Raw genomic sequence first — 141546 nt, forward strand, 5'->3', positions numbered from 1 at the left:
GGATGGGGAAGGTGGCAGGAAGGAGGGCGGGCTGTTCCTTGTGGGGTGTCCACAGATTGTACTTCACCCCTCACTGAGGAGCACTTAGGCCGTTTCCAAACACATGTCACTGTTAGGATGAAACAATCATCGCCCAGCTCCTACTCAATCAATTTCGTAGAATATGTTTCTAGCACTGGAGTACAATCATCTGCTTTATTCATTCCATGCTCCGTTCATCCACCCAGCCAGCCAGCCATCTGTTCATCCATCCACCACTCACTAATCAATCCATCCATCCACTCTTAATTCATCCATCCATCCAACCATCCACTCATTAACTCAGCCGACCATCTCAGACCCATTGAGAAGACAGACGCCTCCTCCACTCCTGCTCCCAGGAGGACCCCCAGCGTGATTGACAGGAGCCTCGTGGGGACGACAGGGGAGACACAGAAGGGAGATGCCTGCAGGCCCTCCTCCCTCTGAACGGTGAAGCACCCACCTGGTCCTAACGCCTCCTTGCTGGGGTGTTCAGGCCGGCCCTTTTCCTTCTTGCAAAACAAGCGGCTGATGGAGGACTTGATGCCCTTCTTTGGGGCTTTGTGCAGCGAGCCCTGGCTGCTGGTGCTGCTGCTGGGGTTATTCCCGGGGCTGTCCTGAGAGCCTGTGGAGCTTCGGGGAGAGAAAACGACCTTTAACTGGCACCCCTGTGCAAACACACACCCCTCCATAAGAGCTACTGATAGAAACGGGCACCCAGAAACACCCGTGCCTCAACCTCGCAGCTGACAGTTGGAGTCTCCTTCACCAACCAGACTCCACACGAGCAATGCAGGCCCCCGGTGTCAGACAACCGCACCGGGAAGCTGGGATTCTCTGCCTCGAGCTCTCCCGAGAGGAGGGCTTGACTTCAGGACAGCTGGTGCAGAGGGCGCTCTGACCCTCCCTTAGGGTCGCTGCTCAGCAGGTGACGACGCTCCAGGAGAAGACGAGCTCCCCTGCTCTGGGTAGTTCCCCCCGCCTCCCACAGGGTAACCGTCCCCGGCCGTGGCAGGAGAGCGACGATCACCGTGCAGGGCTGCTGGTCAGGTGACCACACGTGCCCCCCATCGAGTGCTGCCTGGCTCAGGACGGGAGCTTAGCAAGTGGTGGTCTGAATGAGGACAGTGTCAGTCACAGGAGGGGACAGGGTCTCCTGAGAGGAGACCCCTGCAGAAAAGGGAGGGACCCTCAAGAGCGAACCCGAGAGGCATGGGGCCGTCACCGTCAGGAACGTGCCCTCTACCCAGAGCAGGAAGAAAGCTCCCACAGGAGTCAATCTGTAGAGATGGACATTTTCTAAAATCACTGAGGTCACTGAGCTCTTCTTCCCCAGCACCTGAAGTTCACCACTAAACACAGGCACCGAACTCAGTGGTATTCCTTTAAAATCATCCTTGCAACTCTTTCAAGACAAGAGGTGCAGGGCTCCTGAAACTGACGATGCACACACAGGTCACTTACTTGTGGGCGTCCCTGAGGTCCTCATGGGTGGCTGTGCGCAGCGCCCCTGTGCGCAGGCGGCCCATCCGAAGCGACCGTGGCCAGGCGAGGGTCGAGGTTTCACATTTGATGGCGGTCTTGTCATCTCCTACCTCTTCCCGTATAGCTGGCAGCTGAGGGAGTGAGGTAAGTGTCAAATTGGCTAACAATAGACTGTTCTGAAAAAGGCAATCACACAGGCTTTACATTATAACCAGAAACTTATTTGAAGATCTATTAGCTATGCTTTCCCCCAAGTACAAAAAAACCCTTGTTATAGCTTAATGCCATCTTAAAGGACTGTCTTGTTCAAAAAAAGCGAGGCTATGGGGCAACGAGAGCATCTGACTGAGTGCAGAGACCCCGGACGGGAGCCTCCCTGCAGCCGGCCTCGGCCCTCCCTGGAATCCAGCGACCAGACGGCCCTGCGGGGCAGGACAGCAGAGCGATGCTGGCACCCTGAATCCTGCACGGCATGAACTGCCCTGATGAAAGGACTGTGCTCATCGCCAGATGCTGCTCGGAAGCACCACAGCTAGAGTTCGAAACCTCTCAGCAAAGCCGTCCAGACCTTTCTGTTTGAAGGAGAAAAAGACACAGCTTGTGCCACCATCCAAGATCATTTGTAGTGATGATGCAGGTTACTGGAACCCATGACAACAAGAGAAACACAGAAAAGGTACCTAACCCCTCCACGCGAACACCATGTGCCTGGATCGTATTTCTCGGTAACATACAGACTGGGGACTACCCACTGAAGTACTTACACGCAGTTCGAGTGTCATTCGCTCACAGTGGTTTCCATAAGGCACCCCCAGGTCTTCACTAAGAGATGATCTTGTATCACCCTAGAGCGGTGGGAAGTTCAAAAGGGAGGAGACATATGGGTACCTATGGCTGATTCATGTTGAGGTTTGACAGAAAAGAAAATTCTGTAAAGCAATTATCTTTCAGTTAAAAAATAAACTAATTTAAAAAAAAAAAAAAAAAAGAAGAAGAAGAAGATGATCTCTCTTGGACTCCCAGCGTTTCCGCTGGTCCTGGGTGTGAGGAAAGGAAAGACAGTGTGGGAACAGATTAACCCTGCAGGGTCCAAACAGGTCTCACTGATACATTTCGGTGTGTGGTTAAATCAGGGGAGGTTTTAGGAAACATGCATGGCATGTATTGTTATAAACAATGAGTGCGTTGTTTTGACCAACTAACCTGTGCTTTTTTGGTGGGATTCTGTAAAGAATACTGATCCCGTGCAGCCCCACAGGAGCTTGGTGACAACAAAGTAACTTAGTGCAAAATACAGCTGAACTCATTTAAGAGCAGCTGGATAAACTGGGCTCCCTCCCCTGAGCTCTAACAAGAACCCTCAGACAACAGAAGGCTACAAAGGCTAGAAATTTTCCACATGGAACTGAACACGGATCAATCTCAAATTCAAGTTAAAATAAGCATTTATAAAAATCAGAAAATAACAACGAACAGAGCAGGGAAGTGACACGCCTGGGTTGACTATGGACTCAGTGGAGACAAACACCTGCCTCAGAGTCAGGGCCCAGGCCAGCCCCTTCCCCCGGGCCTCCTCCTGAGGAAGGCCTCTGGGTCTGCGCCTGTCTGCCCTCCCCCAGGATGGGAGCTGCCCCACTGGTGCCACATGTGGCTAGGAAGGGCAGTGCCGTGTCCTCGCTGAACAGGAGGGCAAAGCAGGCCACAGAGCAGGCGAGCAGCACACCCAGGTCACCAACCCCAGGGGGACAGCGCTGGTCTGCTGTGCTCAGCAGAAGGTCTCCTGTGCACTGAGCTGCCTAAACTGGAGCACGGCCACCCCAGTCCTGCGGGAAGGCCCAGGAGTGCTCGGTCAGCGGGCTGGGAGCAGGAGAGGGACAAGGAAGGCCATCCCTTGGGGCACTGGACTCCAACAACAGGGGCTCATCCAAGTGACCCGAGGGGAGAGGCAGAGAGCTCCCTCCTGATGCTCCCTCCATCAGGGATGCCGTGATGGACACGAGAGCCTCTGGAGGAAAGCGGGCTGGACAGCACCATGGTTAAGTGTCCAGGCTCTGATCAGACCAGTCCACACCACGCTGCTGGGTGTGAGAGCCTGGGCAGTGTGCCCGGCCTCGCTAAGCCTCAGTGTCTATGTCTGCTGAATGGGGATAGCAGCAGCCTGGACCTCACCTGGGGATGAGATGACAGACTTGGAAAGCACGTGCCCGGCACACAGAGTCTCCTGCACACTGCTACCCACCATCATTAAATTGGCTTCCCGCAAATCTAACATCTATGGCTCTGATTCAGTCATTTCTTACATGAAAACACTAAGCGGAAATTCCATGGTGGTCCAAAGGTTAAGACTTGGCACTTTCACTGCCGGGACACTGGTCTGATCCCTGCTTGGGGAACTAAGATCCCATAAGCTGTGCAGCATGGCCAAAAACATAAGTATAGAAACTTTTAAAAATAATAAATAATACTATGTCTATTATAAACAAGCATGAGATGATCAGAAGGCAAACAAGTGGGAGAAAGGCAAACTGTTACAACTGTCCCAACGAATGACCTATTTCCAACAGAACCATCAGCACATTTTAAGTGGTGGGTGAGTTTCATTACTTCCATTAAAACATCAATTATTCACCAAGACATAACCACACAGTGTTCATTCATGTTAAACGATAAGGACTCTTCAATACTTCACAGAGAAACAAAGGCCTGCTAAATTAGTAAACAGTCTACCTTTCGACGCTGCTTCCTTAAATCACTAGGCTGATAGATGCATGCAAAGAAATGAAGAGAAACCAGATTCTTTGCGACTTTGAAGCTAAAATTTCAAGAATCCGTAGAGGCAAATACAGTAAAGCAAAAATGATGGCAAACATGTAAGTGACATGAGGATTTAGAGAACATGTGACTGGAAACAGAACATTTTTTTTGACCACAGAAGTTAAATAAGCTATTCGAGATTTACTAGAGAAACACTATAAATTATTACTCAAGAAGATACCATTCTACTACAACATCATGATTTATTAAAGCATAGCATTCTGTACAACAAAGGGCCTTAACAGGTGTCTATTCTCAGCCAAATTTCTCTGTAAGTTCGTTTATCTTAATCAAAAACATGTTATACTTTAAATTAGTAATTTAACTGATGAGGAAGTTACCATAATATCTATTTTAACACTGAACAAATCTAACCACCTTTTGGACATTAATGTAAAATCCTGACACAGAATTTGATTTAAAACTTCTCACAATAAATTCATTAAAGCAAGTTCCCTGTGAAAATATGTAAGAATGAAAGCTAGCATAATAGCAGGTGCAGTCTTTACATTAACCATAGAAGATACTTTTTTAACGAGTCTAATAGAGACATTAACTGTGCAAAAGCTGATGAGATTTACAGTCTTAAATACAAGCACCAACACAGAAAGGATATTGTGTCAGTTCAGTTCAGTTGCTCAGTCATGTCTGACTCTTTGTGACCCCATGAATCGCAGCATGCCAGGACCCCCTGTCCATCACCAACTCTTGGAGTTCACCCAAACTCATGTCCATTGAGTTGGTGATGCCATCCAGCCATCTCATCCTCTGTCCTCCCCTTCTCCTCCTTCCCCCAATTCCTCCCAGCATGAGTCTTTTCCAATGCGTCAACTCTTCACTTGAGGTGGCCAAAGTGCTGGAGTTTCAGCTTTAGCATAAGTCCTTCCAATGAACACCCAGGACCGATCTCCTTTAGAATGGACTGGTTGGACCTCCTTGCAGTCCAAGGGACTCACTCTCAAGAGTCTTCTCCAACACCACAGCTCAAAAGCATCAATTCTTTGATGCTCAGCTTTCTTCACAGTCCAACTTTCATATCCATACATGACAACTGGAAAAACCATAGCCTTGACTAGATGGACGTTTGTTGGCAAAGTAATGTCTCTGCTTTTGAATACGCTATCTATGTTGGTCGTAACTTTGCTTCCAATGAGTAAGCGCCTTTTAATTTCATGGCTGCAGTCACCATCTGCAGTGATTTTGGAGCCCCCAAAAAATAAAGTCTGACACTGTTTCCCCATCTATTTCCTATGAAGTGATGGGACCAGATACCATGATCTTAGTTTTCTGAATGGTGAGCTTTAAGCCAACTTTTTCACTCTCCTCTTTCACTTTCATCAAGAGGCTTTCTAGTTCCTCTCACTTTCTGCCTTAAGGGTGATGTCATCTGCATATCTAAAAGTCCATTAATTCTACACTTAAGAGGATCATTTCTTCATGTAAGCACAATCTCATTTATGAATTACACATGATATGTAGTTTAGGATCCATCTACATATATTATGCTTATAACTGCGTGCTGCTGCTGCTAAGTCCCTTCAGTCGTGTCCGACTCTGTGCGACCCCATGGACTGCAGCCTACCAGGTTCCTCTGTCCATGGGATTTTCCAGGCAAGAGTACTGGAGTGGGTTGCCACTGCCTTCTCCTGTAACTGCACAGTGATACACCAATTCAACTTACTGCTATGGGGGAAAAACACCATTTAATGACACATGAAGACAAAGCACAAACCCGACTAAGGGGACACACGCTGTGGACCACAGAACGGCTATGACCAGAGCAAGTGAGGGGACGGGGGACGGGAGATGGATGGGTAAACTACAGCCTCGGGGGCTGGGGGGGATCTGGATTCATGATGACTAAGCAGACAACAGGATGAGAGAGGGAATCAAAACCAATGATGAAAGCAGACACACTGTCAGAGAACTCCAACAGCAAGGAAAACATACAGAACTGTTTTTGTCCAAATATTTGGAAAGAAATCAAGCATGAAACCACAGAGAAATCATCAAAGAATTTTAAATATCAACTAATTAGCCAATGATGCCAATTATAAAAACAGTGTCAAAAGACCACAAAATGGACTGGTTACCACTTCACAGGCCGCTAAAATGATTCACGGTTAATTTAATTATAAGCTGACTAACAATGCAGCTAACATGAAATGGGTGGTAACAGAAAAAAGAGACAATACAAGTCCAGTTACAAAGCAGAATGTTGTACACGTGATTTCATGGGGTAAACAGCAATACACTCACAACACCTAAGCTAAACACACAAGAAAGCTGGAACATGTGCTTTAGAGCCGCACACTCTGTCACCAAAAGCCCTAGGTCGTCATCCCAGTTTTAGACTCAGAAAACTGAGGCAGCCCGACGTCTTCCCTGTGGCCCTGGGGCCCTGGGCTTTTAACCTGGTTTCACACGCAGAGCTGGACTGAGCGCATGGCCAGGTCCATCAGCAAGCAGACCAGTGTAGATTCTTGGTTTTGTTCCCACCGCATGCCCTGCACCCTGCAGCCAGGCATCCCCAATGGAGAATGTGCTGTACGGCTTTCCCATGCCATGAGAGCTGCCTATGGCTACTTTCACGAAGCTGTCTGCTCCCTGAGAACAGAAACTTCCCTGCAGCTGCTGTGCCCAGCACAGGCCAGGCCCAACGTTACAGAGGCAGGCTCTGGCTGAGTTCATGATGACGTGCTAAGTAGTGGTCCAAATATCAAGACTAATTTGTTGCTGTGCCATTGTGGAATGATTAAAGACTAGGCGGTTTAAAAACTTTTAGACCTCTGAGCGTAGCAAATGTACCTGATTTTCTTCTGGGTATAAAGAGAAAAAACAAAAACCAAAAAAAAAACAGCGTGCTGGGGGAGGGATGCGGCAGGGAGGAGGCAGACACATACCAGAGTCATGATGCCCAGCTGGTCTCCCTCCTGTGCCAGGCTGTGCCGCCTCGTTCTGGGCTTGGGCAGGGGCGGGCAGGAGCCAGCATGCGAGGAAGTGGGAAGCAGGTTGAGGGAGCTCACTGATTTAAAACGACGGAGGCTGCCTAAGCTCCCCCTGTCCTCCCTGCTCTCAGTCTCCTCGGCCCGCTGCTCCGTGTTCTCCTTCTCTTCTTCGATCAACCTAAAATAGAATAAAATACGTCACCTGCCTTTGTCAGCAGAGGAACCTATCTGGACAATAAATTTGGGCTGGCATTCTGTGTCATGATTAGCAAATTCCAGAAACAGTTGCTCAATGAACATCTCAGCCAAAAGGTTCTACGTTTCCTCTTTTGAATATTCTCAAACTTAGAATAACTTAGCGTTGAGTCTTACAAACTGGCCCTGATCATTCACGCTTGATTTCACTTATTTACTCTAACATTCTGAAGGGGCCCTGGTGGCCACTCTCTTTCCTGTGAAGAGATACCTCAAGTTGACAACCCTTACCTCCCCTGCTCTCAGGGCAGAGATGCACGTCAGTGCCTCAAGTCTTTTCCACTGGGAATCAGGAACTCTGTATAATCAAAACAGCAATTCACAAACAAGCTGCAGTTTCTAAACACAAGTCTCCAGACCAGATGAAGTGCTGAGTTGATCTTTTTTTTTTTTTTTTTTAAGGTTGTATATATACAGACGCATCACTTGATGAGGTTCTCCACCAGCTTTGTGTGAGTTCCTGGATTCATGTCAATGTGCTGCATTAACCTAGAATTCACAGTTTCTGCTCTTCTCCCCTAATGTGTGGTGGATGTTTTTATATAGCAGTTTAAATACACGATTATGCAAATAAAATGACTTTCAAATTAAAATACAAGATTCTTACAGGAAGTAAACTCTCCAGCTTCACTTCTACTCATACATCTGGAAAGTTTTTCACTGTTGATAACAAGTTGATGGACAGAATTGACCATTTACATCAAGTCAACTTGTCGCATAAGGAAAAATCACTTTTACCTGACAACTTGCTGTAAAAATAAAAATATTAATATATAACCGTTCCATACTTCCTGCAGGGACGTGGAAAGACCATCTTTCTGAGCTCATCTGTGCTCAAACACGGCCCACAAAGCTGTCTGTCTTGGCGTCAAATGGGCAGGCGACACCACCTGCATTTGCTGGTTGTCCCATTCACCCCCTGCCTTTCCCCCGGAGCATCCCGCTCGGCCGACAGGAACGGGCACCTCGGCCTGGGCTGACGTGATGAGAACAGTCTGAGCAGCAGCTCTGCCTGGTCCTGTGCAGGGTCACCAGCCTGCGGCCACTCTGAACATGGACTCGGGACACGGGCATAGCTGTGCGGGTGTGGCACCAGGCAGGCCTCGGGGCCCCCAGCCACCTGGCTGCACCCAGACCCAAGGCCCCCCGCTCACCACGAGGCAGGCCTTTGGATTCTATCCTGTTTTGAAAATTGTTATAACTGCCAAGACGGTGTCTAAAGAAAACTTCTTAAATATACTGATGAGATGAGAAAAACTCAAACACACGTCCTTGGACCACTGTCTTACAACAAGCCAATCTTCACACTGCATTAAGTTAAAAAGGAAAATGCAGATCTGAGTGGGAATTTGCCAAGCGCAAAACCCCAGCTTTCACCAGGTGGCTTTTCACCAGAACATGGGGGCCTCTGAGGGACACAGGAGGGTCCACGGGCCACAGGGGACACCGCCTCGGTACCTCACTCACCTTGTGGCTCAGAGCTGAGGGGGGACACCCCACAACGCCCCCTCCCCCGCCCCCACAGAGTGCTGACACCACACCACGGACAGAATGCCCTGGCTGACCGAGCTCTGTAATCAAGGGCCATCTCAAAACTGAAAATTCTTGAAGCAGACCTGAGGTCAGGTTTCTTACTATGGAACACTCAGACGTCCCTAGGAGAAGACAGCTCCTCAGAGAAACCGAGTTTCTGGGGAGCTGAGTTCAGGATCACTCACCGGATCTCTTCGTTGATGGCGTCCAGCTGCTCCTGCATCATCACGGTCAGAGTCTTGGCATCAGCCTGCCTGCCGGGCGACAGCTGAGTGGCCGAGCTGAAGAGGGTGACCCTGTCGCCCTCGTCATCAGACACGCCCTCGTCACTCTCAAATGCCTGGGCCACGTCGGCCAGCATGCTGGCTTTCTGCGTGCGCTCCCAGTCCTGCTCCTTCGGGGTCTGCACCTGGGCATGAGAGGACCACGTCTCATCAGCGACATTCAGGGCAGCTCAAGTCTATCAGGAACTGAACCCAATTTTACATGGAAGCCCTGACTCTGGATAAATGGACCATGCTCATGAGACACTGCCATCTCTTAAGCGAACAGGACTCAAGAAACAGGCACGGGGAGAATCCAGTTCCTAGATGGCCTGGTGACACTCAGGTCTCAGCGTGGACGGCAGGCAATCCTATGAGGTTATTCACAAGGGTGGGCTGATGGAGTCAGAGACAGAAACTGAAAATTACAAAAATACATCCATGCCTCCATCAGCCAGGCTGGAGGAAAATAAGAAAAAAGAACCCTTCAGCTCGGCAGCCGCTGGGTCCCTATCAGCGGTCATCACTGGTACCAGTTCACCAGAGTGTTCCGTCCTCGCAGGCTCCCAGTCCTCCGTTTCCCAGGCTGGTCTGAACACCCACAGAGAGGCGCAAGCAGGGGCAGCCAGGAGACGGGAGGGCCAGCCCCTCCGTGGCTCTCCTCTCGGGACACAGGCCCTCGGGCTGTTCTGGGGGATGGCTCCTCGCACTGCAAGGGTGGCTCTGTCATCAGAGACACATGGGATAGTGCCAGCGGGGCCCCGTGCCGCCCTCCCGCTCTCACACCTCACACCCTTCTCTCGGAAAACGTCCCCCCTGCCACACTGTCACCCAGGTCCTGCCTTCTTTCCCAGACAGGACCTCAAAGGAACTGAGGGGCAGCCTCGAGGTGCTGGCTTGCTGGCTCCCTGCCCCTGTGTCCAGTGCCCTAGCCTCCTGTCTTCATCACGACCCCGCCCCAGGGCTGGGCTACCCCATTTGCTGGCTCCGGGACCGCCTGCCATCATTCCTCCTCTGCTCCAGCGAACCAGCTGCCTATGGGTTCACCCCCATCAGCCCGGTCGGCATGTCCTCTCCCTTCTCTCACCTTCCAATCACACAAGGGGAACCAGCAGATTCCTCCTCCAGGGCTCCCTGCAGCGCCCACTGCGGGTCTCTGAAAGCTCCTTGGGAGTGGCCTCTATGGTCCCCCTCCCCGCCAGGTCTCCACTTCTCTGCCAGCAGGCGGTGAGCCCCGCCCTGCAGGGCAATTCCCCAGGGGCTCGAGGAACCCGAGTTACCAAGCCCCTTCCTTTCCTTGCCCTCCCCCACGCCACCCCCTGCCCCCAGCATGTTTCTCCCTGGGCTCCACGCCTTGCCCTCCCTGCGGTTATTCCTCAGTCCCTTGCACCCCTTCTCAACCTTGGAATGCAGGATGCCCCACAGCCCTACCCTTGCACCCCATCTCTCTCCACCGGCACCCGCCTGGTGACTTTACTGTGCTCGTGCCTTTAAATGCCATCTGTATGCCCACGACCCGAAGTCCACCCTGACCTGAATGAGTTTTCTCCCGGATGCAGGCCGGAACACTCAGCTGTTCTCCTGACACGTCCCCGGGACACCCAATGGGCTCGTCCACCTCAACAGGGCTGAGGCCCGGCTTAGCTCCCCGCCCCAGCTGCCCTCCTCACCTCAGGAAACAGCCTCTGGCCTCGAGCTGCTCAGGCCTGAGCCCAGGCTCCTCCCTGATGTGGCCTACTCTCTCCCTTGTCCCCGCTGGTTGACATGACCCTTTTTCTATCTCCGAGTGGCTACTTCTCTTCCTGCCTCTGGGTCTCTGGTTCAAGGTCACCCTCCTGGTGTCACCTCACTGGCCACCCTGTTTACACACGATCATCCCCTCCTCCTTGGACAACTCAGGCACTCTGGTCTCCTTTCCCTGCTCATTACTGTTCAACAGGCTGCATGGGTTTAAAAAGGGGTCCACAAATTCTTCCATCCTCCTCCCTTCAAGAAGCAGAAGGGGCAACTCCTGCTCAGCCCCTGAGCGAGGCAGGACTTCGCAGCTCACTCTCGCAAACAGAAGTGAAGGTGTGCGGCCTTGAGACCAGGGCGTGAAAGGCACCGGGCTAAACCCCGCACTCTCGCTCTCAGAGGGTGTTCCGAGGAGCGCCAGGCCATGGGAAAGCCACACAGCAGGGACCTCGGCCTGTCCCCAGCAGCCAGGTGAGTCTGAAAGCCTGCCATCCAGCCCTGGGGGGCCTTCCCTTGCCCTCAGGAGGCCCTGAACCAGGCCTGCCTGCTAGAATGCACAGGCACTGGGGACTGTGAGCTGCTCCCTGGGAAGTCACTAAGCTTTGCAATGATTCGTTACGTAGCAGTGGATAAAGGACACACACGGTTTTTAATTCACTGCTGGAGTCCTACTTCTGACCATGTCTGGCCCAAACTAACTGCTCACTGAATGTGGAAGCTCAAAACACAGACATGTATGAACAAATACATGGCATGAATGAGGCGAAAAGATAAAGGCACTTAAACTCCCAATGAGAATTCTTCTCACTATAAGCTGATGGATATGTGTATCCATTTACTCGTAGGACGATTTCAAAACTGTGCTAATTAGTACCATGCTGGGCCTCACAGTAGGCCACAAATAATCAAAATTGGTTAAGGAAAAAAAGCATGCCTTCAAAGTAAACTCTTAGCCAGAAAAAGGAAAATGGGGAGACGTAAAGCAATCTATCAGCGCTTTGTTCCAAACCCACCTCAGGACCACAGTGTGAGGGGGCAGGTGCCTCACAAGGTGCCAACCAGGGATGGGAAGGGGGTGGCGGGGTCCTTGCCTCGGATGGCTCATCGTGCAGCACTGCCAGCCGGCCTTTCTGGGGGCACCGCAGCACCGCCCCATTGCCCAAGGAGTCTGCCGGCCGGTCCGCCACAGGGAACCTGAGGTCCGGGGCGCTGCCCAAGTGGGGTCGGCTGAAACACACGGGGAAGAAGAGTGCTGTTAGAAGAAAAGAGAGCTCACTCTGTCAGACGAGCCAAAGCCTGTCCATTTGGAAGATCGGCAATTTCACAGCAAAAGGGCCCCCGGGAGGGCACTGCCCTCCTGGCTCCAATAGCAACAGGCCGCCCGCTGCTCTGCAGACACTCAGGGCTCATCCCCAGCAGCTGGAAAACTCCCGTATGTGGGGAAGGCAGTGCTGCCGCGAGGGTGTGGAGCTGACTAGGACAGGATCAGCTGTCTGGGGTTGGGGCGTCCAGGGTCCCCCTGGAGCCCGCTCTCAAGTTCCAGGGCAGGGCGTGCACCTGCTTTGCTTTCCCCTTGGCACCCCACCTCCCCTTTGGCCCACGCCTGCTCTGACCTCCCTTTCCCACGGGAAGTCTGTGGATCACAATCACCGGTCTGCCTGGAACACTGTCTGCACCGCTCTCAGTGCTTTTAAAGGCGCCTCAGACAACCCGCAGCAGAAAAGCCTCGGACCCACAGCTCGGAGCTGAGCACCATTGGTGTCTCCCATTAAAGCAGAGGTGAGCGTGTCACCAGAGTCTGGGCTGAACAAGCCCCAGCACAGATGCTCAGGCCCTGAGCACTAAGGCCTGGGCCTGCAGGTGCCAGGAGCTCACTCAGCAGGGGCCTGCTGGGAGGCAGGGCAGCCCCGCCTTGACTGTGAGCCGCCTGTACTGCAGGAACGCCCGGGCTCTGCTCAGTCTTGTCTCTGGGACGAGGGTGGTGCCTTCATGTGCAGAAGTCCCTAAACCCAGGAGACAGGGCCTTCCTCCGAGGACAGGACACCCCATATGTCTGCAGAGTGGCCAGGGCCAACCACCAGCTCAGCCTGCTCGGGGTCACAGGCTGCTCTGCTCGACGGTTTTGCGAACACTGTGCTGCACAGGAGATGGAAATCTGGAATCTCCCGGAGCCACACCTGTCTTCCCTCCCATCTCCCCTCCCTCCTGACAGAACTTTTCCCTTCTCTGCTCCACTTCCACCCAAGTGCCTGGGGCTAGAGCACACTTGAGAACTGAGTGGGGGGTACGACACAGTCCCGCTGTGGACTGGGGACCCTCGAGGGTCCTCTGAGGGCCACAGAGGCCTCCGGGTTGGGTCAATCCCCAACCATCACCTCCCAGTCCCCTCGCGGGGTGCAACCTCCATCTCTCTCCCCCTCCTCACCCGAAGCTCTTTCCTCCGGGAGAATGTCTCAGAGACAAGGTGACCAATTCCTCTGGGAGGTCCCACCAAATACGCCGTGCCTGCCCTGCCTGTGAGCCAGTTTTCAGTCCCCACTCCCTCCCTCCTGAGGCAGCACAGTGCCCCCCACCCAGCCCACACTGCCCACAAGCCCCACTCTGAGGCCCCACCTGTGCTGCTAAGTCACTGCTGTGACCCCTCCAGAGCTGCCTCCTGGAGACACCCCTCCCTCGCACCAGCCGCTGTGGCCCACTGTCTTCAGAGCACAGTGGCTCCTCCTGCCCCGCGGCTGCTTCCTCTTCTCGTCTCTCACTCTCACTGACACACACGGGACTGGTGACCAGGCCCCAGGCTTCTCCATCTGAAGCCCCCAATTGTGTCAGGCCTCGGTTCCTGGCACCAGGTCCCTCCTCGTTACCCAAAAACCCCCAAGAGGAGGAGGCCGTGTCCACCTCCTCTTCCTCCACTGTCTACGCAGTCCTCCTCACACTCACCTCGTCCACCCTGGGAGCAGGGGTTCCCCACCTCTGACAGCCCCAGCCCCTCACCCTGGAGGAGCTCTGCCACCAAGTCCGGCCACGTCCCCTCCTGTTCTGTAGGGCACGTGCTCTCCTTGAACTCCACCCACCATGGTTTCAGACACAGGACCAGTTTCTGGCTCTGCCTTTGTCTCAAATGACATCTCCTTTTCTCTAGAAGAAAGCTGGGTGGGGGCTCTGGACTGCGAGGATCCCCTAAGCACTCAAACACAGAAATATGCGTATGGGCTCCAAACTGTCTCCTAAGTCAGGATTCAAGCAGTAGTCCATTTCCTACAGATGAATGAATGTCACCAGTAAGCACTTAATAACCTTTGCTAAAGTTTCTCTCTCACTTGTGACCATTTTCCGTGAAGAAGCCAAAGAAACATTTAAATACTTAATAAGAATTACCGCCCCTATAACAACGAGGAAGAAAAAATCAGGATGCTCAGTAATCTGCTCTCCTCATTCACAAGCCAGGTGATTCCTCCCACCGCAGTCAAAAGACTACAGGTCATTAACCTTCTGCGACTCTTCAGAAACGTCAGCGTCACAGTCTGTCAGGCCCCTCAGATGAATACGCCCAAATACCAACTGGTCGGCCCCCTACTTCCAAACCTCTGCTGTGGTTTTGAGTGTTGTCAATCCTGTGACGACCACTCCGTGGTACCAAGTTTGACCCTAAGGAACGATGCTTGTCTCTTCCCTCTCGCTGGCCACGAAGCTACAGGCTCCTTGAGGTGCGACCATGAGCAACACCCAGTCATACTGTCCACACACCAGACAGGCCCTTGTCACACTCGACAGCGCTGAGGGGAGCTGCCCGGGGGAGCAGCCTACCTGTGGTGGAAGGGAGCCCCTCGCAGTCTCGTCTGGTCCACTTCGGCTCTCAGGGTTTCCAGGTTTAGAATCAGCTGGTCCTACGAAACAGCAAATGACACAGCCTGCACCGCTTGCTTTCTGGATGTAAAGTGACTTGCACCAAAATGTGCAGAACAGGTTACATCAGTAGGTATCAACTCCCAACATTGTAATTCTGAGAAAATGTTCTCTAAGAGTCCCTAGCAAATAGAAACACTCAGAACAATATTAACCCTTATAAACCATAATGAGGAGGAAGTTCCATCTCAGGTGTAGAAAAGGTTTCTCTGGAGGAAACATGGCAAGCCATTAACAACGATGAAGTCTGTAGAGAGAAGCTAGACTTCAGGCGGGGGTTTCGGGTCAGGGGGACACGACTCACTCTATTGCCCTCCCTCCTCTCACTGCTTTAAACTGTCTCCATGGAGCTCACCTGCATTCCTCACATTCATTCCTCTACAGCCCACTTCACTTGCTCATGGGATAAAACAAGTCAAACGGGCCAAGTTTGTGAGTCACTCAACTCAACCTGGAAGCTCTGTGCTGTCGGCCACGGCAGTCACTTGCCTCGTGCAGCCCCTGAGCACGTGAGACAGGCTGGTGCAAAGCCCGATGTGGAAATCACACAGAGGATTTCAAGACTCATGGTGAAAGAAGGACGTCGAGTAGCCCGTTGGTTTTTAGGAAATTTTAGATTGTGTAGGTGGCTCGTATTATCTTTCTGACGCACAGCACAGTCCACGTGAATGGCTCACGCTTTGTCTGAGCTTTTTGGTGATGCCTGAAAGGACTACTCAGAATTCTGAACCACACACAACAGCCACACACTCTAAATCCATCTATAATGCAAACACATTCAGTGTTCAAAACCAGAAGTGCTATACGTGTTATAGCAGTGGATTAGCCATAAGGAAAATGGAACTCGACTTCTGCTAAGCATCTGCTCAAACTCATGTCCACTGAGTTGGTGATGCCGTCCAACCATCTCATCCTCTGTCATCCACTCTCTTCCTGACTTCAATCTTTCCCAGCATCAGGGTCTTTTCCAATATGAAAATTCATATTAAAAAACTGGAAATAATTACCTCAAGCAATTTTTAAATGCAATAACAAAGTTGCCAAGTCTGTGTTTTGTAAGATGAGCATCAATTTCAAGGTTTAAAAAGCTGTTTTAGGACCTACTGTATTAAAAAAAAAATGGAGAGAAGACAAAAGAATGATCTATTTGAGATTGGCTCTGTATGAGAAATTGCTGAGACTAATTGACGGGACGGGTCATGGGTATTTATTATACTACTCCATCCACTTTTGTGCATGTTTGCAATTCTCCATCGTAATACATTTAAAAAGTTTATTTTCTGTTAAAGCAGAGTCTTCTCCAGCAACACAATTCGAAAGCATCAATTCTTCAGTGCTCAGCCTTCTTTATGGTCCAACTCTCACACCCATACGTTACTACCGGAAAAACCATAGTTTTGAGTATATGGTTTGTCATATATGGTTTGAGTATATGGTTTGTCGGCAAAGTGATGTCTCTACTTTTCAATATGCTGTCTATGTTTGTCATAGCTTTCCAAGGAGCAAGCATTTTTTAATCTCATGGCTGCAGTCACCGTCTGCAGTGATTTTTGAGCCCAAGGAAACAAAACCTGTCACAGCTTCCACAATAAGGCGTCGGCATTCAAAGATTTTTAAAGCAAAACAAAAGTTGACTTTGAATTGGCTTAGTCTAGTCATAAACAGCATCCCGATCTCAACAGCCTCTGAGCAGCAGTTATGAAAGTAAGAAGTGCACACCTGATCGGGAGATATTGAGCTCTCTGCCTAAGCGGGGAGGGCGCCTCACCGCGGGTCTCACGATGGGAGTCAGAACCACTGCCCCCTGGAAGTCCGCCTGTGAGGCTCTGCAGTCCAGGCCCAAGAACACAGGTATGGTGGGGACAGTACTGACACGTGAGGCTGGACCCGGGATCCCCACTCCATTTCCTGGATGGTCTGTATTGCCGTGTGGCCAACCTTTCCAGGAAACCTCTCTCAGGACTGGGTGATGTGAGCCTCCACCATCACCCTTTCCTGACGCGCCTTCTGTTGCAGCGCAACTGCGGTTCTCCTGTCTAGAGGCAGCCATCCTACACATACACCGTTTCTGGACCAGCAGTTTGGCATGTGGGACTCCAGCGCCACATCCGAGGCAAGCAGGCTCCACACCTGGGTGCCATGCCTTCAGTTTCATGGGCCCCAGGCTGGCACCCCTAGGTTTGTCTGAGGGGCAGTTGGGAGGTCCACCTGTATCCCAAGCAGCTCCCCGGACTGGCTGGTCAGAGCAACAAGCAGCCTCTTTGAATGTGGGGAAGCCCTGGCTCCTACCCACTGCCTATGGGCGACCACCTCTGGCCCTGCTCCCAAGGAGGTGGGTGCCCGGATCAGCAGATGGGGCCACACAGGCACACACTCGATGCCAGAGACGGGACTGGTGGAGAAAGGCAGTGCTGGCCCCCGCCCAAGCCATGTCTCCTGCCCAGACGCCGCCTCCCTGTCAGCACAGGCACCCGCTGCAGCTCCTTGTTCTTTGCCTCCAGTTGGGCCTCCATCTGGCGCAGCCTATCCTCGATGCTGCTGTGTCTCTCTCTCCTGCCTGTCGGCCAAGAACAGCGTCAGCTCCGCTCACAACAACCCTGTCCTGACAGCACGCGGGCTGTGATCGCAGGGGCGGCAAGCGGGCCATGCTCTGTGCGAACCACGGGCCCTGGGTTCGCCGGGGGCATGCCCGCATGCCTGCTCACACAGCCTGCGCGGCTTCGTGTGTGACACATGGCTCACGGAGGATGCTGGTGACCAGCTCGTGAGAGGAGACGTGCTCCCCGTGCCCCAGGCCCCACACCCACGGCCGCTGCACTCCCTCCTCTGACTGCCTGTGGCGAGCCCGCGTGGGCAGCAGACAGCGGCAAATGCGAGGCACACGTTCTACCTTCCTAAGCTGGGAAGGAAGTTCGAACCGTTTAGCCTCCTGAGTGGTAGAGCTTCCGGAAGACAAAAGGTCGGACTACAAGGCCGACTGGGGATGGACAGCAGAGATGCCAGGGGAGAGGAGAAACCAAGCCTGGAGAGGAAGATCACAGGCAGAAGGGTGCCCCCTGGCGGCTGTTAGTGACCCTGCTCTGGGAGGGTCTGTGAGCACCGGACACCGGCGGCCTCCCGCGACGTGATGGCCCCTCGGGCACTCACTGAGCTCCTGGCAAGGCTTCCGACAGCCACGTCAGCACCGACCCGGCCAGACTCTGTATGTTCAGCCAGTGCCCACTGGCAGCGCAGGGCAACACCTTTCCCGTCAGAAGGACAGGGTGGCTGGCTGGCTGGCAATGGGGTCGGTGCCCCCAGCAGCGCCACATCCCAAGGACATGGCCTCTCACCCACGGGCTTCTGAGGACGGCGAGTGGGGAGTGGGGCCTCGGGTCTGCACGTGCCCTGCTGGGACTTCTTTAACAAGTGTATGGATAACAACTTAAAACTGTGTTCATTACAGAGCTATTTTGGCCATCTCTTAAACGAGAATGGGATTTTTCTAGGTCTCTATCCTGCTAGGCTTTGAGTGGCTGACTGAACTCTGAGCAGCAGTGACTCGGAGCTGAAGCGTCCTAGGCACACACACAACTTGGGACAAAACTGGAGGGAAATTAACGTAGGGATGATGCAGAAGTGGGGCGTGCCTGACACTCAGGGAGCGCTCCCATCTCAGACGGGCAGCACGACCCCCATGTCTGCGCTCCTGTGTGGACTGAGCAGCACGGGCAGGGGCGCGGTGGGAGAGCAGGGGAACAGGCCCTCCCTGTGCCCGCCCCCCAGGGACCCAGAGCAGCACCTTGGAGAGCGAGGCCACCCTCTGCGCCTGCTCCGCCTCCACCTCGGGCAGCGTCTCTGCCCTCCGCAGTCTCTGCTGCACCTTCTCTACCAGCTCCAGGCGCTCCTGCAACTGGCGGTTCTTATCCTCTGTCTACAAAGGGAGAGCAGAGGATCAACACAGGCCGAGAGGTGTAGCCACTGTCGCTTTAAGTAAGCTGAGACAAAACCTAAATGCACGTGTCTAGTGGATTCATTCTGTTTCGGAAGCTCCCTCAGGGTAAATTTTCTCTCAGTGTTCCTGGGCTTGGTCTCAGTGAGCAGAATGCCTCCTGCCAGAGTATTTGCTTTTCCTAAACATTCCCCAAGGACATCTTAAAAAAAGAAAAAAAAGTTCTTCTATATTAAAGAAGATCTGTAGAATCTTATTCATTCTTATCGACAAGTTACGGGAAGATGGGTTCACTACAGACCCTTCTTAAAATATCACCAGAATCATCATTTAGAGGGAACCCTACCGACCGCAGATGGCTACGGGCGTGTAAGCCAAAATATGGCTTTCATCTCCTCTGAAATACAGACCTGATAAGAGCATGCCTGGTGAAATGCCAGTCAACTAGTATTTGTAAATGCACGATTATTCTTTTAACAGATCTTCTTACACTGAAAAACTTTCAATGTAGAACATTTAGACAGATTCTTTTTTAAAAAACAAAAAAAATTAAACTATCTATAAGCTCAGGTTCCTGAGAGGTTAGCATTTGTTTCTAAGCAGCTTTCTTACTTTTTCTGTGTGTGTATTCCTCTATGTACGTACACAAACAATATGCTATGCTTTAAAACCCGCAGAAAACAATAGCATATGGTACATAGTATTTTCTGATCTGCCTTTTACAGCCATTATTTTGTATATCGTGATGCTTTTAATTAGCATTCCCCATCATACTTTTCAATGGCTTTCTAGTATTTTATTTTTGGGGTGGGGACAATGATACACTTTGGCACACACCAGACTGACTCACTTTGTTTTGGAGAAGCCAGATTTGGTTTTCCTGGTTAAGTCCTGATTATCTGAGACCACTCGGGAACAGGAGCGAGTAAGGCTCACCACACCACAGGAAGTACAAACCCTAATCAGACCGGAGCTCTAACCCTGCCTTTTGTCACAGTGACCCCAGTTCCCAACAGGCAGCCAGCTGCTGTGAAGTTCCCTGCTGCTCTCTACTCTTTCGGTAACAACTCTAACAAGCCAACAGATTCACCTTCAAGTAAAACAAAAGAGTCAGGAATGGAATTCCACAAAATGGTTAAACCAAGTCCCAAATAATTCAAACCTGTAAGTTGCAGTCACCCACAATTTTTTAAAAATGTATTTCCTTCCAGTACAGCTGATTTACCATGATGTACATCCACACTTTTGAACACAGTATTTTAGGGTCATAAGAACTTTACACTGGGACTTGATTTCCAATGTGGGAGTCACATGAAAAGATCTTTACCTTCCTTCCTCAGTAATTCACTACTATAAAAGTCAGACACGGTTCATAAAAGCCATTACCTGTCGATGCCTAGAATCCTTATTTGCAACTTCATTTTCAAGTTTATTACTGATGTCGTCCTAAGTTTCAAATCAAACATAAAGTTAACATCCTCAGAATAAAAGTCCTAGACACGGCAGTTTTCTCGGACGTGAGCAAAAATGCGCCTATCCCAAAGGTCACGTTTGCCACGATTGGCACCCATCTGTCTTAACGTTCTGTCCAGCCACTTGGTTTACCAAGCTTCTTTTCTACATAATAAACCCAAACAGCAAACGAAAAGTATACTAAACTACCCTGTTATTGCAAGAATTCCAGGAGGGAAGGTATCTGGCATGAAGTCAGGACCTCTGTCTGCTACACCATACAGGCGGGCTTGACCCAGAACAGGGAGGGACCTTCAACAGATCCAACGGGGAGCTCTGAGGCTCGTTTCCTCGAGTGAAAGTTGGAAAAGTCTCATGCAATTTCCTCAGAATTAAAGTAGAATATTAACGAGTGGAAACAGAAGTCAAATTGTACACAACTGGGAGCAGCCTTCTCAAGCCTAGTTCTTCAAAAGCAGAGTTACACCACATGGATGAAACGCTCAAACCAGGACCAGAACTTGCTGCTGGTGCAACTCCTGTCCGCCACTTCAAAATCCACTTCAGGTCCCTCCCTGGTCACTAAGTAACCAATGTGAGAGCAAAGTCCTAACTTTAAAAGTGAAAGGTCTTGAAAACGCATTTTCTAGAATTCTATACGTATTAAACTCTGCCACCTAATCTCCTGTTGCCGAAGAGTAGTGTGAATAGCTTATGCAAACCTGTGCAAATATTTCTGTTTTGAGTTCTCACACAGAATTACTCACACCAAGCTACTAAACAAGTACACCTGCTGTACCACATGTTGGAGGGGTTCTCTCTGAGACGGTCTCACGGGGGAGGGGTGGGCCGGGTGGGTGCTGTCTGTCTGTGCACAGAGGAGAGGCGAGGCTCACAGGAAGAGGCCTGAGTCCCCAGCACTCTGTTTTCACAGTGACCGCTAGGGAGTTTCTCATAAATCAGGACACCCGCAGACATGACCGCCAGAGACATCACGATTCCACATGGTTACACAGCTCGGGCCTGAGGATCTGAGGGTGAGCAAACACCACTCGACTTGTCTGACCGCCGGTATCACTGTCACACATCCCTTCAAGGAGCGGAACCTCAGAAAACTCGAGAAGATGGCCAGGCAAGCTGCCTCAGCAGAGCCCACACAGCATGCTCCCATCTCTCCGAGAGAACAGGCTCCACAGGTGTCACCAGACTCGCCTGAGTGAATCAGAAGCAAATTTCAGCATCATCAGGAACACATTCGACAGGCAGTTGCGGGGGGCGGGGGGCGGGGATGAACCGGGAGACTCGGGTTGACATATATACAGCACTGATACTACACATAAAGTCAACGAGTGAGGACCTAGTGTACAGCACAGGGAAGTCCGCTCAGTGCTCTGTGGTGAAGCAAATGGGCAGGAAATCTAAAAGAGAGACAGACACGTAAATAGATAGATAGATAGATAGATGACTGATTCACTTTGCTGTACAGCAGAAATTGACACAGCAGTGTAAAGCAACTATACGCCAATAAATGAATGAATGGATGAATGAATTTTTAAAAAAGGAACACAGTGGGCCCCCTAGAACTTGTGGAAATGAGGAGTCCACACCCAGGGTGCGGCACAGCGTCAGGGCTGCCCTCACATTGGTCCACTGCCAACGGACCGCCTGGACCAGGCCTCTTCTACCCCAGAGACCTCGATGCAGAGGCAGGGAGGCAGCCAGTTGTGGTCTCTCCGGTGCTCTGCTCTTACTCACGCAGCCATCCCAAGGCTGAGATCCCCGGGAGAACAAGAAACCCACATTCCACCTCAGGACAACAGACACAGCTGCAGTCACTCACTTCACGGATGTCCCGCTCAAGTTTTCTGTTCATGTCCTTGGACTTGAGGAGGTCCTTCCTGGCCGTGTCCAGGTCCTCCTCCAGATGTTTCACGTGGGCAGAGAGGGCTGCCAGGCGCTCCTCCATCTGGCTCTGCTCCCGCAACTGCCTCTCTATGATTTCCTGGAGCTCCATCTTCTTAACCATGTCTTCCTTGTGGCTTAGAGAGCCGTCGGAGGGTCTCTAAGGGGGAAAGGAAGCCTTACACAGCCTGGTTTTGGGAGGGAGGGAACACAGTACTTCCGGGCAATCTGTGAGGTCAAAACTGCCTTCTGCGCTCTGGGAGCTCACAGGACCCTCGTGGCCACTCAAACCTACATGGTGCATCGGTGAGAGGTCCCAACAGCCTCGCACAGACTGGATGGTAAGACGAGAACCAGACAGAGAGCGAGAACAAGGACTTGCCTTTCCATTGGCGCTTGGCATGTTTTCTTGCTCATGATGTACATCAAGCACCCTATCCGTTAGTATCTTTTCCTGGTTATTCTCCTCTGAAAGAATCATCTGCTAAAACCAAAAAAATTGAATCAGAGTAAAGAAATAAGTAAAGACAGCAAAACTCCACCTGGAAAACTCAACTCTAAACTGAAAACACAACATAAAAAGAAAATACATGGTGATGCTATCCATCCCGAATACCACCAGGTGATTAGAGTCAGAATTTGTCTTCTACTGGACAAAGGGGTACTTAAGAGATCCTGCAACTCTGAGCCACAAGTCTAGTTTACTAGTCATTAAAATAACCCTGGTGGGCGGGTCCTCAATCAGAAAGATAAATAACATCTGATGCCCACCACTACAGCCTTCATTCTTTTTTAAAATGAAAGGATTCAAATGACAAACCCTTCACGGAAATTACACAAAGACTGATCAAACTTACCTCTTTATGTGTGGCACCTAATTCTTCTTCTAACAAACTACACCTTTCGAGTGCTACTCATAATCACGCTCTCAACTCAAATAAAAGGGACTGAGTCACTGTGTTTTGATGTGTGTATATACGTTAGTACACTTCTTAGTGTATACTCACCCTAATACATGGATACTGTCACAGAATACCTTGAATGTCTCTCATTGATCTTAACATCAAGAGAATCTGCTTGTTAACAGCTTTAAATTCTAAGTTTGAGAGAACAAAATGTTCTCCTAAATTAATTATTACCCAGTTTTTAACTGCAAATTGATATACAGAATATAATAAATCTTGAGACATTCATGCCAACTAATACTTTTTAACTGGGGGCTTCCCAGGTGGCTCAGTGGTAAAGAATCCGCCTGCCAATGCATGAGGGCAGGTTCGATCCCTGGGTCAGGAAGATTCCCTGGAGTAGAAGATGGCCACCCACTCCAGTATTCATGACTGGGAAGCCCCATGAAGAGAGGAGCATGGTGGGCTACAGTCCACAGGGTTGCAAAGATTCGGACACGACTGAGCATGTATGCAGGCAACGCTTTTTAACCATATAAAACTCTGAATTCTTACAGAAAAAAATGTATATACAAGAATTCAAGACGCTCAAAAGTCAACTAGTTACATAAATATGTGCATCATCCGCCTAACAAGGCAGCAAGTGTACAAATCCAGGACGGCCGGATGGCTGGTACCTTCTCGTCCAGGGCCTTGTGGTGTTCAAAGAGCAATTTCAGCGCCCTGAGCACCTCCACCTCACTCCTCATGCCGGCTGGGGACTGCGCCTGCCGCTTGCCTGCTGTCATCCCGACGGGTGGAATATGTCGCGAAACCAGGCACTCCAGGTGCTCCAGCAGCAGCTGCAGGGCAGGGCCAAAGGAACACCTTCAACCTCATGCTTGAATTCCGGGCCGATAACTCCTCTCAGCCTCACGCTATAGCCGGAAACATGCTAAGGCACGTCGGAATCCTGCCAGTTCAGTCGAAAGTTAGAGTGGACTTCCCCAGGGTTCCAGTAGTTAAGACTCCACACTTCTTCAAGGATCATGGGTTTTAACCCCTGGTCGGGGAACTAAGATCCCACACAAAGTGTAGCGTGGACAAAAATGTAAGTTAAGAGAACTCCCCCCTCATATGTACTAAAATTACATTAGCTCTCATCAGAAATTTGAAGCAAGGTATGAGAACCCAGAACTGATCCACCCTGGTCTGTTCAGCGGGAAGATGTGGAAAATGACTTGAAAATCAGACAAAGTTTAAAGACAGCACACGGAGGCCAGCGGTGACCCCCGCGGGGCAAATGTCAACACGTGAGAATCCCCCTACTGACCCTGGTGTTGTTTCTTTCAGCTTTCAGCTGAGCAATTTCCTCTTTGGCTTTACAAAGCTGCTCCCTGTAGGTGTATCCTTCGGGAGTTAGAAATTCCTAGAAAACAGTTAAATGAGAAACTAAATGCAAACATAAATTAAAAAGAGAGTGAGACTGTGAAGACTGACCCTGTCAAGTCTCTCCAGGCTCCACACAAAGGATCTCCATGCCCCTCCAGAGAAGAGGGGTCCACTGACCCCAAGACCACACAGACCACCACAACTCAGACCGGCCTTCAGCCTCCACCTCGACCTGGCAGGCATGCGGCAGGAGAGAACCTGGAATCCAAGCCTGCCTTCTCCAGACCCAGGGACATTTGAGAAACTTTCCAAAACGTAAACCTAACAACAAAGTGGATAAAGAGATTCTTAAACGACACACAGACCTGGAGCCACTGGGGAAAGTGAAGAAAAAAAGGAAGGTCTACAAGGCCACGAGGCTTTGGAGTGTTCCTCTGGGAAAAAGGCGGATGGCACCTCAAAGCCATCTGTTAGCCTGACTCCACAGAAGCCACCCAGTCATTCAATCAACCGGTTAAAATGTTAAATTTATGTTTTATGTACTTTACCACAATTTGCGTGCATGCGGGGCCATCCACGTGGTGAACTTGCTCAAACTGAACCACACGGAGTCTTTCGTTCTTCTATTTTTCTTTGCAGAAATTAAAAAAATCCTGGGCTACGTATCCACTACTACATACTGAGTGTTCAGCACCCAGAACAGTGCCCAGCACTTGTAAGAGGCATGCAGTAGACATGTGTAGCTATGAGGGTGTATGTCATACACGTAAGCAGTAGGTACCTGTCATTAAAATACTGGACACACTGGTGTGTGTTTTGTAACATGGGAGACATTAACGGGCTTAGCCGTTCTGCTTCAAGGACTGACTCTCTAGCTCGATCCTCATGCCCCAGAGATTCCTCCAGCCCGTATATCCTTTCTTTGCAAGAAGGGAGACATTAAGGGCCTTACCCTTTCTGCTTCAAGGACTGACTCTATAGCTCAGTCCATGTGCCCCAGTGACTTCTCCAGCCAGTGTTTCCCTTCTTGTGGGGCCCCCGCCCATCCTCCATGCAGCAACTGCACAACCTCTTACAAGGTAAACCTGCTGGGGTCGATCCTGCCCACTAAGGCCAGAATGCCCTGGCCGGCAGGGCCCACAACCATGCTAACAAAATGAAACACAACCCCAATGCTTCGCCGGGTGAGGGCCAATCTGACGGGCCCAGCCCCCGGCTGCTCTCACCTCAGGCTGCTCTGCTTCCAGGACGTGGGCCGAGGCCAAGTCCTTCCTAGTCTTCGCCTTTGCCTTGGGGTTGCAGCGCTGGAATAACGCCCAAAGGCGGGCCCTTCTGCGACCCATCCTCGCGGATAGGGGCAGCCCCCGACTCGGGGGCAACCGCTGTTTCACGGTAGGATACCTCGGCTACCGAGCTATCACCACCAATCTCACACTACGACCACCACTCTCACACACACTGCTCTCACACACCACTCTCACACACACCGTTCTCACACTATGACCACTGCTCTCACACTATGACCACCAAATGGCATGAAGGCTCCGCCTCCAGCACATCTCCCAGGAGCCCAGAACTGGAACCCACTCGGTCACAAGGGGCTCCGTGGCAACAGGGGGGCTGGGCTCAGGTCCACTGTCAAGGGTGCAGAGAGGGGAGAGGGGCTGCCAAAAAGTCAACAATTGAGTGCGGAGTGCAGGAGAAGGCAGGCTGTGCCCACAGCTCAGGCCCCCTGTCAAATACGACCCTGCAAGGTACTGGGTCACAGTCGAACCAACCAGTATAAACTCCTTCAGAAACCACCACCCCTGGGAATGAGCACGTCTTCTAAGTGGGCTTCTGCCCCCTCTACCCCCCAAACAAGCCTCCAGTGAGGCTACTGAAAGGGCAGCCCTGAACTCAAGGGCGTCCCCAGAACCCACTCAGCTGAGGAGGACTCACCACGCTAGCTGCCCCTCACTCTCACCCTGAGCTCGGTCCTCCCTGTCGGACTCCCTCACTCGAGCTCAGCAAGGGCTTGACCAACCTCACTCCAGGCACTTAAAATGAACCCACAGTGGGTACAGGGGTTCATTCAACCTGCTGTGAACTCGCCCTCTTTACTTCGACCCTCGGCTGCCAGACGACTCTGCCCCGTGGGGACTGCATGGTGGAGGTTCAGGGGTGTCCCTGCCTCGAGCCGCGACAGCCAGCACCTCCCAGACCCCGCCTGAGTCTCCCACCCCTCTCCTGGCTCCACTCCCACCCTCGCGGTTCTCCACTCGCCAGGGCACAGGCCACTTGCTCCTGGCTCAGCCCGGCCCTCTGCTGTCATTTGAGGACCTCGGTCCCCAGGGTGCTTTGGGTCCTATATCCACCCATCTCAGCAATTACACACTCTGGGAGAGACAGGGTACAGTTTGGGGTCCTGCCCGCAGTTCACCCTGAACACGTTCTCTTTTTTTAGCTTTATCTACTGGAGTTCTCTGAGATGTGTTCTTAAAACATCAACTGTTGCTTTCAAAAAGACTGTAAGGTCACTGTGCTCAACTTTACGAATAAAATCTTCATTTTCCACCTTAAAGTGAAACTGGAGGGAAGACTAAAAGCAGTCATTTTTTCAAACTGAAAAAGAAAACCCACGTGTGACCATGTCACAGAATACAGGTCACGTAACCCCTCCCTCCTCAGCCTTGGCCTCCACCACCAGCAGCCCGGCAATGCAAGGCCTGCCCTGGGCCGCCAGGGGCAAGGGCAGAGGGGAGACCGGCTCCTCTGTCTCCAGGCCGCGTGGGCCGCCTGCTCCACCTCCTTCCCAAGTTCACGTGGCACTGAAACAGCCCAGGCAAGCTGGGGACTCTGACCAGAAACACAACCATGGGTACCAAGCAAGGACCCCTGGTTCTTGTTTTCCCTGGTATCAAATAAACTTGATCAAGACAATTATTGTGACTGTTACATGTGGCTTCAGATGACAGAAGACCCCCCCCCCCCAGGGTGTCTCCACTTCCAGTGACAGACGCAAGCATCTTGTAGGTCAGCCTACCAAGAGCTAGAAAAGCTAAATAAGGTTTAAAAGAGGTCCTTAGGCAGCCACAATCCAAGATTTCAAACAAAAGCGAAGCTCAGTGAGGGAGCTGGAGACTGAGAGGGCCGCTTGTTCCCTCGGGGCATCTGAGCAAAGCTGACTCTGTGAAGAAAAGGAAGGGAAAAAGTCAAGCAGAGGGGGCTGGCTAACACAGCTCTGGAGGGTTCCTTGGGCTGTGGAGACAAAAAGTCAAGCGCAGGCCTGACGAGTCAGTCTGGATGTCAGAAAACGTACCCAACACTCTGCCCAAACCGGCTGAGCGCTGACTATCAGTCACCTCCTGGTGCTCAGGAGAGACGGTGGGCTTCAGGACCTGCCGAGAACGCGGGGCCCTGGGAGGCACCCCAGGCTTCCAGACACTGGAGACGCTGGAAAGCTCCTCCCTGGGGTCGGGGGAGAAGGTGGGTGAAGGCTGCTGAGACTGAGCTTAAAAGGACCCCCAAGCCTCAAGTCCCTCAGGCCCTGAGTGAACAGACAGCTCTGTCCCCACTGGAGGTCTGCGTCAGAGGAAACTCTGGAGAAAGCAGCATCACTCAGAACCTCTAGGGTTTTCCAAACATAATGTCCAACATGCAACCAAACAAGCAAAAGAGGGTGTAACAACAAACAGGACCAAGAGAAAAAGAACTGAACCAGATCCAGAGGTATGAGATATATATCAGCATATCAGAGGTATGCTAGAGGTATCAGATGCAAATGTCACCTGTTCAAAAATATACTTGACAAAAGGAAAAATTTCTGAGAATCAAAACCAATCTAGAACTTTACAATAACAGTGACTGAGTTTAAGAACTCAGTCTCTGGGCTTAACATCAGATTGGATGTAGCTGAAGAGACGATCAGTGAACTGAAGGACGGATCGGTTACAATATATATATAAGAGGGAAAAGGGATAGAATGTATTGAAGGAATCTGTTGTTAAACTATGTTGTTAAAAACTATAAATGGGGACCCTCATGGTGGAGAAAAGACAGAAAGGGGAATAAGAAATGCCTCCAGGGGCTGAAACTAAAGAGCCTCTTAGTGAAAGTGAAAGGGGAGAGTGAAAAAGCTGGCATAAAACTCAACATTCAAAAAATGAAGATCATAGCATCCAGCCCCATCACTTCATGGCAAATAAATGGGAAAACAGTGGAAACAGTGACACACTTTATTTTCTTGGGCTCCGAAATTACTGCAGATGGTGAAATTAAAAGATGCTTGCTCCTCGGAAGGAAACCTATGACAAATCTAGACAGCATACTAAAAAGCAGAGACGTTACTCTGCCAACAAAGGTTCATTTAGTCAAAGCTATGGTTTTTCCAGTAGTCATGTATGGATGTGAGAGTTGGCCCATGAAGAAGGCTGAATGCCAAAGAATCAATGCTTCTGAACTGGGGAATTGGAGAAGACTCTTGAGAGCCCCATGGACTACTAGGAGATCCAATCAGTCAGTCAATCCTAATGCAAATCAGTCCTGAATATTCATTGGAAAGACTGATGCTGAAGCTCCAATACTTTGGCCACCTGATGCAAAGAGCTGACTCATTGGAAAAGAACCTGATGATGGGGAAGACTGAAGGCAGGAGGAGAAGGGGACGACAGAGGATGAGCTGGTTGGATGGCATCACCGACTCGATGGACATGAGCTTGAGCAAGCTCCAGGAGTTGGTGATGGACAGGGAAGGCTGGCGTGCTGCAGCCCATGGGGTTGCAACGGGTCAGACATGGAGCGACTGAACTGACTGACAGGGACAGTGGTAAGAGTTGGTTCAAGAATCAGACCATTGAGTCAAAAATGAAAACCACACATTGGTTTCAGCAGCTCTGCGGGTGCCTAAGGCAAGAAGCAAATGTTCAAGCACTCAGAGGAAAAAGGGTGTGGCTTTTAATGGCACAACAACACTGAGAGCTGACTTTCCAAGAACAAGGAAGTGAGAAGATAATGGACTGGCATCTGTAAAATGCTGAAAAACAAATAACCACCAACCTGGAATTCTACATCCAACAAAAACTCTCTTCGAAAGTGAAAGCAAAATAGAGACTTTGAGGGCAAATGGAAATGAGACAACTCATCACCCACACAGATGAACTAAAAAAAAATATTAAGGCAGTGCTTTGGGAAAAAGAAAAGTAGTCTCTGATGGAAATATAAAAAACAAGTAAAGACCAACAATGAGGTAACTGTGAGGGTAAATACTAACTCTACAAAACAATGATGTTAATGCCAAAAATATATCTAACCGTTTAAAGTGTGACAGTGACAAGGAGGAAACAGTCGTGTCAGGGAGGCAGTAAGAGTACTAAGTTAGACTTGAATGTAAAACACACGCTGTGTCTGCAAATGTATACCCAACAACCTGACAGAGGAGCACAGAACTAGAGAAACACTTCATACTTCTAAAAGAAGGCAAGAGCAAAGAACACAGACTAGGTGGGACAAACAGAAATCACACAGCAACATGGTGTCTACACACTGAAATATCAACATTATAAACAGAGCCAATACTCAAACTGATTCCAGTGAAAACTATACACTATTCAGAGGTACATGTTAAGATGGAAGGTCTTTTAGACAGGTGAAAGTAAAAGATACCCAAGCTAACACGGACAGAAAACTGACGTGGCAACATCACTGTCAAATAGTGTCTAAAGAAAGAAGCATTACTAGCAATAAAAAAGAACATCTCATACTAATACAAGTTCAGTCTAGCAAGAAGATGAGGATTCTAAACTTGAATGTACCTAATAACATAACCTCAAAATATCAATACATAAAAACTGACAGAAATAGAAAAGGAGTAACAGCCAAGTTCATAATCCCAGTGGGAGACGTTAAAGACACATCTCTCCTGGAACTGGGCTCCCTGGTACGTAGTCACCTGCAACCATGAAGTACCTGAAATGTGGCTGGCTCTACAATGAGATGCGCTGCAAGCCTGAAACACATGCTGGATTTTAAAGACTTAGCATGAAAAAAAGAACGTGAACTATTGCATTAGGTTTTATCATGTTGATTACACACTGAAATGATAATATTTGGGGTGTGTAAAAATAAAATATATTACAGGTAATTTCACCTACTTCTGCTTTTACTCAACGTGGCTACTGGAAGCTGAATTACATGAGTGACATACCTGATGGAACTGATACACACGGAACACTGCATTCCCACTGATACATATTATTTTCAAGAGCCCAACGAACATATAACAAAAAGAACATGTATTGGGCTATTAGGAAAGCTCGAATTATTTCAAAAGACTGAAATAATGCAGAGTATACTTAGGGACTGCAATGGGCTGACAGTTTATGGGCCCTCAAACTTCACCCCGCATGTGGTGATGATCCTAGGAGGCAGGCACTCTGGGAGGGGTCAGGCCAGGAAGGAATGGGCTCCCGTGCTGCGAGGACAGGGAGAAGCAGCAGGCAGTCTAGGAACCAGGAAACATGACTCACCAGATGTGGCACCTGCTGATGATCTTGGGACTCCCCAGCCTCCAGGACTACAAGAAACAACTTTCTGTTGTTTATCAGCTAGTCTACGGGATTTACAACAGTAGCCGAAAAAGACAGGGCTCTTTGATAGTGAAAAAGACAGGGCTCTTTGATAGTGAAGGACAGGGAAGCCTGGCGTGCTGCAGTTCATGGGTCACAAGGAGTCCGACACGACTTAACGAATGACCACCACCACCACCACCACCACGAGTTGATCTGAGTTAAGACTAAAACGGAACTCATGGCTTAGGCTATTTAGTCTGTTTCACACAGGCCAAAATGACTCGTATATTTTAAAGTATTTATCCAAAAGTGCCCCTTGATAGCATTTTACAGCCTGTACATAATAGGATGAATACTTTAAAAAAAATTTACTAGTCTATACTTCTAAAATATAATATTTCAAAATATTTTCCTATAAGAGACTTTGAATATTTTTTCAGTAACTCTCCCTCTTTCCCTCCATGACAGGCACTGAACAATGTTGAGGAAAAATCAGTTTGGTGCTAGGAAGTAACTGGCAGGATACGCGTGCGCGCGGGGCCTGGGGGCTGAGATGAGGGGTGCGGAGGTATCGGTGCCCTCCCACCCCCGGCCACTCCAGACCCGGCCACGATCGCTGAGCGGGGCCATCCCACCCCCCCAATCCCATTCGCTGCCCAGGCCAGCGCGGCCCCGGAGGTATTGGTCTTCGGGCCCGCCGCCTCCCAACCCCTGCGGCCCAGGGGCCTCTGAACCTCCTGCGGGCCTAGGCGCAGGGAAACTTGAGCACCCAAATTCCCCAGCACCTGTCCGGTGCCCAAACCCACGAGAAGCCAGGGAGACACGGTCGACGGAGCGCCTCAGCCACGCCCCTTCACACTACCGACGCCCCCCTTTGACCCCACGCGAAGCCCTCCACCTTCCTGAGAGAGCAGACAAGCCACAGGCAGGCACACAGACAGACACACAGACACTCGCACGCACCCATGCCAAGGGAGACACCTGGCCTGCGCAAGCTCCTCAGCCAGAGCCAGAGCACCTGGGAGAGGCCGGGGGCAGACGAACCGGGCGGCGGCTGGCTGTCAGAAGATACAGAGGCAGAAATACATGAAGATTCCGAGACAGAATCCAAGACGGCAAGAGGAGATACACACACACACACACACACACACACACACACTTGAGTGTGGTCTTTGGAAATACTTGTGTTCGTAGTTGCTGGGTTGAGCCCAACTTTAATACAACCCATGGACTGCAGCCCATCTGGCTCCTCTGTCCGTGGCATTTCCCAGGCGAGGATACTGGGAGTGGGTTGCCATTTCCTTCTCCGGCGGGATCTTCCCGACCCAGGGATCAAACCCCAGTCTCCTGCGCGCGGATGCCTTGCCATCTGAACCAGGACATTGCTAATTCCCTAGGCAAAATACAAAGAATAGAGCTCGTGTTCTACTAAATGGAAAGATGATTTCAAAAACAGAAGCTGTCCTTTGTTGGTATCTGTGAATCTTTATGTAGTTTTCGTTGATTTTTACTGTTAAGGCTAACTGAACAAGGCAAGAGAGAAACCCCAGAATTGAAAAGCAATGGACGTTTTTGAAAGAAACATGTGCAGGTGAAGCTCTCTTCCTTTTTGAGAGATGGTTAAATGCAAAATCTTGATTCAACACATATGACTTTTGTGCACTTTCTTTCAAATCTCCATGACGAAGCCCTAAGGTGTCCAGGAAGAAAGGAGTAGAGGGGCAGACAAAAAGAGCAACCTTTCCCCTTGGTGCCATCTCAACCAGCTGCTTAGTTCCTTCATCTCAAGGACTATCATCTGGGCTTCTCTGGTTTGTCTGATTCTTGTTTCGGGGACCGTTTCTCATCACAAGGCTGTCAACAGTGGGGGTGGGGTGTGTGTGTGGGGGGGGGAGCCCTTCTTTCCATTCCACATGAGACCCAGTGGACAATCCAGGCCCTGCCCACTGCATTGAGTGTGTAGCAACAATATCAACGGTAATGCCAGTGAACAATGCGTATTCCTGGAATTCACTCCATTGGCTACTGACTGTGTGTGGTGGTGGTCTGGAACCTAGACCTGGAAGCTGTCTGGATGATTGCAAATGACACCAAAGTCTGAGGACGATGGAAGATCTTCACATTTCTGCAAGAGCCACACACCTCCAGAAGGAACCACAAGACTTGCCTGAAATGGTCAAGGTATAAGTCTTGGACTCAACGTTGGAAGGTCTCCACCTTTGCTATGGAAGTCAAACGATCTTTCTTTGAAATGAAAATGGAGCATACTGAACGTTCTCATGCTTCTAGAGCCTTTGAAAAGCCCTAACTTGTAGAAATCTGCTGTACGAGTTCCTTGAAAGCAAGAACCTCTATGTATGGATATGTCTTCATGCCTTAGATTGTGCCTCGAATATAGTGTACACATCAACCCAGGAAAGGAAAGAATTGACTCGCCAAATATACAAAGAGATCAAAAGTGCCGAGCCAAGTGACCCCTTGAGGCTTCCAAGAGCTTTTCTGTCTTTCACACACTAAGTAAATACTGAGCACCTACGATGAGCTAGGAGGCATGTAATAAGTTTCAGGGAATAGAAGGCGGAGAGAAGAAGACACAGAGTTCCTGCTTTCACTGAGACGACTCTAATGATACATCACAGGCAGGTCCTTTGAGAACCTATAGAGGGGCCTCTTCCCTCACCACAAAACCTGGGTGTCAGGGAAGGCTTTCCAGAGGCACCATTTCGTTGAGGTCCATAGGTTGAACCTAGGTAAACCAGGGTTGAGATGCAGGAAGAATTTCAGGCCGGGAAAATAGCATCTTGGAAGGCTATGTGACCAGGGAAACTTAGGACATTCAAGAAACGAAAAATGCCCTATGGGATGGAAGCCAAAGAGTGCAGAGGGCATTCCAGGCAAAAGACATCAGAGAAGAACGTGAGGAGCAAGCCTGAAGGGAAGTGGTCGTATCTTCAATATGCTGGGAAAATACGAGAGCCGTTGGAGCAGGGAGGTGACAGCATTGCATCTGCATTTCCAAAAGGTCATCTTGCTCCACATCACTAATGATTGGAGAGGCTCAACTCCAAACTCCAAGGAGGGACCACTTCACATGAGTCCGATTGGGCCTCACTGCAATGTCTGTCAATAACCAGTGCTGGAGAAGATGTGGAGCAAAGGGAACTCTCCTCCACGGGGAGTAGGAATGGGCGTGGGTAGAGCCGGTATGGAAAAGAATATGGAGGTTCCCGAAGGAACTAAAAGTGGAAGTAGCGTATGGTTCAGCAGTCCGACTCCCAGGCATGGACACACCCACGGTATAAGTGAACAAGATAGATGCCCCGTTTGGGCACATCTATCTGTGCGTGCGTGCGCACATGCGCATGCGCGATGGCCTGCGAGGCAGGGGGTGGGGCGGGGGCTGGGGCTCTGGCTGGAGTCCGTGCAAGCCCCGGGATTGCCTGAGGCAAGCCAAAGGAGCCCCAGATGGAGACGGGACTGCCGGTCGTCGGGTGTCCTGGAAGCCGAATGCGAATGCGGAGGGGCTCGCGGGCCGCGCGGAGGCAACCCAGGTCTGCAGCGGGAGTCGGGGCCCCGGCCAGCCGCTCCCCGCGGCCCGGGAGGGGCTGGGGCTGCGGGGGGGGATCCAAGAATCGGGACGCGCGGCGGGGGCTAAAGGACCTCTTCTGGTAGGCAAAAAGCCTCGAGCACCCGGGATTCCCAGGTGGTCTCCCATCCAAGATCCTAACCGGGCCCGACCCTGCTTAGCTTCCGAGATCAGACGAGATCGGGCGCCTTCAGGCTGATAGGGCCGGAGCCGGAGGCGGTTGGCGCCCTGCGCTCTAAGAGCCCTGCGCTTCGCCTCCCTTTCGCTCTGCCCTGCAGGTCGGGCCAACGGGCCGCACCTCTCGTCGGGGGGCGTGCTGTACTTGAGCCGCAAGACCCGGGACCGGACTCCAGCCTGCTGACGCCAGCCCGCCCCCCGAACACCGCCAACACCAGAGCAGCAAGCGCCTGGCCGGGCCCGGGGGCCCGAGGGGCTTCCAGGACCCCCCATTGACCGGGAGGGCGTGCGTGCATGCGTGCGCGCGGGGCCTGGGGGCTGGGCTGAGGGGTGCGGAGGTCTCGGCGCCCTCCCACCCCCGGCCACTCCAGACCTGGCCGCGCTGGCTGAGCGGGGCCTCCCCCGGATCCCATTCACTGCTCAGGCCCGCGCGGCCCCGGAGGTGTCGGTCTTCGGTGCCCGCCGCCTCCCAACCCCCGCGGCCCAGGGGCCTCTGAACCTCCTGCGGGCCTAGGCGCAGCGAAACTTGAGAGCCCAACTTGCCCGGCACCTGTCCGGTGCCCAAACCCACCAGAAGCCAGGAAGGCGCGGTCGAGCGGAGCGCCTCAGCCCCTCCCCTACGCACTACCGAGGCCCCCCCTTTGCCCCCACGCCAAGCCTTCGACCTTCCTGAGAGAGCAGACGAGCCACAGGCAGGCACACAGACAGACACACAGACACTCGCACGCACCCACGCCAAGGGAGACAGCTGGCCTGCGCAAGCTCCTCAGCCAGAGCCAGAGCGCCTGGGAGAGGCGGGGGCCAGACGAACGGGCCGGCGGCTGGCTGTCAGGAGATACAGAGGCAGAAATACATGAAGATTCCGAGACAGACTCCAAGACGGCAAGAGGAGATACAGACACACACACACACACACACACACACACACACACTTGAGTGTGGTCTTTGGAAATACTTGTGTTCGTAGTTGCTGGGTTGAGCCCAACTTTAATACAACCCATGGACTGCGGCCCATCAGGCTCCTCTGTCCGTGGCATTTCCCAGGCGAGGATACTGGGAGTGGGTTGCCATTTCCTTCTCCGGCGGGATCTTCCCGACCCAGGGATCAAACCCCAGTCTCCTGCGCGCGGATGCCTTGCCATCTGAACCAGGACATTGCTAATTCCCTAGGCAAAATACAAAGAATAGAGCTCGTGTTCTACTAAATGGAAAGATGATTTCAAAAACAGAAGCTGTCCTTTGTTGGTATCTTTGAATCTTTATGTAGTTTTCGTTGATTTTTACTGTTAAGGCTAACTGAACAAGGCAAGAGAGAAACCCCAGAATTGAAAAGCAATTGACGGTTTTGAAAGAAACATGTGCAGGTGAAGCTCTCTTCCTTTTTGAGAGATGGTTAAATGCAAAATCTTGATTCAACACATATGACTTTTGTGCACTTTCTTTCAAATCTCCATGACAAAACCCTAAGGCGTCCAGGAAGAAAGGAGTAGAGGGGCAGACAAAAAGAGCAACCTTTCCCCTTGGTGCCATCGCAACCAGCTGCTTAGTTCCTTCATCTCAAGGACTATCATCTGGGCTTCTCTGGTTTGTCTGATTCTTGTTTCGGGGACCGTTTCTCGTCACAAGGCTGTCAACAGTGGGGGTGGGGGGGTGTGTGTGTGGGGGGGAGCCCTTCTTTCCATTCCACATGAGACCCAGTGGACAATCCAGGCCCTGCCCACTGCATTGAGTGTGCAGCAACAATATCAACGGTAATGCCAGTGAACAACGCGTATTCCTGGAATCCACTCCGTTGGCTACTGACTGTGTGTGGTGGTGGTCTGGAACCTAGACCTGGAAGCTTTCTGGATGATTGCAAATGACACCAAAGTCTGAGGACGATGGAAGATCTTCACATTTCTGCAAGAGCCACACACCTCCAGAAGGAACCACAAGACTTGCCTGAAATGGTCAAGGTATAAGTCTTGGACTCAACGTTGGAAGGTCTCCACCTTTGCTATGGAAGTCAAACGATCTTTCTTTGAAATGAAAATGGAGCATACTGAACGTTCACATGCTTCTAGAGCATTTGAAAAGCCCTAACTTGTAGAAATCTGCTGTACGAGTTCCTTGAAAGCAAGAACCTCTATGTATGGATATGTCTTCATGCCTTAGATTGTGCCTCGAATATAGTGTACACATCAACCCAGGAAAGGAAAGAATTGACTCGCCAAATATACAAAGAGATCAAAAGTGCCGAGCCAAGTGACCCCTTGAGGCTTCCAAGAGCTTTTCTGTCTTTCACACACTAAGTAAATACTGAGCACCTACGATGAGCTAGGAGGCATGTAATAAGTTTCAGGGAATAGAAGGCGGAGAGAAGAAGACACAGAGTTCCTGCTTTCACTGAGACGACTCTAATGATACATCACAGGCAGATCCTTTGAGAACCTACAGAGGGGCCTCTTCCCTCACCACAAAACCTGGGTGTCAGGGAAGGCTTTCCAGAGGCACCATTTCGTTGAGGTCCATAGGTTGAACCTAGGTAAACCAGGGTTGAGTTGCAGGAAGAATTTCAGGCCGGGAAAATAGCATCTTGGAAGGCTATGTGACCAGGGAAACTTAGGACATTCAAGAAACGAAAAATGCCCTATGGGATGGAAGCCAAAGAGTGCAGAGGGCATTCCAGGCAAAAGACTTCAGAGAAGAACGTGAGGAGCAAGCCTGAAGGGAAGTGGTCGTATCTTCAATATGCTGGGAAAATACGAGAGCCGTTGGAGCAGGGAGGTGACAGCATTGCATCTGCATTTCCAAAAGGTCATCTTGCTCCACATCACTAATGATTGGAGAGGCTCAACTCCAAACTCCAAGGAGGGACCATTTCACATGAGTCCGATTGGGCCTCACTGCAATGTCTGTCAATAACCAGTGCTGGAGAAGATGTGGAGCAAAGGGAACTCTCCTCCACGGGGAGTAGGAATGGGCGTGGGTAGAGCCGGTATGGAAAAGAATATGGAGGTTCCCGAAGGAACTAAAAGTGGAAGTAGCGTATGGTTCAGCAGTCCGACTCCCAGGCATGGACACACCCACGGTATAAGTGAACAAGATAGATGCCCCGTTTGGGCACATCTATCTGTGCGTGCGTGCGCACATGCGCATGCGCGATGGCCTGCGAGGCAGGGGGTGGGGCGGGGGCTGGGGCTCTGGCTGGAGTCCGTGCAAGCCCCGGGATTGCCTGAGGCAAGCCAAAGGAGCCCCAGATGGAGACGGGACTGCCGGTCGTCGGGTGTCCTGGAAGCCGAATGCGAATGCGGAGGGGCTCGCGGGCCGCGCGGAGGCAACCCAGGTCTGCAGCGGGAGTCGGGGCCCCGGCCAGCCGCTCCCCGCGGCCCGGGAGGGGCTGGGGCTGCGGGGGGGGATCCAAGAATCGGGACGCGCGGCAGGGGTTAAGGACCTCTTCTGGTAGGCAAAAAGCCTCGAGCACCCGGGATTCCCAGGTGGTCTCCCATCCAAGATCCTAACCAGGCCCGACCCTGCTTAGCTTCCGAGATCAGACGAGATCGGACGCCTTCAGGCTGATAGGGCCGGAGCCGGAGGCCGTTGGCGCCGTGCGCTCTAAGAGCCTTGCGCTTCGCCTCCCTTTCGCTCTGCCCTGCAGGTCGGGCCAACGGGCCGCACCTCTCGTCGGGGGGCGTGCTGTACTTGAGCCGCAAGACCCGCGACCGGACTCCAGCCTGCTGACGCCAGCCCGCCCCCCGAACACCGCCAACACCAGAGCAGCAAGCGCCTGGCCGGGCCCGGGGGCCCGAGGGGCTTCCAGGACCCCCCATTGACCGGGAGGGCGTGCGTGCATGCGTGCGCGCGGGGCCTGGGGGCTGGGCTGAGGGGTGCGGAGGTCTCGGCGCCCTCCCACCCCCGGCCACTCCAGACCTGGCCGCGCTGGCTGAGCGGGGCCTCCCCCGGATCCCATTCACTGCTCAGGCCCGCGCGGCCCCGGAGGTGTCGGTCTTCGGTGCCCGCCGCCTCCCAACCCCCGCGGCCCAGGGGCCTCTGAACCTCCTGCGGGCCTAGGCGCAGCGAAACTTGAGAGCCCAACTTGCCCGGCACCTGTCCGGTGCCCAAACCCACCAGAAGCCAGGAAGGCGCGGTCGAGCGGAGCGCCTCAGCCCCTCCCCTACGCACTACCGAGGCCCCCCCTTTGACCCCACGCCAAGCCTTCGACCTTCCTGAGAGAGCAGACGAGCCACAGGCAGGCACACAGACAGACACACAGACACTCGCACGCACCCACGCCAAGGGAGACAGCTGGCCTGCGCAAGCTCCTCAGCCAGAGCCAGAGCGCCTGGGAGAGGCGGGGGCCAGATGAACGGGCCGGCGGCTGGCTGTCAGGAGATACAGAGGCAGAAATACATGAAGATTCCGAGACAGACTCCAAGAGGGCAAGAGGAGATACAGACACACACACACACACACACACACACACACACACACTTGAGTGTGGTCTTTGGAAATACTTGTGTTCGTAGTTGCTGGGTTGAGCCCAACTTTAATACAACCCATGGACTGCGGCCCATCAGGCTCCTCTGTCCGTGGCATTTCCCAGGCGAGGATACTGGGAGTGGGTTGCCATTTCCTTCTCCGGCGGGATCTTCCCGACCCAGGGATCAAACCCCAGTCTCCTGCGCGCGGATGCCTTGCCATCTGAACCAGGACATTGCTAATTCCCTAGGCAAAATACAAAGAATAGAGCTCGTGTTCTACTAAATGGAAAGATGATTTCAAAAACAGAAGCTGTCCTTTGTTGGTATCTTTGAATCTTTATGTAGTTTTCGTTGATTTTTACTGTTAAGGCTAACTGAACAAGGCAAGAGAGAAACCCCAGAATTGAAAAGCAATGGACGTTTTTGAAAGAAACATGTGCAGGTGAAGCTCTCTTCCTTTTTGAGAGATGGTTAAATGCAAAATCTTGATTCAACACATATGACTTTTGTGCACTTTCTTTCAAATCTCCATGACAAAACCCTAAGGCGTCCAGGAAGAAAGGAGTAGAGGGGCAGACAAAAAGAGCAACCTTTCCCCTTGGTGCCATCGCAACCAGCTGCTTAGTTCCTTCATCTCAAGGACTATCATCTGGGCTTCTCTGGTTTGTCTGATTCTTGTTTCGGGGACCGTTTCTCGTCACAAGGCTGTCAACAGTGGGGGTGGGGGTGTGTGTGTGGGGGGGGGGAGCCCTTCTTTCCATTCCACATGAGACCCAGTGGACAATCCAGGCCCTGCCCACTGCATTGAGTGTGCAGCAACAATATCAACGGTAATGCCAGTGAACAACGCGTATTCCTGGAATCCACTCCGTTGGCTACTGACTGTGTGTGGTGGTGGTCTGGAACCTAGACCTGGAAGCTTTCTGGATGATTGCAAATGACACCAAAGTCTGAGGACGATGGAAGATCTTCACATTTCTGCAAGAGCCACACACGTCCAGAAGGAACCACAAGACTTGCCTGAAATGGTCAAGGTATAAGTCTTGGACTCAACGTTGGAAGGTCTCCACCTTTGCTATGGAAGTCAAACGATCTTTCTTTGAAATGAAAATGGAGCATACTGAACGTTCACATGCTTCTAGAGCATTTGAAAAGCCCTAACTTGTAGAAATCTGCTGTACGAGTTCCTTGAAAGCAAGAACCTCTATGTATGGATATGTCTTCATGCCTTAGATTGTGCCTCGAATATAGTGTACACATCAACCCAGGAAAGGAAAGAATTGACTCGCCAAATATACAAAGAGATCAAAAGTGCCGAGCCAAGTGACCCCTTGAGGCTTCCAAGAGCTTTTCTGTCTTTCACACACTAAGTAAATACTGAGCACCTACGATGAGCTAGGAGGCATGTAATAAGTTTCAGGGAATAGAAGGCGGAGAGAAGAAGACACAGAGTTCCTGCTTTCACTGAGACGACTCTAATGATACATCACAGGCAGATCCTTTGAGAACCTATAGAGGGGCCTCTTCCCTCACCACAAAACCTGGGTGTCAGGGAAGGCTTTCCAGAGGCACCATTTCGTTGAGGTCCATAGGTTGAACCTAGGTAAACCAGGGTTGAGTTGCAGGAAGAATTTCAGGCCGGGAAAATAGCATCTTGGAAGGCTATGTGACCAGGGAAACTTAGGACATTCAAGAAACGAAAAATGCCCTATGGGATGGAAGCCAAAGAGTGCAGAGGGCATTCCAGGCAAAAGACATCAGAGAAGAACGTGAGGAGCAAGCCTGAAGGGAAGTGGTCGTATCTTCAATATGCTGGGAAAATACGAGAGCCGTTGGAGCAGGGAGGTGACAGCATTGCATCTGCATTTCCAAAAGGTCATCTTGCTCCACATCACTAATGATTGGAGAGGCTCAACTCCAAACTCCAAGGAGGGACCACTTCACATGAGTCCGATTGGGCCTCACTGCAATGTCTGTCAATAACCAGTGCTGGAGAAGATGTGGAGCAAAGGGAACTCTCCTCCACGGGGAGTAGGAATGGGCGTGGGTAGAGCCGGTATGGAAAAGAATATGGAGGTTCCCGAAGGAACTAAAAGTGGAAGTAGCGTATGGTTCAGCAGTCCGACTCCCAGGCATGGACACACCCACGGTATAAGTGAACAAGATAGATGCCCCGTTTGGGCACATCTATCTGTGCGTGCGTGCGCACATGCGCATGCGCGATGGCCTGCGAGGCAGGGGGTGGGGCGGGGGCTGGGGCTCTGGCTGGAGTCCGTGCAAGCCCCGGGATTGCCTGAGGCAAGCCAAAGGAGCCCCAGATGGAGACGGGACTGCCGGTCGTCGGGTGTCCTGGAAGCCGAATGCGAATGCGGAGGGGCTCGCGGGCCGCGCGGAGGCAACCCAGGTCTGCAGCGGGAGTCGGGGCCCCGGCCAGCCGCTCCCCGCGGCCCGGGAGGGGCTGGGGCTGCGGGGGGGGATCCAAGAATCGGGACGCGCGGCGGGGGCTAAAGGACCTCTTCTGGTAGGCAAAAAGCCTCGAGCACCCGGGATTCCCAGGTGGTCTCCCATCCAAGATCCTAACCGGGCCCGACCCTGCTTAGCTTCCGAGATCAGACGAGATCGGGCGCCTTCAGGCTGATAGGGCCGGAGCCGGAGGCGGTTGGCGCCCTGCGCTCTAAGAGCCCTGCGCTTCGCCTCCCTTTCGCTCTGCCCTGCAGGTCGGGCCAACGGGCCGCACCTCTCGTCGGGGGGCGTGCTGTACTTGAGCCGCAAGACCCGCGACCGGACTCCAGCCTGCTGACGCCAGCCCGCCCCCCGAACACCGCCAACACCAGAGCAGCAAGCGCCTGGCCGGGCCCGGGGGCCCGAGGGGCTTCCAGGACCCCCCATTGACCGGGAGGGCGTGCGTGCATGCGTGCGCGCGGGGCCTGGGGGCTGGGCTGAGGGGTGCGGAGGTCTCGGCGCCCTCCCACCCCCGGCCACTCCAGACCTGGCCGCGCTGGCTGAGCGGGGCCTCCCCCGGATCCCATTCACTGCTCAGGCCCGCGCGGCCCCGGAGGTGTCGGTCTTCGGTGCCCGCCGCCTCCCAACCCCCGCGGCCCAGGGGCCTCTGAACCTCCTGCGGGCCTAGGCGCAGCGAAACTTGAGAGCCCAACTTGCCCGGCACCTGTCCGGTGCCCAAACCCACCAGAAGCCAGGAAGGCGCGGTCGAGCGGAGCGCCTCAGCCCCTCCCCTACGCACTACCGAGGCCCCCCCTTTGCCCCCACGCCAAGCCTTCGACCTTCCTGAGAGAGCAGACGAGCCACAGGCAGGCACACAGACAGACACACAGACACTCGCACGCACCCACGCCAAGGGAGACAGCTGGCCTGCGCAAGCTCCTCAGCCAGAGCCAGAGCGCCTGGGAGAGGCGGGGGCCAGACGAACGGGCCGGCGGCTGGCTGTCAGGAGATACAGAGGCAGAAATACATGAAGATTCCGAGACAGACTCCAAGAGGGCAAGAGGAGATACAGACACACACACACACACACACACACACACACACACACACACACTTGAGTGTGGTCTTTGGAAATACTTGTGTTCGTAGTTGCTGGGTTGAGCCCAACTTTAATACAACCCATGGACTGCGGCCCATCAGGCTCCTCTGTCCGTGGCATTTCCCAGGCGAGGATACTGGGAGTGGGTTGCCATTTCCTTCTCCGGCGGGATCTTCCCGACCCAGGGATCAAACCCCAGTCTCCTGCGCGCGGATGCCTTGCCATCTGAACCAGGACATTGCTAATTCCCTAGGCAAAATACAAAGAATAGAGCTCGTGTTCTACTAAATGGAAAGATGATTTCAAAAACAGAAGCTGTCCTTTGTTGGTATCTTTGAATCTTTATGTAGTTTTCGTTGATTTTTACTGTTAAGGCTAACTGAACAAGGCAAGAGAGAAACCCCAGAATTGAAAAGCAATTGACGGTTTTGAAAGAAACATGTGCAGGTGAAGCTCTCTTCCTTTTTGAGAGATGGTTAAATGCAAAATCTTGATTCAACACATATGACTTTTGTGCACTTTCTTTCAAATCTCCATGACAAAACCCTAAGGCGTCCAGGAAGAAAGGAGTAGAGGGGCAGACAAAAAGAGCAACCTTTCCCCTTGGTGCCATGGCAACCAGCTGCTTAGTTCCTTCATCTCAAGGACTATCATCTGGGCTTCTCTGGTTTGTCTGATTCTTGTTTCGGGGACCGTTTCTCGTCACAAGGCTGTCAACAGTGGGGGTGGGGGTGTGTGTGTGTGGGGGGGGAGCCCTTCTTTCCATTCCACATGAGACCCAGTGGACAATCCAGGCCCTGCCCACTGCATTGAGTGTGCAGCAACAATATCAACGGTAATGCCGGTGAACAACGCGTATTCCTGGAATCCACTCCGTTGGCTACTGACTGTGTGTGGTGGTGGTCTGGAACCTAGACCTGGAAGCTTTCTGGATGATTGCAAATGACACCAAAGTCTGAGGACGATGGAAGATCTTCACATTTCTGCAAGAGCCACACACGTCCAGAAGGAACCACAAGACTTGCCTGAAATGGTCAAGGTATAAGTCTTGGACTCAACGTTGGAAGGTCTCCACCTTTGCTATGGAAGTCAAACGATCTTTCTTTGAAATGAAAATGGAGCATACTGAACGTTCACATGCTTCTAGAGCATTTGAAAAGCCCTAACTTGTAGAAATCTGCTGTACGAGTTCCTTGAAAGCAAGAACCTCTATGTATGGATATGTCTTCATGCCTTAGATTGTGCCTCGAATATAGTGTACACATCAACCCAGGAAAGGAAAGAATTGACTCGCCAAATATACAAAGATATCAAAAGTGCCGAGCCAAGTGACCCCTTGAGGCTTCCAAGTGCTTTTCTGTCTTTCACACACTAAGTAAATACTGAGCACCTACGATGAGCTAGGAGGCATGTAATAAGTTTCAGGGAATAGAAGGCGGAGAGAAGAAGACACAGAGTTCCTGCTTTCACTGAGACGACTCTAATGATACATCACAGGCAGATCCTTTGAGAACCTACAGAGGGGCCTCTTCCCTCACCACAAAACCTGGGTGTCAGGGAAGGCTTTCCAGAGGCACCATTTCGTTGAGGTCCATAGGTTGAACCTAGGTAAACCAGGGTTGAGTTGCAGGAAGAATTTCAGGCAGGGAAAATAGCATCTTGGAAGGCTATGTGACCAGGGAAACTTAGGACATTCAAGAAACGAAAAATGCCCTATGGGATGGAAGCCAAAGAGTGCAGAGGGCATTCCAGGCAAAAGACTTCAGAGAAGAACGTGAGGAGCAAGCCTGAAGGGAAGTGGTCGTATCTTCAATATGCTGGGAAAATACGAGAGCCGTTGGAGCAGGGAGGTGACAGCATTGCATCTGCATTTCCAAAAGGTCATCTTGCTCCACATCACTAATGATTGGAGAGGCTCAACTCCAAACTCCAAGGAGGGACCACTTCACATGAGTCCGATTGGGCCTCACTGCAATGTCTGTCAATAACCAGTGCTGGAGAAGATGTGGAGCAAAGGGAACTCTCCTCCACGGGGAGTAGGAATGGGCGTGGGTAGAGCCGGTATGGAAAAGAATATGGAGGTTCCCGAAGGAACTAAAAGTGGAAGTAACGTATGGTTCAGCAGTCCGACTCCCAGGCATGGACACACCCACGGTATAAGTGAACAAGATAGATGCCCCGTTTGGGCACATCTATCTGTGCGTGCGTGCGCACATGCGCATGCGCGATGGCCTGCGAGGCAGGGGGTGGGGCGGGGGCTGGGGCTCTGGCTGGAGTCCGTGCAAGCCCCGGGATTGCCTGAGGCAAGCCAAAGGAGCCCCAGATGGAGACGGGACTGCCGGTCGTCGGGTGTCCTGGAAGCCGAATGCGAATGCGGAGGGGCTCGCGGGCCGCGCGGAGGCAACCCAGGTCTGCAGCGGGAGTCGGGGCCCCGGCCAGCCGCTCCCCGCGGCCCGGGAGGGGCTGGGGCTGCGGGGGGGGATCCAAGAATCGGGACGCGCGGCGGGGGCTAAAGGACCTCTTCTGGTAGGCAAAAAGCCTCGAGCACCCGGGATTCCCAGGTGGTCTCCCATCCAAGATCCTAACCAGGCCCGACCCTGCTTAGCTTCCGAGATCAGACGAGATCGGACGCCTTCAGGCTGATAGGGCCGGAGCCGGAGGCCGTTGGCGCCGTGCGCTCTAAGAGCCTTGTGCTTCGCCTCCCTTTCGCTCTGCCCTGCAGGTCGGGCCAACGGGCCGCACCTCTCGTCGGGGGGCGTGCTGTACTTGAGCCGCAAGACCCGCGACCGGACTCCAGCCTGCTGACGCCAGCCCGCCCCCCGAACACCGCCAACACCAGAGCAGCAAGCGCCTGGCCGGGCCCGGGGGCCCGAGGGGCTTCCAGGACCCCCCATTGACCGGGAGGGCGTGCGTGCATGCGTGCGCGCGGGGCCTGGGGGCTGGGCTGAGGGGTGCGGAGGTCTCCGCGCCCTCCCACCCGCGGCAACTCCAGACCCGGCCGCGCTGGCTGAGCCGGGCCTCCCCCGGATCCCATTCGCTGCTCAGGCCCGCGCGGCCCCAGATGTGTCGGTCTTCGGCGCCCGCCGCCTCCCAACCCCAGCGGCCCAGGGGCCTCTGAACCTCCTGCGGGCCTAGGCGCAGCGAAACTTGAGCGCCCAACTTGCCCGGCACCTGTCCGGTGCCCAAACCCAGCAGAAGCCAGGGAGGCGCGGTCGAGCGGAGCGCCTCAGCCCCTCCCCTTCGCACTACCGAGGCCCCCCCTTTGCCCCCACGCCAAGCCTTCGACCTTCCTGAGAGAGCAGACGAGCCACAGGCAGGCACACAGACAGACACACAGACACTCGCACGCACCCACGCCAAGGGAGACAGCTGGCCTGCGCAAGCTCCTCAGCCAGAGCCAGAGCGCCTGGGAGAGGCGGGGGCCAGATGAACGGGCCGGCGGCTGGCTGTCAGGAGATACAGAGGCAGAAATACATGAAGATTCCGAGACAGACTCCAAGACGGCAAGAGGAGATACACACACACACACACACACACACACACACACACACACACACACTTGAGTGTGGTCTTTGGAAATACTTGTGTTCGTAGTTGCTGGGTTGAGCCCAACTTTAATACAACCCATGGACTGCGGCCCATCAGGCTCCTCTGTCCGTGGCATTTCCCAGGCGAGGATACTGGGAGTGGGTTGCCATTTCCTTCTCCGGCGGGATCTTCCCGACCCAGGGATCAAACCCCAGTCTCCTGCGCGCGGATGCCTTGCCATCTGAACCAGGACATTGCTAATTCCCTAGGCAAAATACAAAGAATAGAGCTCGTGTTCTACTAAATGGAAAGATGATTTCAAAAACAGAAGCTGTCCTTTGTTGGTATCTTTGAATCTTTATGTAGTTTTCGTTGATTTTTACTGTTAAGGCTAACTGAACAAGGCAAGAGAGAAACCCCAGAATTGAAAAGCAATTGACGGTTTTGAAAGAAACATGTGCAGGTGAAGCTCTCTTCCTTTTTGAGAGATGGTTAAATGCAAAATCTTGATTCAACACATATGACTTTTGTGCACTTTCTTTCAAATCTCCATGACAAAACCCTAAGGCGTCCAGGAAGAAAGGAGTAGAGGGGCAGACAAAAAGAGCAACCTTTCCCCTTGGTGCCATGGCAACCAGCTGCTTAGTTCCTTCATCTCAAGGACTATCATCTGGGCTTCTCTGGTTTGTCTGATTCTTGTTTCGGGGACCGTTTCTCGTCACAAGGCTGTCAACAGTGGGGGTGGGGGTGTGTGTGTGGGGGGGGGAGCCCTTCTTTCCATTCCACATGAGACCCAGTGGACAATCCAGGCCCTGCCCACTGCATTGAGTGTGCAGCAACAATATCAACGGTAATGCCGGTGAACAACGCGTATTCCTGGAATCCACTCCGTTGGCTACTGACTGTGTGTGGTGGTGGTCTGGAACCTAGACCTGGAAGCTTTCTGGATGATTGCAAATGACACCAAAGTCTGAGGACGATGGAAGATCTTCACATTTCTGCAAGAGCCACACACCTCCAGAAGGAACCACAAGACTTGCCTGAAATGGTCAAGGTATAAGTCTTGGACTCAACGTTGGAAGGTCTCCACCTTTGCTATGGAAGTCAAACGATCTTTCTTTGAAATGAAAATGGAGCATACTGAACGTTCACATGCTTCTAGAGCATTTGAAAAGCCCTAACTTGTAGAAATCTGCTGTACGAGTTCCTTGAAAGCAAGAACCTCTATGTATGGATATGTCTTCATGCCTTAGATTGTGCCTCGAATATAGTGTACACATCAACCCAGGAAAGGAAAGAATTGACTCGCCAAATATACAAAGAGATCAAAAGTGCCGAGCCAAGTGACCCCTTGAGGCTTCCAAGAGCTTTTCTGTCTTTCACACACTAAGTAAATACTGAGCACCTACGATGAGCTAGGAGGCATGTAATAAGTTTCAGGGAATAGAAGGCGGAGAGAAGAAGACACAGAGTTCCTGCTTTCACTGAGACGACTCTAATGATACATCACAGGCAGATCCTTTGAGAACCTATAGAGGGGCCTCTTCCCTCACCACAAAACCTGGGTGTCAGGGAAGGCTTTCCAGAGGCACCATTTCGTTGAGGTCCATAGGTTGAACCTAGGTAAACCAGGGTTGAGTTGCAGGAAGAATTTCAGGCCGGGAAAATAGCATCTTGGAAGGCTATGTGACCAGGGAAACTTAGGACATTCAAGAAACGAAAAATGCCCTATGGGATGGAAGCCAAAGAGTGCAGAGGGCATTCCAGGCAAAAGACTTCAGAGAAGAACGTGAGGAGCAAGCCTGAAGGGAAGTGGTCGTATCTTCAATATGCTGGGAAAATACGAGAGCCGTTGGAGCAGGGAGGTGACAGCATTGCATCTGCATTTCCAAAAGGTCATCTTGCTCCACATCACTAATGATTGGAGAGGCTCAACTCCAAACTCCAAGGAGGGACCACTTCACATGAGTCCGATTGGGCCTCACTGCAATGTCTGTCAATAACCAGTGCTGGAGAAGATGTGGAGCAAAGGGAACTCTCCTCCACGGGGAGTAGGAATGGGCGTGGGTAGAGCCGGTATGGAAAAGAATATGGAGGTTCCCGAAGGAACTAAAAGTGGAAGTAGCGTATGGTTCAGCAGTCCGACTCCCAGGCATGGACACACCCACGGTATAAGTGAACAAGATAGATGCCCCGTTTGGGCACATCTATCTGTGCGTGCGTGCGCACATGCGCATGCGCGATGGCCTGCGAGGCAGGGGGTGGGGCGGGGGCTGGGGCTCTGGCTGGAGTCCGTGCAAGCCCCGGGATTGCCTGAGGCAAGCCAAAGGAGCCCCAGATGGAGACGGGACTGCCGGTCGTCGGGTGTCCTGGAAGCCGAATGCGAATGCGGAGGGGCTCGCGGGCCGCGCGGAGGCAACCCAGGTCTGCAGCGGGAGTCGGGGCCCCGGCCAGCCGCTCCCCGCGGCCCGGGAGGGGCTGGGGCTGCGGGGGGGGATCCAAGAATCGGGACGCGCGGCGGGGGCTAAAGGACCTCTTCTGGTAGGCAAAAAGCCTCGAGCACCCGGGATTCCCAGGTGGTCTCCCATCCAAGATCCTAACCAGGCCCGACCCTGCTTAGCTTCCGAGATCAGACGAGATCGGGCGCCTTCAGGCTGATAGGGCCGGAGCCGGAGGCGGTTGGCGCCGTTCGCTCTAAGAGCCTTGCGCTTCGCCTCCCTTTCGCTCTTCCCTGCAGGTCGGGCCAACGGGCCGCACCTCTCGTCGGGGGGCGTGCTGTACTTGAGCCGCAAGACCCGCGACCGGACTCCAGCCTGCTGACGCCAGCCCGCCCCCCGAACACCGCCAACACCAGAGCAGCAAGCGCCTGGCCGGGCCCGGGGGCCCGAGGGGCTTCCAGGACCCCCCATTGACCGGGAGGGCGTGCGTGCATGCGTGCGCGCGGGGCCTGGGGGCTGCCTGAGGGGTGCGGAGGTCTCGGCGCCCTCCCACCCCCGGCCACTCCAGACCTGGCCGCGCTGGCTGAGCGGGGCCTCCCCCGGATCCCATTCACTGCTCAGGCCCGCGCGGCCCCGGAGGTGTCGGTCTTCGGCGCCCGCCGCCTCCCAACCCCCGCGGCCCAGGGGCCTCTGAACCTCCTGCGGGCCTAGGCGCAGCGAAACTTGAGAGCCCAACTTGCCCAGCACCTGTCCGGTGCCCAAACCCACCAGAAGCCAGGAAGGCGCGGTCGAGCGGAGCGCCTCAGCCCCTCCCCTTCGCACTACCGAGGCCCCCCCTTTGCCCCCACGCCAAGCCTTCGACCTTCCTGAGAGAGCAGACGAGCCACAGGCAGGCACACAGACAGACACACAGACACTCGCACGCACCCACGCCAAGGGAGACAGCTGGCCTGCGCAAGCTCCTCAGCCAGAGCCAGAGCGCCTGGGAGAGGCGGGGGCCAGACGAACGGGCCGGCGGCTGGCTGTCAGGAGATACAGAGGCAGAAATACATGAAGATTCCGAGACAGACTCCAAGACGGCAAGAGGAGATACACACACACACACACACACACACACACACACACACACACACTTGAGTGTGGTCTTTGGAAATACTTGTGTTCGTAGTTGCTGGGTTGAGCCCAACTTTAATACAACCCATGGACTGCGGCCCATCAGGCTCCTCTGTCCGTGGCATTTCCCAGGCGAGGATACTGGGAGTGGGTTGCCATTTCCTTCTCCGGCGGGATCTTCCCGACCCAGGGATCAAACCCCAGTCTCCTGCGCGCGGATGCCTTGCCATCTGAACCAGGACATTGCTAATTCCCTAGGCAAAATACAAAGAATAGAGCTCGTGTTCTACTAAATGGAAAGATGATTTCAAAAACAGAAGCTGTCCTTTGTTGGTATCTTTGAATCTTTATGTAGTTTTCGTTGATTTTTACTGTTAAGGCTAACTGAACAAGGCAAGAGAGAAACCCCAGAATTGAAAAGCAATTGACGGTTTTGAAAGAAACATGTGCAGGTGAAGCTCTCTTCCTTTTTGAGAGATGGTTAAATGCAAAATCTTGATTCAACACATATGACTTTTGTGCACTTTCTTTCAAATCTCCATGACAAAACCCTAAGGCGTCCAGGAAGAAAGGAGTAGAGGGGCAGACAAAAAGAGCAACCTTTCCCCTTGGTGCCATCGCAACCAGCTGCTTAGTTCCTTCATCTCAAGGACTATCATCTGGGCTTCTCTGGTTTGTCTGATTCTTGTTTCGGGGACCGTTTCTCGTCACAAGGCTGTCAACAGTGGGGGTGGGGGTGTGTGTGGGGGGGGAGCCCTTCTTTCCATTCCACATGAGACCCAGTGGACAATCCAGGCCCTGCCCACTGCATTGAGTGTGCAGCAACAATATCAACGGTAATGCCGGTGAACAACGCGTATTCCTGGAATCCACTCCGTTGGCTACTGACTGTGTGTGGTGGTGGTCTGGAACCTAGACCTGGAAGCTTTCTGGATGATTGCAAATGACACCAAAGTCTGAGGACGATGGAAGATCTTCACATTTCTGCAAGAGCCACACACCTCCAGAAGGAACCACAAGACTTGCCTGAAACGGTCAAGGTATAAGTCTTGGACTCAACGTTGGAAGGTCTCCACCTTTGCTATGGAAGTCAAACGATCTTTCTTTGAAATGAAAATGGAGCATACTGAACGTTCACATGCTTCTAGAGCATTTGAAAAGCCCTAACTTGTAGAAATCTGCTGTACGAGTTCCTTGAAAGCAAGAACCTCTATGTATGGATATGTCTTCATGCCTTAGATTGTGCCTCGAATATAGTGTACACATCAACCCAGGAAAGGAAAGAATTGACTCGCCAAATATACAAAGAGATCAAAAGTGCCGAGCCAAGTGACCCCTTGAGGCTTCCAAGAGCTTTTCTGTCTTTCACACACTAAGTAAATACTGAGCACCTACGATGAGCTAGGAGGCATGTAATAAGTTTCAGGGAATAGAAGGTGGAGAGAAGAAGACACAGAGTTCCTGCTTTCACTGAGACGACTCTAATGATACATCACAGGCAGATCCTTTGAGAACCTATAGAGGGGCCTCTTCCCTCACCACAAAACCTGGGTGTCAGGGAAGGCTTTCCAGAGGCACCATTTCGTTGAGGTCCATAGGTTGAACCTAGGTAAACCAGGGTTGAGTTGCAGGAAGAATTTCAGGCAGGGAAAATAGCATCTTGGAAGGCTATGTGACCAGGGAAACTTAGGACATTCAAGAAACGAAAAATGCCCTATGGGATGGAAGCCAAAGAGTGCAGAGGGCATTCCAGGCAAAAGACATCAGAGAAGAACGTGAGGAGCAAGCCTGAAGGGAAGTGGTCGTATCTTCAATATGCTGGGAAAATACGAGAGCCGTTGGAGCAGGGAGGTGACAGCATTGCATCTGCATTTCCAAAAGGTCATCTTGCTCCACATCACTAATGATTGGAGAGGCTCAACTCCAAACTCCAAGGAGGGACCACTTCACATGAGTCCGATTGGGCCTCACTGCAATGTCTGTCAATAACCAGTGCTGGAGAAGATGTGGAGCAAAGGGAACTCTCCTCCACGGGGAGTAGGAATGGGCGTGGGTAGAGCCGGTATGGAAAAGAATATGGAGGTTCCCGAAGGAACTAAAAGTGGAAGTAGCATATGGTTCAGCAGTCCGACTCCCAGGCATGGACACACCCACGGTATAAGTGAACAAGATAGATGCCCCGTTTGGGCACATCTATCTGTGCGTGCGTGCGCACATGCGCATGCGCGATGGCCTGCGAGGCAGGGGGTGGGGCGGGGCTGGGGCTCTGGCGGGAGTCCGTGCAAGCCCCGGGATTGCCTGAGGCAAGCCAAAGGAGCCCCAGATGGAGACGGGACTGCAGGTCGTCGGGTGTCCTGGAAGCCGAATGCGAATGCGGAGGGGCTCGCGGGCCGCGCGGAGGCAACCCAGGTCTGCAGCGGGAGTCGGGGCCCCGGCCAGCCGCTCCCCGCGGCCCGGGAGGGGCTGGGGCTGCGGGGGGGGATCCAAGAATAGGGACGCGCGGCGGGGGCTAAAGGACCTCTTCTGGTAGGCAAAAAGCCTCGAGCACCCGGGATTCCCAGGTGGTCTCCCATCCAAGATCCTAACCGGGCCCGACCCTGCTTAGCTTCCGAGATCAGACGAGATCGGGCGCCTTCAGGCTGATAGGGCCGGAGCCGGAGGCCATTGGCGCCGTGGGCTCTAAGAGCCTTGCGCTTCGCCTCCCTTTCGCTCTGCCCTGCAGGTCGGGCCAACGGGCCGCACCTCTCGTCGCGGGGCGTGCTGTACTTGAGCCGCAAGACCCGCGACCGGACTCCAGCCTGCTGATGCCAGCCCGCCCCCCGAACACCGCCAACACCAGAGCAGCAAGCGCCTGGCCGGGCCCGGGGGCCCGAGGGGCTTCCAGGACCCCCCATTGACCGGGAGGGCGTGCGTGCATGCGTTCGCGCGGGGCCTGGGGGCTGGGCTGAGGGGTGTGGAGGTCTCGGCGCCCTCCCACCCCCGGCCAATCCAGACCTGGCCGCGCTGGCTGAGCGGGGCCTCCCCCGGATCCCATTCGCTGCTCAGGCCCGCGCGGCCCCGGAGGTGTCGGTCTTCGGTGCCCGCCGCCTCCCAACCCCCGCGGCCCAAGGGCCTCTGAACCTCCTGCGGGCCTAGGCGCAGCGAAACTTGAGAGCCCAACTTGCCCGGCACCTGTCCGGTGCCCAAACCCACCAGAAGCCAGGAAGGCGCGGTCGAGCGGAGCACCTCAGCCCCTCCCCTACGCACTACCGAGGCCCCCCCTTTGCCCCCACGCCAAGCCTTCGACCTTCCTGAGAGAGCAGACGAGCCACAGGCAGGCACACAGACAGACACACAGACACTCGCACGCACCCACGCCAAGGGAGACAGCTGGCCTGCGCAAGCTCCTCAGCCAGAGCCAGAGCGCCTGGGAGAGGCGGGGGCCAGACGAACGGGCCGGCGGCTGGCTGTCAGGAGATACAGAGGCAGAAATACATGAAGATTCCGAGACAGACTCCAAGACGGCAAGAGGAGATACACACACACACACACACACACACACACACACAGACACACACTTGAGTGTGGTCTTTGGAAATACTTGTGTTCGTAGTTGCTGGGTTGAGCCCAACTTTAATACAACCCATGGACTGCGGCCCATCAGGCTCCTCTGTCCGTGGCATTTCCCAGGCGAGGATACTGGGAGTGGGTTGCCATTTCCTTCTCCGGCGGGATCTTCCCGACCCAGGGATCAAACCCCAGTCTCCTGCGCGCGGATGCCTTGCCATCTGAACCAGGACATTGCTAATTCCCTAGGCAAAATACAAAGAATAGAGCTCGTGTTCTGCTAAATGGAAAGATGATTTCAAAAACAGAAGCTGTCCTTTGTTGGTATCTTTGAATCTTTATGTAGTTTTCGTTGATTTTTACTGTTAAGGCTAACTGAACAAGGCAAGAGAGAAACCCCAGAATTGAAAAGCAATTGACGGTTTTGAAAGAAACATGTGCAGGTGAAGCTCTCTTCCTTTTTGAGAGATGGTTAAATGCAAAATCTTGATTCAACACATATGACTTTTGTGCACTTTCTTTCAAATCCCCATGACAAAACCCTAAGGCGTCCAGGAAGAAAGGAGTAGAGCAGACAAAAAGAGCAACCTTTCCCCTTGGTGCCATCGCAACCAGCTGCTTAGTTCCTTCATCTCAAGGACTATCATCTGGGCTTCTCTGGTTTGTCTGATTCTTGTTTCGGGGACCGTTTCTCGTCACAAGGCTGTCAACAGTGGGGGTGGGGGTGTGTGTGGGGGGGGAGCCCTTCTTTCCATTCCACATGAGACCCAGTGGACAATCCAGGCCCTGCCCACTGCATTGAGTGTGCAGCAACAATATCAACGGTAATGCCTGTGAACAACGCGTATTCCTGGAATCCACTCCGTTGGCTACTGACTGTGTGTGGTAGTGGTCTGGAACCTAGACCTGGAAGCTTTCTGGATGATTGCAAATGACACCAAAGTCTGAGGACGATGGAAGATCTTCACATTTCTGCAAGAGCCACACACGTCCAGAAGGAACCACAAGACTTGCCTGAAATGGTCAAGGTATAAGTAATGGACTCAACGTTGGAAGGTCTCCACCTTTGCTATGGAAGTCAAACGATCGTTCTTTGAAATGAAAATGGAGCATAATGAACGTTCTCATGCTTCTAGAGCCTTTGAAAAGCCCTAACTTGTAGAAATCTGCTGTACGAGTTCCTTGAAAGCAAGAACCTCTATGTATGGATATGTCTTCATGCCTTAGATTGTGCCTCGAATATAGTGTACACATCAACCCAGGAAAGGAAAGAATTGAATCGCCAAACATACAAAGAGATCAAAAGTGCCGAGCCAAGTGACCCCTTGAGGCTTCCAAGAGCTTTTCTGTCTTTCACACACTAAGTAAATACTGAGCACCTACGATGAGCTAGGAGGCATATAATAAGTTTCAGGGAATAGAAGGCGGAGAGAAGAAGACACAGAGTTCCTGCTTTCACTGAGACGACTCTAATGATACATCACAGGCAGATCCTTTGAGAACCTATAGAGGGGCCTCTTCCCTCACCACAAAACCTGGGTGTCAGGGAAGGCTTTCCAGAGGCACCATTTCGTTGAGGTCCATAGGTTGAACCTAGGTAAACCAGGGTTGAGATGCAGGAAGAATTTCAGGCAGGGAAAATAGCATCTTGGAAGGCTATGTGACCAGGGAAACTTAGGACATTCAAGAAACGAAAAATGCCCTATGGGATGGAAGCCAAAGAGTGCAGAGGGCATTCCAGGCAAAAGACTTCAGAGAAGAACGTGAGGAGCAAGCCTGAAGGGAAGTGGTCGTATCTTCAATATGCTGGGAAAATACGAGAGCCGTTGGAGCAGGGAGGTGACAGCATTGCATCTGCATTTCCAAAAGGTCATCTTGCTCCACATCACTAATGATTGGAGAGGCTCAACTCCAAACTCCAAGGAGGGACCACTTCACATGAGTCCGATTGGGCCTCACTGCAATGTCTGTCAATAACCAGTGCTGGAGAAGATGTGGAGCAAAGGGAACTCTCCTCCACGGGGAGTAGGAATGGGCGTGGGTAGAGCCGGTATGGAAAAGAATATGGAGGTTCCCGAAGGAACTAAAAGTGGAAGTAGCGTATGGTTCAGCAGTCCGACTCCCAGGCATGGACACACCCACGGTATAAGTGAACAAGATAGATGCCCCGTTTGGGCACATCTATCTGTGCGTGCGTGCGCACATGCGCATGCGCGATGGCCTGCGAGGCAGGGGGTGGGGCGGGGCTGGGGCTCTGGCGGGAGTCCGTGCAAGCCCCGGGATTGCCTGAGGCAAGCCAAAGGAGCCCCAGATGGAGACGGGACTGCCGGTCGTCGGGTGTCCTGGAAGCCGAATGCGAATGCGGAGGGGCTCGCGGGCCGCGCGGAGGCAACCCAGGTCTGCAGCGGGAGTCGGGGCCCCGGCCAGCCGCTCCCCGCGGCCCGGGAGGGGCTGGGGCTGCGGGGGGGGATCCAAGAATCGGGATGCGCGGCGGGGGCTAAAGGACCTCTTCTGGTAGGCAAAAAGCCTCGAGCACCCGGGATTCCCAGGTGGTCTCCCATCCAAGATCCTAACCAGGCCCGACCCTGCTTAGCTTCCGAGATCAGACGAGATCGGGCGCCTTCAGGCTGATACGGCCTGAGACAGTGGCGCTTGGCTCGGGGCGCCCTAAGAGCCTTGCGCTTCGCCTCCCTTTCGCTCTGCCCTGCAGGTCGGGCCAACGGGCCGCACCTCTCGTCGCGGGGCGTGCTGTACTTGAGCCGCACGACCCGCGACCGGACTCCAGCCTGCTGACGCCGGCCCGCCCCCCGGAACACCGCCAACACCAGAGCAGCAAGCGCCTGGCCGGGCCCGGGGGCCCGAGGGGCTTCCAGGACCCCCCATTGACCGGGAGGGCGTGCGTGCATGCGTGCGCGCGGGGCCTGGGGGCTGGGCTGAGGGGTGCGGAGGTCTCGGCGCCCTCCCACCCGCGGCAACTCCAGACCCGGCCGCGCTGGCTGAGCGGGGCCTCCCCCGGATCCCATTCGCTGCTCAGGCCCGCGCGGCCCCAGATGTGTCGGTCTTCGGCGCCCGCCGCCTCCCAACCCCAGCGGCCCAGGGGCCTCTGAACCTCCTGCGGGCCTAGGCGCAGCGAAACTTGAGCGCCCAACTTGCCCGGCACCTGTCCGGTGCCCAAACCCAGCAGAAGCCAGGGAGGCGCGGTCGAGCGGAGCGCCTCAGCCCCTCCCCTTCGCACTACCGAGGCCCCCCCTTTGCCCCCACGCCAAGCCTTCGACCTTCCTGAGAGAGCAGACGAGCCACAGGCAGGCACACAGACAGACACACAGACACTCGCACGCACCCACGCCAAGGGAGACAGCTGGCCTGCGCAAGCTCCTCAGCCAGAGCCAGAGCGCCTGGGAGAGGCGGGGGCAAGACGAACGGGCCGGCGGCTGGCTGTCAGGAGATACAGAGGCAGAAATACATGAAGATTCCGAGACAGACTCCAAGACGGCAAGAGGAGATACAGACACACACACACACACACACACACACACACACACACACTTGAGTGTGGTCTTTGGAAATACTTGTGTTCGTAGTTGCTGGGTTGAGCCCAACTTTAATACAACCCATGGACTGCGGCCCATCAGGCTCCTCTGTCCGTGGCATTTCCCAGGCGAGGATACTGGGAGTGGGTTGCCATTTCCTTCTCCGGCGGGATCTTCCCGACCCAGGGATCAAACCCCAGTCTCCTGCGCGCGGATGCCTTGCCATCTGAACCAGGACATTGCTAATTCCCTAGGCAAAATACAAAGAATAGAGCTCGTGTTCTACTAAATGGAAAGATGATTTCAAAAACAGAAGCTGTCCTTTGTTGGTATCTTTGAATCTTTATGTAGTTTTCGTTGATTTTTACTGTTAAGGCTAACTGAACAAGGCAAGAGAGAAACCCCAGAATTGAAAAGCAATGGACGTTTTTGAAAGAAACATGTGCAGGTGAAGCTCTCTTCCTTTTTGAGAGATGGTTAAATGCAAAATCTTGATTCAACACATATGACTTTTGTGCACTTTCTTTCAAATCTCCATGACGAAGCCCTAAGGTGTCCAGGAAGAAAGGAGTAGAGGGGCAGACAAAAAGAGCAACCTTTCCCCTTGGTGCCATCTCAACCAGCTGCTTAGTTCCTTCATCTCAAGGACTATCATCTGGGCTTCTCTGGTTTGTCTGATTCTTGTTTCGGGGACCGTTTCTAGTCACAAGGCTGTCAACAGTGGGGGTGGTGTGTGTGTGTGGGGGGAAGCCCTTCTTTCCATTCCACATGAGACCCAGTGGACAATCCAGGCCCTGCCCACTGCATTGAGTGTGCAGCAACAATATCAACGGTAATGCGGGTGAACAACACGTATTCCTGGAATCCACTCCGTTGGCTACTGACTGTGTGTGGTGGTGGTCTGGAACCTAGACCTGGAAGCTTTCTGGATGATTGCAAATGACACCAAAGTCTGAGGACGATGGAAGATCTTCACATTTCTGCAAGAGCCACACACCTCCAGAAGGAACCACAAGACTTGCCTGAAATGGTCAAGGTATAAGTAATGGACTCAACGTTGGAAGGTCTCCACCTTTGCTATGGAAGTCAAACGATCGTTCTTTGAAATGAAAATGGAGCATAATGAACGTTCTCATGCTTCTAGAGCCTTTGAAAAGCCCTAACTTGTAGAAATCTGCTGTACGAGTTCCTTGAAAGCAAGAACCTCTATGTATGGATATGTCTTCATGCCTTAGATTGTGCCTCGAATATAGTGTACACATCAACCCAGGAAAGGAAAGAATTGAATCGCCAAACATACAAAGAGATCAAAAGTGCCGAGCCAAGTGACCCCTTGAGGCTTCCAAGAGCTTTTCTGTCTTTCACACACTAAGTAAATACTGAGCACCTACGATGAGCTAGGAGGCATATAATAAGTTTCAGGGAATAGAAGGCGGAGAGAAGAAGACACAGAGTTCCTGCTTTCACTGAGACGACTCTAATGATACATCACAGGCAGATCCTTTGAGAACCTACAGAGGGGCCTCTTCCCTCACCACAAAACCTGGGTGTCAGGGAAGGCTTTCCAGAGGCACCATTTCGTTGAGGTCCATAGGTTGAACCTAGGTAAACCAGGGTTGAGATGCAGGAAGAATTTCAGGCCGGGAAAATAGCATCTTGGAAGGCTATGTGACCAGGGAAACTTAGGACATTCAAGAAACGAAAAATGCCCTATGGGATGGAAGCCAAAGAGTGCAGAGGGCATTCCAGGCAAAAGACATCAGAGAAGAACGTGAGGAGCAAGCCTGAAGGGAAGTGGTCGTATCTTCAATATGCTGGGAAAATACGAGAGCCGTTGGAGCAGGGAGGTGACAGCATTGCATCTGCATTTCCAAAAGGTCATCTTGCTCCACATCACTAATGATTGGAGAGGCTCAACTCCAAACTCCAAGGAGGGACCACTTCACATGAGTCCGATTGGGCCTCACTGCAATGTCTGTCAATAACCAGTGCTGGAGAAGATGTGGAGCAAAGGGAACTCTCCTCCACGGGGAGTAGGAATGGGCGTGGGTAGAGCCGGTATGGAAAAGAATATGGAGGTTCCCGAAGGAACTAAAAGTGGAAGTAGCGTATGGTTCAGCAGTCCGACTCCCAGGCATGGACACACCCACGGTATAAGTGAACAAGATAGATGCCCCGTTTGGGCACATCTATCTGTGCGTGCGTGCGCACATGCGCATGCGCGATGGCCTGCGAGGCAGGGGGTGGGGCGGGGGCTGGGGCTCTGGCTGGAGTCCGTGCAAGCCCCGGGATTGCCTGAGGCAAGCCAAAGGAGCCCCAGATGGAGACGGGACTGCCGGTCGTCGGGTGTCCTGGAAGCCGAATGCGAATGCGGAGGGGCTCGCGGGCCGCGCGGAGGCAACCCAGGTCTGCAGCGGGAGTCGGGGCCCCGGCCAGCCGCTCCCCGCGGCCCGGGAGGGGCTGGGGCTGCGGGGGGGGATCCAAGAATCGGGATGCGCGGCGGGGGCTAAAGGACCTCTTCTGGTAGGCAAAAAGCCTCGAGCACCCGGGATTCCCAGGTGGTCTCCCATCCAAGATCCTAACCGGGCCCGACCCTGCTTAGCTTCCGAGATCAGACGAGATCGGGCGCCTTCAGGCTGATACGGCCTGAGACAGTGGCGCTTGGCTCGGGGCGCCCTAAGAGCCTTGCGCTTCGCCTCCCTTTCGCTCTGCCCTGCAGGTCGGGCCAACGGGCCGCACCTCTCGTCGCGGGGCGTGCTGTACTTGAGCCGCACGACCCGCGACCGGACTCCAGCCTGCTGACGCCGGCCCGCCCCCCGGAACACCGCCAACACCAGAGCAGCAAGCGCCTGGCCGGGCCCGGGGGCCCGAGGGGCTTCCAGGACCCCCCATTGACCGGGAGGGCGTGCGTGCATGCGTGCGCGCGGGGCCTGGGGGCTGGGCTGAGGGGTGCGGAGGTCTCGGCGCCCTCCCACCCGCGGCAACTCCAGACCCGGCCGCGCTGGCTGAGCGGGGCCTCCCCCGGATCCCATTCGCTGCTCAGGCCCGCGCGGCCCCAGATGTGTCGGTCTTCGGCGCCCGCCGCCTCCCAACCCCAGCGGCCCAGGGGCCTCTGAACCTCCTGCGGGCCTAGGCGCAGCGAAACTTGAGCGCCCAACTTGCCCGGCACCTGTCCGGTGCCCAAACCCAGCAGAAGCCAGGGAGGCGCGGTCGACCGGAGCGCCTCAGCCCCTCCCCTTCGCACTACCGAGGCCCCCCCTTTGCCCCCACGCCAAGCCTTCGACCTTCCTGAGAGAGCAGACGAGCCACAGGCAGGCACACAGACAGACACACAGACACTCGCACGCACCCACGCCAAGGGAGACAGCTGGCCTGCGCAAGCTCCTCAGCCAGAGCCAGAGCGCCTGGGAGAGGCGGGGGCCAGATGAACCGGCCGGCGGCTGGCTGTCAGGAGATACAGAGGCAGAAATACATGAAGATTCCGAGACAGACTCCAAGACGGCAAGAGGAGATACAGACACACACACACACACACACACACACACACACACTTGAGTGTGGTCTTTGGAAATACTTGTGTTCGTAGTTGCTGGGTTGAGCCCAACTTTAATACAACCCATGGACTGCGGCCCATCAGGCTCCTCTGTCCGTGGCATTTCCCAGGCGAGGATACTGGGAGTGGGTTGCCATTTCCTTCTCCGGCGGGATCTTCCCGACCCAGGGATCAAACCCCAGTCTCCTGCGCGCGGATGCCTTGCCATCTGAACCAGGACATTGCTAATTCCCTAGGCAAAATACAAAGAATAGAGCTCGTGTTCTACTAAATGGAAAGATGATTTCAAAAACAGAAGCTGTCCTTTGTTGGTATCTTTGAATCTTTATGTAGTTTTCGTTGATTTTTACTGTTAAGGCTAACTGAACAAGGCAAGAGAGAAACCCCAGAATTGAAAAGCAATGGACGTTTTTGAAAGAAACATGTGCAGGTGAAGCTCTCTTCCTTTTTGAGAGATGGTTAAATGCAAAATCTTGATTCAACACATATGACTTTTGTGCACTTTCTTTCCAATCTCCATGACGAAGCCCTAAGGTGTCCAGGAAGAAAGGAGTAGAGGGGCAGACAAAAAGAGCAACCTTTCCCCTTGGTGCCATCTCAACCAGCTGCTTAGTTCCTTCATCTCAAGGACTATCATCTGGGCTTCTCTGGTTTGTCTGATTCTTGTTTCGGGGACCGTTTCTAGTCACAAGGCTGTCAACAGTGGGGGTGGTGTGTGTGTGTGGGGGGAAGCCCTTCTTTCCATTCCACATGAGACCCAGTGGACAATCCAGGCCCTGCCCACTGCATTGAGTGTGCAGCAACAATATCAACGGTAATGCGGGTGAACAACACGTATTCCTGGAATCCACTCCGTTGGCTACTGACTGTGTGTGGTGGTGGTCTGGAACCTAGACCTGGAAGCTTTCTGGATGATTGCAAATGACACCAAAGTCTGAGGACGATGGAAGATCTTCACATTTCTGCAAGAGCCACACACGTCCAGAAGGAACCACAAGACTTGCCTGAAATGGTCAAGGTATAAGTAATGGACTCAACGTTGGAAGGTCTCCACCTTTGCTATGGAAGTCAAACGATCGTTCTTTGAAATGAAAATGGAGCATAATGAACGTTCTCATGCTTCTAGAGCCTTTGAAAAGCCCTAACTTGTAGAAATCTGCTGTACGAGTTCCTTGAAAGCAAGAACCTCTATGTATGGATATGTCTTCATGCCTTAGATTGTGCCTCGAATATAGTGTACACATCAACCCAGGAAAGGAAAGAATTGAATCGCCAAACATACAAAGAGATCAAAAGTGCCGAGCCAAGTGACCCCTTGAGGCTTCCAAGAGCTTTTCTGTCTTTCACACACTAAGTAAATACTGAGCACCTACGATGAGCTAGGAGGCATATAATAAGTTTCAGGGAATAGAAGGCGGAGAGAAGAAGACACAGAGTTCCTGCTTTCACTGAGACGACTCTAATGATACATCACAGGCAGATCCTTTGAGAACCTACAGAGGGGCCTCTTCCCTCACCACAAAACCTGGGTGTCAGGGAAGGCTTTCCAGAGGCACCATTTCGTTGAGGTCCATAGGTTGAACCTAGGTAAACCAGGGTTGAGATGCAGGAAGAATTTCAGGCCGGGAAAATAGCATCTTGGAAGGCTATGTGACCAGGGAAACTTAGGACATTCAAGAAACGAAAAATGCCCTATGGGATGGAAGCCAAAGAGTGCAGAGGGCATTCCAGGCAAAAGACATCAGAGAAGAACGTGAGGAGCAAGCCTGAAGGGAAGTGGTCGTATCTTCAATATGCTGGGAAAATACGAGAGCCGTTGGAGCAGGGAGGTGACAGCATTGCATCTGCATTTCCAAAAGGTCATCTTGCTCCACATCACTAATGATTGGAGAGGCTCAACTCCAAACTCCAAGGAGGGACCACTTCACATGAGTCCGATTGGGCCTCACTGCAATGTCTGTCAATAACCAGTGCTGGAGAAGATGTGGAGCAAAGGGAACTCTCCTCCACGGGGAGTAGGAATGGGCGTGGGTAGAGCCGGTATGGAAAAGAATATGGAGGTTCCCGAAGGAACTAAAAGTGGAAGTAGCATATGGTTCAGCAGTCCGACTCCCAGGCATGGACACACCCACGGTATAAGTGAACAAGATAGATGCCCCGTTTGGGCACATCTATCTGTGCGTGCGTGCGCACATGCGCATGCGCGATGGCCTGCGAGGCAGGGGGTGGGGCGGGGCTGGGGCTCTGGCGGGAGTCCGTGCAAGCCCCGGGATTGCCTGAGGCAAGCCAAAGGAGCCCCAGATGGAGACGGGACTGCCGGTCGTCGGGTGTCCTGGAAGCCGAATGCGAATGCGGAGGGGCTCGCGGGCCGCGCGGAGGCAACCCAGGTCTGCAGCGGGAGTCGGGGCCCCGGCCAGCCGCTCCCCGCGGCCCGGGAGGGGCTGGGGCTGCGGGGGGGGATCCAAGAATAGGGACGCGCGGCGGGGGCTAAAGGACCTCTTCTGGTAGGCAAAAAGCCTCGAGCACCCGGGATTCCCAGGTAGTCTCCCATCCAAGATCCTAACCGGGCCCGACCCTGCTTAGCTTCCGAGATCAGACGAGATCGGGCGCCTTCAGGCTGATAGGGCCGGAGCCGGAGGTGGTTGGCGCCGTTCGCTCTAAGAGCCTTGCGCTTCGCCTCCCTTTCGCTCTGCCCTGCAGGTCGGGCCAACGGGCCGCACCTCTCGTCGGGGGGCGTGCTGTACTTGAGCCGCAAGACCCGCGACCGGACTCCAGCCTGCTGACGCCAGCCCGCCCCCCGAACACCGCCAACACCAGAGCAGCAAGCGCCTGGCCGGGCCCGGGGGCCCGAGGGGCTTCCAGGACCCCCCATTGACCGGGAGGGCGTGCGTGCATGCGTGCGCGCGGGGCCTGGGGGCTGGGCTGAGGGGTGCGGAGGTCTCGGCGCCCTCCCACCCCCGGCCACTCCAGACCTGGCCGCGCTGGCTGAGCGGGGCCTCCCCCGGATCCCATTCACTGCTCAGGCCCGCGCGGCCCCGGAGGTGTCGGTCTTCGGCGCCCGCCGCCTCCCAACCCCCGCGGCCCAGGGGCCTCTGAACCTCCTGCGGGCCTAGGCGCAGCGAAACTTGAGAGCCCAACTTGCCCGGCACCTGTCCGGTGCCCAAACCCACCAGAAGCCAGGAAGGCGCGGTCGAGCGGAGCGCCTCAGCCCCTCCCCTTCGCACTACCGAGGCCCCCCCTTTGCCCCCACGCCAAGCCTTCGACCTTCCTGAGAGAGCAGACGAGCCACAGGCAGGCACACAGACAGACACACAGACACTCGCACGCACCCACGCCAAGGGAGACAGCTGGCCTGCGCAAGCTCCTCAGCCAGAGCCAGAGCGCCTGGGAGAGGCGGGGGCCAGACGAACGGGCCGGCGGCTGGCTGTCAGGAGATACAGAGGCAGAAATACATGAAGATTCCGAGACAGATTCCAAGACGGCAAGAGGAGATACAGACACACACACACACACACACACACACACACACACACACACTCTTGAGTGTGGTCTTTGGAAATACTTGTGTTCGTAGTTGCTGGGTTGAGCCCAACTTTAATACAACCCATGGACTGCGGCCCATCAGGCTCCTCTGTCCGTGGCATTTCCCAGGCGAGGATACTGGGAGTGGGTTGCCATTTCCTTCTCCGGCGGGATCTTCCCGACCCAGGGATCAAACCCCAGTCTCCTGCGCGCGGATGCCTTGCCATCTGAACCAGGACATTGCTAATTCCCTAGGCAAAATACAAAGAATAGAGCTCGTGTTCTACTAAATGGAAAGATGATTTCAAAAACAGAAGCTGTCCTTTGTTGGTATCTTTGAATCTTTATGTAGTTTTCGTTGATTTTTACTGTTAAGGCTAACTGAACAAGGCAAGAGAGAAACCCCAGAATTGAAAAGCAATTGACGGTTTTGAAAGAAACATGTGCAGGTGAAGCTCTCTTCCTTTTTGAGAGATGGTTAAATGCAAAATCTTGATTCAACACATATGACTTTTGTGCACTTTCTTTCAAATCTCCATGACAAAACCCTAAGGCGTCCAGGAAGAAAGGAGTAGAGGGGCAGACAAAAAGAGCAACCTTTCCCCTTGGTGCCATCGCAACCAGCTGCTTAGTTCCTTCATCTCAAGGACTATCATCTGGGCTTCTCTGGTTTGTCTGATTCTTGTTTCGGGGACCGTTTCTCGTCACAAGGCTGTCAACAGTGGGGGTGGGGGTGTGTGTGGGGGGGGGAGCCCTTCTTTCCATTCCACATGAGACCCAGTGGACAATCCAGGCCCTGCCCACTGCATTGAGTGTGCAGCAACAATATCAACGGTAATGCCGGTGAACAACGCGTATTCCTGGAATCCACTCCGTTGGCTACTGACTGTGTGTGGTGGTGGTCTGGAACCTAGACCTGGAAGCTTTCTGGATGATTGCAAATGACACCAAAGTCTGAGGACGATGGAAGATCTTCACATTTCTGCAAGAGCCACACACCTCCAGAAGGACCACAAGACTTGCCTGAAACGGTCAAGGTATAAGTCTTGGACTCAACGTTGGAAGGTCTCCACCTTTGCTATGGAAGTCAAACGATCTTTCTTTGAAATGAAAATGGAGCATACTGAACGTTCACATGCTTCTAGAGCATTTGAAAAGCCCTAACTTGTAGAAATCTGCTGTACGAGTTCCTTGAAAGCAAGAACCTCTATGTATGGATATGTCTTCATGCCTTAGATTGTGCCTCGAATATAGTGTACACATCAACCCAGGAAAGGAAAGAATTGACTCGCCAAATATACAAAGAGATCAAAAGTGCCGAGCCAAGTGACCCCTTGAGGCTTCCAAGAGCTTTTCTGTCTTTCACACACTAAGTAAATACTGAGCACCTACGATGAGCTAGGAGGCATGTAATAAGTTTCAGGGAATAGAAGGTGGAGAGAAGAAGACACAGAGTTCCTGCTTTCACTGAGACGACTCTAATGATACATCACAGGCAGATCCTTTGAGAACCTATAGAGGGGCCTCTTCCCTCACCACAAAACCTGGGTGTCAGGGAAGGCTTTCCAGAGGCACCATTTCGTTGAGGTCCATAGGTTGAACCTAGGTAAACCAGGGTTGAGTTGCAGGAAGAATTTCAGGCAGGTAAAATAGCATCTTGGAAGGCTATGTGACCAGGGAAACTTAGGACATTCAAGAAACGAAAAATGCCCTATGGGATGGAAGCCAAAGAGTGCAGAGGGCATTCCAGGCAAAAGACATCAGAGAAGAACGTGAGGAGCAAGCCTGAAGGGAAGTGGTCCTATCTTCAATATGCTGGGAAAATATGAGAGCCGTTGGAGCAGGGAGGTGACAGCATTGCATCTGCATTTCCAAAAGGTCATCTTGCTCCACATCACTAATGATTGGAGAGGCTCAACTCCAAACTCCAAGGAGGGACCACTTCACATGAGTCCGATTGGGCCTCACTGCAATGTCTGTCAATAACCAGTGCTGGAGAAGATGTGGAGCAAAGGGAACTCTCCTCCACGGGGAGTAGGAATGGGCGTGGGTAGAGCCGGTATGGAAAAGAATATGGAGGTTCCCGAAGGAACTAAAAGTGGAAGTAGCGTATGGTTCAGCAGTCCGACTCCCAGGCATGGACACACCCACGGTATAAGTGAACAAGATAGATGCCCCGTTTGGGCACATCTATCTGTGCGTGCGTGCGCACATGCGCATGCGCGATGGCCTGCGAGGCAGGGGGTGGGGCGGGGGCTGGGGCTCTGGCGGGAGTCCGTGCAAGCCCCGGGATTGCCTGAGGCAAGCCAAAGGAGCCCCAGATGGAGACGGGACTGCCGGTCGTCGGGTGTCCTGGAAGCCGAATGCGAATGCGGAGGGGCTCGCGGGCCGCGCGGAGGCAACCCAGGTCTGCAGCGGGAGTCGGGGCCCCGGCCAGCCGCTCCCCGCGGCCCGGGAGGGGCTGGGGCTGCGGGGGGGGATCCAAGAATCGGGATGCGCGGCGGGGGCTAAAGGACCTCTTCTGGTAGGCAAAAAGCCTCGAGCACCCGGGATTCCCAGGTGGTCTCCCATCCAAGATCCTAACCGGGCCCGACCCTGCTTAGCTTCCGAGATCAGACGAGATCGGGCGCCTTCAGGCTGATACGGCCTGAGACAGTGGCGCTTGGCTCGGGGCGCCCTAAGAGCCTTGCGCTTCGCCTCCCTTTCGCTCTGCCCTGCAGGTCGGGCCAACGGGCCGCACCTCTCGTCGCGGGGCGTGCTGTACTTGAGCCGCACGACCCGCGACCGGACTCCAACCTGCTGACGCCGGCCCGCCCCCCGGAACACCGCCAACACCAGAGCAGCAAGCGCCTGGCCGGGCCCGGGGGCCCGAGGGGCTTCCAGGACCCCCCATTGACCGGGAGGGCGTGCGTGCATGCGTGCGCGCGGGGCCTGGGGGCTGGGCTGAGGGGTGCGGAGGTCTCGGCGCCCTCCCACCCGCGGCAACTCCAGACCCGGCCGCGCTGGCTGAGCGGGGCCTCCCCCGGATCCCATTCGCTGCTCAGGCCCGCGCGGCCCCAGATGTGTCGGTCTTCGGCGCCCGCCGCCTCCCAACCCCAGCGGCCCAGGGGCCTCTGAACCTCCTGCGGGCCTAGGCGCAGCGAAACTTGAGCGCCCAACTTGCCCGGCACCTGTCCGGTGCCCAAACCCAGCAGAAGCCAGGGAGGCGCGGTCGACCGGAGCGCCTCAGCCCCTCCCCTTCGCACTACCGAGGCCCCCCCTTTGCCCCCACGCCAAGCCTTCGACCTTCCTGAGAGAGCAGACGAGCCACAGGCAGGCACACAGACAGACACACAGACACTCGCACGCACCCACGCCAAGGGAGACAGCTGGCCTGCGCAAGCTCCTCAGCCAGAGCCAGAGCGCCTGGGAGAGGCGGGGGCCAGATGAACGGGCCGGCGGCTGGCTGTCAGGAGATACAGAGGCAGAAATACATGAAGATTCCGAGACAGACTCCAAGACGGCAAGAGGAGATACAGACACACACACACACACACACACACACACACACACACTTGAGTGTGGTCTTTGGAAATACTTGTGTTCGTAGTTGCTGGGTTGAGCCCAACTTTAATACAACCCATGGACTGCGGCCCATCAGGCTCCTCTGTCCGTGGCATTTCCCAGGCGAGGATACTGGGAGTGGGTTGCCATTTCCTTCTCCGGCGGGATCTTCCCGACCCAGGGATCAAACCCCAGTCTCCTGCGCGCGGATGCCTTGCCATCTGAACCAGGACATTGCTAATTCCCTAGGCAAAATACAAAGAATAGAGCTCGTGTTCTACTAAATGGAAAGATGATTTCAAAAACAGAAGCTGTCCTTTGTTGGTATCTTTGAATCTTTATGTAGTTTTCGTTGATTTTTACTGTTAAGGCTAACTGAACAAGGCAAGAGAGAAACCCCAGAATTGAAAAGCAATGGACGTTTTTGAAAGAAACATGTGCAGGTGAAGCTCTCTTCCTTTTTGAGAGATGGTTAAATGCAAAATCTTGATTCAACACATATGACTTTTGTGCACTTTCTTTCAAATCTCCATGACGAAGCCCTAAGGTGTCCAGGAAGAAAGGAGTAGAGGGGCAGACAAAAAGAGCAACCTTTCCCCTTGGTGCCATCTCAACCAGCTGCTTAGTTCCTTCATCTCAAGGACTATCATCTGGGCTTCTCTGGTTTGTCTGATTCTTGTTTCGGGGACCGTTTCTAGTCACAAGGCTGTCAACAGTGGGGGTGGTGTGTGTGTGGGGGGGGAAGCCCTTCTTTCCATTCCACATGAGACCCAGTGGACAATCCAGGCCCTGCCCACTGCATTGAGTGTGCAGCAACAATATCAACGGTAATGCGGGTGAACAACACGTATTCCTGGAATCCACTCCGTTGGCTACTGACTGTGTGTGGTGGTGGTCTGGAACCTAGACCTGGAAGCTTTCTGGATGATTGCAAATGACACCAAAGTCTGAGGACGATGGAAGATCTTCACATTTCTGCAAGAGCCACACACGTCCAGAAGGAACCACAAGACTTGCCTGAAATGGTCAAGGTATAAGTAATGGACTCAACGTTGGAAGGTCTCCACCTTTGCTATGGAAGTCAAACGATCGTTCTTTGAAATGAAAATGGAGCATAATGAACGTTCTCATGCTTCTAGAGCCTTTGAAAAGCCCTAACTTGTAGAAATCTGCTGTACGAGTTCCTTGAAAGCAAGAACCTCTATGTATGGATATGTCTTCATGCCTTAGATTGTGCCTCGAATATAGTGTACACATCAACCCAGGAAAGGAAAGAATTGAATCGCCAAACATACAAAGAGATCAAAAGTGCCGAGCCAAGTGACCCCTTGAGGCTTCCAAGAGCTTTTCTGTCTTTCACACACTAAGTAAATACTGAGCACCTACGATGAGCTAGGAGGCATATAATAAGTTTCAGGGAATAGAAGGCGGAGAGAAGAAGACACAGAGTTCCTGCTTTCACTGAGACGACTCTAATGATACATCACAGGCAGATCCTTTGAGAACCTATAGAGGGGCCTCTTCCCTCACCACAAAACCTGGGTGTCAGGGAAGGCTTTCCAGAGGCACCATTTCGTTGAGGTCCATAGGTTGAACCTAGGTAAACCAGGGTTGAGATGCAGGAAGAATTTCAGGCCGGGAAAATAGCATCTTGGAAGGCTATGTGACCAGGGAAACTTAGGACATTCAAGAAACGAAAAATGCCCTATGGGATGGAAGCCAAAGAGTGCAGAGGGCATTCCAGGCAAAAGACTTCAGAGAAGAACGTGAGGAGCAAGCCTGAAGGGAAGTGGTCGTATCTTCAATATGCTGGGAAAATACGAGAGCCGTTGGAGCAGGGAGGTGACAGCATTGCATCTGCATTTCCAAAAGGTCATCTTGCTCCACATCACTAATGATTGGAGAGGCTCAACTCCAAACTCCAAGGAGGGACCACTTCACATGAGTCCGATTGGGCCTCACTGCAATGTCTGTCAATAACCAGTGCTGGAGAAGATGTGGAGCAAAGGGAACTCTCCTCCACGGTGAGTAGGAATGGGCGTGGGTAGAGCCGGTATGGAAAAGAATATGGAGGTTCCCGAAGGAACTAAAAGTGGAAGTAGCGTATGGTTCAGCAGTCCGACTCCCAGGCATGGACACACCCACGGTATAAGTGAACAAGATAGATGCCCCGTTTGGGCACATCTATCTGTGCGTGCGTGCGCACATGCGCATGCGCGATGGCCTGCGAGGCAGGGGGTGGGGCGGGGGCTGGGGCTCTGGCGGGAGTCCGTGCAAGCCCCGGGATTGCCTGAGGCAAGCCAAAGGAGCCCCAGATGGAGACGGGACTGCCGGTCGTCCGGTGTCCTGGAAGCCGAATGCGAATGCGGAGGGGCTCGCGGGCCGCGCGGAGGCAACCCAGGTCTGCAGCGGGAGTCGGGGCCCCGGCCAGCCGCTCCCCGCGGCCCGGGAGGGGCTGGGGCTGCGGGGGGGGATCCAAGAATCGGGATGCGCGGCGGGGGCTAAAGGACCTCTTCTGGTAGGCAAAAAGCCTCGAGCACCCGGGATTCCCAGGTGGTCTCCCATCCAAGATCCTAACCGGGCCCGACCCTGCTTAGCTTCCGAGATCAGACGAGATCGGGCGCCTTCAGGCTGATACAGCCTGAGACAGTGGCGCTTGGCTCGGGGCGCCCTAAGAGCCTTGCGCTTCGCCTCCCTTTCGCTCTGCCCTGCAGGTCGGGCCAACGGGCCGCACCTCTCGTCGCGGGGCGTGCTGTACTTGAGCCGCACGACCCGCGACCGGACTCCAGCCTGCTGACGCCGGCCCGCCCCCCGGAACACCGCCAACACCAGAGCAGCAAGCGCCTGGCCGGGCCCGGGGGCCCGAGGGACTTCCAGGACCCCCCATTGACCGGGAGGGCGTGCGTGCATGCGTGCGCGCGGGGCCTGGGGGCTGGGCTGAGGGGTGCGGAGGTCTCCGCGCCCTCCCACCCGCGGCAACTCCAGACCCGGCCGCGCTGGCTGAGCGGGGCCTCCCCCGGATCCCATTCGCTGCTCAGGCCCGCGCGGCCCCAGATGTGTCGGTCTTCGGCGCCCGCCGCCTCCCAACCCCAGCGGCCCAGGGGCCTCTGAACCTCCTGCGGGCCTAGGCGCAGCGAAACTTGAGCGCCCAACTTGCCCGGCACCTGTCCGGTGCCCAAACCCAGCAGAAGCCAGGGAGGCGCGGTCGACCGGAGCGCCTCAGCCCCTCCCCTTCGCACTACCGAGGCCCCCCCTTTGCCCCCACGCCAAGCCTTCGACCTTCCTGAGAGAGCAGACGAGCCACAGGCAGGCACACAGACAGACACACAGACACTCGCACGCACCCACGCCAAGGGAGACAGCTGGCCTGCGCAAGCTCCTCAGCCAGAGCCAGAGCGCCTGGGAGAGGCGGGGGCCAGATGAACGGGCCGGCGGCTGGCTGTCAGGAGATACAGAGGCAGAAATACATGAAGATTCCGAGACAGACTCCAAGACGGCAAGAGGAGATACAGACACACACACACACACACACACACACACAGACACACACTTGAGTGTGGTCTTTGGAAATACTTGTGTTCGTAGTTGCTGGGTTGAGCCCAACTTTAATACAACCCATGGACTGCGGCCCATCAGGCTCCTCTGTCCGTGGCATTTCCCAGGCGAGGATACTGGGAGTGGGTTGCCATTTCCTTCTCCGGCGGGATCTTCCCGACCCAGGGATCAAACCCCAGTCTCCTGCGCGCGGATGCCTTGCCATCTGAACCAGGACATTGCTAATTCCCTAGGCAAAATACAAAGAATAGAGCTCGTGTTCTACTAAATGGAAAGATGATTTCAAAAACAGAAGCTGTCCTTTGTTGGTATCTTTGAATCTTTATGTAGTTTTCGTTGATTTTTACTGTTAAGGCTAACTGAACAAGGCAAGAGAGAAACCCCAGAATTGAAAAGCAATGGACGTTTTTGAAAGAAACATGTGCAGGTGAAGCTCTCTTCCTTTTTGAGAGATGGTTAAATGCAAAATCTTGATTCAACACATATGACTTTTGTGCACTTTCTTTCAAATCTCCATGACAAAACCCTAAGGCGTCCAGGAAGAAAGGAGTAGAGGGGCAGACAAAAAGAGCAACCTTTCCCCTTGGTGCCATGGCAACCAGCTGCTTAGTTCCTTCATCTCAAGGACTATCATCTGGGCTTCTCTGGTTTGTCTGATTCTTGTTTCGGGGACCGTTTCTCGTCACAAGGCTGTCAACAGTGGGGGTGGGGGTGTGTGTGTGGGGGGGGGAGCCCTTCTTTCCATTCCACATGAGACCCAGTGGACAATCCAGGCCCTGCCCACTGCATTGAGTGTGCAGCAACAATATCAACGGTAATGCCGGTGAACAACACGTATTCCTGGAATCCACTCCGTTGGCTACTGACTGTGTGTGGTGGTGGTCTGGAACCTAGACCTGGAAGCTTTCTGGATGATTGCAAATGACACCAAAGTCTGAGGACGATGGAAGATCTTCACATTTCTGCAAGAGCCACACACGTCCAGAAGGAACCACAAGACTTGCCTGAAATGGTCAAGGTATAAGTAATGGACTCAACGTTGGAAGGTCTCCACCTTTGCTATGGAAGTCAAACGATCGTTCTTTGAAATGAAAATGGAGCATAATGAACGTTCTCATGCTTCTAGAGCCTTTGAAAAGCCCTAACTTGTAGAAATCTGCTGTACGAGTTCCTTGAAAGCAAGAACCTCTATGTATGGATATGTCTTCATGCCTTAGATTGTGCCTCGAATATAGTGTACACATCAACCCAGGAAAGGAAAGAATTGAATCGCCAAACATACAAAGAGATCAAAAGTGCCGAGCCAAGTGACCCCTTGAGGCTTCCAAGAGCTTTTCTGTCTTTCACACACTAAGTAAATACTGAGCACCTACGATGAGCTAGGAGGCATATAATAAGTTTCAGGGAATAGAAGGCGGAGAGAAGAAGACACAGAGTTCCTGCTTTCACTGAGACGACTCTAATGATACATCACAGGCAGATCCTTTGAGAACCTACAGAGGGGCCTCTTCCCTCACCACAAAACCTGGGTGTCAGGGAAGGCTTTCCAGAGGCACCATTTCGTTGAGGTCCATAGGTTGAACCTAGGTAAACCAGGGTTGAGATGCAGGAAGAATTTCAGGCCGGGAAAATAGCATCTTGGAAGGCTATGTGACCAGGGAAACTTAGGACATTCAAGAAACGAAAAATGCCCTATGGGATGGAAGCCAAAGAGTGCAGAGGGCATTCCAGGCAAAAGACATCAGAGAAGAACGTGAGGAGCAAGCCTGAAGGGAAGTGGTCGTATCTTCAATATGCTGGGAAAATACGAGAGCCGTTGGAGCAGGGAGGTGACAGCATTGCATCTGCATTTCCAAAAGGTCATCTTGCTCCACATCACTAATGATTGGAGAGGCTCAACTCCAAACTCCAAGGAGGGACCACTTCACATGAGTCCGATTGGGCCTCACTGCAATGTCTGTCAATAACCAGTGCTGGAGAAGATGTGGAGCAAAGGGAACTCTCCTCCACGGGGAGTAGGAATGGGCGTGGGTAGAGCCGGTATGGAAAAGAATATGGAGGTTCCCGAAGGAACTAAAAGTGGAAGTAGCGTATGGTTCAGCAGTCCGACTCCCAGGCATGGACACACCCACGGTATAAGTGAACAAGATAGATGCCCCGTTTGGGCACATCTATCTGTGCGTGCGTGCGCACATGCGCATGCGCGATGGCCTGCGAGGCAGGGGGTGGGGCGGGGGCTGGGGCTCTGGCGGGAGTCCGTGCAAGCCCCGGGATTGCCTGAGGCAAGCCAAAGGAGCCCCAGATGGAGACGGGACTGCCGGTCGTCGGGTGTCCTGGAAGCCGAATGCGAATGCGGAGGGGCTCGCGGGCCGCGCGGAGGCAACCCAGGTCTGCAGCGGGAGTCGGGGCCCCGGCCAGCCGCTCCCCGCGGCCCGGGAGGGGCTGGGGCTGCGGGGGGGGATCCAAGAATCGGGATGCGCGGCGGGGGCTAAAGGACCTCTTCTGGTAGGCAAAAAGCCTCGAGCACCCGGGATTCCCAGGTGGTCTCCCATCCAAGATCCTAACCGGGCCCGACCCTGCTTAGCTTCCGAGATCAGACGAGATCGGGCGCCTTCAGGCTGATACGGCCTGAGACAGTGGCGCTTGGCTCGGGGCGCCCTAAGAGCCTTGCGCTTCGCCTCCCTTTCGCTCTGCCCTGCAGGTCGGGCCAACGGGCCGCACCTCTCGTCGCGGGGCGTGCTGTACTTGAGCCGCACGACCCGCGACCGGACTCCAACCTGCTGACGCCGGCCCGCCCCCCGGAACACCGCCAACACCAGAGCAGCAAGCGCCTGGCCGGGCCCGGGGGCCCGAGGGGCTTCCAGGACCCCCCATTGACCGGGAGGGCGTGCGTGCATGCGTGCGCGCGGGGCCTGGGGGCTGGGCTGAGGGGTGCGGAGGTCTCGGCGCCCTCCCACCCGCGGCAACTCCAGACCCGGCCGCGCTGGCTGAGCGGGGCCTCCCCCGGATCCCATTCGCTGCTCAGGCCCGCGCGGCCCCAGATGTGTCGGTCTTCGGCGCCCGCCGCCTCCCAACCCCAGCGGCCCAGGGGCCTCTGAACCTCCTGCGGGCCTAGGCGCAGCGAAACTTGAGCGCCCAACTTGCCCGGCACCTGTCCGGTGCCCAAACCCAGCAGAAGCCAGGGAGGCGCGGTCGACCGGAGCGCCTCAGCCCCTCCCCTTCGCACTACCGAGGCCCCCCCTTTGCCCCCACGCCAAGCCTTCGACCTTCCTGAGAGAGCAGACGAGCCACAGGCAGGCACACAGACAGACACACAGACACTCGCACGCACCCACGCCAAGGGAGACAGCTGGCCTGCGCAAGCTCCTCAGCCAGAGCCAGAGCGCCTGGGAGAGGCGGGGGCCAGATGAACGGGCCGGCGGCTGGCTGTCAGGAGATACAGAGGCAGAAATACATGAAGATTCCGAGACAGACTCCAAGACGGCAAGAGGAGATACAGACACACACACACACACACACACACACACACACACACTTGAGTGTGGTCTTTGGAAATACTTGTGTTCGTAGTTGCTGGGTTGAGCCCAACTTTAATACAACCCATGGACTGCGGCCCATCAGGCTCCTCTGTCCGTGGCATTTCCCAGGCGAGGATACTGGGAGTGGGTTGCCATTTCCTTCTCCGGCGGGATCTTCCCGACCCAGGGATCAAACCCCAGTCTCCTGCGCGCGGATGCCTTGCCATCTGAACCAGGACATTGCTAATTCCCTAGGCAAAATACAAAGAATAGAGCTCGTGTTCTACTAAATGGAAAGATGATTTCAAAAACAGAAGCTGTCCTTTGTTGGTATCTTTGAATCTTTATGTAGTTTTCGTTGATTTTTACTGTTAAGGCTAACTGAACAAGGCAAGAGAGAAACCCCAGAATTGAAAAGCAATGGACGTTTTTGAAAGAAACATGTGCAGGTGAAGCTCTCTTCCTTTTTGAGAGATGGTTAAATGCAAAATCTTGATTCAACACATATGACTTTTGTGCACTTTCTTTCAAATCTCCATGACGAAGCCCTAAGGTGTCCAGGAAGAAAGGAGTAGAGGGGCAGACAAAAAGAGCAACCTTTCCCCTTGGTGCCATCTCAACCAGCTGCTTAGTTCCTTCATCTCAAGGACTATCATCTGGGCTTCTCTGGTTTGTCTGATTCTTGTTTCGGGGACCGTTTCTAGTCACAAGGCTGTCAACAGTGGGGGTGGTGTGTGTGTGGGGGGGGAAGCCCTTCTTTCCATTCCACATGAGACCCAGTGGACAATCCAGGCCCTGCCCACTGCATTGAGTGTGCAGCAACAATATCAACGGTAATGCGGGTGAACAACACGTATTCCTGGAATCCACTCCGTTGGCTACTGACTGTGTGTGGTGGTGGTCTGGAACCTAGACCTGGAAGCTTTCTGGATGATTGCAAATGACACCAAAGTCTGAGGACGATGGAAGATCTTCACATTTCTGCAAGAGCCACACACGTCCAGAAGGAACCACAAGACTTGCCTGAAATGGTCAAGGTATAAGTAATGGACTCAACGTTGGAAGGTCTCCACCTTTGCTATGGAAGTCAAACGATCGTTCTTTGAAATGAAAATGGAGCATAATGAACGTTCTCATGCTTCTAGAGCCTTTGAAAAGCCCTAACTTGTAGAAATCTGCTGTACGAGTTCCTTGAAAGCAAGAACCTCTATGTATGGATATGTCTTCATGCCTTAGATTGTGCCTCGAATATAGTGTACACATCAACCCAGGAAAGGAAAGAATTGAATCGCCAAACATACAAAGAGATCAAAAGTGCCGAGCCAAGTGACCCCTTGAGGCTTCCAAGAGCTTTTCTGTCTTTCACACACTAAGTAAATACTGAGCACCTACGATGAGCTAGGAGGCATATAATAAGTTTCAGGGAATAGAAGGCGGAGAGAAGAAGACACAGAGTTCCTGCTTTCACTGAGACGACTCTAATGATACATCACAGGCAGATCCTTTGAGAACCTATAGAGGGGCCTCTTCCCTCACCACAAAACCTGGGTGTCAGGGAAGGCTTTCCAGAGGCACCATTTCGTTGAGGTCCATAGGTTGAACCTAGGTAAACCAGGGTTGAGATGCAGGAAGAATTTCAGGCCGGGAAAATAGCATCTTGGAAGGCTATGTGACCAGGGAAACTTAGGACATTCAAGAAACGAAAAATGCCCTATGGGATGGAAGCCAAAGAGTGCAGAGGGCATTCCAGGCAAAAGACTTCAGAGAAGAACGTGAGGAGCAAGCCTGAAGGGAAGTGGTCGTATCTTCAATATGCTGGGAAAATACGAGAGCCGTTGGAGCAGGGAGGTGACAGCATTGCATCTGCATTTCCAAAAGGTCATCTTGCTCCACATCACTAATGATTGGAGAGGCTCAACTCCAAACTCCAAGGAGGGACCACTTCACATGAGTCCGATTGGGCCTCACTGCAATGTCTGTCAATAACCAGTGCTGGAGAAGATGTGGAGCAAAGGGAACTCTCCTCCACGGTGAGTAGGAATGGGCGTGGGTAGAGCCGGTATGGAAAAGAATATGGAGGTTCCCGAAGGAACTAAAAGTGGAAGTAGCGTATGGTTCAGCAGTCCGACTCCCAGGCATGGACACACCCACGGTATAAGTGAACAAGATAGATGCCCCGTTTGGGCACATCTATCTGTGCGTGCGTGCGCACATGCGCATGCGCGATGGCCTGCGAGGCAGGGGGTGGGGCGGGGGCTGGGGCTCTGGCGGGAGTCCGTGCAAGCCCCGGGATTGCCTGAGGCAAGCCAAAGGAGCCCCAGATGGAGACGGGACTGCCGGTCGTCGGGTGTCCTGGAAGCCGAATGCGAATGCGGAGGGGCTCGCGGGCCGCGCGGAGGCAACCCAGGTCTGCAGCGGGAGTCGGGGCCCCGGCCAGCCGCTCCCCGCGGCCCGGGAGGGGCTGGGGCTGCGGGGGGGGATCCAAGAATCGGGATGCGCGGCGGGGGCTAAAGGACCTCTTCTGGTAGGCAAAAAGCCTCGAGCACCCGGGATTCCCAGGTGGTCTCCCATCCAAGATCCTAACCGGGCCCGACCCTGCTTAGCTTCCGAGATCAGACGAGATCGGGCGCCTTCAGGCTGATACAGCCTGAGACAGTGGCGCTTGGCTCGGGGCGCCCTAAGAGCCTTGCGCTTCGCCTCCCTTTCGCTCTGCCCTGCAGGTCGGGCCAACGGGCCGCACCTCTCGTCGCGGGGCGTGCTGTACTTGAGCCGCACGACCCGCGACCGGACTCCAGCCTGCTGACGCCGGCCCGCCCCCCGGAACACCGCCAACACCAGAGCAGCAAGCGCCTGGCCGGGCCCGGGGGCCCGAGGGACTTCCAGGACCCCCCATTGACCGGGAGGGCGTGCGTGCATGCGTGCGCGCGGGGCCTGGGGGCTGGGCTGAGGGGTGCGGAGGTCTCCGCGCCCTCCCACCCGCGGCAACTCCAGACCCGGCCGCGCTGGCTGAGCGGGGCCTCCCCCGGATCCCATTCGCTGCTCAGGCCCGCGCGGCCCCAGATGTGTCGGTCTTCGGCGCCCGCCGCCTCCCAACCCCAGCGGCCCAGGGGCCTCTGAACCTCCTGCGGGCCTAGGCGCAGCGAAACTTGAGCGCCCAACTTGCCCGGCACCTGTCCGGTGCCCAAACCCAGCAGAAGCCAGGGAGGCGCGGTCGACCGGAGCGCCTCAGCCCCTCCCCTTCGCACTACCGAGGCCCCCCCTTTGCCCCCACGCCAAGCCTTCGACCTTCCTGAGAGAGCAGACGAGCCACAGGCAGGCACACAGACAGACACACAGACACTCGCACGCACCCACGCCAAGGGAGACAGCTGGCCTGCGCAAGCTCCTCAGCCAGAGCCAGAGCGCCTGGGAGAGGCGGGGGCCAGATGAACGGGCCGGCGGCTGGCTGTCAGGAGATACAGAGGCAGAAATACATGAAGATTCCGAGACAGACTCCAAGACGGCAAGAGGAGATACAGACACACACACACACACACACACACACACAGACACACACTTGAGTGTGGTCTTTGGAAATACTTGTGTTCGTAGTTGCTGGGTTGAGCCCAACTTTAATACAACCCATGGACTGCGGCCCATCAGGCTCCTCTGTCCGTGGCATTTCCCAGGCGAGGATACTGGGAGTGGGTTGCCATTTCCTTCTCCGGCGGGATCTTCCCGACCCAGGGATCAAACCCCAGTCTCCTGCGCGCGGATGCCTTGCCATCTGAACCAGGACATTGCTAATTCCCTAGGCAAAATACAAAGAATAGAGCTCGTGTTCTACTAAATGGAAAGATGATTTCAAAAACAGAAGCTGTCCTTTGTTGGTATCTTTGAATCTTTATGTAGTTTTCGTTGATTTTTACTGTTAAGGCTAACTGAACAAGGCAAGAGAGAAACCCCAGAATTGAAAAGCAATGGACGTTTTTGAAAGAAACATGTGCAGGTGAAGCTCTCTTCCTTTTTGAGAGATGGTTAAATGCAAAATCTTGATTCAACACATATGACTTTTGTGCACTTTCTTTCAAATCTCCATGACAAAACCCTAAGGCGTCCAGGAAGAAAGGAGTAGAGGGGCAGACAAAAAGAGCAACCTTTCCCCTTGGTGCCATGGCAACCAGCTGCTTAGTTCCTTCATCTCAAGGACTATCATCTGGGCTTCTCTGGTTTGTCTGATTCTTGTTTCGGGGACCGTTTCTCGTCACAAGGCTGTCAACAGTGGGGGTGGGGGTGTGTGTGTGGGGGGGGGAGCCCTTCTTTCCATTCCACATGAGACCCAGTGGACAATCCAGGCCCTGCCCACTGCATTGAGTGTGCAGCAACAATATCAACGGTAATGCCGGTGAACAACACGTATTCCTGGAATCCACTCCGTTGGCTACTGACTGTGTGTGGTGGTGGTCTGGAACCTAGACCTGGAAGCTTTCTGGATGATTGCAAATGACACCAAAGTCTGAGGACGATGGAAGATCTTCACATTTCTGCAAGAGCCACACACGTCCAGAAGGAACCACAAGACTTGCCTGAAATGGTCAAGGTATAAGTAATGGACTCAACGTTGGAAGGTCTCCACCTTTGCTATGGAAGTCAAACGATCGTTCTTTGAAATGAAAATGGAGCATAATGAACGTTCTCATGCTTCTAGAGCCTTTGAAAAGCCCTAACTTGTAGAAATCTGCTGTACGAGTTCCTTGAAAGCAAGAACCTCTATGTATGGATATGTCTTCATGCCTTAGATTGTGCCTCGAATATAGTGTACACATCAACCCAGGAAAGGAAAGAATTGAATCGCCAAACATACAAAGAGATCAAAAGTGCCGAGCCAAGTGACCCCTTGAGGCTTCCAAGAGCTTTTCTGTCTTTCACACACTAAGTAAATACTGAGCACCTACGATGAGCTAGGAGGCATATAATAAGTTTCAGGGAATAGAAGGCGGAGAGAAGAAGACACAGAGTTCCTGCTTTCACTGAGACGACTCTAATGATACATCACAGGCAGATCCTTTGAGAACCTACAGAGGGGCCTCTTCCCTCACCACAAAACCTGGGTGTCAGGGAAGGCTTTCCAGAGGCACCATTTCGTTGAGGTCCATAGGTTGAACCTAGGTAAACCAGGGTTGAGATGCAGGAAGAATTTCAGGCCGGGAAAATAGCATCTTGGAAGGCTATGTGACCAGGGAAACTTAGGACATTCAAGAAACGAAAAATGCCCTATGGGATGGAAGCCAAAGAGTGCAGAGGGCATTCCAGGCAAAAGACATCAGAGAAGAACGTGAGGAGCAAGCCTGAAGGGAAGTGGTCGTATCTTCAATATGCTGGGAAAATACGAGAGCCGTTGGAGCAGGGAGGTGACAGCATTGCATCTGCATTTCCAAAAGGTCATCTTGCTCCACATCACTAATGATTGGAGAGGCTCAACTCCAAACTCCAAGGAGGGACCACTTCACATGAGTCCGATTGGGCCTCACTGCAATGTCTGTCAATAACCAGTGCTGGAGAAGATGTGGAGCAAAGGGAACTCTCCTCCACGGGGAGTAGGAATGGGCGTGGGTAGAGCCGGTATGGAAAAGAATATGGAGGTTCCCGAAGGAACTAAAAGTGGAAGTAGCGTATGGTTCAGCAGTCCGACTCCCAGGCATGGACACACCCACGGTATAAGTGAACAAGATAGATGCCCCGTTTGGGCACATCTATCTGTGCGTGCGTGCGCACATGCGCATGCGCGATGGCCTGCGAGGCAGGGGGTGGGGCGGGGGCTGGGGCTCTGGCGGGAGTCCGTGCAAGCCCCGGGATTGCCTGAGGCAAGCCAAAGGAGCCCCAGATGGAGACGGGACTGCCGGTCGTCGGGTGTCCTGGAAGCCGAATGCGAATGCGGAGGGGCTCGCGGGCCGCGCGGAGGCAACCCAGGTCTGCAGCGGGAGTCGGGGCCCCGGCCAGCCGCTCCCCGCGGCCCGGGAGGGGCTGGGGCTGCGGGGGGGGATCCAAGAATCGGGATGCGCGGCGGGGGCTAAAGGACCTCTTCTGGTAGGCAAAAAGCCTCGAGCACCCGGGATTCCCAGGTGGTCTCCCATCCAAGATCCTAACCGGGCCCGACCCTGCTTAGCTTCCGAGATCAGACGAGATCGGGCGCCTTCAGGCTGATACGGCCTGAGACAGTGGCGCTTGGCTCGGGGCGCCCTAAGAGCCTTGCGCTTCGCCTCCCTTTCGCTCTGCCCTGCAGGTCGGGCCAACGGGCCGCACCTCTCGTCGCGGGGCGTGCTGTACTTGAGCCGCACGACCCGCGACCGGACTCCAGCCTGCTGACGCCGGCCCGCCCCCCGGAACACCGCCAACACCAGAGCAGCAAGCGCCTGGCCGGGCCCGGGGGCCCGAGGGGCTTCCAGGACCCCCCATTGACCGGGAGGGCGTGCGTGCATGCGTGCGCGCGGGGCCTGGGGGCTGGGCTGAGGGGTGCGGAGGTCTCGGCGCCCTCCCACCCGCGGCAACTCCAGACCCGGCCGCGCTGGCTGAGCGGGGCCTCCCCCGGATCCCATTCGCTGCTCAGGCCCGCGCGGCCCCAGATGTGTCGGTCTTCGGCGCCCGCCGCCTCCCAACCCCAGCGGCCCAGGGGCCTCTGAACCTCCTGCGGGCCTAGGCGCAGCGAAACTTGAGCGCCCAACTTGCCCGGCACCTGTCCGGTGCCCAAACCCAGCAGAAGCCAGGGAGGCGCGGTCGACCGGAGCGCCTCAGCCCCTCCCCTTCGCACTACCGAGGCCCCCCCTTTGCCCCCACGCCAAGCCTTCGACCTTCCTGAGAGAGCAGACGAGCCACAGGCAGGCACACAGACAGACACACAGACACTCGCACGCACCCACGCCAAGGGAGACAGCTGGCCTGCGCAAGCTCCTCAGCCAGAGCCAGAGCGCCTGGGAGAGGCGGGGGCCAGATGAACGGGCCGGCGGCTGGCTGTCAGGAGATACAGAGGCAGAAATACATGAAGATTCCGAGACAGACTCCAAGACGGCAAGAGGAGATACAGACACACACACACATACACACACACACACACACACACACACACACTTGAGTGTGGTCTTTGGAAATACTTGTGTTCGTAGTTGCTGGGTTGAGCCCAACTTTAATACAACCCATGGACTGCGGCCCATCAGGCTCCTCTGTCCGTGGCATTTCCCAGGCGAGGAATCTGGGAGTGGGTTGCCATTTCCTTCTCCGGCGGGATCTTCCCGACCCAGGGATCAAACCCCAGTCTCCTGCGCGCGGATGCCTTGCCATCTGAACCAGGACATTGCTAATTCCCTAGGCAAAATACAAAGAATAGAGCTCGTGTTCTACTAAATGGAAAGATGATTTCAAAAACAGAAGCTGTCCTTTGTTGGTATCTTTGAATCTTTATGTAGTTTTCGTTGATTTTTACTGTTAAGGCTAACTGAACAAGGCAAGAGAGAAACCCCAGAATTGAAAAGCAATGGACGTTTTTGAAAGAAACATGTGCAGGTGAAGCTCTCTTCCTTTTTGAGAGATGGTTAAATGCAAAATCTTGATTCAACACATATGACTTTTGTGCACTTTCTTTCAAATCTCCATGACGAAGCCCTAAGGTGTCCAGGAAGAAAGGAGTAGAGGGGCAGACAAAAAGAGCAACCTTTCCCCTTGGTGCCATCTCAACCAGCTGCTTAGTTCCTTCATCTCAAGGACTATCATCTGGGCTTCTCTGGTTTGTCTGATTCTTGTTTCGGGGACCGTTTCTAGTCACAAGGCTGTCAACAGTGGGGGTGGTGTGTGTGTGGGGGGGGAAGCCCTTCTTTCCATTCCACATGAGACCCAGTGGACAATCCAGGCCCTGCCCACTGCATTGAGTGTGCAGCAACAATATCAACGGTAATGCGGGTGAACAACACGTATTCCTGGAATCCACTCCGTTGGCTACTGACTGTGTGTGGTGGTGGTCTGGAACCTAGACCTGGAAGCTTTCTGGATGATTGCAAATGACACCAAAGTCTGAGGACGATGGAAGATCTTCACATTTCTGCAAGAGCCACACACGTCCAGAAGGAACCACAAGACTTGCCTGAAATGGTCAAGGTATAAGTAATGGACTCAACGTTGGAAGGTCTCCACCTTTGCTATGGAAGTCAAACGATCGTTCTTTGAAATGAAAATGGAGCATAATGAACGTTCTCATGCTTCTAGAGCCTTTGAAAAGCCCTAACTTGTAGAAATCTGCTGTACGAGTTCCTTGAAAGCAAGAACCTCTATGTATGGATATGTCTTCATGCCTTAGATTGTGCCTCGAATATAGTGTACACATCAACCCAGGAAAGGAAAGAATTGAATCGCCAAACATACAAAGAGATCAAAAGTGCCGAGCCAAGTGACCCCTTGAGGCTTCCAAGAGCTTTTCTGTCTTTCACACACTAAGTAAATACTGAGCACCTACGATGAGCTAGGAGGCATATAATAAGTTTCAGGGAATAGAAGGCGGAGAGAAGAAGACACAGAGTTCCTGCTTTCACTGAGACGACTCTAATGATACATCACAGGCAGATCCTTTGAGAACCTATAGAGGGGCCTCTTCCCTCACCACAAAACCTGGGTGTCAGGGAAGGCTTTCCAGAGGCACCATTTCGTTGAGGTCCATAGGTTGAACCTAGGTAAACCAGGGTTGAGATGCAGGAAGAATTTCAGGCCGGGAAAATAGCATCTTGGAAGGCTATGTGACCAGGGAAACTTAGGACATTCAAGAAACGAAAAATGCCCTATGGGATGGAAGCCAAAGAGTGCAGAGGGCATTCCAGGCAAAAGACTTCAGAGAAGAACGTGAGGAGCAAGCCTGAAGGGAAGTGGTCGGATCTTCAATATGCTGGGAAAATACGAGAGCCGTTGGAGCAGGGAGGTGACAGCATTGCATCTGCATTTCCAAAAGGTCATCTTGCTCCACATCACTAATGATTGGAGAGGCTCAACTCCAAACTCCAAGGAGGGACCACTTCACATGAGTCCGATTGGGCCTCACTGCAATGTCTGTCAATAACCAGTGCTGGAGAAGATGTGGAGCAAAGGGAACTCTCCTCCACGGTGAGTAGGAATGGGCGTGGGTAGAGCCGGTATGGAAAAGAATATGGAGGTTCCCGAAGGAACTAAAAGTGGAAGTAGCGTATGGTTCAGCAGTCCGACTCCCAGGCATGGACACACCCACGGTATAAGTGAACAAGATAGATGCCCCGTTTGGGCACATCTATCTGTGCGTGCGTGCGCACATGCGCATGCGCGATGGCCTGCGAGGCAGGGGGTGGGGCGGGGGCTGGGGCTCTGGCGGGAGTCCGTGCAAGCCCCGGGATTGCCTGAGGCAAGCCAAAGGAGCCCCAGATGGAGACGGGACTGCCGGTCGTCCGGTGTCCTGGAAGCCGAATGCGAATGCGGAGGGGCTCGCGGGCCGCGCGGAGGCAACCCAGGTCTGCAGCGGGAGTCGGGGCCCCGGCCAGCCGCTCCCCGCGGCCCGGGAGGGGCTGGGGCTGCGGGGGGGGATCCAAGAATCGGGATGCGCGGCGGGGGCTAAAGGACCTCTTCTGGTAGGCAAAAAGCCTCGAGCACCCGGGATTCCCAGGTGGTCTCCCATCCAAGATCCTAACCGGGCCCGACCCTGCTTAGCTTCCGAGATCAGACGAGATCGGGCGCCTTCAGGCTGATAGGGCCGGAGCCGGAGGCCATTGGCGCCGTGGGCTCTAAGAGCCTTGCGCTTCGCCTCCCTTTCGCTCTGCCCTGCAGGTCGGGCCAACGGGCCGCACCTCTCGTCGCGGGGCGTGCTGTACTTGAGCCGCACGACCCGCGACCGGACTCCAGCCTGCTGACGCCGGCCCGCCCCCCGGAACACCGCCAACACCAGAGCAGCAAGCGCCTGGCCGGGCCCGGGGGCCCGAGGGACTTCCAGGACCCCCCATTGACCGGGAGGGCGTGCGTGCATGCGTGCGCGCGGGGCCTGGGGGCTGGGCTGAGGGGTGCGGAGGTCTCCGCGCCCTCCCACCCGCGGCAACTCCAGACCCGGCCGCGCTGGCTGAGCGGGGCCTCCCCCGGATCCCATTCGCTGCTCAGGCCCGCGCGGCCCCAGATGTGTCGGTCTTCGGCGCCCGCCGCCTCCCAACCCCAGCGGCCCAGGGGCCTCTGAACCTCCTGCGGGCCTAGGCGCAGCGAAACTTGAGCGCCCAACTTGCCCGGCACCTGTCCGGTGCCCAAACCCAGCAGAAGCCAGGGAGGCGCGGTCGACCGGAGCGCCTCAGCCCCTCCCCTTCGCACTACCGAGGCCCCCCCTTTGCCCCCACGCCAAGCCTTCGACCTTCCTGAGAGAGCAGACGAGCCACAGGCAGGCACACAGACAGACACACAGACACTCGCACGCACCCACGCCAAGGGAGACAGCTGGCCTGCGCAAGCTCCTCAGCCAGAGCCAGAGCGCCTGGGAGAGGCGGGGGCCAGATGAACGGGCCGGCGGCTGGCTGTCAGGAGATACAGAGGCAGAAATACATGAAGATTCCGAGACAGACTCCAAGACGGCAAGAGGAGATACACACACACACACACACACACACACACACACTTGAGTGTGGTCTTTGGAAATACTTGTGTTCGTAGTTGCTGGGTTGAGCCCAACTTTAATACAACCCATGGACTGCGGCCCATCAGGCTCCTCTGTCCGTGGCATTTCCCAGGCGAGGATACTGGGAGTGGGTTGCCATTTCCTTCTCCGGCGGGATCTTCCCGACCCAGGGATCAAACCCCAGTCTCCTGCGCGCGGATGCCTTGCCATCTGAACCAGGACATTGCTAATTCCCTAGGCAAAATACAAAGAATAGAGCTCGTGTTCTACTAAATGGAAAGATGATTTCAAAAACAGAAGCTGTCCTTTGTTGGTATCTTTGAATCTTTATGTAGTTTTCGTTGATTTTTACTGTTAAGGCTAACTGAACAAGGCAAGAGAGAAACCCCAGAATTGAAAAGCAATGGACGTTTTTGAAAGAAACATGTGCAGGTGAAGCTCTCTTCCTTTTTGAGAGATGGTTAAATGCAAAATCTTGATTCAACACATATGACTTTTGTGCACTTTCTTTCAAATCTCCATGACAAAACCCTAAGGCGTCCAGGAAGAAAGGAGTAGAGGGGCAGACAAAAAGAGCAACCTTTCCCCTTGGTGCCATGGCAACCAGCTGCTTAGTTCCTTCATCTCAAGGACTATCATCTGGGCTTCTCTGGTTTGTCTGATTCTTGTTTCGGGGACCGTTTCTCGTCACAAGGCTGTCAACAGTGGGGGTGGGGGTGTGTGTGTGGGGGGGGGAGCCCTTCTTTCCATTCCACATGAGACCCAGTGGACAATCCAGGCCCTGCCCACTGCATTGAGTGTGCAGCAACAATATCAACGGTAATGCCGGTGAACAACACGTATTCCTGGAATCCACTCCGTTGGCTACTGACTGTGTGTGGTGGTGGTCTGGAACCTAGACCTGGAAGCTTTCTGGATGATTGCAAATGACACCAAAGTCTGAGGACGATGGAAGATCTTCACATTTCTGCAAGAGCCACACACCTCCAGAAGGAACCACAAGACTTGCCTGAAATGGTCAAGGTATAAGTCTTGGACTCAACGTTGGAAGGTCTCCACCTTTGCTATGGAAGTCAAACGATCTTTCTTTGAAATGAAAATGGAGCATACTGAACGTTCACATGCTTCTAGAGCATTTGAAAAGCCCTAACTTGTAGAAATCTGCTGTACGAGTTCCTTGAAAGCAAGAACCTCTATGTATGGATATGTCTTCATGCCTTAGATTGTGCCTCGAATATAGTGTACACATCAACCCAGGAAAGGAAAGAATTGACTCGCCAAATATACAAAGAGATCAAAAGTGCCGAGCCAAGTGACCCCTTGAGGCTTCCAAGAGCTTTTCTGTCTTTCACACACTAAGTAAATACTGAGCACCTACGATGAGCTAGGAGGCATGTAATAAGTTTCAGGGAATAGAAGGCGGAGAGAAGAAGACACAGAGTTCCTGCTTTCACTGAGACGACTCTAATGATACATCACAGGCAGATCCTTTGAGAACCTATAGAGGGGCCTCTTCCCTCACCACAAAACCTGGGTGTCAGGGAAGGCTTTCCAGAGGCACCATTTCGTTGAGGTCCATAGGTTGAACCTAGGTAAACCAGGGTTGAGTTGCAGGAAGAATTTCAGGCCGGGAAAATAGCATCTTGGAAGGCTATGTGACCAGGGAAACTTAGGACATTCAAGAAACGAAAAATGCCCTATGGGATGGAAGCCAAAGAGTGCAGAGGGCATTCCAGGCAAAAGACTTCAGAGAAGAACGTGAGGAGCAAGCCTGAAGGGAAGTGGTCGTATCTTCAATATGCTGGGAAAATACGAGAGCCGTTGGAGCAGGGAGGTGACAGCATTGCATCTGCATTTCCAAAAGGTCATCTTGCTCCACATCACTAATGATTGGAGAGGCTCAACTCCAAACTCCAAGGAGGGACCACTTCACAAGAGTCCGATTGGGCCTCACTGCAATGTCTGTCAATAACCAGTGCTGGAGAAGATGTGGAGCAAAGGGAACTCTCCTCCACGGGGAGTAGGAATGGGCGTGGGTAGAGCCGGTATGGAAAAGAATATGGAGGTTCCCGAAGGAACTAAAAGTGGAAGTAGCGTATGGTTCAGCAGTCCGACTCCCAGGCATGGACACACCCACGGTATAAGTGAACAAGATAGATGCCCCGTTTGGGCACATCTATCTGTGCGTGCGTGCGCACATGCGCATGCGCGATGGCCTGCGAGGCAGGGGGTGGGGCGGGGGCTGGGGCTCTGGCGGGAGTACGTGCAAGCCCCGGGATTGCCTGAGGCAAGCCAAAGGAGCCCCAGATGGAGACGGGACTGCCGGTCGTCGGGTGTCCTGGAAGCCGAATGCGAATGCGGAGGGGCTCGCGGGCCGCGCGGAGGCAACCCAGGTCTGCAGCGGGAGTCGGGGCCCCGGCCAGCCGCTCCCCGCGGCCCGGGAGGGGCTGGGGCTGCGGGGGGGGATCCAAGAATCGGGACGCGCGGCGGGGGCTAAAGGACCTCTTCTGGTAGGCAAAAAGCCTCGAGCACCCGGGATTCCCAGGTGGTCTCCCATCCAAGATCCTAACCAGGCCCGACCCTGCTTAGCTTCCGAGATCAGACCAGATCGGGCGCCTTCAGGCTGATAGGGCCGGAGCCGGAGGCGGTTGGCGCCGTTCGCTCTAAGAGCCTTGCGCTTCGCCTCCCTTTCGCTCTTCCCTGCAGGTCGGGCCAACGGGCCGCACCTCTCGTCGGGGGGCGTGCTGTACTTGAGCCGCAAGACCCGCGACCGGACTCCAGCCTGCTGACGCCAGCCCGCCCCCCGAACACCGCCAACACCAGAGCAGCAAGCGCCTGGCCGGGCCCGGGGGCCCGAGGGGCTTCCAGGACCCCCCATTGACCGGGAGGGCGTGCGTGCATGCGTGCGCGCGGGGCCTGGGGGCTGCCTGAGGGGTGCGGAGGTCTCGGCGCCCTCCCACCCCCGGCCACTCCAGACCTGGCCGCGCTGGCTGAGCGGGGCCTCCCCCGGATCCCATTCACTGCTCAGGCCCGCGCGGCCCCGGAGGTGTCGGTCTTCGGCGCCCGCCGCCTCCCAACCCCCGCGGCCCAGGGGCCTCTGAACCTCCTGCGGGCCTAGGCGCAGCGAAACTTGAGAGCCCAACTTGCCCAGCACCTGTCCGGTGCCCAAACCCACCAGAAGCCAGGAAGGCGCGGTCGAGCGGAGCGCCTCAGCCCCTCCCCTTCGCACTACCGAGGCCCCCCCTTTGCCCCCACGCCAAGCCTTCGACCTTCCTGAGAGAGCAGACGAGCCACAGGCAGGCACACAGACAGACACACAGACACTCGCACGCACCCACGCCAAGGGAGACAGCTGGCCTGCGCAAGCTCCTCAGCCAGAGCCAGAGCGCCTGGGAGAGGCGGGGGCCAGACGAACGGGCCGGCGGCTGGCTGTCAGGAGATACAGAGGCAGAAATACATGAAGATTCCGAGACAGACTCCAAGACGGCAAGAGGAGATACAGACACACACACACACACACACACACACACACACACACTTGAGTGTGGTCTTTGGAAATACTTGTGTTCGTAGTTGCTGGGTTGAGCCCAACTTTAATACAACCCATGGACTGCGGCCCATCAGGCTCCTCTGTCCGTGGCATTTCCCAGGCGAGGATACTGGGAGTGGGTTGCCATTTCATTCTCCGGCGGGATCTTCCCGACCCAGGGATCAAACCCCAGTCTCCTGCGCGCGGATGCCTTCCCATCTGAACCAGGACATTGCTAATTCCCTAGGCAAAATACAAAGAATAGAGCTCGTGTTCTACTAAATGGAAAGATGATTTCAAAAACAGAAGCTGTCCTTTGTTGGTATCTTTGAATCTTTATGTAGTTTTCGTTGATTTTTACTGTTAAGGCTAACTGAACAAGGCAAGAGAGAAACCCCAGAATTGAAAAGCAATTGACGGTTTTGAAAGAAACATGTGCAGGTGAAGCTCTCTTCCTTTTTGAGAGATGGTTAAATGCAAAATCTTGATTCAACACATATGACTTTTGTGCACTTTCTTTCAAATCTCCATGACAAAACCCTAAGGCGTCCAGGAAGAAAGGAGTAGAGGGGCAGACAAAAAGAGCAACCTTTCCCCTTGGTGCCATCGCAACCAGCTGCTTAGTTCCTTCATCTCAAGGACTATCATCTGGGCTTCTCTGGTTTGTCTGATTCTTGTTTCGGGGACCGTTTCTCGTCACAAGGCTGTCAACAGTGGGGGTGGGGGTGTGTGGGGGGGGGGGAGCCCTTCTTTCCATTCCACATGAGACCCAGTGGACAATCCAGGCCCTGCCCACTGCATTGAGTGTGCAGCAACAATATCAACGGTAATGCCGGTGAACAACGCGTATTCCTGGAATCCACTCCGTTGGCTACTGACTGTGTGTGGTGGTGGTCTGGAACCTAGACCTGGAAGCTTTCTGGATGATTGCAAATGACACCAAAGTCTGAGGACGATGGAAGATCTTCACATTTCTGCAAGAGCCACACACCTCCAGAAGGACCACAAGACTTGCCTGAAACGGTCAAGGTATAAGTCTTGGACTCAACGTTGGAAGGTCTCCACCTTTGCTATGGAAGTCAAACGATCTTTCTTTGAAATGAAAATGGAGCATACTGAACGTTCACATGCTTCTAGAGCATTTGAAAAGCCCTAACTTGTAGAAATCTGCTGTACGAGTTCCTTGAAAGCAAGAACCTCTATGTATGGATATGTCTTCATGCCTTAGATTGTGCCTCGAATATAGTGTACACATCAACCCAGGAAAGGAAAGAATTGACTCGCCAAATATACAAAGAGATCAAAAGTGCCGAGCCAAGTGACCCCTTGAGGCTTCCAAGAGCTTTTCTGTCTTTCACACACTAAGTAAATACTGAGCACCTACGATGAGCTAGGAGGCATGTAATAAGTTTCAGGGAATAGAAGGTGGAGAGAAGAAGACACAGAGTTCCTGCTTTCACTGAGACGACTCTAATGATACATCACAGGCAGATCCTTTGAGAACCTATAGAGGGGCCTCTTCCCTCACCACAAAACCTGGGTGTCAGGGAAGGCTTTCCAGAGGCACCATTTCGTTGAGGTCCATAGGTTGAACCTAGGTAAACCAGGGTTGAGTTGCAGGAAGAATTTCAGGCCGGGAAAATAGCATCTTGGAAGGCTATGTGACCAGGGAAACTTAGGACATTCAAGAAACGAAAAATGCCCTATGGGATGGAAGCCAAAGAGTGCAGAGGGCATTCCAGGCAAAAGACATCAGAGAAGAACGTGAGGAGCAAGCCTGAAGGGAAGTGGTCGTATCTTCAATATGCTGGGAAAATACGAGAGCCGTTGGAGCAGGGAGGTGACAGCATTGCATCTGCATTTCCAAAAGGTCATCTTGCTCCACATCACTAATGATTGGAGAGGCTCAACTCCAAACTCCAAGGAGGGACCACTTCACATGAGTCCGATTGGGCCTCACTGCAATGTCTGTCAATAACCAGTGCTGGAGAAGATGTGGAGCAAAGGGAACTCTCCTCCACGGGGAGTAGGAATGGGCGTGGGTAGAGCCGGTATGGAAAAGAATATGGAGGTTCCCGAAGGAACTAAAAGTGGAAGTAGCATATGGTTCAGCAGTCCGACTCCCAGGCATGGACACACCCACGGTATAAGTGAACAAGATAGATGCCCCGTTTGGGCACATCTATCTGTGCGTGCGTGCGCACATGCGCATGCGCGATGGCCTGCGAGGCAGGGGGTGGGGCGGGGCTGGGGCTCTGGCGGGAGTCCGTGCAAGCCCCGGGATTGCCTGAGGCAAGCCAAAGGAGCCCCAGATGGAGACGGGACTGCCGGTCGTCGGGTGTCCTGGAAGCCGAATGCGAATGCGGAGGGGCTCGCGGGCCGCGCGGAGGCAACCCAGGTCTGCAGCGGGAGTCGGGGCCCCGGCCAGCCGCTCCCCGCGGCCCGGGAGGGGCTGGGGCTGCGGGGGGGGATCCAAGAATAGGGACGCGCGGCGGGGGCTAAAGGACCTCTTCTGGTAGGCAAAAAGCCTCGAGCACCCGGGATTCCCAGGTAGTCTCCCATCCAAGATCCTAACCAGGCCCGACCCTGCTTAGCTTCCGAGATCAGACGAGATCGGGCGCCTTCAGGCTGATAGGGCCGGAGCCGGAGGCCATTGGCGCCGTGGGCTCTAAGAGCCTTGCGCTTCGCCTCCCTTTCGCTCTGCCCTGCAGGTCGGGCCAACGGGCCGCACCTCTCGTCGCGGGGCGTGCTGTACTTGAGCCGCAAGACCCGCGACCGGACTCCAGCCTGCTGATGCCAGCCCGCCCCCCGAACACCGCCAACACCAGAGCAGCAAGCGCCTGGCCGGGCCCGGGGGCCCGAGGGGCTTCCAGGACCCCCCATTGACCGGGAGGGCGTGCGTGCATGCGTGCGCGCGGGGCCTGGGAGCTGGGCTGAGGGGTGTGGAGGTCTCGGCGCCCTCCCACCCCCGGCCAATCCAGACCTGGCCGCGCTGGCTGAGCGGGGCCTCCCCCGGATCCCATTCGCTGCTCAGGCCCGCGCGGCCCCGGAGGTGTCGGTCTTCGGTGCCCGCCGCCTCCCAACCCCCGCGGCCCAAGGGCCTCTGAACCTCCTGCGGGCCTAGGCGCAGCGAAACTTGAGAGCCCAACTTGCCCGGCACCTGTCCGGTGCCCAAACCCACCAGAAGCCAGGAAGGCGCGGTCGAGCGGAGCGCCTCAGCCCCTCCCCTTCGCACTACCGAGGCCCCCCCTTTGCCCCCACGCCAAGCCTTCGACCTTCCTGAGAGAGCAGACGAGCCACAGGCAGGCACACAGACAGACACACAGACACTCGCACGCACCCACGCCAAGGGAGACAGCTGGCCTGTGCAAGCTCCTCAGCCAGAGCCAGAGCGCCTGGGAGAGGCGGGGGCCAGACGAACGGGCCGGCGGCTGGCTGTCAGGAGATATAGAGGCAGAAATACATGAAGATTCCGAGACAGACTCCAAGACGGCAAGAGGAGATACACACACACACACACACACACACACACACAGACACACACTTGAGTGTGGTCTTTGGAAATACTTGTGTTCGTAGTTGCTGGGTTGAGCCCAACTTTAATACAACCCATGGACTGCGGCCCATCAGGCTCCTCTGTCCGTGGCATTTCCCAGGCGAGGATACTGGGAGTGGGTTGCCATTTCCTTCTCCGGCGGGATCTTCCCGACCCAGGGATCAAACCCCAGTCTCCTGCGCGCGGATGCCTTGCCATCTGAACCAGGACATTGCTAATTCCCTAGGCAAAATACAAAGAATAGAGCTCGTGTTCTACTAAATGGAAAGATGATTTCAAAAACAGAAGCTGTCCTTTGTTGGTATCTTTGAATCTTTATGTAGTTTTCGTTGATTTTTACTGTTAAGGCTAACTGAACAAGGCAAGAGAGAAACCCCAGAATTGAAAAGCAATTGACGGTTTTGAAAGAAACATGTGCAGGTGAAGCTCTCTTCCTTTTTGAGAGATGGTTAAATGCAAAATCTTGATTCAACACATATGACTTTTGTGCACTTTCTTTCAAATCTCCATGACAAAACCCTAAGGCGTCCAGGAAGAAAGGAGTAGAGCAGACAAAAAGAGCAACCTTTCCCCTTGGTGCCATCGCAACCAGCTGCTTAGTTCCTTCATCTCAAGGACTATCATCTGGGCTTCTCTGGTTTGTCTGATTCTTGTTTCGGGGACCGTTTCTCGTCACAAGGCTGTCAACAGTGGGGGTGGGGGTGTGTGTGGGGGGGGAGCCCTTCTTTCCATTCCACATGAGACCCAGTGGACAATCCAGGCCCTGCCCACTGCATTGAGTGTGCAGCAACAATATCAACGGTAATGCCGGTGAACAACGCGTATTCCTGGAATCCACTCCGTTGGCTACTGACTGTGTGTGGTGGTGGTCTGGAACCTAGACCTGGAAGCTTTCTGGATGATTGCAAATGACACCAAAGTCTGAGGACGATGGAAGATCTTCACATTTCTGCAAGAGCCACACACGTCCAGAAGGAACCACAAGACTTGCCTGAAATGGTCAAGGTATAAGTAATGGACTCAACGTTGGAAGGTCTCCACCTTTGCTATGGAAGTCAAACGATCGTTCTTTGAAATGAAAATGGAGCATAATGAACGTTCTCATGCTTCTAGAGCCTTTGAAAAGCCCTAACTTGTAGAAATCTGCTGTACGAGTTCCTTGAAAGCAAGAACCTCTATGTATGGATATGTCTTCATGCCTTAGATTGTGCCTCGAATATAGTGTACACATCAACCCAGGAAAGGAAAGAATTGAATCGCCAAACATACAAAGAGATCAAAAGTGCCGAGCCAAGTGACCCCTTGAGGCTTCCAAGAGCTTTTCTGTCTTTCACACACTAAGTAAATACTGAGCACCTACGATGAGCTAGGAGGCATATAATAAGTTTCAGGGAATAGAAGGCGGAGAGAAGAAGACACAGAGTTCCTGCTTTCACTGAGACGACTCTAATGATACATCACAGGCAGATCCTTTGAGAACCTATAGAGGGGCCTCTTCCCTCACCACAAAACCTGGGTGTCAGGGAAGGCTTTCCAGAGGCACCATTTCGTTGAGGTCCATAGGTTGAACCTAGGTAAACCAGGGTTGAGATGCAGGAAGAATTTCAGGCCGGGAAAATAGCATCTTGGAAGGCTATGTGACCAGGGAAACTTAGGACATTCAAGAAACGAAAAATGCCCTATGGGATGGAAGCCAAAGAGTGCAGAGGGCATTCCAGGCAAAAGACATCAGAGAAGAACGTGAGGAGCAAGCCTGAAGGGAAGTGGTCGTATCTTCAATATGCTGGGAAAATACGAGAGCCGTTGGAGCAGGGAGGTGACAGCATTGCATCTGCATTTCCAAAAGGTCATCTTGCTCCACATCACTAATGATTGGAGAGGCTCAACTCCAAACTCCAAGGAGGGACCACTTCACATGAGTCCGATTGGGCCTCACTGCAATGTCTGTCAATAACCAGTGCTGGAGAAGATGTGGAGCAAAGGGAACTCTCCTCCACGGGGAGTAGGAATGGGCGTGGGTAGAGCCGGTATGGAAAAGAATATGGAGGTTCCCGAAGGAACTAAAAGTGGAAGTAGCGTATGGTTCAGCAGTCCGACTCCCAGGCATGGACACACCCACGGTATAAGTGAACAAGATAGATGCCCCGTTTGGGCACATCTATCTGTGCGTGCGTGCGCACATGCGCATGCGCGATGGCCTGCGAGGCAGGGGGTGGGGCGGGGCTGGGGCTCTGGCGGGAGTCCGTGCAAGCCCCGGGATTGCCTGAGGCAAGCCAAAGGAGCCCCAGATGGAGACGGGACTGCCGGTCGTCGGGTGTCCTGGAAGCCGAATGCGAATGCGGAGGGGCTCGCGGGCCGCGCGGAGGCAACCCAGGTCTGCAGCGGGAGTCGGGGCCCCGGCCAGCCGCTCCCCGCGGCCCGGGAGGGGCTGGGGCTGCGGGGGGGGATCCAAGAATCGGGATGCGCGGCGGGGGCTAAAGGACCTCTTCTGGTAGGCAAAAAGCCTCGAGCACCCGGGATTCCCAGGTGGTCTCCCATCCAAGATCCTAACCGGGCCCGACCCTGCTTAGCTTCCGAGATCAGACGAGATCGGGCGCCTTCAGGCTGATACGGCCTGAGACAGTGGCGCTTGGCTCGGGGCGCCCTAAGAGCCTTGCGCTTCGCCTCCCTTTCGCTCTGCCCTGCAGGTCGGGCCAACGGGCCGCACCTCTCGTCGCGGGGCGTGCTGTACTTGAGCCGCACGACCCGCGACCGGACTCCAGCCTGCTGACGCCGGCCCGCCCCCCGGAACACCGCCAACACCAGAGCAGCAAGCGCCTGGCCGGGCCCGGGGGCCCGAGGGGCTTCCAGGACCCCCCATTGACCGGGAGGGCGTGCGTGCATGCGTGCGCGCGGGGCCTGGGGGCTGGGCTGAGGGGTGCGGAGGTCTCGGCGCCCTCCCACCCGCGGCAACTCCAGACCCGGCCGCGCTGGCTGAGCGGGGCCTCCCCCGGATCCCATTCGCTGCTCAGGCCCGCGCGGCCCCAGATGTGTCGGTCTTCGGCGCCCGCCGCCTCCCAACCCCAGCGGCCCAGGGGCCTCTGAACCTCCTGCGGGCCTAGGCGCAGCGAAACTTGAGCGCCCAACTTGCCCGGCACCTGTCCGGTGCCCAAACCCAGCAGAAGCCAGGGAGGCGCGGTCGACCGGAGCGCCTCAGCCCCTCCCCTTCGCACTACCGAGGCCCCCCCTTTGCCCCCACGCCAAGCCTTCGACCTTCCTGAGAGAGCAGACGAGCCACAGGCAGGCACACAGACAGACACACAGACACTCGCATGCACCCACGCCAAGGGAGACAGCTGGCCTGCGCAAGCTCCTCAGCCAGAGCCAGAGCGCCTGGGAGAGGCGGGGGCAAGACGAACGGGCCGGCGGCTGGCTGTCAGGAGATACAGAGGCAGAAATACATGAAGATTCCGAGACAGACTCCAAGACGGCAAGAGGAGATACAGACACACACACACACACACACACACACACAGACACACACTTGAGTGTGGTCTTTGGAAATACTTGTGTTCGTAGTTGCTGGGTTGAGCCCAACTTTAATACAACCCATGGACTGCGGCCCATCAGGCTCCTCTGTCCGTGGCATTTCCCAGGCGAGGATACTGGGAGTGGGTTGCCATTTCCTTCTCCGGCGGGATCTTCCCGACCCAGGGATCAAACCCCAGTCTCCTGCGCGCGGATGCCTTGCCATCTGAACCAGGACATTGCTCATTCCCTAGGCAAAATACAAAGAATAGAGCTCGTGTTCTACTAAATGGAAAGATGATTTCAAAAACAGAAGCTGTCCTTTGTTGGTATCTTTGAATCTTTATGTAGTTTTCGTTGATTTTTACTGTTAAGGCTAACTGAACAAGGCAAGAGAGAAACCCCAGAATTGAAAAGCAATTGACGGTTTTGAAAGAAACATGTGCAGGTGAAGCTCTCTTCCTTTTTGAGAGATGGTTAAATGCAAAATCTTGATTCAACACATATGACTTTTGTGCACTTTCTTTCAAATCTCCATGACAAAACCCTAAGGCGTCCAGGAAGAAAGGAGTAGAGGGGCAGACAAAAAGAGCAACCTTTCCCCTTGGTGCCATCGCAACCAGCTGCTTAGTTCCTTCATCTCAAGGACTATCATCTGGGCTTCTCTGGTTTGTCTGATTCTTGTTTCGGGGACCGTTTCTCGTCACAAGGCTGTCAACAGTGGGGGTGGGGGTGTGTGTGGGGGGGGAGCCCTTCTTTCCATTCCACATGAGACCCAGTGGACAATCCAGGCCCTGCCCACTGCATTGAGTGTGCAGCAACAATATCAACGGTAATGCCGGTGAACAACGCGTATTCCTGGAATCCACTCCGTTGGCTACTGACTGTGTGTGGTGGTGGTCTGGAACCTAGACCTGGAAGCTTTCTGGATGATTGCAAATGACACCAAAGTCTGAGGACGATGGAAGATCTTCACATTTCTGCAAGAGCCACACACGTCCAGAAGGAACCACAAGACTTGCCTGAAATGGTCAAGGTATAAGTAATGGACTCAACGTTGGAAGGTCTCCACCTTTGCTATGGAAGTCAAACGATCGTTCTTTGAAATGAAAATGGAGCATAATGAACGTTCTCATGCTTCTAGAGCCTTTGAAAAGCCCTAACTTGTAGAAATCTGCTGTACGAGTTCCTTGAAAGCAAGAACCTCTATGTATGGATATGTCTTCATGCCTTAGATTGTGCCTCGAATATAGTGTACACATCAACCCAGGAAAGGAAAGAATTGAATCGCCAAACATACAAAGAGATCAAAAGTGCCGAGCCAAGTGACCCCTTGAGGCTTCCAAGAGCTTTTCTGTCTTTCACACACTAAGTAAATACTGAGCACCTACGATGAGCTAGGAGGCATATAATAAGTTTCAGGGAATAGAAGGCGGAGAGAAGAAGACACAGAGTTCCTGCTTTCACTGAGACGACTCTAATGATACATCACAGGCAGATCCTTTGAGAACCTATAGAGGGGCCTCTTCCCTCACCACAAAACCTGGGTGTCAGGGAAGGCTTTCCAGAGGCACCATTTCGTTGAGGTCCATAGGTTGAACCTAGGTAAACCAGGGTTGAGATGCAGGAAGAATTTCAGGCCGGGAAAATAGCATCTTGGAAGGCTATGTGACCAGGGAAACTTAGGACATTCAAGAAACGAAAAATGCCCTATGGGATGGAAGCCAAAGAGTGCAGAGGGCATTCCAGGCAAAAGACATCAGAGAAGAACGTGAGGAGCAAGCCTGAAGGGAAGTGGTCGTATCTTCAATATGCTGGGAAAATACGAGAGCCGTTGGAGCAGGGAGGTGACAGCATTGCATCTGCATTTCCAAAAGGTCATCTTGCTCCACATCACTAATGATTGGAGAGGCTCAACTCCAAACTCCAAGGAGGGACCACTTCACATGAGTCCGATTGGGCCTCACTGCAATGTCTGTCAATAACCAGTGCTGGAGAAGATGTGGAGCAAAGGGAACTCTCCTCCACGGGGAGTAGGAATGGGCGTGGGTAGAGCCGGTATGGAAAAGAATATGGAGGTTCCCGAAGGAACTAAAAGTGGAAGTAGCGTATGGTTCAGCAGTCCGACTCCCAGGCATGGACACACCCACGGTATAAGTGAACAAGATAGATGCCCCGTTTGGGCACATCTATCTGTGCGTGCGTGCGCACATGCGCATGCGCGATGGCCTGCGAGGCAGGGGGTGGGGCGGGGCTGGGGCTCTGGCGGGAGTCCGTGCAAGCCCCGGGATTGCCTGAGGCAAGCCAAAGGAGCCCCAGATGGAGACGGGACTGCCGGTCGTCGGGTGTCCTGGAAGCCGAATGCGAATGCGGAGGGGCTCGCGGGCCGCGCGGAGGCAACCCAGGTCTGCAGCGGGAGTCGGGGCCCCGGCCAGCCGCTCCCCGCGGCCCGGGAGGGGCTGGGGCTGCGGGGGGGGATCCAAGAATCGGGATGCGCGGCGGGGGCTAAAGGACCTCTTCTGGTAGGCAAAAAGCCTCGAGCACCCGGGATTCCCAGGTGGTCTCCCATCCAAGATCCTAACCGGGCCCGACCCTGCTTAGCTTCCGAGATCAGACGAGATCGGGCGCCTTCAGGCTGATACGGCCTGAGACAGTGGCGCTTGGCTCGGGGCGCCCTAAGAGCCTTGCGCTTCGCCTCCCTTTCGCTCTGCCCTGCAGGTCGGGCCAACGGGCCGCACCTCTCGTCGCGGGGCGTGCTGTACTTGAGCCGCACGACCCGCGACCGGACTCCAGCCTGCTGACGCCGGCCCGCCCCCCGGAACACCGCCAACACCAGAGCAGCAAGCGCCTGGCCGGGCCCGGGGGCCCGAGGGGCTTCCAGGACCCCCCATTGACCGGGAGGGCGTGCGTGCATGCGTGCGCGCGGGGCCTGGGGGCTGGGCTGAGGGGTGCGGAGGTCTCGGCGCCCTCCCACCCGCGGCAACTCCAGACCCGGCCGCGCTGGCTGAGCGGGGCCTCCCCCGGATCCCATTCGCTGCTCAGGCCCGCGCGGCCCCAGATGTGTCGGTCTTCGGCGCCCGCCGCCTCCCAACCCCAGCGGCCCAGGGGCCTCTGAACCTCCTGCGGGCCTAGGCGCAGCGAAACTTGAGCGCCCAACTTGCCCGGCACCTGTCCGGTGCCCAAACCCAGCAGAAGCCAGGGAGGCGCGGTCGACCGGAGCGCCTCAGCCCCTCCCCTTCGCACTACCGAGGCCCCCCCTTTGCCCCCACGCCAAGCCTTCGACCTTCCTGAGAGAGCAGACGAGCCACAGGCAGGCACACAGACAGACACACAGACACTCGCATGCACCCACGCCAAGGGAGACAGCTGGCCTGCGCAAGCTCCTCAGCCAGAGCCAGAGCGCCTGGGAGAGGCGGGGGCAAGACGAACGGGCCGGCGGCTGGCTGTCAGGAGATACAGAGGCAGAAATACATGAAGATTCCGAGACAGACTCCAAGACGGCAAGAGGAGATACAGACACACACACACACACACACACACACACAGACACACACTTGAGTGTGGTCTTTGGAAATACTTGTGTTCGTAGTTGCTGGGTTGAGCCCAACTTTAATACAACCCATGGACTGCGGCCCATCAGGCTCCTCTGTCCGTGGCATTTCCCAGGCGAGGATACTGGGAGTGGGTTGCCATTTCCTTCTCCGGCGGGATCTTCCCGACCCAGGGATCAAACCCCAGTCTCCTGCGCGCGGATGCCTTGCCATCTGAACCAGGACATTGCTCATTCCCTAGGCAAAATACAAAGAATAGAGCTCGTGTTCTACTAAATGGAAAGATGATTTCAAAAACAGAAGCTGTCCTTTGTTGGTATCTTTGAATCTTTATGTAGTTTTCGTTGATTTTTACTGTTAAGGCTAACTGAACAAGGCAAGAGAGAAACCCCAGAATTGAAAAGCAATTGACGGTTTTGAAAGAAACATGTGCAGGTGAAGCTCTCTTCCTTTTTGAGAGATGGTTAAATGCAAAATCTTGATTCAACACATATGACTTTTGTGCACTTTCTTTCAAATCTCCATGACAAAACCCTAAGGCGTCCAGGAAGAAAGGAGTAGAGGGGCAGACAAAAAGAGCAACCTTTCCCCGTGGTGCCATGGCAACCAGCTGCTTAGTTCCTTCATCTCAAGGACTATCATCTGGGCTTCTCTGGTTTGTCTGATTCTTGTTTCGGGGACCGTTTCTCGTCACAAGGCTGTCAACAGTGGGGGTGGGGGTGTGTGTGTGGGGGGGGGAGCCCTTCTTTCCATTCCACATGAGACCCAGTGGACAATCCAGGCCCTGCCCACTGCATTGAGTGTGCAGCAACAATATCAACGGTAATGCCGGTGAACAACGCGAATTCCTGGAATCCACTCCATTGGATACTGACTGTGTGTGGTGGTGGTCTGGAACCTAGACCTGGAAGCTTTCTGGATGATTGCAAATGACACCAAAGTCTGAGGACGATGGAAGATCTTCACATTTCTGCAAGAGCCACACACCTCCAGAAGGAACCACAAGACTTGCCTGAAATGGTCAAGGTATAAGTCTTGGACTCAACGTTGGAAGGTCTCCACCTTTGCTATGGAAGTCAAACGATCGTTCTTTGAAATGAAAATGGAGCATACTGAACGTTCACATGCTTCTAGAGCATTTGAAAAGCCCTAACTTGTAGAAATCTGCTGTACGAGTTCCTTGAAAGCAAGAACCTCTATGTATGGATATGTCTTCATGCCTTAGATTGTGCCTCGAATATAGTGTACACATCAACCCAGGAAAGGAAAGAATTGACTCGCCAAATATACAAAGAGATCAAAAGTGCCGAGCCAAGTGACCCCTTGAGGCTTCCAAGAGCTTTTCTGTCTTTCACACACTAAGTAAATACTGAGCACCTACGATGAGCTAGGAGGCATGTAATAAGTTTCAGGGAATAGAAGGCGGAGAGAAGAAGACACAGAGTTCCTGCTTTCACTGAGACGACTCTAATGATACATCACAGGCAGATCCTTTGAGAACCTATAGAGGGGCCTCTTCCCTCACCACAAAACCTGGGTGTCAGGGAAGGCTTTCCAGAGGCACCATTTCGTTGAGGTCCATAGGTTGAACCTAGGTAAACCAGGGTTGAGTTGCAGGAAGAATTTCAGGCCGGGAAAATAGCATCTTGGAAGGCTATGTGACCAGGGAAACTTAGGACATTCAAGAAACGAAAAATGCCCTATGGGATGGAAGCCAAAGAGTGCAGAGGGCATTCCAGGCAAAAGACATCAGAGAAGAACGTGAGGAGCAAGCCTGAAGGGAAGTGGTCGTATCTTCAATATGCTGGGAAAATACGAGAGCCGTTGGAGCAGGGAGGTGACAGCATTGCATCTGCATTTCCAAAAGGTCATCTTGCTCCACATCACTAATGATTGGAGAGGCTCAACTCCAAACTCCAAGGAGGGACCACTTCACATGAGTCCGATTGGGCCTCACTGCAATGTCTGTCAATAACCAGTGCTGGAGAAGATGTGGAGCAAAGGGAACTCTCCTCCACGGGGAGTAGGAATGGGCGTGGGTAGAGCCGGTATGGAAAAGAATATGGAGGTTCCCGAAGGAACTAAAAGTGGAAGTAGCGTATGGTTCAGCAGTCCGACTCCCAGGCATGGACACACCCACGGTATAAGTGAACAAGATAGATGCCCCGTTTGGGCACATCTATCTGTGCGTGCGTGCGCACATGCGCATGCGCGATGGCCTGCGAGGCAGGGGGTGGGGCGGGGGCTGGGGCTCTGGCGGGAGTCCGTGCAAGCCCCGGGATTGCCTGAGGTAAGCCAAAGGAGCCCCAGATGGAGACGGGACTGCCGGTCGTCGGGTGTCCTGGAAGCCGAATGCGAATGCGGAGGGGCTCGCGGGCCGCGCGGAGGCAACCCAGGTCTGCAGCGGGAGTCGGGGCCCCGGCCAGCCGCTCCCCGCGGCCCGGGAGGGGCTGGGGCTGCGGGGGGGGATCCAAGAATCGGGACGCGCGGCGGGGGCTAAAGGACCTCTTCTGGTAGGCAAAAAGCCTCGAGCACCCGGGATTCCAGGTGGTCTCCCATCCAAGATCCTAACCAGGCCCGACCCTGCTTAGCTTCCGAGATCAGACGAGATCGGGCGCCTTCAGGCTGATAGGGCCGGAGCCGGAGGTGGTTGGCGCCGTTCGCTCTAAGAGCCTTGCGCTTCGCCTCCCTTTCGCTCTGCCCTGCAGGTCGGGCCAACGGGCCGCACCTCTCGTCGCGGGGCGTGCTGTACTTGAGCCGCAAGACCCGCGACCGGACTCCAGCCTGCTGATGCCAGCCCGCCCCCCGAACACCGCCAACACCAGAGCAGCAAGCGCCTGGCCGGGCCCGGGGGCCCGAGGGGCTTCCAGGACCCCCCATTGACCGGGAGGGCGTGCGTGCATGCGTGCGCGCGGGGCCTGGGGGCTGGGCTGAGGGGTGCGGAGGTCTCGGCGCCCTCCCACCCCCGGCCACTCCAGACCTGGCCGCGCTGGCTGAGCGGGGCCTCCCCCGGATCCCATTCACTGCTCAGGCCCGCGTGGCCCCGGAGATGTCGGTCTTCGGCGCCCGCCGCCTCCCAACCCCCGCGGCCCAGGGGCCTCTGAACCTCCTGCGGGCCTAGGCGCAGCGAAACTTGAGAGCCCAACTTGCCCGGCACCTGTCCGGTGCCCAAACCCACCAGAAGCCAGGAAGGCGCGGTCGAGCGGAGCGCCTCAGCCCCTCCCCTTCGCACTACCGAGGCCCCCCCTTTGCCCCCACGCCAAGCCTTCGACCTTCCTGAGAGAGCAGACGAGCCACAGGCAGGCACACAGACAGACACACAGACACTCGCACGCACCCACGCCAAGGGAGACAGCTGGCCTGCGCAAGCTCCTCAGCCAGAGCCAGAGCGCCTGGGAGAGGCGGGGGCCAGACGAACGGGCCGGCGGCTGGCTGTCAGGAGATACAGAGGCAGAAATACATGAAGATTCCGAGACAGATTCCAAGACGGCAAGAGGAGATACAGACACACACACACACACACACACACACACACACACACACACTCTTGAGTGTGGTCTTTGGAAATACTTGTGTTCGTAGTTGCTGGGTTGAGCCCAACTTTAATACAACCCATGGACTGCGGCCCATCAGGCTCCTCTGTCCGTGGCATTTCCCAGGCGAGGATACTGGGAGTGGGTTGCCATTTCCTTCTCCGGCGGGATCTTCCCGACCCAGGGATCAAACCCCAGTCTCCTGCGCGCGGATGCCTTGCCATCTGAACCAGGACATTGCTAATTCCCTAGGCAAAATACAAAGAATAGAGCTCGTGTTCTACTAAATGGAAAGATGATTTCAAAAACAGAAGCTGTCCTTTGTTGGTATCTTTGAATCTTTATGTAGTTTTCGTTGATTTTTACTGTTAAGGCTAACTGAACAAGGCAAGAGAGAAACCCCAGAATTGAAAAGCAATTGACGGTTTTGAAAGAAACATGTGCAGGTGAAGCTCTCTTCCTTTTTGAGAGATGGTTAAATGCAAAATCTTGATTCAACACATATGACTTTTGTGCACTTTCTTTCAAATCTCCATGACAAAACCCTAAGGCGTCCAGGAAGAAAGGAGTAGAGGGGCAGACAAAAAGAGCAACCTTTCCCCTTGGTGCCATCGCAACCAGCTGCTTAGTTCCTTCATCTCAAGGACTATCATCTGGGCTTCTCTGGTTTGTCTGATTCTTGTTTCGGGGACCGTTTCTCGTCACAAGGCTGTCAACAGTGGGGGTGGGGGTGTGTGTGGGGGGGGGAGCCCTTCTTTCCATTCCACATGAGACCCAGTGGACAATCCAGGCCCTGCCCACTGCATTGAGTGTGCAGCAACAATATCAACGGTAATGCCGGTGAACAACGCGTATTCCTGGAATCCACTCCGTTGGCTACTGACTGTGTGTGGTGGTGGTCTGGAACCTAGACCTGGAAGCTTTCTGGATGATTGCAAATGACACCAAAGTCTGAGGACGATGGAAGATCTTCACATTTCTGCAAGAGCCACACACCTCCAGAAGGACCACAAGACTTGCCTGAAACGGTCAAGGTATAAGTCTTGGACTCAACGTTGGAAGGTCTCCACCTTTGCTATGGAAGTCAAACGATCTTTCTTTGAAATGAAAATGGAGCATACTGAACGTTCACATGCTTCTAGAGCATTTGAAAAGCCCTAACTTGTAGAAATCTGCTGTACGAGTTCCTTGAAAGCAAGAACCTCTATGTATGGATATGTCTTCATGCCTTAGATTGTGCCTCGAATATAGTGTACACATCAACCCAGGAAAGGAAAGAATTGACTCGCCAAATATACAAAGAGATCAAAAGTGCCGAGCCAAGTGACCCCTTGAGGCTTCCAAGAGCTTTTCTGTCTTTCACACACTAAGTAAATACTGAGCACCTACGATGAGCTAGGAGGCATGTAATAAGTTTCAGGGAATAGAAGGTGGAGAGAAGAAGACACAGAGTTCCTGCTTTCACTGAGACGACTCTAATGATACATCACAGGCAGATCCTTTGAGAACCTATAGAGGGGCCTCTTCCCTCACCACAAAACCTGGGTGTCAGGGAAGGCTTTCCAGAGGCACCATTTCGTTGAGGTCCATAGGTTGAACCTAGGTAAACCAGGGTTGAGTTGCAGGAAGAATTTCAGGCAGGGAAAATAGCATCTTGGAAGGCTATGTGACCAGGGAAACTTAGGACATTCAAGAAACGAAAAATGCCCTATGGGATGGAAGCCAAAGAGTGCAGAGGGCATTCCAGGCAAAAGACATCAGAGAAGAACGTGAGGAGCAAGCCTGAAGGGAAGTGGTCGTATCTTCAATATGCTGGGAAAATACGAGAGCCGTTGGAGCAGGGAGGTGACAGCATTGCATCTGCATTTCCAAAAGGTCATCTTGCTCCACATCACTAATGATTGGAGAGGCTCAACTCCAAACTCCAAGGAGGGACCACTTCACATGAGTCCGATTGGGCCTCACTGCAATGTCTGTCAATAACCAGTGCTGGAGAAGATGTGGAGCAAAGGGAACTCTCCTCCACGGGGAGTAGGAATGGGCGTGGGTAGAGCCGGTATGGAAAAGAATATGGAGGTTCCCGAAGGAACTAAAAGTGGAAGTAGCATATGGTTCAGCAGTCCGACTCCCAGGCATGGACACACCCACGGTATAAGTGAACAAGATAGATGCCCCGTTTGGGCACATCTATCTGTGCGTGCGTGCGCACATGCGCATGCGCGATGGCCTGCGAGGCAGGGGGTGGGGCGGGGCTGGGGCTCTGGCGGGAGTCCGTGCAAGCCCCGGGATTGCCTGAGGCAAGCCAAAGGAGCCCCAGATGGAGACGGGACTGCCGGTCGTCGGGTGTCCTGGAAGCCGAATGCGAATGCGGAGGGGCTCGCGGGCCGCGCGGAGGCAACCCAGGTCTGCAGCGGGAGTCGGGGCCCCGGCCAGCCGCTCCCCGCGGCCCGGGAGGGGCTGGGGCTGCGGGGGGGGATCCAAGAATAGGGACGCGCGGCGGGGGCTAAAGGACCTCTTCTGGTAGGCAAAAAGCCTCGAGCACCCGGGATTCCCAGGTGGTCTCCCATCCAAGATCCTAACCGGGCCCGACCCTGCTTAGCTTCCGAGATCAGACGAGATCGGGCGCCTTCAGGCTGATAGGGCCGGAGCCGGAGGCCATTGGCGCCGTGGGCTCTAAGAGCCTTGCGCTTCGCCTCCCTTTCGCTCTGCCCTGCAGGTCGGGCCAACGGGCCGCACCTCTCGTCGCGGGGCGTGCTGTACTTGAGCCGCAAGACCCGCGACCGGACTCCAGCCTGCTGATGCCAGCCCGCCCCCCGAACACCGCCAACACCAGAGCAGCAAGCGCCTGGCCGGGCCCGGGGGCCCGAGGGGCTTCCAGGACCCCCCATTGACCGGGAGGGCGTGCGTGCATGCGTTCGCGCGGGGCCTGGGGGCTGGGCTGAGGGGTGTGGAGGTCTCGGCGCCCTCCCACCCCCGGCCAATCCAGACCTGGCCGCGCTGGCTGAGCGGGGCCTCCCCCGGATCCCATTCGCTGCTCAGGCCCGCGCGGCCCCGGAGGTGTCGGTCTTCGGTGCCCGCCGCCTCCCAACCCCCGCGGCCCAAGGGCCTCTGAACCTCCTGCGGGCCTAGGCGCAGCGAAACTTGAGAGCCCAACTTGCCCGGCACCTGTCCGGTGCCCAAACCCACCAGAAGCCAGGAAGGCGCGGTCGAGCGGAGCACCTCAGCCCCTCCCCTACGCACTACCGAGGCCCCCCCTTTGCCCCCACGCCAAGCCTTCGACCTTCCTGAGAGAGCAGACGAGCCACAGGCAGGCACACAGACAGACACACAGACACTCGCACGCACCCACGCCAAGGGAGACAGCTGGCCTGCGCAAGCTCCTCAGCCAGAGCCAGAGCGCCTGGGAGAGGCGGGGGCCAGACGAACGGGCCGGCGGCTGGCTGTCAGGAGATATAGAGGCAGAAATACATGAAGATTCCGAGACAGACTCCAAGACGGCAAGAGGAGATACACACACACACACACACACACACACACACAGACACACACTTGAGTGTGGTCTTTGGAAATACTTGTGTTCGTAGTTGCTGGGTTGAGCCCAACTTTAATACAACCCATGGACTGCGGCCCATCAGGCTCCTCTGTCCGTGGCATTTCCCAGGCGAGGATACTGGGAGTGGGTTGCCATTTCCTTCTCCGGCGGGATCTTCCCGACCCAGGGATCAAACCCCAGTCTCCTGCGCGCGGATGCCTTGCCATCTGAACCAGGACATTGCTAATTCCCTAGGCAAAATACAAAGAATAGAGCTCGTGTTCTGCTAAATGGAAAGATGATTTCAAAAACAGAAGCTGTCCTTTGTTGGTATCTTTGAATCTTTATGTAGTTTTCGTTGATTTTTACTGTTAAGGCTAACTGAACAAGGCAAGAGAGAAACCCCAGAATTGAAAAGCAATTGACGGTTTTGAAAGAAACATGTGCAGGTGAAGCTCTCTTCCTTTTTGAGAGATGGTTAAATGCAAAATCTTGATTCAACACATATGACTTTTGTGCACTTTCTTTCAAATCCCCATGACAAAACCCTAAGGCGTCCAGGAAGAAAGGAGTAGAGCAGACAAAAAGAGCAACCTTTCCCCTTGGTGCCATCGCAACCAGCTGCTTAGTTCCTTCATCTCAAGGACTATCATCTGGGCTTCTCTGGTTTGTCTGATTCTTGTTTCGGGGACCGTTTCTCGTCACAAGGCTGTCAACAGTGGGGGTGGGGGTGTGTGTGGGGGGGGAGCCCTTCTTTCCATTCCACATGAGACCCAGTGGACAATCCAGGCCCTGCCCACTGCATTGAGTGTGCAGCAACAATATCAACGGTAATGCCTGTGAACAACGCGTATTCCTGGAATCCACTCCGTTGGCTACTGACTGTGTGTGGTAGTGGTCTGGAACCTAGACCTGGAAGCTTTCTGGATGATTGCAAATGACACCAAAGTCTGAGGACGATGGAAGATCTTCACATTTCTGCAAGAGCCACACACGTCCAGAAGGAACCACAAGACTTGCCTGAAATGGTCAAGGTATAAGTAATGGACTCAACGTTGGAAGGTCTCCACCTTTGCTATGGAAGTCAAACGATCGTTCTTTGAAATGAAAATGGAGCATAATGAACGTTCTCATGCTTCTAGAGCCTTTGAAAAGCCCTAACTTGTAGAAATCTGCTGTACGAGTTCCTTGAAAGCAAGAACCTCTATGTATGGATATGTCTTCATGCCTTAGATTGTGCCTCGAATATAGTGTACACATCAACCCAGGAAAGGAAAGAATTGAATCGCCAAACATACAAAGAGATCAAAAGTGCCGAGCCAAGTGACCCCTTGAGGCTTCCAAGAGCTTTTCTGTCTTTCACACACTAAGTAAATACTGAGCACCTACGATGAGCTAGGAGGCATATAATAAGTTTCAGGGAATAGAAGGCGGAGAGAAGAAGACACAGAGTTCCTGCTTTCACTGAGACGACTCTAATGATACATCACAGGCAGATCCTTTGAGAACCTATAGAGGGGCCTCTTCCCTCACCACAAAACCTGGGTGTCAGGGAAGGCTTTCCAGAGGCACCATTTCGTTGAGGTCCATAGGTTGAACCTAGGTAAACCAGGGTTGAGATGCAGGAAGAATTTCAGGCCGGGAAAATAGCATCTTGGAAGGCTATGTGACCAGGGAAACTTAGGACATTCAAGAAACGAAAAATGCCCTATGGGATGGAAGCCAAAGAGTGCAGAGGGCATTCCAGGCAAAAGACTTCAGAGAAGAACGTGAGGAGCAAGCCTGAAGGGAAGTGGTCGTATCTTCAATATGCTGGGAAAATACGAGAGCCGTTGGAGCAGGGAGGTGACAGCATTGCATCTGCATTTCCAAAAGGTCATCTTGCTCCACATCACTAACGATTGGAGAGGCTCAACTCCAAACTCCAAGGAGGGACCACTTCACATGAGTCCGATTGGGCCTCACTGCAATGTCTGTCAATAACCAGTGCTGGAGAAGATGTGGAGCAAAGGGAACTCTCCTCCACGGTGAGTAGGAATGGGCGTGGGTAGAGCCGGTATGGAAAAGAATATGGAGGTTCCCGAAGGAACTAAAAGTGGAAGTAGCGTATGGTTCAGCAGTCCGACTCCCAGGCATGGACACACCCACGGTATAAGTGAACAAGATAGATGCCCCGTTTGGGCACATCTATCTGTGCGTGCGTGCGCACATGCGCATGCGCGATGGCCTGCGAGGCAGGGGGTGGGGCGGGGCTGGGGCTCTGGCGGGAGTCCGTGCAAGCCCCGGGATTGCCTGAGGCAAGCCAAAGGAGCCCCAGATGGAGACGGGACTGCCGGTCGTCGGGTGTCCTGGAAGCCGAATGCGAATGCGGAGGGGCTCGCGGGCCGCGCGGAGGCAACCCAGGTCTGCAGCGGGAGTCGGGGCCCCGGCCAGCCGCTCCCCGCGGCCCGGGAGGGGCTGGGGCTGCGGGGGGGGATCCAAGAATCGGGATGCGCGGCGGGGGCTAAAGGACCTCTTCTGGTAGGCAAAAAGCCTCGAGCACCCGGGATTCCCAGGTGGTCTCCCATCCAAGATCCTAACCAGGCCCGACCCTGCTTAGCTTCCGAGATCAGACGAGATCGGGCGCCTTCAGGCTGATACGGCCTGAGACAGTGGCGCTTGGCTCGGGGCGCCCTAAGAGCCTTGCGCTTCGCCTCCCTTTCGCTCTGCCCTGCAGGTCGGGCCAACGGGCCGCACCTCTCGTCGCGGGGCGTGCTGTACTTGAGCCGCACGACCCGCGACCGGACTCCAGCCTGCTGACGCCGGCCCGCCCCCCGGAACACCGCCAACACCAGAGCAGCAAGCGCCTGGCCGGGCCCGGGGGCCCGAGGGGCTTCCAGGACCCCCCATTGACCGGGAGGGCGTGCGTGCATGCGTGCGCGCGGGGCCTGGGGGCTGGGCTGAGGGGTGCGGAGGTCTCGGCGCCCTCCCACCCGCGGCAACTCCAGACCCGGCCGCGCTGGCTGAGCGGGGCCTCCCCCGGATCCCATTCGCTGCTCAGGCCCGCGCGGCCCCAGATGTGTCGGTCTTCGGCGCCCGCCGCCTCCCAACCCCAGCGGCCCAGGGGCCTCTGAACCTCCTGCGGGCCTAGGCGCAGCGAAACTTGAGCGCCCAACTTGCCCGGCACCTGTCCGGTGCCCAAACCCAGCAGAAGCCAGGGAGGCGCGGTCGACCGGAGCGCCTCAGCCCCTCCCCTTCGCACTACCGAGGCCCCCCCTTTGCCCCCACGCCAAGCCTTCGACCTTCCTGAGAGAGCAGACGAGCCACAGGCAGGCACACAGACAGACACACAGACACTCGCATGCACCCACGCCAAGGGAGACAGCTGGCCTGCGCAAGCTCCTCAGCCAGAGCCAGAGCGCCTGGGAGAGGCGGGGGCAAGACGAACGGGCCGGCGGCTGGCTGTCAGGAGATACAGAGGCAGAAATACATGAAGATTCCGAGACAGACTCCAAGACGGCAAGAGGAGATACAGACACACACACACACACACACACACACACACACACACACACACTTGAGTGTGGTCTTTGGAAATACTTGTGTTCGTAGTTGCTGGGTTGAGCCCAACTTTAATACAACCCATGGACTGCGGCCCATCAGGCTCCTCTGTCCGTGGCATTTCCCAGGCGAGGATACTGGGAGTGGGTTGCCATTTCCTTCTCCGGCGGGATCTTCCCGACCCAGGGATCAAACCCCAGTCTCCTGCGCGCGGATGCCTTGCCATCTGAACCAGGACATTGCTAATTCCCTAGGCAAAATACAAAGAATAGAGCTCGTGTTCTACTAAATGGAAAGATGATTTCAAAAACAGAAGCTGTCCTTTGTTGGTATCTTTGAATCTTTATGTAGTTTTCGTTGATTTTTACTGTTAAGGCTAACTGAACAAGGCAAGAGAGAAACCCCAGAATTGAAAAGCAATGGACGTTTTTGAAAGAAACATGTGCAGGTGAAGCTCTCTTCCTTTTTGAGAGATGGTTAAATGCAAAATCTTGATTCAACACATATGACTTTTGTGCACTTTCTTTCCAATCTCCATGACGAAGCCCTAAGGTGTCCAGGAAGAAAGGAGTAGAGGGGCAGACAAAAAGAGCAACCTTTCCCCTTGGTGCCATCTCAACCAGCTGCTTAGTTCCTTCATCTCAAGGACTATCATCTGGGCTTCTCTGGTTTGTCTGATTCTTGTTTCGGGGACCGTTTCTAGTCACAAGGCTGTCAACAGTGGGGGTGGTGTGTGTGTGTGGGGGGAAGCCCTTCTTTCCATTCCACATGAGACCCAGTGGACAATCCAGGCCCTGCCCACTGCATTGAGTGTGCAGCAACAATATCAACGGTAATGCGGGTGAACAACACGTATTCCTGGAATCCACTCCGTTGGCTACTGACTGTGTGTGGTGGTGGTCTGGAACCTAGACCTGGAAGCTTTCTGGATGATTGCAAATGACACCAAAGTCTGAGGACGATGGAAGATCTTCACATTTCTGCAAGAGCCACACACCTCCAGAAGGAACCACAAGACTTGCCTGAAATGGTCAAGGTATAAGTAATGGACTCAACGTTGGAAGGTCTCCACCTTTGCTATGGAAGTCAAACGATCGTTCTTTGAAATGAAAATGGAGCATAATGAACGTTCTCATGCTTCTAGAGCCTTTGAAAAGCCCTAACTTGTAGAAATCTGCTGTACGAGTTCCTTGAAAGCAAGAACCTCTATGTATGGATATGTCTTCATGCCTTAGATTGTGCCTCGAATATAGTGTACACATCAACCCAGGAAAGGAAAGAATTGAATCGCCAAACATACAAAGAGATCAAAAGTGCCGAGCCAAGTGACCCCTTGAGGCTTCCAAGAGCTTTTCTGTCTTTCACACACTAAGTAAATACTGAGCACCTACGATGAGCTAGGAGGCATATAATAAGTTTCAGGGAATAGAAGGCGGAGAGAAGAAGACACAGAGTTCCTGCTTTCACTGAGACGACTCTAATGATACATCACAGGCAGATCCTTTGAGAACCTACAGAGGGGCCTCTTCCCTCACCACAAAACCTGGGTGTCAGGGAAGGCTTTCCAGAGGCACCATTTCGTTGAGGTCCATAGGTTGAACCTAGGTAAACCAGGGTTGAGATGCAGGAAGAATTTCAGGCCGGGAAAATAGCATCTTGGAAGGCTATGTGACCAGGGAAACTTAGGACATTCAAGAAACGAAAAATGCCCTATGGGATGGAAGCCAAAGAGTGCAGAGGGCATTCCAGGCAAAAGACATCAGAGAAGAACGTGAGGAGCAAGCCTGAAGGGAAGTGGTCGTATCTTCAATATGCTGGGAAAATACGAGAGCCGTTGGAGCAGGGAGGTGACAGCATTGCATCTGCATTTCCAAAAGGTCATCTTGCTCCACATCACTAATGATTGGAGAGGCTCAACTCCAAACTCCAAGGAGGGACCACTTCACATGAGTCCGATTGGGCCTCACTGCAATGTCTGTCAATAACCAGTGCTGGAGAAGATGTGGAGCAAAGGGAACTCTCCTCCACGGGGAGTAGGAATGGGCGTGGGTAGAGCCGGTATGGAAAAGAATATGGAGGTTCCCGAAGGAACTAAAAGTGGAAGTAGCATATGGTTCAGCAGTCCGACTCCCAGGCATGGACACACCCACGGTATAAGTGAACAAGATAGATGCCCCGTTTGGGCACATCTATCTGTGCGTGCGTGCGCACATGCGCATGCGCGATGGCCTGCGAGGCAGGGGGTGGGGCGGGGCTGGGGCTCTGGCGGGAGTCCGTGCAAGCCCCGGGATTGCCTGAGGCAAGCCAAAGGAGCCCCAGATGGAGACGGGACTGCCGGTCGTCGGGTGTCCTGGAAGCCGAATGCGAATGCGGAGGGGCTCGCGGGCCGCGCGGAGGCAACCCAGGTCTGCAGCGGGAGTCGGGGCCCCGGCCAGCCGCTCCCCGCGGCCCGGGAGGGGCTGGGGCTGCGGGGGGGGATCCAAGAATCGGGACGCGCGGCGGGGGCTAAAGGACCTCTTCTGGTAGGCAAAAAGCCTCGAGCACCCGGGATTCCCAGGTAGTCTCCCATCCAAGATCCTAACCAGGCCCGACCCTGCTTAGCTTCCGAGATCAGACGAGATCGGGCGCCTTCAGGCTGATAGGGCCGGAGCCGGAGGCCATTGGCGCCGTGGGCTCTAAGAGCCTTGCGCTTCGCCTCCCTTTCGCTCTGCCCTGCAGGTCGGGCCAACGGGCCGCACCTCTCGTCGCGGGGCGTGCTGTACTTGAGCCGCAAGACCCGCGACCGGACTCCAGCCTGCTGACGCCGGCCCGCCCCCCGGAACACCGCCAACACCAGAGCAGCAAGCGCCTGGCCGGGCCCGGGGGCCCGAGGGGCTTCCAGGACCCCCCATTGACCGGGAGGGCGTGCGTGCATGCGTGCGCGCGGGGCCTGGGGGCTGGGCTGAGGGGTGCGGAGGTCTCGGCGCCCTCCCACCCGCGGCAACTCCAGACCCGGCCGCGCTGGCTGAGCGGGGCCTCCCCCGGATCCCATTCGCTGCTCAGGCCCGCGCGGCCCCAGATGTGTCGGTCTTCGGCGCCCGCCGCCTCCCAACCCCAGCGGCCCAGGGGCCTCTGAACCTCCTGCGGGCCTAGGCGCAGCGAAACTTGAGCGCCCAACTTGCCCGGCACCTGTCCGGTGCCCAAACCCAGCAGAAGCCAGGGAGGCGCGGTCGAGCGGAGCGCCTCAGCCCCTCCCCTTCGCACTACCGAGGCCCCCCCTTTGCCCCCACGCCAAGCCTTCGACCTTCCTGAGAGAGCAGACGAGCCACAGGCAGGCACACAGACAGACACACAGACACTCGCACGCACCCACGCCAAGGGAGACAGCTGGCCTGCGCAAGCTCCTCAGCCAGAGCCAGAGCGCCTGGGAGAGGCGGGGGCAAGACGAACGGGCCGGCGGCTGGCTGTCAGGAGATACAGAGGCAGAAATACATGAAGATTCCGAGACAGACTCCAAGACGGCAAGAGGAGATACAGACACACACACACACACACACACACACACACACACACACACTTGAGTGTGGTCTTTGGAAATACTTGTGTTCGTAGTTGCTGGGTTGAGCCCAACTTTAATACAACCCATGGACTGCGGCCCATCAGGCTCCTCTGTCCGTGGCATTTCCCAGGCGAGGATACTGGGAGTGGGTTGCCATTTCCTTCTCCGGCGGGATCTTCCCGACCCAGGGATCAAACCCCAGTCTCCTGCGCGCGGATGCCTTGCCATCTGAACCAGGACATTGCTAATTCCCTAGGCAAAATACAAAGAATAGAGCTCGTGTTCTACTAAATGGAAAGATGATTTCAAAAACAGAAGCTGTCCTTTGTTGGTATCTTTGAATCTTTATGTAGTTTTCGTTGATTTTTACTGTTAAGGCTAACTGAACAAGGCAAGAGAGAAACCCCAGAATTGAAAAGCAATGGACGTTTTTGAAAGAAACATGTGCAGGTGAAGCTCTCTTCCTTTTTGAGAGATGGTTAAATGCAAAATCTTGATTCAACACATATGACTTTTGTGCACTTTCTTTCAAATCTCCATGACGAAGCCCTAAGGTGTCCAGGAAGAAAGGAGTAGAGGGGCAGACAAAAAGAGCAACCTTTCCCCTTGGTGCCATCTCAACCAGCTGCTTAGTTCCTTCATCTCAAGGACTATCATCTGGGCTTCTCTGGTTTGTCTGATTCTTGTTTCGGGGACCGTTTCTAGTCACAAGGCTGTCAACAGTGGGGGTGGTGTGTGTGTGTGGGGGGAAGCCCTTCTTTCCATTCCACATGAGACCCAGTGGACAATCCAGGCCCTGCCCACTGCATTGAGTGTGCAGCAACAATATCAACGGTAATGCGGGTGAACAACACGTATTCCTGGAATCCACTCCGTTGGCTACTGACTGTGTGTGGTAGTGGTCTGGAACCTAGACCTGGAAGCTTTCTGGATGATTGCAAATGACACCAAAGTCTGAGGACGATGGAAGATCTTCACATTTCTGCAAGAGCCACACACGTCCAGAAGGAACCACAAGACTTGCCTGAAATGGTCAAGGTATAAGTAATGGACTCAACGTTGGAAGGTCTCCACCTTTGCTATGGAAGTCAAACGATCGTTCTTTGAAATGAAAATGGAGCATAATGAACGTTCTCATGCTTCTAGAGCCTTTGAAAAGCCCTAACTTGTAGAAATCTGCTGTACGAGTTCCTTGAAAGCAAGAACCTCTATGTATGGATATGTCTTCATGCCTTAGATTGTGCCTCGAATATAGTGTACACATCAACCCAGGAAAGGAAAGAATTGAATCGCCAAACATACAAAGAGATCAAAAGTGCCGAGCCAAGTGACCCCTTGAGGCTTCCAAGAGCTTTTCTGTCTTTCACACACTAAGTAAATACTGAGCACCTACGATGAGCTAGGAGGCATATAATAAGTTTCAGGGAATAGAAGGCGGAGAGAAGAAGACACAGAGTTCCTGCTTTCACTGAGACGACTCTAATGATACATCACAGGCAGATCCTTTGAGAACCTACAGAGGGGCCTCTTCCCTCACCACAAAACCTGGGTGTCAGGGAAGGCTTTCCAGAGGCACCATTTCGTTGAGGTCCATAGGTTGAACCTAGGTAAACCAGGGTTGAGATGCAGGAAGAATTTCAGGCCGGGAAAATAGCATCTTGGAAGGCTATGTGACCAGGGAAACTTAGGACATTCAAGAAACGAAAAATGCCCTATGGGATGGAAGCCAAAGAGTGCAGAGGGCATTCCAGGCAAAAGACATCAGAGAAGAACGTGAGGAGCAAGCCTGAAGGGAAGTGGTCGTATCTTCAATATGCTGGGAAAATACGAGAGCCGTTGGAGCAGGGAGGTGACAGCATTGCATCTGCATTTCCAAAAGGTCATCTTGCTCCACATCACTAATGATTGGAGAGGCTCAACTCCAAACTCCAAGGAGGGACCACTTCACATGAGTCCGATTGGGCCTCACTGCAATGTCTGTCAATAACCAGTGCTGGAGAAGATGTGGAGCAAAGGGAACTCTCCTCCACGGGGAGTAGGAATGGGCGTGGGTAGAGCCGGTATGGAAAAGAATATGGAGGTTCCCGAAGGAACTAAAAGTGGAAGTAGCATATGGTTCAGCAGTCCGACTCCCAGGCATGGACACACCCACGGTATAAGTGAACAAGATAGATGCCCCGTTTGGGCACATCTATCTGTGCGTGCGTGCGCACATGCGCATGCGCGATGGCCTGCGAGGCAGGGGGTGGGGCGGGGCTGGGGCTCTGGCGGGAGTCCGTGCAAGCCCCGGGATTGCCTGAGGCAAGCCAAAGGAGCCCCAGATGGAGACGGGACTGCCGGTCGTCGGGTGTCCTGGAAGCCGAATGCGAATGCGGAGGGGCTCGCGGGCCGCGCGGAGGCAACCCAGGTCTGCAGCGGGAGTCGGGGCCCCGGCCAGCCGATCCCCGCGGCCCGGGAGGGGCTGGGGCTGCGGGGGGGGATCCAAGAATAGGGACGCGCGGCGGGGGCTAAAGGACCTCTTCTGGTAGGCAAAAAGCCTCGAGCACCCGGGATTCCCAGGTAGTCTCCCATCCAAGATCCTAACCAGGCCCGACCCTGCTTAGCTTCCGAGATCAGACGAGATCGGGCGCCTTCAGGCTGATAGGGCCGGAGCCGGAGGCCATTGGCGCCGTGGGCTCTAAGAGCCTTGCGCTTCGCCTCCCTTTCGCTCTGCCCTGCAGGTCGGGCCAACGGGCCGCACCTCTCGTCGCGGGGCGTGCTGTACTTGAGCCGCAAGACCCGCGACCGGACTCCAGCCTGCTGACGCCGGCCCGCCCCCCGGAACACCGCCAACACCAGAGCAGCAAGCGCCTGGCCGGGCCCGGGGGCCCGAGGGGCTTCCAGGACCCCCCATTGACCGGGAGGGCGTGCGTGCATGCGTGCGCGCGGGGCCTGGGGGCTGGGCTGAGGGGTGCGGAGGTCTCGGCGCCCTCCCACCCGCGGCAACTCCAGACCCGGCCGCGCTGGCTGAGCGGGGCCTCCCCCGGATCCCATTCGCTGCTCAGGCCCGCGCGGCCCCAGATGTGTCGGTCTTCGGCGCCCGCCGCCTCCCAACCCCAGCGGCCCAGGGGCCTCTGAACCTCCTGCGGGCCTAGGCGCAGCGAAACTTGAGCGCCCAACTTGCCCGGCACCTGTCCGGTGCCCAAACCCAGCAGAAGCCAGGGAGGCGCGGTCGACCGGAGCGCCTCAGCCCCTCCCCTTCGCACTACCGAGGCCCCCCCTTTGCCCCCACGCCAAGCCTTCGACCTTCCTGAGAGAGCAGACGAGCCACAGGCAGGCACACAGACAGACACACAGACACTCGCATGCACCCACGCCAAGGGAGACAGCTGGCCTGCGCAAGCTCCTCAGCCAGAGCCAGAGCGCCTGGGAGAGGCGGGGGCAAGACGAACGGGCCGGCGGCTGGCTGTCAGGAGATACAGAGGCAGAAATACATGAAGATTCCGAGACAGACTCCAAGACGGCAAGAGGAGATACAGACACACACACACACACACACACACACACAGACACACACTTGAGTGTGGTCTTTGGAAATACTTGTGTTCGTAGTTGCTGGGTTGAGCCCAACTTTAATACAACCCATGGACTGCGGCCCATCAGGCTCCTCTGTCCGTGGCATTTCCCAGGCGAGGATACTGGGAGTGGGTTGCCATTTCCTTCTCCGGCGGGATCTTCCCGACCCAGGGATCAAACCCCAGTCTCCTGCGCGCGGATGCCTTGCCATCTGAACCAGGACATTGCTAATTCCCTAGGCAAAATACAAAGAATAGAGCTCGTGTTCTACTAAATGGAAAGATGATTTCAAAAACAGAAGCTGTCCTTTGTTGGTATCTTTGAATCTTTATGTAGTTTTCGTTGATTTTTACTGTTAAGGCTAACTGAACAAGGCAAGAGAGAAACCCCAGAATTGAAAAGCAATTGACGGTTTTGAAAGAAACATGTGCAGGTGAAGCTCTCTTCCTTTTTGAGAGATGGTTAAATGCAAAATCTTGATTCAACACATATGACTTTTGTGCACTTTCTTTCAAATCTCCATGACAAAACCCTAAGGCGTCCAGGAAGAAAGGAGTAGAGGGGCAGACAAAAAGAGCAACCTTTCCCCTTGGTGCCATGGCAACCAGCTGCTTAGTTCCTTCATCTCAAGGACTATCATCTGGGCTTCTCTGGTTTGTCTGATTCTTGTTTCGGGGACCGTTTCTCGTCACAAGGCTGTCAACAGTGGGGGTGGGGGTGTGTGTGTGGGGGGGGGAGCCCTTCTTTCCATTCCACATGAGACCCAGTGGACAATCCAGGCCCTGCCCACTGCATTGAGTGTGCAGCAACAATATCAACGGTAATGCCGGTGAACAATGCGTATTCCTGGAATCCACTCCGTTGGCTACTGACTGTGTGTGGTGGTGGTCTGGAACCTAGACCTGGAAGCTTTCTGGATGATTGCAAATGACACCAAAGTCTGAGGACGATGGAAGATCTTCACATTTCTGCAAGAGCCACACACCTCCAGAAGGAACCACAAGACTTGCCTGAAATGGTCAAGGTATAAGTCTTGGACTCAACGTTGGAAGGTCTCCACCTTTGCTATGGAAGTCAAACGATCGTTCTTTGAAATGAAAATGGAGCATACTGAACGTTCACATGCTTCTAGAGCATTTGAAAAGCCCTAACTTGTAGAAATCTGCTGTACGAGTTCCTTGAAAGCAAGAACCTCTATGTATGGATATGTCTTCATGCCTTAGATTGTGCCTCGAATATAGTGTACACATCAACCCAGGAAAGGAAAGAATTGACTCGCCAAATATACAAAGAGATCAAAAGTGCCGAGCCAAGTGACCCCTTGAGGCTTCCAAGAGCTTTTCTGTCTTTCACACACTAAGTAAATACTGAGCACCTACGATGAGCTAGGAGGCATGTAATAAGTTTCAGGGAATAGAAGGCGGAGAGAAGAAGACACAGAGTTCCTGCTTTCACTGAGACGACTCTAATGATACATCACAGGCAGATCCTTTGAGAACCTATAGAGGGGCCTCTTCCCTCACCACAAAACCTGGGTGTCAGGGAAGGCTTTCCAGAGGCACCATTTCGTTGAGGTCCATAGGTTGAACCTAGGTAAACCAGGGTTGAGTTGCAGGAAGAATTTCAGGCCGGGAAAATAGCATCTTGGAAGGCTATGTGACCAGGGAAACTTAGGACATTCAAGAAACGAAAAATGCCCTATGGGATGGAAGCCAAAGAGTGCAGAGGGCATTCCAGGCAAAAGACATCAGAGAAGAACGTGAGGAGCAAGCCTGAAGGGAAGTGGTCGTATCTTCAATATGCTGGGAAAATACGAGAGCCGTTGGAGCAGGGAGGTGACAGCATTGCATCTGCATTTCCAAAAGGTCATCTTGCTCCACATCACTAATGATTGGAGAGGCTCAACTCCAAACTCCAAGGAGGGACCACTTCACATGAGTCCGATTGGGCCTCACTGCAATGTCTGTCAATAACCAGTGCTGGAGAAGATGTGGAGCAAAGGGAACTCTCCTCCACGGGGAGTAGGAATGGGCGTGGGTAGAGCCGGTATGGAAAAGAATATGGAGGTTCCCGAAGGAACTAAAAGTGGAAGTAGCGTATGGTTCAGCAGTCCGACTCCCAGGCATGGACACACCCACGGTATAAGTGAACAAGATAGATGCCCCGTTTGGGCACATCTATCTGTGCGTGCGTGCGCACATGCGCATGCGCGATGGCCTGCGAGGCAGGGGGTGGGGCGGGGGCTGGGGCTCTGGCGGGAGTCCGTGCAAGCCCCGGGATTGCCTGAGGCAAGCCAAAGGAGCCCCAGATGGAGACGGGACTGCCGGTCGTCGGGTGTCCTGGAAGCCGAATGCGAATGCGGAGGGGCTCGCGGGCCGCGCGGAGGCAACCCAGGTCTGCAGCGGGAGTCGGGGCCCCGGCCAGCCGCTCCCCGCGGCCCGGGAGGGGCTGGGGCTGCGGGGGGGGATCCAAGAATCGGGACGCGCGGCGGGGGCTAAAGGACCTCTTCTGGTAGGCAAAAAGCCTCGAGCACCCGGGATTCCAGGTGGTCTCCCATCCAAGATCCTAACCAGGCCCGACCCTGCTTAGCTTCCGAGATCAGACGAGATCGGGCGCCTTCAGGCTGATAGGGCCGGAGCCGGAGGTGGTTGGCGCCGTTCGCTCTAAGAGCCTTGCGCTTCGCCTCCCTTTCGCTCTGCCCTGCAGGTCGAGCCAACGGGCCGCACCTCTCGTCGGGGGGCGTGCTGTACTTGAGCCGCAAGACCCGCGACCGGACTCCAGCCTGCTGACGCCAGCCCGCCCCCCGAACACCGCCAACACCAGAGCAGCAAGCGCCTGGCCGGGCCCGGGGGCCCGAGGGGCTTCCAGGACCCCCCATTGACCGGGAGGGCGTGCGTGCATGCGTGCGCGCGGGGCCTGGGGGCTGGGCTGAGGGGTGCGGAGGTCTCGGCGCCCTCCCACCCCCGGCCACTCCAGACCTGGCCGCGCTGGCTGAGCGGGGCCTCCCCCGGATCCCATTCACTGCTCAGGCCCGCGGGGCCCCGGAGGTGTCGGTCTTCGGCGCCCGCCGCCTCCCAACCCCCGCGGCCCAGGGGCCTCTGAACCTCCTGCGGGCCTAGGCGCAGCGAAACTTGAGAGCCCAACTTGCCCGGCACCTGTCCGGTGCCCAAACCCACCAGAAGCCAGGAAGGCGCGGTCGAGCGGAGCGCCTCAGCCCCTCCCCTTCGCACTACCGAGGCCCCCCCTTTGCCCCCACGCCAAGCCTTCGACCTTCCTGAGAGAGCAGACGAGCCACAGGCAGGCACACAGACAGACACACAGACACTCGCACGCACCCACGCCAAGGGAGACAGCTGGCCTGCGCAAGCTCCTCAGCCAGAGCCAGAGCGCCTGGGAGAGGCGGGGGCCAGACGAACGGGCCGGCGGCTGGCTGTCAGGAGATACAGAGGCAGAAATACATGAAGATTCCGAGACAGATTCCAAGACGGCAAGAGGAGATACAGACACACACACACACACACACACACACACACACACACACTCTTGAGTGTGGTCTTTGGAAATACTTGTGTTCGTAGTTGCTGGGTTGAGCCCAACTTTAATACAACCCATGGACTGCGGCCCATCAGGCTCCTCTGTCCGTGGCATTTCCCAGGCGAGGATACTGGGAGTGGGTTGCCATTTCCTTCTCCGGCGGGATCTTCCCGACCCAGGGATCAAACCCCAGTCTCCTGCGCGCGGATGCCTTGCCATCTGAACCAGGACATTGCTAATTCCCTAGGCAAAATACAAAGAATAGAGCTCGTGTTCTACTAAATGGAAAGATGATTTCAAAAACAGAAGCTGTCCTTTGTTGGTATCTTTGAATCTTTATGTAGTTTTCGTTGATTTTTACTGTTAAGGCTAACTGAACAAGGCAAGAGAGAAACCCCAGAATTGAAAAGCAATTGACGGTTTTGAAAGAAACATGTGCAGGTGAAGCTCTCTTCCTTTTTGAGAGATGGTTAAATGCAAAATCTTGATTCAACACATATGACTTTTGTGCACTTTCTTTCAAATCTCCATGACAAAACCCTAAGGCGTCCAGGAAGAAAGGAGTAGAGGGGCAGACAAAAAGAGCAACCTTTCCCCTTGGTGCCATCGCAACCAGCTGCTTAGTTCCTTCATCTCAAGGACTATCATCTGGGCTTCTCTGGTTTGTCTGATTCTTGTTTCGGGGACCGTTTCTCGTCACAAGGCTGTCAACAGTGGGGGTGGGGGTGTGTGTGGGGGGGGGAGCCCTTCTTTCCATTCCACATGAGACCCAGTGGACAATCCAGGCCCTGCCCACTGCATTGAGTGTGCAGCAACAATATCAACGGTAATGCCGGTGAACAACGCGTATTCCTGGAATCCACTCCGTTGGCTACTGACTGTGTGTGGTGGTGGTCTGGAACCTAGACCTGGAAGCTTTCTGGATGATTGCAAATGACACCAAAGTCTGAGGACGATGGAAGATCTTCACATTTCTGCAAGAGCCACACACCTCCAGAAGGACCACAAGACTTGCCTGAAACGGTCAAGGTATAAGTCTTGGACTCAACGTTGGAAGGTCTCCACCTTTGCTATGGAAGTCAAACGATCTTTCTTTGAAATGAAAATGGAGCATACTGAACGTTCACATGCTTCTAGAGCATTTGAAAAGCCCTAACTTGTAGAAATCTGCTGTACGAGTTCCTTGAAAGCAAGAACCTCTATGTATGGATATGTCTTCATGCCTTAGATTGTGCCTCGAATATAGTGTACACATCAACCCAGGAAAGGAAAGAATTGACTCGCCAAATATACAAAGAGATCAAAAGTGCCGAGCCAAGTGACCCCTTGAGGCTTCCAAGAGCTTTTCTGTCTTTCACACACTAAGTAAATACTGAGCACCTACGATGAGCTAGGAGGCATGTAATAAGTTTCAGGGAATAGAAGGTGGAGAGAAGAAGACACAGAGTTCCTGCTTTCACTGAGACGACTCTAATGATACATCACAGGCAGATCCTTTGAGAACCTATAGAGGGGCCTCTTCCCTCACCACAAAACCTGGGTGTCAGGGAAGGCTTTCCAGAGGCACCATTTCGTTGAGGTCCATAGGTTGAACCTAGGTAAACCAGGGTTGAGTTGCAGGAAGAATTTCAGGCAGGTAAAATAGCATCTTGGAAGGCTATGTGACCAGGGAAACTTAGGACATTCAAGAAACGAAAAATGCCCTATGGGATGGAAGCCAAAGAGTGCAGAGGGCATTCCAGGCAAAAGACATCAGAGAAGAACGTGAGGAGCAAGCCTGAAGGGAAGTGGTCCTATCTTCAATATGCTGGGAAAATATGAGAGCCGTTGGAGCAGGGAGGTGACAGCATTGCATCTGCATTTCCAAAAGGTCATCTTGCTCCACATCACTAATGATTGGAGAGGCTCAACTCCAAACTCCAAGGAGGGACCACTTCACATGAGTCCGATTGGGCCTCACTGCAATGTCTGTCAATAACCAGTGCTGGAGAAGATGTGGAGCAAAGGGAACTCTCCTCCACGGGGAGTAGGAATGGGCGTGGGTAGAGCCGGTATGGAAAAGAATATGGAGGTTCCCGAAGGAACTAAAAGTGGAAGTAGCGTATGGTTCAGCAGTCCGACTCCCAGGCATGGACACACCCACGGTATAAGTGAACAAGATAGATGCCCCGTTTGGGCACATCTATCTGTGCGTGCGTGCGCACATGCGCATGCGCGATGGCCTGCGAGGCAGGGGGTGGGGCGGGGGCTGGGGCTCTGGCGGGAGTCCGTGCAAGCCCCGGGATTGCCTGAGGCAAGCCAAAGGAGCCCCAGATGGAGACGGGACTGCCGGTCGTCGGGTGTCCTGGAAGCCGAATGCGAATGCGGAGGGGCTCGCGGGCCGCGCGGAGGCAACCCAGGTCTGCAGCGGGAGTCGGGGCCCCGGCCAGCCGCTCCCCGCGGCCCGGGAGGGGCTGGGGCTGCGGGGGGGGATCCAAGAATCGGGATGCGCGGCGGGGGCTAAAGGACCTCTTCTGGTAGGCAAAAAGCCTCGAGCACCCGGGATTCCCAGGTGGTCTCCCATCCAAGATCCTAACCGGGCCCGACCCTGCTTAGCTTCCGAGATCAGACGAGATCGGGCGCCTTCAGGCTGATACGGCCTGAGACAGTGGCGCTTGGCTCGGGGCGCCCTAAGAGCCTTGCGCTTCGCCTCCCTTTCGCTCTGCCCTGCAGGTCGGGCCAACGGGCCGCACCTCTCGTCGCGGGGCGTGCTGTACTTGAGCCGCACGACCCGCGACCGGACTCCAACCTGCTGACGCCGGCCCGCCCCCCGGAACACCGCCAACACCAGAGCAGCAAGCGCCTGGCCGGGCCCGGGGGCCCGAGGGGCTTCCAGGACCCCCCATTGACCGGGAGGGCGTGCGTGCATGCGTGCGCGCGGGGCCTGGGGGCTGGGCTGAGGGGTGCGGAGGTCTCGGCGCCCTCCCACCCGCGGCAACTCCAGACCCGGCCGCGCTGGCTGAGCGGGGCCTCCCCCGGATCCCATTCGCTGCTCAGGCCCGCGCGGCCCCAGATGTGTCGGTCTTCGGCGCCCGCCGCCTCCCAACCCCAGCGGCCCAGGGGCCTCTGAACCTCCTGCGGGCCTAGGCGCAGCGAAACTTGAGCGCCCAACTTGCCCGGCACCTGTCCGGTGCCCAAACCCAGCAGAAGCCAGGGAGGCGCGGTCGACCGGAGCGCCTCAGCCCCTCCCCTTCGCACTACCGAGGCCCCCCCTTTGCCCCCACGCCAAGCCTTCGACCTTCCTGAGAGAGCAGACGAGCCACAGGCAGGCACACAGACAGACACACAGACACTCGCACGCACCCACGCCAAGGGAGACAGCTGGCCTGCGCAAGCTCCTCAGCCAGAGCCAGAGCGCCTGGGAGAGGCGGGGGCCAGATGAACGGGCCGGCGGCTGGCTGTCAGGAGATACAGAGGCAGAAATACATGAAGATTCCGAGACAGACTCCAAGACGGCAAGAGGAGATACAGACACACACACACACACACACACACACACACACACACACTTGAGTGTGGTCTTTGGAAATACTTGTGTTCGTAGTTGCTGGGTTGAGCCCAACTTTAATACAACCCATGGACTGCGGCCCATCAGGCTCCTCTGTCCGTGGCATTTCCCAGGCGAGGATACTGGGAGTGGGTTGCCATTTCCTTCTCCGGCGGGATCTTCCCGACCCAGGGATCAAACCCCAGTCTCCTGCGCGCGGATGCCTTGCCATCTGAACCAGGACATTGCTAATTCCCTAGGCAAAATACAAAGAATAGAGCTCGTGTTCTACTAAATGGAAAGATGATTTCAAAAACAGAAGCTGTCCTTTGTTGGTATCTTTGAATCTTTATGTAGTTTTCGTTGATTTTTACTGTTAAGGCTAACTGAACAAGGCAAGAGAGAAACCCCAGAATTGAAAAGCAATGGACGTTTTTGAAAGAAACATGTGCAGGTGAAGCTCTCTTCCTTTTTGAGAGATGGTTAAATGCAAAATCTTGATTCAACACATATGACTTTTGTGCACTTTCTTTCAAATCTCCATGACGAAGCCCTAAGGTGTCCAGGAAGAAAGGAGTAGAGGGGCAGACAAAAAGAGCAACCTTTCCCCTTGGTGCCATCTCAACCAGCTGCTTAGTTCCTTCATCTCAAGGACTATCATCTGGGCTTCTCTGGTTTGTCTGATTCTTGTTTCGGGGACCGTTTCTAGTCACAAGGCTGTCAACAGTGGGGGTGGTGTGTGTGTGGGGGGGGAAGCCCTTCTTTCCATTCCACATGAGACCCAGTGGACAATCCAGGCCCTGCCCACTGCATTGAGTGTGCAGCAACAATATCAACGGTAATGCGGGTGAACAACACGTATTCCTGGAATCCACTCCGTTGGCTACTGACTGTGTGTGGTGGTGGTCTGGAACCTAGACCTGGAAGCTTTCTGGATGATTGCAAATGACACCAAAGTCTGAGGACGATGGAAGATCTTCACATTTCTGCAAGAGCCACACACGTCCAGAAGGAACCACAAGACTTGCCTGAAATGGTCAAGGTATAAGTAATGGACTCAACGTTGGAAGGTCTCCACCTTTGCTATGGAAGTCAAACGATCGTTCTTTGAAATGAAAATGGAGCATAATGAACGTTCTCATGCTTCTAGAGCCTTTGAAAAGCCCTAACTTGTAGAAATCTGCTGTACGAGTTCCTTGAAAGCAAGAACCTCTATGTATGGATATGTCTTCATGCCTTAGATTGTGCCTCGAATATAGTGTACACATCAACCCAGGAAAGGAAAGAATTGAATCGCCAAACATACAAAGAGATCAAAAGTGCCGAGCCAAGTGACCCCTTGAGGCTTCCAAGAGCTTTTCTGTCTTTCACACACTAAGTAAATACTGAGCACCTACGATGAGCTAGGAGGCATATAATAAGTTTCAGGGAATAGAAGGCGGAGAGAAGAAGACACAGAGTTCCTGCTTTCACTGAGACGACTCTAATGATACATCACAGGCAGATCCTTTGAGAACCTACAGAGGGGCCTCTTCCCTCACCACAAAACCTGGGTGTCAGGGAAGGCTTTCCAGAGGCACCATTTCGTTGAGGTCCATAGGTTGAACCTAGGTAAACCAGGGTTGAGATGCAGGAAGAATTTCAGGCCGGGAAAATAGCATCTTGGAAGGCTATGTGACCAGGGAAACTTAGGACATTCAAGAAACGAAAAATGCCCTATGGGATGGAAGCCAAAGAGTGCAGAGGGCATTCCAGGCAAAAGACATCAGAGAAGAACGTGAGGAGCAAGCCTGAAGGGAAGTGGTCGTATCTTCAATATGCTGGGAAAATACGAGAGCCGTTGGAGCAGGGAGGTGACAGCATTGCATCTGCATTTCCAAAAGGTCATCTTGCTCCACATCACTAATGATTGGAGAGGCTCAACTCCAAACTCCAAGGAGGGACCACTTCACATGAGTCCGATTGGGCCTCACTGCAATGTCTGTCAATAACCAGTGCTGGAGAAGATGTGGAGCAAAGGGAACTCTCCTCCACGGGGAGTAGGAATGGGCGTGGGTAGAGCCGGTATGGAAAAGAATATGGAGGTTCCCGAAGGAACTAAAAGTGGAAGTAGCGTATGGTTCAGCAGTCCGACTCCCAGGCATGGACACACCCACGGTATAAGTGAACAAGATAGATGCCCCGTTTGGGCACATCTATCTGTGCGTGCGTGCGCACATGCGCATGCGCGATGGCCTGCGAGGCAGGGGGTGGGGCGGGGGCTGGGGCTCTGGCGGGAGTCCGTGCAAGCCCCGGGATTGCCTGAGGCAAGCCAAAGGAGCCCCAGATGGAGACGGGACTGCCGGTCGTCGGGTGTCCTGGAAGCCGAATGCGAATGCGGAGGGGCTCGCGGGCCGCGCGGAGGCAACCCAGGTCTGCAGCGGGAGTCGGGGCCCCGGCCAGCCGCTCCCCGCGGCCCGGGAGGGGCTGGGGCTGCGGGGGGGGATCCAAGAATCGGGATGCGCGGCGGGGGCTAAAGGACCTCTTCTGGTAGGCAAAAAGCCTCGAGCACCCGGGATTCCCAGGTGGTCTCCCATCCAAAATCCTAACCGGGCCCGACCCTGCTTAGCTTCCGAGATCAGACGAGATCGGGCGCCTTCAGGCTGATACGGCCTGAGACAGTGGCGCTTGGCTCGGGGCGCCCTAAGAGCCTTGCGCTTCGCCTCCCTTTCGCTCTGCCCTGCAGGTCGGGCCAACGGGCCGCACCTCTCGTCGCGGGGCGTGCTGTACTTGAGCCGCACGACCCGCGACCGGACTCCAGCCTGCTGACGCCGGCCCGCCCCCCGGAACACCGCCAACACCAGAGCAGCAAGCGCCTGGCCGGGCCCGGGGGCCCGAGGGGCTTCCAGGACCCCCCATTGACCGGGAGGGCGTGCGTGCATGCGTGCGCGCGGGGCCTGGGGGCTGGGCTGAGGGGTGCGGAGGTCTCGGCGCCCTCCCACCCGCGGCAACTCCAGACCCGGCCGCGCTGGCTGAGCGGGGCCTCCCCCGGATCCCATTCGCTGCTCAGGCCCGCGCGGCCCCAGATGTGTCGGTCTTCGGCGCCCGCCGCCTCCCAACCCCAGCGGCCCAGGGGCCTCTGAACCTCCTGCGGGCCTAGGCGCAGCGAAACTTGAGCGCCCAACTTGCCCGGCACCTGTCCGGTGCCCAAACCCAGCAGAAGCCAGGGAGGCGCGGTCGACCGGAGCGCCTCAGCCCCTCCCCTTCGCACTACCGAGGCCCCCCCTTTGCCCCCACGCCAAGCCTTCGACCTTCCTGAGAGAGCAGACGAGCCACAGGCAGGCACACAGACAGACACACAGACACTCGCACGCACCCACGCCAAGGGAGACAGCTGGCCTGCGCAAGCTCCTCAGCCAGAGCCAGAGCGCCTGGGAGAGGCGGGGGCCAGATGAACGGGCCGGCGGCTGGCTGTCAGGAGATACAGAGGCAGAAATACATGAAGATTCCGAGACAGACTCCAAGACGGCAAGAGGAGATACAGACACACACACACATACACACACACACACACACACACACACACACTTGAGTGTGGTCTTTGGAAATACTTGTGTTCGTAGTTGCTGGGTTGAGCCCAACTTTAATACAACCCATGGACTGCGGCCCATCAGGCTCCTCTGTCCGTGGCATTTCCCAGGCGAGGAATCTGGGAGTGGGTTGCCATTTCCTTCTCCGGCGGGATCTTCCCGACCCAGGGATCAAACCCCAGTCTCCTGCGCGCGGATGCCTTGCCATCTGAACCAGGACATTGCTAATTCCCTAGGCAAAATACAAAGAATAGAGCTCGTGTTCTACTAAATGGAAAGATGATTTCAAAAACAGAAGCTGTCCTTTGTTGGTATCTTTGAATCTTTATGTAGTTTTCGTTGATTTTTACTGTTAAGGCTAACTGAACAAGGCAAGAGAGAAACCCCAGAATTGAAAAGCAATGGACGTTTTTGAAAGAAACATGTGCAGGTGAAGCTCTCTTCCTTTTTGAGAGATGGTTAAATGCAAAATCTTGATTCAACACATATGACTTTTGTGCACTTTCTTTCCAATCTCCATGACGAAGCCCTAAGGTGTCCAGGAAGAAAGGAGTAGAGGGGCAGACAAAAAGAGCAACCTTTCCCCTTGGTGCCATCTCAACCAGCTGCTTAGTTCCTTCATCTCAAGGACTATCATCTGGGCTTCTCTGGTTTGTCTGATTCTTGTTTCGGGGACCGTTTCTAGTCACAAGGCTGTCAACAGTGGGGGTGGTGTGTGTGTGGGGGGGGAAGCCCTTCTTTCCATTCCACATGAGACCCAGTGGACAATCCAGGCCCTGCCCACTGCATTGAGTGTGCAGCAACAATATCAACGGTAATGCGGGTGAACAACACGTATTCCTGGAATCCACTCCGTTGGCTACTGACTGTGTGTGGTGGTGGTCTGGAACCTAGACCTGGAAGCTTTCTGGATGATTGCAAATGACACCAAAGTCTGAGGACGATGGAAGATCTTCACATTTCTGCAAGAGCCACACACCTCCAGAAGGAACCACAAGACTTGCCTGAAATGGTCAAGGTATAAGTAATGGACTCAACGTTGGAAGGTCTCCACCTTTGCTATGGAAGTCAAACGATCGTTCTTTGAAATGAAAATGGAGCATAATGAACGTTCTCATGCTTCTAGAGCCTTTGAAAAGCCCTAACTTGTAGAAATCTGCTGTACGAGTTCCTTGAAAGCAAGAACCTCTATGTATGGATATGTCTTCATGCCTTAGATTGTGCCTCGAATATAGTGTACACATCAACCCAGGAAAGGAAAGAATTGACTCGCCAAACATACAAAGAGATCAAAAGTGCCGAGCCAAGTGACCCCTTGAGGCTTCCAAGAGCTTTTCTGTCTTTCACACACTAAGTAAATACTGAGCACCTACGATGAGCTAGGAGGCATATAATAAGTTTCAGGGAATAGAAGGCGGAGAGAAGAAGACACAGAGTTCCTGCTTTCACTGAGACGACTCTAATGATACATCACAGGCAGATCCTTTGAGAACCTACAGAGGGGCCTCTTCCCTCACCACAAAACCTGGGTGTCAGGGAAGGCTTTCCAGAGGCACCATTTCGTTGAGGTCCATAGGTTGAACCTAGGTAAACCAGGGTTGAGATGCAGGAAGAATTTCAGGCCGGGAAAATAGCATCTTGGAAGGCTATGTGACCAGGGAAACTTAGGACATTCAAGAAACGAAAAATGCCCTATGGGATGGAAGCCAAAGAGTGCAGAGGGCATTCCAGGCAAAAGACATCAGAGAAGAACGTGAGGAGCAAGCCTGAAGGGAAGTGGTCGTATCTTCAATATGCTGGGAAAATACGAGAGCCGTTGGAGCAGGGAGGTGACAGCATTGCATCTGCATTTCCAAAAGGTCATCTTGCTCCACATCACTAATGATTGGAGAGGCTCAACTCCAAACTCCAAGGAGGGACCACTTCACATGAGTCCGATTGGGCCTCACTGCAATGTCTGTCAATAACCAGTGCTGGAGAAGATGTGGAGCAAAGGGAACTCTCCTCCACGGGGAGTAGGAATGGGCGTGGGTAGAGCCGGTATGGAAAAGAATATGGAGGTTCCCGAAGGAACTAAAAGTGGAAGTAGCATATGGTTCAGCAGTCCGACTCCCAGGCATGGACACACCCACGGTATAAGTGAACAAGATAGATGCCCCGTTTGGGCACATCTATCTGTGCGTGCGTGCGCACATGCGCATGCGCGATGGCCTGCGAGGCAGGGGGTGGGGCGGGGCTGGGGCTCTGGCGGGAGTCCGTGCAAGCCCCGGGATTGCCTGAGGCAAGCCAAAGGAGCCCCAGATGGAGACGGGACTGCCGGTCGTCGGGTGTCCTGGAAGCCGAATGCGAATGCGGAGGGGCTCGCGGGCCGCGCGGAGGCAACCCAGGTCTGCAGCGGGAGTCGGGGCCCCGGCCAGCCGCTCCCCGCGGCCCGGGAGGGGCTGGGGCTGCGGGGGGGGATCCAAGAATAGGGACGCGCGGCGGGGGCTAAAGGACCTCTTCTGGTAGGCAAAAAGCCTCGAGCACCCGGGATTCCCAGGTAGTCTCCCATCCAAGATCCTAACCAGGCCCGACCCTGCTTAGCTTCCGAGATCAGACGAGATCGGGCGCCTTCAGGCTGATAGGGCCGGAGCCGGAGGCCATTGGCGCCGTGGGCTCTAAGAGCCTTGCGCTTCGCCTCCCTTTCGCTCTGCCCTGCAGGTCGGGCCAACGGGCCGCACCTCTCGTCGCGGGGCGTGCTGTACTTGAGCCGCAAGACCCGCGACCGGACTCCAGCCTGCTGATGCCAGCCCGCCCCCCGAACACCGCCAACACCAGAGCAGCAAGCGCCTGGCCGGGCCCGGGGGCCCGAGGGGCTTCCAGGACCCCCCATTGACCGGGAGGGCGTGCGTGCATGCGTGCGCGCGGGGCCTGGGAGCTGGGCTGAGGGGTGTGGAGGTCTCGGCGCCCTCCCACCCCCGGCCAATCCAGACCTGGCCGCGCTGGCTGAGCGGGGCCTCCCCCGGATCCCATTCGCTGCTCAGGCCCGCGCGGCCCCGGAGGTGTCGGTCTTCGGTGCCCGCCGCCTCCCAACCCCCGCGGCCCAAGGGCCTCTGAACCTCCTGCGGGCCTAGGCGCAGCGAAACTTGAGAGCCCAACTTGCCCGGCACCTGTCCGGTGCCCAAACCCACCAGAAGCCAGGAAGGCGCGGTCGAGCGGAGCGCCTCAGCCCCTCCCCTTCGCACTACCGAGGCCCCCCCTTTGCCCCCACGCCAAGCCTTCGACCTTCCTGAGAGAGCAGACGAGCCACAGGCAGGCACACAGACAGACACACAGACACTCGCACGCACCCACGCCAAGGGAGACAGCTGGCCTGTGCAAGCTCCTCAGCCAGAGCCAGAGCGCCTGGGAGAGGCGGGGGCCAGACGAACGGGCCGGCGGCTGGCTGTCAGGAGATATAGAGGCAGAAATACATGAAGATTCCGAGACAGACTCCAAGACGGCAAGAGGAGATACACACACACACACACACACACACACACACAGACACACACTTGAGTGTGGTCTTTGGAAATACTTGTGTTCGTAGTTGCTGGGTTGAGCCCAACTTTAATACAACCCATGGACTGCGGCCCATCAGGCTCCTCTGTCCGTGGCATTTCCCAGGCGAGGATACTGGGAGTGGGTTGCCATTTCCTTCTCCGGCGGGATCTTCCCGACCCAGGGATCAAACCCCAGTCTCCTGCGCGCGGATGCCTTGCCATCTGAACCAGGACATTGCTAATTCCCTAGGCAAAATACAAAGAATAGAGCTCGTGTTCTACTAAATGGAAAGATGATTTCAAAAACAGAAGCTGTCCTTTGTTGGTATCTTTGAATCTTTATGTAGTTTTCGTTGATTTTTACTGTTAAGGCTAACTGAACAAGGCAAGAGAGAAACCCCAGAATTGAAAAGCAATTGACGGTTTTGAAAGAAACATGTGCAGGTGAAGCTCTCTTCCTTTTTGAGAGATGGTTAAATGCAAAATCTTGATTCAACACATATGACTTTTGTGCACTTTCTTTCAAATCTCCATGACAAAACCCTAAGGCGTCCAGGAAGAAAGGAGTAGAGCAGACAAAAAGAGCAACCTTTCCCCTTGGTGCCATCGCAACCAGCTGCTTAGTTCCTTCATCTCAAGGACTATCATCTGGGCTTCTCTGGTTTGTCTGATTCTTGTTTCGGGGACCGTTTCTCGTCACAAGGCTGTCAACAGTGGGGGTGGGGGTGTGTGTGGGGGGGGGAGCCCTTCTTTCCATTCCACATGAGACCCAGTGGACAATCCAGGCCCTGCCCACTGCATTGAGTGTGCAGCAACAATATCAACGGTAATGCCGGTGAACAACGCGTATTCCTGGAATCCACTCCGTTGGCTACTGACTGTGTGTGGTAGTGGTCTGGAACCTAGACCTGGAAGCTTTCTGGATGATTGCAAATGACACCAAAGTCTGAGGACGATGGAAGATCTTCACATTTCTGCAAGAGCCACACACGTCCAGAAGGAACCACAAGACTTGCCTGAAATGGTCAAGGTATAAGTAATGGACTCAACGTTGGAAGGTCTCCACCTTTGCTATGGAAGTCAAACGATCGTTCTTTGAAATGAAAATGGAGCATAATGAACGTTCTCATGCTTCTAGAGCCTTTGAAAAGCCCTAACTTGTAGAAATCTGCTGTACGAGTTCCTTGAAAGCAAGAACCTCTATGTATGGATATGTCTTCATGCCTTAGATTGTGCCTCGAATATAGTGTACACATCAACCCAGGAAAGGAAAGAATTGAATCGCCAAACATACAAAGAGATCAAAAGTGCCGAGCCAAGTGACCCCTTGAGGCTTCCAAGAGCTTTTCTGTCTTTCACACACTAAGTAAATACTGAGCACCTACGATGAGCTAGGAGGCATATAATAAGTTTCAGGGAATAGAAGGCGGAGAGAAGAAGACACAGAGTTCCTGCTTTCACTGAGACGACTCTAATGATACATCACAGGCAGATCCTTTGAGAACCTATAGAGGGGCCTCTTCCCTCACCACAAAACCTGGGTGTCAGGGAAGGCTTTCCAGAGGCACCATTTCGTTGAGGTCCATAGGTTGAACCTAGGTAAACCAGGGTTGAGATGCAGGAAGAATTTCAGGCCGGGAAAATAGCATCTTGGAAGGCTATGTGACCAGGGAAACTTAGGACATTCAAGAAACGAAAAATGCCCTATGGGATGGAAGCCAAAGAGTGCAGAGGGCATTCCAGGCAAAAGACATCAGAGAAGAACGTGAGGAGCAAGCCTGAAGGGAAGTGGTCGTATCTTCAATATGCTGGGAAAATACGAGAGCCGTTGGAGCAGGGAGGTGACAGCATTGCATCTGCATTTCCAAAAGGTCATCTTGCTCCACATCACTAATGATTGGAGAGGCTCAACTCCAAACTCCAAGGAGGGACCACTTCACATGAGTCCGATTGGGCCTCACTGCAATGTCTGTCAATAACCAGTGCTGGAGAAGATGTGGAGCAAAGGGAACTCTCCTCCACGGGGAGTAGGAATGGGCGTGGGTAGAGCCGGTATGGAAAAGAATATGGAGGTTCCCGAAGGAACTAAAAGTGGAAGTAGCGTATGGTTCAGCAGTCCGACTCCCAGGCATGGACACACCCACGGTATAAGTGAACAAGATAGATGCCCCGTTTGGGCACATCTATCTGTGCGTGCGTGCGCACATGCGCATGCGCGATGGCCTGCGAGGCAGGGGGTGGGGCGGGGCTGGGGCTCTGGCGGGAGTCCGTGCAAGCCCCGGGATTGCCTGAGGCAAGCCAAAGGAGCCCCAGATGGAGACGGGACTGCCGGTCGTCGGGTGTCCTGGAAGCCGAATGCGAATGCGGAGGGGCTCGCGGGCCGCGCGGAGGCAACCCAGGTCTGCAGCGGGAGTCGGGGCCCCGGCCAGCCGCTCCCCGCGGCCCGGGAGGGGCTGGGGCTGCGGGGGGGGATCCAAGAATCGGGATGCGCGGCGGGGGCTAAAGGACCTCTTCTGGTAGGCAAAAAGCCTCGAGCACCCGGGATTCCCAGGTGGTCTCCCATCCAAGATCCTAACCGGGCCCGACCCTGCTTAGCTTCCGAGATCAGACGAGATCGGGCGCCTTCAGGCTGATACGGCCTGAGACAGTGGCGCTTGGCTCGGGGCGCCCTAAGAGCCTTGCGCTTCGCCTCCCTTTCGCTCTGCCCTGCAGGTCGGGCCAACGGGCCGCACCTCTCGTCGCGGGGCGTGCTGTACTTGAGCCGCACGACCCGCGACCGGACTCCAGCCTGCTGACGCCGGCCCGCCCCCCGGAACACCGCCAACACCAGAGCAGCAAGCGCCTGGCCGGGCCCGGGGGCCCGAGGGGCTTCCAGGACCCCCCATTGACCGGGAGGGCGTGCGTGCATGCGTGCGCGCGGGGCCTGGGGGCTGGGCTGAGGGGTGCGGAGGTCTCGGCGCCCTCCCACCCGCGGCAACTCCAGACCCGGCCGCGCTGGCTGAGCGGGGCCTCCCCCGGATCCCATTCGCTGCTCAGGCCCGCGCGGCCCCAGATGTGTCGGTCTTCGGCGCCCGCCGCCTCCCAACCCCAGCGGCCCAGGGGCCTCTGAACCTCCTGCGGGCCTAGGCGCAGCGAAACTTGAGCGCCCAACTTGCCCGGCACCTGTCCGGTGCCCAAACCCAGCAGAAGCCAGGGAGGCGCGGTCGACCGGAGCGCCTCAGCCCCTCCCCTTCGCACTACCGAGGCCCCCCCTTTGCCCCCACGCCAAGCCTTCGACCTTCCTGAGAGAGCAGACGAGCCACAGGCAGGCACACAGACAGACACACAGACACTCGCATGCACCCACGCCAAGGGAGACAGCTGGCCTGCGCAAGCTCCTCAGCCAGAGCCAGAGCGCCTGGGAGAGGCGGGGGCAAGACGAACGGGCCGGCGGCTGGCTGTCAGGAGATACAGAGGCAGAAATACATGAAGATTCCGAGACAGACTCCAAGACGGCAAGAGGAGATACAGACACACACACACACACACACACACACACAGACACACACTTGAGTGTGGTCTTTGGAAATACTTGTGTTCGTAGTTGCTGGGTTGAGCCCAACTTTAATACAACCCATGGACTGCGGCCCATCAGGCTCCTCTGTCCGTGGCATTTCCCAGGCGAGGATACTGGGAGTGGGTTGCCATTTCCTTCTCCGGCGGGATCTTCCCGACCCAGGGATCAAACCCCAGTCTCCTGCGCGCGGATGCCTTGCCATCTGAACCAGGACATTGCTAATTCCCTAGGCAAAATACAAAGAATAGAGCTCGTGTTCTACTAAATGGAAAGATGATTTCAAAAACAGAAGCTGTCCTTTGTTGGTATCTTTGAATCTTTATGTAGTTTTCGTTGATTTTTACTGTTAAGGCTAACTGAACAAGGCAAGAGAGAAACCCCAGAATTGAAAAGCAATTGACGGTTTTGAAAGAAACATGTGCAGGTGAAGCTCTCTTCCTTTTTGAGAGATGGTTAAATGCAAAATCTTGATTCAACACATATGACTTTTGTGCACTTTCTTTCAAATCTCCATGACAAAACCCTAAGGCGTCCAGGAAGAAAGGAGTAGAGGGGCAGACAAAAAGAGCAACCTTTCCCCTTGGTGCCATGGCAACCAGCTGCTTAGTTCCTTCATCTCAAGGACTATCATCTGGGCTTCTCTGGTTTGTCTGATTCTTGTTTCGGGGACCGTTTCTCGTCACAAGGCTGTCAACAGTGGGGGTGGGGGTGTGTGTGTGGGGGGGGGAGCCCTTCTTTCCATTCCACATGAGACCCAGTGGACAATCCAGGCCCTGCCCACTGCATTGAGTGTGCAGCAACAATATCAACGGTAATGCCGGTGAACAACGCGTATTCCTGGAATCCACTCCGTTGGCTACTGACTGTGTGTGGTGGTGGTCTGGAACCTAGACCTGGAAGCTTTCTGGATGATTGCAAATGACACCAAAGTCTGAGGACGATGGAAGATCTTCACATTTCTGCAAGAGCCACACACCTCCAGAAGGAACCACAAGACTTGCCTGAAATGGTCAAGGTATAAGTCTTGGACTCAACGTTGGAAGGTCTCCACCTTTGCTATGGAAGTCAAACGATCGTTCTTTGAAATGAAAATGGAGCATACTGAACGTTCACATGCTTCTAGAGCATTTGAAAAGCCCTAACTTGTAGAAATCTGCTGTACGAGTTCCTTGAAAGCAAGAACCTCTATGTATGGATATGTCTTCATGCCTTAGATTGTGCCTCGAATATAGTGTACACATCAACCCAGGAAAGGAAAGAATTGACTCGCCAAATATACAAAGAGATCAAAAGTGCCGAGCCAAGTGACCCCTTGAGGCTTCCAAGAGCTTTTCTGTCTTTCACACACTAAGTAAATACTGAGCACCTACGATGAGCTAGGAGGCATGTAATAAGTTTCAGGGAATAGAAGGCGGAGAGAAGAAGACACAGAGTTCCTGCTTTCACTGAGACGACTCTAATGATACATCACAGGCAGATCCTTTGAGAACCTATAGAGGGGCCTCTTCCCTCACCACAAAACCTGGGTGTCAGGGAAGGCTTTCCAGAGGCACCATTTCGTTGAGGTCCATAGGTTGAACCTAGGTAAACCAGGGTTGAGTTGCAGGAAGAATTTCAGGCCGGGAAAATAGCATCTTGGAAGGCTATGTGACCAGGGAAACTTAGGACATTCAAGAAACGAAAAATGCCCTATGGGATGGAAGCCAAAGAGTGCAGAGGGCATTCCAGGCAAAAGACATCAGAGAAGAACGTGAGGAGCAAGCCTGAAGGGAAGTGGTCGTATCTTCAATATGCTGGGAAAATACGAGAGCCGTTGGAGCAGGGAGGTGACAGCATTGCATCTGCATTTCCAAAAGGTCATCTTGCTCCACATCACTAATGATTGGAGAGGCTCAACTCCAAACTCCAAGGAGGGACCACTTCACATGAGTCCGATTGGGCCTCACTGCAATGTCTGTCAATAACCAGTGCTGGAGAAGATGTGGAGCAAAGGGAACTCTCCTCCACGGGGAGTAGGAATGGGCGTGGGTAGAGCCGGTATGGAAAAGAATATGGAGGTTCCCGAAGGAACTAAAAGTGGAAGTAGCGTATGGTTCAGCAGTCCGACTCCCAGGCATGGACACACCCACGGTATAAGTGAACAAGATAGATGCCCCGTTTGGGCACATCTATCTGTGCGTGCGTGCGCACATGCGCATGCGCGATGGCCTGCGAGGCAGGGGGTGGGGCGGGGGCTGGGGCTCTGGCGGGAGTCCGTGCAAGCCCCGGGATTGCCTGAGGCAAGCCAAAGGAGCCCCAGATGGAGACGGGACTGCCGGTCGTCGGGTGTCCTGGAAGCCGAATGCGAATGCGGAGGGGCTCGCGGGCCGCGCGGAGGCAACCCAGGTCTGCAGCGGGAGTCGGGGCCCCGGCCAGCCGCTCCCCACGGCCCGGGAGGGGCTGGGGCTGCGGGGGGGGATCCAAGAATAGGGACGCGCGGCGGGGGCTAAAGGACCTCTTCTGGTAGGCAAAAAGCCTCGAGCACCCGGGATTCCAGGTGGTCTCCCATCCAAGATCCTAACCAGGCCCGACCCTGCTTAGCTTCCGAGATCAGACGAGATCGGGCGCCTTCAGGCTGATAGGGCCAGAGCCGGAGGTGGTTGGCGCCGTTCGCTCTAAGAGCCTTGCGCTTCGCCTCCCTTTCGCTCTGCCCTGCAGGTCGAGCCAACGGGCCGCACCTCTCGTCGGGGGGCGTGCTGTACTTGAGCCGCAAGACCCGGGACCGGACTCCAGCCTGCTGACGCCAGCCCGCCCCCCGAACACCGCCAACACCAGAGCAGCAAGCGCCTGGCCGGGCCCGGGGGCCCGAGGGGCTTCCAGGACCCCCCATTGACCGGGAGGGCGTGCGTGCATGCGTGCGCGCGGGGCCTGGGGGCTGGGCTGAGGGGTGCGGAGGTCTCGGCGCCCTCCCACCCCCGGCCACTCCAGACCTGGCCGCGCTGGCTGAGCGGGGCCTCCCCCGGATCCCATTCACTGCTCAGGCCCGCGCGGCCCCGGAGGTGTCGGTCTTCGGCGCCCGCCGCCTCCCAACCCCCGCGGCCCAGGGGCCTCTGAACGTCCTGCGGGCCTAGGCGCAGCGAAACTTGAGAGCCCAACTTGCCCGGCACCTGTCCGGTGCCCAAACCCACCAGAAGCCAGGAAGGCGCGGTCGAGCGGAGCGCCTCAGCCCCTCCCCTTCGCACTACCGAGGCCCCCCCTTTGCCCCCACGCCAAGCCTTCGACCTTCCTGAGAGAGCAGACGAGCCACAGGCAGGCACACAGACAGACACACAGACACTCGCACGCACCCACGCCAAGGGAGACAGCTGGCCTGCGCAAGCTCCTCAGCCAGAGCCAGAGCGCCTGGGAGAGGCGGGGGCCAGACGAACGGGCCGGCGGCTGGCTGTCAGGAGATACAGAGGCAGAAATACATGAAGATTCCGAGACAGATTCCAAGACGGCAAGAGGAGATACAGACACACACACACACACACACACACACACACACACACACTCTTGAGTGTGGTCTTTGGAAATACTTGTGTTCGTAGTTGCTGGGTTGAGCCCAACTTTAATACAACCCATGGACTGCGGCCCATCAGGCTCCTCTGTCCGTGGCATTTCCCAGGCGAGGATACTGGGAGTGGGTTGCCATTTCCTTCTCCGGCGGGATCTTCCCGACCCAGGGATCAAACCCCAGTCTCCTGCGCGCGGATGCCTTGCCATCTGAACCAGGACATTGCTAATTCCCTAGGCAAAATACAAAGAATAGAGCTCGTGTTCTACTAAATGGAAAGATGATTTCAAAAACAGAAGCTGTCCTTTGTTGGTATCTTTGAATCTTTATGTAGTTTTCGTTGATTTTTACTGTTAAGGCTAACTGAACAAGGCAAGAGAGAAACCCCAGAATTGAAAAGCAATTGACGGTTTTGAAAGAAACATGTGCAGGTGAAGCTCTCTTCCTTTTTGAGAGATGGTTAAATGCAAAATCTTGATTCAACACATATGACTTTTGTGCACTTTCTTTCAAATCTCCATGACAAAACCCTAAGGCGTCCAGGAAGAAAGGAGTAGAGGGGCAGACAAAAAGAGCAACCTTTCCCCTTGGTGCCATCGCAACCAGCTGCTTAGTTCCTTCATCTCAAGGACTATCATCTGGGCTTCTCTGGTTTGTCTGATTCTTGTTTCGGGGACCGTTTCTCGTCACAAGGCTGTCAACAGTGGGGGTGGGGGTGTGTGTGGGGGGGGGAGCCCTTCTTTCCATTCCACATGAGACCCAGTGGACAATCCAGGCCCTGCCCACTGCATTGAGTGTGCAGCAACAATATCAACGGTAATGCCGGTGAACAACGCGTATTCCTGGAATCCACTCCGTTGGCTACTGACTGTGTGTGGTGGTGGTCTGGAACCTAGACCTGGAAGCTTTCTGGATGATTGCAAATGACACCAAAGTCTGAGGACGATGGAAGATCTTCACATTTCTGCAAGAGCCACACACCTCCAGAAGGACCACAAGACTTGCCTGAAACGGTCAAGGTATAAGTCTTGGACTCAACGTTGGAAGGTCTCCACCTTTGCTATGGAAGTCAAACGATCTTTCTTTGAAATGAAAATGGAGCATACTGAACGTTCACATGCTTCTAGAGCATTTGAAAAGCCCTAACTTGTAGAAATCTGCTGTACGAGTTCCTTGAAAGCAAGAACCTCTATGTATGGATATGTCTTCATGCCTTAGATTGTGCCTCGAATATAGTGTACACATCAACCCAGGAAAGGAAAGAATTGACTCGCCAAATATACAAAGAGATCAAAAGTGCCGAGCCAAGTGACCCCTTGAGGCTTCCAAGAGCTTTTCTGTCTTTCACACACTAAGTAAATACTGAGCACCTACGATGAGCTAGGAGGCATGTAATAAGTTTCAGGGAATAGAAGGTGGAGAGAAGAAGACACAGAGTTCCTGCTTTCACTGAGACGACTCTAATGATACATCACAGGCAGATCCTTTGAGAACCTATAGAGGGGCCTCTTCCCTCACCACAAAACCTGGGTGTCAGGGAAGGCTTTCCAGAGGCACCATTTCGTTGAGGTCCATAGGTTGAACCTAGGTAAACCAGGGTTGAGTTGCAGGAAGAATTTCAGGCAGGTAAAATAGCATCTTGGAAGGCTATGTGACCAGGGAAACTTAGGACATTCAAGAAACGAAAAATGCCCTATGGGATGGAAGCCAAAGAGTGCAGAGGGCATTCCAGGCAAAAGACATCAGAGAAGAACGTGAGGAGCAAGCCTGAAGGGAAGTGGTCCTATCTTCAATATGCTGGGAAAATATGAGAGCCGTTGGAGCAGGGAGGTGACAGCATTGCATCTGCATTTCCAAAAGGTCATCTTGCTCCACATCACTAATGATTGGAGAGGCTCAACTCCAAACTCCAAGGAGGGACCACTTCACATGAGTCCGATTGGGCCTCACTGCAATGTCTGTCAATAACCAGTGCTGGAGAAGATGTGGAGCAAAGGGAACTCTCCTCCACGGGGAGTAGGAATGGGCGTGGGTAGAGCCGGTATGGAAAAGAATATGGAGGTTCCCGAAGGAACTAAAAGTGGAAGTAGCGTATGGTTCAGCAGTCCGACTCCCAGGCATGGACACACCCACGGTATAAGTGAACAAGATAGATGCCCCGTTTGGGCACATCTATCTGTGCGTGCGTGCGCACATGCGCATGCGCGATGGCCTGCGAGGCAGGGGGTGGGGCGGGGGCTGGGGCTCTGGCGGGAGTCCGTGCAAGCCCCGGGATTGCCTGAGGCAAGCCAAAGGAGCCCCAGATGGAGACGGGACTGCCGGTCGTCGGGTGTCCTGGAAGCCGAATGCGAATGCGGAGGGGCTCGCGGGCCGCGCGGAGGCAACCCAGGTCTGCAGCGGGAGTCGGGGCCCCGGCCAGCCGCTCCCCGCGGCCCGGGAGGGGCTGGGGCTGCGGGGGGGGATCCAAGAATCGGGATGCGCGGCGGGGGCTAAAGGACCTCTTCTGGTAGGCAAAAAGCCTCGAGCACCCGGGATTCCCAGGTGGTCTCCCATCCAAGATCCTAACCGGGCCCGACCCTGCTTAGCTTCCGAGATCAGACGAGATCGGGCGCCTTCAGGCTGATACGGCCTGAGACAGTGGCGCTTGGCTCGGGGCGCCCTAAGAGCCTTGCGCTTCGCCTCCCTTTCGCTCTGCCCTGCAGGTCGGGCCAACGGGCCGCACCTCTCGTCGCGGGGCGTGCTGTACTTGAGCCGCACGACCCGCGACCGGACTCCAACCTGCTGACGCCGGCCCGCCCCCCGGAACACCGCCAACACCAGAGCAGCAAGCGCCTGGCCGGGCCCGGGGGCCCGAGGGGCTTCCAGGACCCCCCATTGACCGGGAGGGCGTGCGTGCATGCGTGCGCGCGGGGCCTGGGGGCTGGGCTGAGGGGTGCGGAGGTCTCGGCGCCCTCCCACCCGCGGCAACTCCAGACCCGGCCGCGCTGGCTGAGCGGGGCCTCCCCCGGATCCCATTCGCTGCTCAGGCCCGCGCGGCCCCAGATGTGTCGGTCTTCGGCGCCCGCCGCCTCCCAACCCCAGCGGCCCAGGGGCCTCTGAACCTCCTGCGGGCCTAGGCGCAGCGAAACTTGAGCGCCCAACTTGCCCGGCACCTGT

General features: G+C 54.6%; 24 pseudogenes; 1 reads left to right on the forward strand and 23 right to left on the reverse strand.

The window, feature by feature from the left end:
• Nucleotides 1-17826: 17826 nt before the first annotated feature.
• Nucleotides 17827-18596, forward strand: LOC147350662 (uncharacterized; annotated as a pseudogene).
• Nucleotides 18597-34743: 16147 nt separating this feature from the next.
• On the reverse strand, nucleotides 34744-34863 carry LOC147350663 (5S ribosomal RNA; annotated as a pseudogene).
• A 6956-nt stretch (nucleotides 34864-41819) lies between these two features.
• LOC147350664 (5S ribosomal RNA) lies at nucleotides 41820-41939 on the reverse strand (annotated as a pseudogene).
• A 6969-nt stretch (nucleotides 41940-48908) lies between these two features.
• LOC147350665 (5S ribosomal RNA) lies at nucleotides 48909-49028 on the reverse strand (annotated as a pseudogene).
• Nucleotides 49029-52444: 3416 nt separating this feature from the next.
• LOC147350666 (5S ribosomal RNA) lies at nucleotides 52445-52564 on the reverse strand (annotated as a pseudogene).
• A 3414-nt stretch (nucleotides 52565-55978) lies between these two features.
• On the reverse strand, nucleotides 55979-56098 carry LOC147350667 (5S ribosomal RNA; annotated as a pseudogene).
• A 3419-nt stretch (nucleotides 56099-59517) lies between these two features.
• LOC147350668 (5S ribosomal RNA) lies at nucleotides 59518-59637 on the reverse strand (annotated as a pseudogene).
• Nucleotides 59638-66593: 6956 nt separating this feature from the next.
• On the reverse strand, nucleotides 66594-66713 carry LOC147350669 (5S ribosomal RNA; annotated as a pseudogene).
• Nucleotides 66714-70130: 3417 nt separating this feature from the next.
• On the reverse strand, nucleotides 70131-70250 carry LOC147350670 (5S ribosomal RNA; annotated as a pseudogene).
• Nucleotides 70251-73672: 3422 nt separating this feature from the next.
• On the reverse strand, nucleotides 73673-73792 carry LOC147350671 (5S ribosomal RNA; annotated as a pseudogene).
• Nucleotides 73793-77209: 3417 nt separating this feature from the next.
• LOC147350672 (5S ribosomal RNA) lies at nucleotides 77210-77329 on the reverse strand (annotated as a pseudogene).
• Nucleotides 77330-80751: 3422 nt separating this feature from the next.
• Nucleotides 80752-80871, reverse strand: LOC147350673 (5S ribosomal RNA; annotated as a pseudogene).
• A 3425-nt stretch (nucleotides 80872-84296) lies between these two features.
• On the reverse strand, nucleotides 84297-84416 carry LOC147350674 (5S ribosomal RNA; annotated as a pseudogene).
• Nucleotides 84417-94894: 10478 nt separating this feature from the next.
• Nucleotides 94895-95014, reverse strand: LOC147350675 (5S ribosomal RNA; annotated as a pseudogene).
• Nucleotides 95015-98432: 3418 nt separating this feature from the next.
• Nucleotides 98433-98552, reverse strand: LOC147350676 (5S ribosomal RNA; annotated as a pseudogene).
• Nucleotides 98553-101974: 3422 nt separating this feature from the next.
• Nucleotides 101975-102093, reverse strand: LOC147350677 (5S ribosomal RNA; annotated as a pseudogene).
• Nucleotides 102094-105514: 3421 nt separating this feature from the next.
• LOC147350678 (5S ribosomal RNA) lies at nucleotides 105515-105634 on the reverse strand (annotated as a pseudogene).
• A 3412-nt stretch (nucleotides 105635-109046) lies between these two features.
• On the reverse strand, nucleotides 109047-109166 carry LOC147350679 (5S ribosomal RNA; annotated as a pseudogene).
• A 10504-nt stretch (nucleotides 109167-119670) lies between these two features.
• LOC147350680 (5S ribosomal RNA) lies at nucleotides 119671-119789 on the reverse strand (annotated as a pseudogene).
• Nucleotides 119790-123209: 3420 nt separating this feature from the next.
• LOC147350681 (5S ribosomal RNA) lies at nucleotides 123210-123329 on the reverse strand (annotated as a pseudogene).
• A 3419-nt stretch (nucleotides 123330-126748) lies between these two features.
• On the reverse strand, nucleotides 126749-126868 carry LOC147350682 (5S ribosomal RNA; annotated as a pseudogene).
• A 6957-nt stretch (nucleotides 126869-133825) lies between these two features.
• Nucleotides 133826-133945, reverse strand: LOC147350683 (5S ribosomal RNA; annotated as a pseudogene).
• A 3422-nt stretch (nucleotides 133946-137367) lies between these two features.
• On the reverse strand, nucleotides 137368-137486 carry LOC147350684 (5S ribosomal RNA; annotated as a pseudogene).
• A 3420-nt stretch (nucleotides 137487-140906) lies between these two features.
• LOC147350685 (5S ribosomal RNA) lies at nucleotides 140907-141026 on the reverse strand (annotated as a pseudogene).
• Between the last annotated feature and the right edge of the window lie 520 nt (nucleotides 141027-141546).

The sequence above is a fragment of the Bos grunniens genome, chromosome 20 (assembly GCF_055505025.1).
Source record: "Bos grunniens cultivar Pamir isolate PY7600 chromosome 20, Bosgru_T2T1.0, whole genome shotgun sequence".
Taxonomy (NCBI): Eukaryota; Metazoa; Chordata; class Mammalia; order Artiodactyla; family Bovidae; genus Bos; species Bos grunniens.